General features: G+C 46.5%; 4 protein-coding genes, 1 non-coding gene and 1 pseudogene across 14 annotated transcripts; 2 read left to right on the top strand and 4 right to left on the bottom strand.

The window, feature by feature from the left end:
* Positions 1-4,476: 4,476 nt before the first annotated feature.
* On the bottom strand, positions 4,477-31,312 carry CCDC136 (coiled-coil domain containing 136). Of its 9 annotated transcripts, XM_028104984.2 has the most exons (19): positions 31,255-31,312; positions 30,356-30,463; positions 28,523-28,771; positions 28,373-28,447; positions 24,208-24,531; positions 21,123-21,234; positions 20,148-20,316; positions 19,731-19,871; positions 19,236-19,394; positions 18,787-18,957; positions 18,183-18,368; positions 16,343-16,537; positions 15,616-15,843; positions 14,917-14,919; positions 13,674-14,171; positions 13,117-13,344; positions 11,767-12,048; positions 10,776-11,078; positions 4,477-4,668 (listed from the first exon to the last, which is right to left on the bottom strand). In XM_028104984.2, exons 1-19 carry the CDS (start codon positions 31,310-31,312, stop codon positions 4,558-4,560), a joined length of 3,600 nt encoding a protein of 1,199 aa, XP_027960785.1. In that variant the 3' UTR covers positions 4,477-4,557. The 9 variants fall into 9 exon arrangements, with proteins under 9 accessions (XP_027960785.1, XP_027960784.1, XP_027960786.1 ...); XM_028104983.2 differs by lacking the exon at positions 14,917-14,919; XM_088018431.1 differs by lacking the exon at positions 31,255-31,312 and having other exon boundaries at positions 4,577-8,891; positions 30,356-30,371.
* A 6,534-nt stretch (positions 31,313-37,846) lies between these two features.
* Positions 37,847-37,918, bottom strand: TRNAP-AGG (transfer RNA proline (anticodon AGG)). Its single transcript has one exon. It is a non-coding gene; the product is annotated as a tRNA-Pro (tRNA).
* A 6,304-nt stretch (positions 37,919-44,222) lies between these two features.
* On the top strand, positions 44,223-47,643 carry OPN1SW (opsin 1, short wave sensitive). The gene is given in 5 exon segments (XM_028104964.2): positions 44,223-44,574; positions 44,859-45,027; positions 45,566-45,731; positions 46,153-46,392; positions 47,521-47,643. Coding segments are annotated over 5 exon segments (1,050 nt in total).
* Positions 47,644-48,940: 1,297 nt separating this feature from the next.
* On the bottom strand, positions 48,941-79,709 carry CALU (calumenin). 2 transcript variants are annotated; one of them, XM_028104933.2, is made up of 7 exons: positions 79,631-79,709; positions 70,130-70,361; positions 65,063-65,256; positions 60,864-61,030; positions 59,732-59,792; positions 52,580-52,779; positions 48,941-51,342 (listed from the first exon to the last, which is right to left on the bottom strand). In XM_028104933.2, the coding sequence occupies exons 2-7, from the start codon at positions 70,348-70,350 to the stop codon at positions 51,238-51,240; spliced, it is 948 nt and encodes a 315-aa protein (XP_027960734.1). In that variant the 5' UTR covers positions 70,351-70,361; positions 79,631-79,709; the 3' UTR covers positions 48,941-51,237. The 2 variants fall into 2 exon arrangements, with proteins under 2 accessions (XP_027960734.1, XP_027960735.1); XM_028104934.2 differs by lacking the exon at positions 65,063-65,256 and adding an exon at positions 64,796-64,989.
* Positions 53,947-54,638, top strand: LOC114210644 (homeobox protein Nkx-3.1 pseudogene; annotated as a pseudogene).
* Positions 79,710-87,328: 7,619 nt separating the features above from the next.
* Positions 87,329-98,616, bottom strand: GARIN1B (golgi associated RAB2 interactor 1B). Its single transcript, XM_028104867.1, has 6 exons — positions 98,368-98,616; positions 96,577-96,761; positions 95,198-95,450; positions 92,912-93,033; positions 90,473-90,510; positions 87,329-87,498 (listed from the first exon to the last, which is right to left on the bottom strand). The coding sequence occupies exons 1-6, from the start codon at positions 98,614-98,616 to the stop codon at positions 87,329-87,331; spliced, it is 1,017 nt and encodes a 338-aa protein (XP_027960668.1).
* Positions 98,617-112,667: the final 14,051 nt, after the last annotated feature.

The raw sequence follows: 112,667 nt of genomic DNA, 5'->3' as shown, positions 1-112,667 counted from the left end.
CCGTTGTGCCAGGGAGCCCCCTGGGCAATGTGCCCATTTGGGCCACAAGGCAGATCTTTCCAGCAAAAGGACGGGTTAGCCAGACAGAAACAGGGAGAGCCCAGCCCAGAACAGCCAAGGGGAAACGTGACAGGGCTGGTGGGCAGGGAGAGCCCGAGAGAGCCAGCCAGAAAGCCTAGGCAGGACTGGGCCCAGGGTAAGTCAAGGGTAGCTGGAGGTCTAGGGTACGGTGACAGCAAGGAAACTGAGGCACTCAGAGGAGCTGCTTGGAGTGAGGTGAAAGAGCTACAGAATGTACTTATATAGAGAATATATAGTCCGCAGTTCTGTAGCATACATGTGTTCCATATCTCCTGGTACCCCTTTTAGGCCAAACTTCCTCAGCTGCCCCATCCTTCTTGACCCAATAAGTTTGGGCCAGACAGTCCCCAACTCAAGCTGTGTGGTGATTGGAATTTGGGAAGGTTCTGGGACCTTCTCCGTGAATCATTCTATCTTACTCCTCTTCTACCCCCAGGCATCATGAAAAGAAAGAGGACAGTGGGTATCTTTGAGGGCTGTTTCTTCAAGGACAGAATGAAGGCAATCCCTGTTACAGCTCAGAAAGAAGTTCAGGGGTTTTGTGGGGGGCAGTGCTTATGGTAAAAGTCATCCATGAATGGTTTCTTTCCCTTCTCATTAGGTAGGGAGGGGGAGGAGCAGAGAAGACACCAGAAACAGAAAAGGGACCTGCTGTGTGTGGCTTGGGAGGGGGGAGCTCTGGGGGCCCTGATAGTGACAGGCGAGGTATAAATAGCTTGGGCCCTGCAGCTCATGTTCTGTCGGCTGCCTGTGACGAGGTGCTCAGGAATTCCACTCTCCTACTGGCACCCCCCATCTCCAGAACGCTCATTCCCCCCATGCCACCTTTGTCCCATGTCCAAAACCAACCATCCGGCATCAGTGCTGACCGTCTACTTGAGAGGCTGAACTCTCCTGTGGAGAGATGTCCAGCTGGAGACACATGACACATAGCTGGGTCTCACAGTGAAGTGTGTGTGCATGTGTGTGCGTGTGCGTGCGTGCGTGTGTGTGTGTGTGTGTGTGTGTAAAAAGGTAGACATTTGATACCCAGTCTGAGGTGCCCAGCTCAGGGTTCAGCGAGGTTGTCTTTGAGGCTCTGATGAAGAAACTGAGGTACAGAGCTGAGATAATTTCTCCTGCGGAGGAGAGAGAGGGGTAGGGTGGGTTTGCTTGGAGCTGACAGCCTCTTTACAGACTCCAGTGCCTCACAGTCCTGTTTTGTGGGCATTACCTGAGGTCCCCCGGTAAGTTAAGGGCGTCTCTTAAGGAGGGGGGGATTTCAGAGGGAAGCCAGTGAGTGAAGAAAGAACTCCCAAGTACAGCCTCCCCCCTCTCTCCCTCCCCTCTTCTCTCTTCCCTCTCTCTCCACCCTCTCTCCCCACTCTCTCCTCTCTCCCCCCATTCTCCTTCCTTCTCTGCAAGAGAGGTCTGTGTGCGGCTCCAGGGGAGTAAGTGAATGGTTTGGCAGACAAGGGTGCCCAGTGCCAAGGATGGTTCCCGGCATCCTTCTCACCCCCTCCCACAGAAACCCGAACCTGTTGCTCTCCAGGATAAATCGGGGCCTGACTCAGGCCCCAGCCAGCCAGTCACAGTCAGCCTGACCCAGGCACAGGCTGGTGACTCAGCCCTCAATATAGCCCATGAGCCTGGGCCCAGCCATGAAAGCTGGAACAGACCGTGCACAATGCTGGTCCTGGGGCCTGCCAAGTGGGGCCCCCTCCCTGAGGAGGGCTGGTGTGCTCCTCCCTGAGTCAGGCAGGGGCACAGAGAGGATTTGCAGGGGGTTTCATCAGCTGAGTATTTGGGGCAGCGCTGGCTGGGGCCACAGGCCTTTTATAGCCCCCTGACTCACCACCCACTGACCTGTCTCAGGAGACCAGGTTGCCTGGCAGTTCACCTGGCCCTGCCTTTCCCGTCAAGGGGCACTGCTTACCAGCCACTGACATTGGCCAGATTTAACTTGGGCTGAGCAGAATCGAAGTGACCAGGTCTAATGGGCCATGTTTGAAAATCTTGTTTTTCTGGAGCCAGGGACATTTCCAGTCACCTGGGATGATAGCAGTTTGGCCAGGCTCATAGTTGGCACTTTGATCAATCAGTGATACTGACTGTGGCCCTGATTTAGGTGCCAGGGACTCAACAGTAGGCTGGAAAGAGCCAGAGGCTGAATTCCAGCCTCTTCACTTCTCACTCTTGCAACCTTGGGCAGGTAGTATAATGCTCTTGGGCTTTGGTTTTCTCATCCATAAAATGGAGTTAATAGTACCCTCATATGTGGTTGTGTGTGTGTGTGTGTGTGTGTGTGGGTGTGAAGATGAAAGGAAATAACATGTGAAGAGAGACCTCTTTACTCTGGCAGCAGTGTATCAACAAGACCAGGAGGCACAAAGCCCCCAGTGATGAAGAGGAAGGATGGCTTTCTAAAATGAGCCAACAGGGGCAAGTGTCCTAAAGGGAAGAGTTCTGTATTCTAAGCAAAAAGGCTGGGGAAAGGCAGGACCACTTTCCCGCCGTTGCTCAGGCTCTAGGCTCAGGCCTGGGAAGGAACAGATAAAGTCTCAGCTGGAGGCTGATTGCCTACCAGACCATGACCTCCATCTTGGCTTCTAATTCCAAGTTAAATCAGTGATCCTCACTGGTGGGTAATCTTCCAGTCCTTTCCACCACACATGTTCTCCAGCCAACTGGTGGCTGGAGTAAAGTGGAGAGAAAAAAACCACAAAAAACAAAAACAGGGTCTCACTACACTCAACAGCAAGGGGCCAGTGGTACTGGGTGGGTTGTGAAGGCATTTCTCCAATTTAGCTTACAACTGAGAACACACCACCTAACGTAACTGAGTGCAGTTCTCTAATTTTACTGTGCATACTAATCAACTGGGGATCTTGTTAAAATGCAGATTTTGTGTCAGTAGGTCTGACGTGGGGCCTGAGAGTCTGCCTTTCTAACAAGCTAACAGTGCTGATGCTGCTAGTCTGTGGACAACAGAGTAGCAAGGGGCTAGGCCACCCTAAACCAGTACGATCTTCAAAGCGGAGTCATTTAAAGGGAGGCCAAAGGAACGGGTAGCACTGCCCTCAATCTGCCTAGGTGCAGCCCTGTTTATAGGGACTGGTCACGATTTTAGCACTGGCCCCAGGCCCCCTAGGAAAAGGCCAGGCAAGAAATGAATTCATTTCATGCTTAGCAGGGCCCAACACAGTGCCTCATTCTATAGGTATGTGTGGCTTTGGATTATTTGGGCAAATGGAACAAACTCCCTTGGCATCAGGTAGAAAAGAGGCAGAGAGAAGGGTTCCAGGAAACCAGCAGTCACGACACTGTTTTACCCACTGTGGCTTATGAATACACTCGGGGGCTCTCCTATGGAAACATTCATATGGTGCCACCAATCATGAGGGGTTCCACAGAAGTGAAGGTAAACAAGGACACTCGTAAGTTCTCATCATTCTGCTTGTCGCCACTTGGATCCACTCTCCATCCTTTGCCCTGCTCTCAATTCCAGCCGACTGACTTTATGTCACTTGGGCATCTCTGCTCTCTGGCTCCCAGCTGGGATTAGCCAATGAGAGGGGCCAACAGGAAACTGGCAGGTGGAACGAGAGGGTGTCAGGTTCTGACAAGGGCTGTACCTGTCCCCCCTGCCCCCCCCCACCGTGGGTCTGGGGTCCCTTCCCAGGCCTTTAGCCCTCGCTTCCTCCCCAATCTCCTTCGGGCAGAGGATGGGAGGCACTGTTGCTGGTGCCCTGGGACTTCACTATTCCTTGCTGGTTCTTTTAACTCTGCCCGTGTACAGAGTCCCTTCACTAAACACTGTTCAAGTTAAAGTTCTTGAGTGTGCCACCTATTCACTGCAGGACCCTACACGATTAGTAAGTCCTCTCTGAGAGCAAATCCCATGGGGTGCACAGGGCCTAAGTCACGAAGGCTCATGCGCAGATCTTCTCAGGGCACTCTTCTCACCGCAGATGGGTGTGGGCACAGGCCCCAGGGCAAGTCATTTGACCCCCCTCACAGAGAGTACCCAGCTCATTCCATTGCCCTGTGCTCAGATGAGCTCCTGGAGACAGGGTTTCTGGGTGCAGACCAGCGCGTCTGCGATCCGGCTGGCAGCACAAGGAGCCCCCCTCATCTCTGAGGTCATCTGCAGGGTAAGAAATCATATTTAGGAACCAGATCCTTATGTGAGGTACCTGGTTAAAGGGGAACCACTCTGCTCTGGTTGTGTTGTGAGGTATTTATAAGAAATAAAAAGCCACAAAGTCTCAGGTAATTAGGCTGCTATTTAATCACACGGAACCCAGGTTCTTATACAAGGCAGGAGATGGCAGCCAGCAGCGCCCCATAACCTTTCCAGCCTGGGTGACGAGGCTAAGGAGATGGGGACACATGGGACACACAGGTGGGGTGGGGGCTCTGGCACAGTGTGTCCTGCCCAAAGCTGGGGGTAGTGGCCACTGGGGATCTGCCCCCTCGGCTGGCCCAGGTCTGCCATCACTCCATGAGGCAGAACTCTGACTCCTGCGGTCGCATGTTGGGTAACACATACAGAGCCACAGCCGCAATAGCCAAGAACACCATAGGCTTCCACATCCCAAACATGTTCTGTGGGGACCAAAGACAAATGGTGAGTGCCCGGCCTTCCGAACCCTTCCCTAAGCCAGAGGCTCCCCTGTCTACTGGCACTGGAGAGACATCAGGAACCTCACGGTCTGGTCTCTCGCACCTCCTGGGTAACTGCTGGAGACAGTGTGGTCTTAGTTCTGGCAGTGCTAGGTATCTGGAACAACGCTAGGTGTATCGCCCGAGGTGACTGCGTGTATTCATGCCCCACGGAATGAGGAGAATACCAGTTCCTGGGTGTAGAAGCCAGCTCAGGAGGGAGACCAAAGAGTATCCGGATGGTTGCAATGAGAAAGGATCAGGTGCCACGGCAAGAAAAAGAGGGTAAACTGGGGCCTTTGGGAAAAGCAGCAGTGCCTCACTGGCTTTACACAGGAGCCACAAACTCAGTCAAAAGGATAAGACTGAAGGGGAAGTAAAGAAAGCACACCACAGAGTGCAGGCAAACGTGAGGTTTGTGGGCAGCCCAAACCTTTTTTGGACAATGATGTTGGTTCGAGGAAACCCAAGGAAGCCGGTCACAGGCCCTGGAGACAAATGCCTTAAAACACCCCCGGGGAACCAGTGTGTTGATGGTCTTCCTGGCATGTGCCAGTGTGCTGAGTCTTCCAGACTCTGCCGACCACAGCAAATCCTGCTGATTCGTGGGATAACAAAGAAGCATCCTTTAGGGAACACAAAATCGTGGACAATACATACTTAGGGAAATAGTTCCTATTGTTATTATTTTTTTTACTGTATTACTTGAAAGACAGAATTTGGGTTGAGTCATAAGCTATGGCGTAATAACAGAAGAATGATTTTAGGTAAGAGCAGAGTACAGTATTGATGCTAAGAATGCATTTGCTCAGAGAATAACGGAACTAAAAAGAGGACTTTAAGCCAGCTATAAAGAGCAAAGAAGATCTCCTACATTTGTAGAAATAGTTACTAAAAAGAGCAGCACAAATGAAATGGAAAGCAAAACAATACTGGAGGTGGATATACAGAGTAATTTATATAAGAAAATAACTGGAAAGGAAGCTAGAAAAAGTATCTACATGCTTAGATGCTTATACCCTAATGTACACTGCTTAAAAACGTCAGTCTGGTGTTCTTAAAGGAGGACAGAGCGGGGTGCCTGTGTGGTTCAGTTGGTTAAGCATCTGACTCTGGATTTCGGCTCAGGTCACGACCTCAGGGTGGTGAGATCCAGCCCGGCATTGAGCTCTGCGCTGGGTGTGGAGCCTGCTTGGGATTCTCTCTCTGCCGCCCCCCCTTAAATAAATTAAATTAAATTAAGAAAAAAAAAAAAAGGAGGACAGAGCTAGACCCATAAATGTGAACTGATACCCTTTATACCAGTCAGAGGCAAGTTCCAGACTGGCTGAGTTCCAGACTGGCTGAGGGCTGGTCCCAAAGGGGTAAGTCACGTCAGGCTTTCCTTTCAGACTAGATTACTAAGTTGACAGATCAAAGAGATGTTTTTGGATTTTATCAAGACATCTGACAGATTTTCCATGATCTCCTTGGAAAGAACAAGAGGAAATAAAGAGTATGGTACCAGCACAGGTTGCTGTGTGACCATTTGTTATGTGACCAATGAGCTGGATAAAAGAGAGCCTGGAGAGACAACACTCCAGAGGCTCGGCCCTCATCCTTAATGTGCACGAACAGGGCGCCTAGCTGGCTCAGTTGGAAGAGTATGCGACTCTTGATCTCGGGGTCGTGAGTTCAAGCCCTATGTAGGGGGAAGAGATCACTTAAATAAGACTTTTAAAAAAAAATAATGCACATGAACATACGAAAGTAGGCCGGTCGCCCTTGAGGAGGATGTGGAGCTGGCAGGGTAATGGATAATCTGAAACCACAAGGTCAAGACTAAACAAAAGAAAAAACAAACTCCACAGGTTACATCAATGGACTATACCTAATAGGAATGAATAAAAAATTCTGCCTCAGATCCAAAAAATCAACTGCAGGTAGAAAATGGGGAGAGGATACTTAGCGTACGCAATACGCAAAGGAGCTTTATAAACAACACATGCGGAGAGTTAACGTGACATGAGTTGTCAAGAGAGCTAATGCCACTGGAGGCTGTGTGAAGAGAAGTATGGAGTCTTCCTAATTACATGGAAGCAACCATGGAAAACTGCTCGAAATGAGGAGAGATGGTAAGGGGGAAGCAAGGTTGGAATTTTAGCTGTTGCTAATATTAGTCCTTAGAAATCCATTCACAATTCACTGGCGATATTACTTGACCTCTCCATGCCTTAGTTTTATTACATATAAAATCATAATAAAAGCCACCTCATTGGGTTGTTGCAAAGATTAAATGAGTTTCAAACCGTGTCAACAGTATGCATTCCAACTCACTATGTGTTAGGAAGACGTACTCAGAGGTGCTATGGGCTTTGCAGTAGCCCATGGAGAAGCCAGGGCTAAAACTCAGCCCCTGAGTATCCTGTTGTCAAATGAGGTGATTACAACAGTGCAAGGCACATAGTATGTATACTGTAAGTATACGCTTTTTAAATTATTTATGGGGTGTTTCATTATTTATGAAGCACTTTCATAAACATGAACTCCTGTGATCCTCACATGAGAAAGGCAGAGGTTTTACCATTCTTCACTGTCATCTGAAGAAACTAATGTTCCCGTTATGCATTTTGCCCACTGGGACTAAGCGGTAAGAGGCAGACACAGACCGGGACAGGTTCTCACCTGTCAGCCACGCTTTCTACAGAGCTACGCTGCCTCAGCTCCCGGACTGGGAGCTGCAGAGGGGGGCACAGCCAGACCCTCCAAGAGCACCCTGACCCAGGAGCTCCTTCCTCTCACTCTGCGTGGGCCTGGTGAGGTGCAGAAAGGCTATGGCCAAATGCTTTGGGTCTCCTCCCCTAGGGGCTGAGAAATCTGGATGTGGACAGGACAGGGATAGGGACCCTGTCACTAAAGAAGCTAGACTGTTTGTGGGGAGTAAGTGGAACACCTTAAAGAGGAGAAAGGGTGAAGAGGGAAAAAAGTGAGGGGAAAAGGAAGGAGAAAAGGATGCTGGTGAGTACTACCAACGTACGCTTCAGCTGCCACCGCCCCAACCTGTGCATTAAGCCAGCTGCACTCCATTTGCAGGGGTGAGAAGGGAGGGTGGGAAGTGGTGGGGGGCAGGGGAGCAGGAGAAAGGAGCCAGAACAGGCCAGGAGGGAATAGTTTATGGGTTCCAAAGACAGGTGGAACCCTAGGGCTCTACCCCGGGACCTAAGACCACATTCTGCCTCCTAAATTTGGTATCCTGTTGACAGACCAGATTACATGGGCCGAGGCCAAGTGGAAGGTGCCCAGAAGATGTCAGCCTTGGCACCCTGAGAATACTTGCATCTCGTTCTTTTCACCAGTACCACATTATGTCCAAAAAGCCTGGCTTGGGAAGGCAATTACAACAGACTCTGGACCCCAAAAGGGATAAATATAGAACTATAAAATATTTCCTGCCATTCTGGTTCTGAGTTTTCTGAAGACCAGAAGTCCCAAACCAGAGAATTTCTCCGTTGAAAGAACACAACATGGTAGGGGTTTCTGTTCCATTTTCGCCAAGTCTGGAGGACAAATTGAGCCTGCCCTCATACAAATGCCCCTGGGCAGGGGGTTAGGGTTGGGGTTGCGTGTTGGTCACAACACTCCAGAATTCCTCTCTCACCCAACAGGGGAGGCGCAGTGATGCCTTATTTTGCCATCCTGGGTGGTGACAGTAGTGAGAGCAAAGAGCGCTCAGGTCAGCCTTGCAGACAGGCATCAGCTCATCAGAAGTGGTCAGGCGTTTTTCAAAGTAGCAACAGTGCTGGGATCATCCCAAGTTTTCCCAGCCAGAGGACAGAAACTCAAACCGTGTCAACAGTATGCATTCCAACTCACTATGTGTTAGGAAGACGTACTCAGAGGTGCTATGGGCTTTGCAGTAGCCCATGGAGAAGCCAGGGCTAAAACTCAGCCCCTGAGTATCCTGTTGTCAAATGGCTAAAAGCAAGAAGCAAGCAAGTGAGAGCAAGGGCAAAGAGGAGAGGCCAGGGCCACCTGCACCCTCCCTCTACCCCTCCGAAGGAGAGGACTCGGTACCAGTACCTGTGTTAGGACGACGTCTCGGCCCACCAGCACCAGAGCAAAGCCGATATGACCACCAGGGCTACGAGAGGCAAGGAGAAGATGGGGGGCTCCGGGGCAGGGGATGGCTGCAACATACCAAATGAGCAGGAAGCACAGGGAGAGGCCAGGAGATGGGGGGTGGGCGGTATAAAAAGACAGAAACACATGAATCCAATGGATAATGAAGATGAGAAAACAAAGGGAAAAGAGAAAGAGATCAAGAGGTTAAACAACAGGCAGTGAGGGCAGCCGTATCTCTCCTCTGCGCCCGGGCCTGGATCTTCCCACTGGCAGCCTGTGGAGGATGCAAACCTGAGTGGGTTAAGCAGCTGCTTAGGTCCAAATCAGGTCGGGGGGCCAGTTTGCTGGCTGGCCATTTCCCTCTCACGTCTTGTCAAGCAGGGGTGATCTGCCCTAGACTGTTCGTACAAGTCAGTAACTCTGGAAAAGGGAAGCTCCGAGAGTAAAGCCGGGCTCTCCGGATGAGGATGTATACTTCTCCTGGGTCACTCAGTCTCCTGCCAGGCCACCCGCCCCCTGCCCCCCCGCCCCCACCGTTAGCCCACTTGTTCTGGCTGCTATCCACTGAATCTCAAGTATTCTGGGCCCTGGCCCCTACGATCCCCTAGAGTCTAATGCCGTTGTTGCGAGACAAAATGCACTACAACAGGCTAACAGTGGAGAAGTGCTAGTTCTTTGCAACAATCTTCCAGAGAGAGAAAGTGAATTCGCAGGCAGTAACATACACCGTTAGAGCTGCCTGCAAAATATGCAGGACCTGCGGAGGCAAAGGGACACCTCTGTATGTAGACACAAGGAACGCGCTCAACTTCGAAGTACAAGGATCCGGTCTGGCGTTTAGAGATGTTGGCACCCAAGGCAAGGAAATCGAGGAGGCTCTGAACCAGCATGCAGTGGAGTATGATGAATTCGAAGAAACAGAGCACTGGGGAAAAGGCTGCGGTGGCTCCTACTTTTTTACATCCTAAGTAACGGTCCTCTGCCACAAGGTTAACAGAGAACTGCATGCTAGATCCCTAGCCACTGCTGCAGACCGAGCTGCCGGAAAAGTCCAGAGAGCCTTAGAGCTGACTGGGACATCCCACCACAAGAGACTTATTTTCTTCCCTGGTGTTTAGAAAGACGGAAAGAGCCTGTACCATAAACCGAGGACTTATTCAGGAAGTACTCACTCTTCAGGAAATCAGAGCCCCCAGTTAACCTCAACTAGCGCAGGAATTCAGCTGGTACATACCTGTGCAGATGTACCAGTTAGTTAAAATACAGAAATACTTTTGTATGGTTGGTACGTTACCCAGGATACTCCCATCCCAACCTCTCAAGATCTAGCAACTAAAGGGTTAGGACTCTGGTTGCTCTCCCCAGACTGGCCCACGCCCCTGCTGTGTGCGGACTAAAATATTCTATTACTTCTGACCACCCCCAGCCCCTCCCCTCATGCCCTGTAACACGCAGAACCCGAAAGCCACACCTGCCCCCCGAACACCCCTAACAGCAACAACAAAGGTCAACCTAACAGGGCACCTCGAGGAGGCAGGACTGAGAGACTAACACAGGCTGGCAAATAGCCTGAAGCGGGCCTCACACCATCCACGTCCTCAGTGCAGTGCTAGGTGAAGGGGGAAGACCTCCTGATGTAAGGAGCAAGGGCTGCCACAGAGGTGAAAGCAGGCAGGACTGCAACGGCCCCACCCTGGTTCCCAGAAAAGGTGATCTTTGAGACACAGGTAGGTCCACAGCAAAGTGGTTCCAGCCCGCCATTTCCCGCGGAGAGCCCACTTCCACCACTACCGGCTCCATCTCCACTCTCCCCGAACGCTAGGCCTCAGGGCTGGCTGGCCTATACACTCCTGCAGAAGTCCATCCTCGGGCTGGGTCACCCCGCCACGCCAGGGCACCTGAGCCCCAGAGCCCACTTCCCACTCGGTCCAGCCTTCGACTGCGGTTACCTTTTTGCTCTCAGAAAGCTTGAGGGGGTTGCTTCCGTCTGAAGCTTCAGGGCAAGTGTCCTTGGCGCTCTCATCTTTGTCGTCGTCTTCCTTGCCCTCCTGCTCTTGGGACTCTTCGTAACACCCCTGCTCAGCTTCTGCAGACTTAATCTCTGCAGGCTCTGATGGCACAGAAACCAGTTCATTGCAGGAGTCCTGCTTCCAGTCCTTTTTGATTTCCTCCTCTTCCTCCTCCACTTCCTCTTGTATTAGACCACCTAAATCCATGTGGCTGGCCTTGTAGTACAGCACCACCTCCAGACTCTGTGGGCGGAGGCAGGGCAGGACGGGGGCTCCGGTTACCGCGAAGAGGCCTACCTTCACAACGAAGCCGGACTCCCTCAAGCGCACTCTGCTTCCCAGCCTGGCACGGTGCGCAGGCAGCACCACGCTTGGGCACCGAGGCTCTCCCTGAGCGTCGTGTGGAGGGCAGTCACACGCAGCCTCTCTGGACCCACACGGCCATCCGGCCGTTGGCCATCTCGGACAGCTACCAGAGCTAGAATCTTGGGCTCTGCCCCTCAGCTGCCACCTCCGACCCCTGCAGGGCGGCTACGACTCCTATTTTCCCCTCCTCCTTCTCACGTAGGAGTCCGCCACCGCTTCGAATAAATTCTTTCTTTTCATCCATTTGGTCCCTCTCTTGGGCACATAAGCCAGGAAGAAAAGGGGCCCCAGGAGATTGGGCTGAGCTAATTGGAGCCCTCGTCCATCCTAGGGGCTATGGTCCTTTGGGGCTGTGTCCCCAGATATAAGTGGTCTGTGTTCCACTCCCCTTACCTCCAGAGGAAAAGGGAGTACGGAATTGCTACCAAGAGGGAACTAATACACGAGAGAGACCAGAAGCTTCTCTACAAATACCTCACCTGGCCGGAGTGGTGGTGGTGGTGATTTTTCTTCCCAAGATCTCCTCTGCCTTTCTGCTTATCAGGCTACTAAGGTTATTACTCACCTTTTCGTTCTCATAGCAGCCCTCAGAACCGTCCAGGCTTGGTTTGGTCACCTTTTTGTTTTTAACCCCGTTGGCATTTTTGTTCCTATTCTCATTGTCACTTTTCCCCTTGGTCTCTCTGGGAACAGAGGACTTCTTCTCCTTGAGCTGGCGGAGCTCTTCCTGGCAGCACTGCAGCTGGCCCTCCAGCTGCTCCTGCACGGCCAGAAGCCGCCCCTGCTCATCCATGCTCGCCTGGTACTGCAGCTGCAGCTCCCGCAGCTTGGCCTGCAGCTCTTTGATCTGCAGGGGGGGGCAGGGGGTTTGAACGGCCAGTCACCCACAGCCCGGCCTAGGGGTCACTGCCTCAGAGTTTGCCCTGCTAAGGCCCATGGGGGAGTAGACAAGAGAGGAAACGTTAAACTGCAGGATACGAGCCTCTAAAGCAGTTTCAGAAATAGCTTCTAAATGAGGTACCTGATGATTTACACCTAATGGGATCAAAAAAGGATGATTTAAATTATGTTTTTACTGGGACCCGTCTGGGGAATAACTATAGAGCTGCCCCTTCTGAAGCTCAGGGCTTTATTATGGACGTCTTTTTGATGGAAACTCCTACTTCGCCCAAGCTATTTCTCTAAGAGGCACAACTACCTAAGGAACCATGTGGTCCACTCCTGAAAGTGTGCCTGGGCTCCTGCAAACCTCACCCTGGAAACAGAGACAAATTCCAACCCTGCTCCCTAATTTCTGGTTTTGTCTTCCCTGACTTCTGGCATCACAGTCTCCCTGGTAGGTAACAATACTAAGCAATCAAGGTCCCCGGGCTGACTGTTGTCTGAACTCTCCCACGCATTCACAGTGAGTCCCGCTGGACTGTGGACTACTCTTGGGCAGGAAGAATGCCTTCTGTCCCATCCCTCATGGATGCAGAGCACCCTTCTTGGCATTATAAGGGATCCGAAAGGACGCAAGGCTCTGCCCTCGAGGTACTTACAATCTAGTTGAAGAGACAAGTACACCAAAAATAACGAAAGGTGAAAAAATACAACTCTATAGAAGTGCTCTGGGACACAGCAAAAGAGGGAAGTGGTAAAAGGAAAAAAAGAAAAATTATTCAGAGTCTTGATGATGAGTACATCTCAGCACAGTGAGCACCTGAGGACCGTCCACTAGTGCTGTGGCCGAGTGCCCAGCTTCCTGGGGTTCAGCCCCTGCTCTGTTCCTCTGACCAGGAAGGGGGCAACTATGCAGAGCAAGCAGTGAGCTCCCGGACCTCCTTCCTCAGCCTCTCCGAAATGGCTGGGACCTATGACCTGTTCTGGCTCTAGGGACTCCTAGAAGAAACCTTGCCGCCCAGAGAGCAGTTACCTCGTTCTTGTCCTTGTCGTTTGGGGAGGCAGCAGGCTTCTCAAGGCTTTCCATGCACTCCTTGAATTCCTTTTCACAGGCGACCAGCTCTTCCTTCAGCTCTTTCTGCCTGTCCAACAGCTTTTTCATTCGGTCTTGCAGCCAGTCATGTTCCTCCTGGCTGAGCTGGTACATAGCCTGCACCCCCTGCAGCTTGATCACCACCTTGGCGACCACGTCCTCACAGTGCTGCGGAGGGCGGAGGAGTAATGACCGCACCCTGAGAAGGACCTGCCCTCCACCCCACTCTCTTTGCTAGGCCCCATCCTGGGTATAGAACAACGGCGGCAAGGTTCTGGAGCTGCGCTGGGGCTAATTCTGTGTTTCTTCTCATAAAGCACCATCACTGTGATGGGAGCATCTCCATACTAGACAGGCGGAGCGCCTCATTCATTTCCAGTGACCCAGCTCAGCTCTGACTCTGCCGCCCACCTCACTTCTTGCACCCTTCCCTGACTTATCTCTTAGTAAGACAAGAGGCTTTCCTCCCTGTCCGACCTCTCCTCTGGCTCTTGTACCTCTAGTTCTTCAGGCTCGGCAGGTCCGTCGTTAGTGCTGCTGCCGTAACTCTTGTAACAGGTGTCAGAGCTGGAGCTGCTGCCGTAGCTCTTCTTATAGATGCTGCTGCCGCTGCTGCCGGCACAGTAGCTCCTCTCGCTGCTCTCCTGGGCACTGCTGCTGCTGTCATAGCTCTTGAGAAAGCTCTCGGTGCTGGCCTGGGTGCTACCATAACTCTTGTGATAGCTCTCGCCGTCATCGAGGCTGCTCCTGTAACTCCGGCGGTAGTTCTCGCTGCCAGTGGCCATGCTGCCATAGTTCTTCTCCAAGCTCATTCTGCTGGAAGGGGACCGGACCTGGAGCAGCTGCATTTCTTCCAGGCAGAGCTGCAGGTCAGCCCGCAGCCTCTTCCGCTCCTCGAGGAGCCTGCCCTGCTCCTGCTGCAGTAGCTCCTGCTCGGTCTGCGTGCCCTCGTAGAGCACCTGCAGAGCCTGCATCTGGGCGGTGATCAACTTGGACTGCCGAGAGTGGGTGGGGAGACACTACCATTACTCTAGACACCGCCGTCCTTCTCGCTGCACCCCCCGGGGCAGATGTCTGCGCGCACACTTCAGAGACCTGCACACCTACACTCCAGTCTCACCACAGCCTAGGTCTTTAACCGCCTGCAGCTACTGGCATGTCAGTTACTTGCTCGTTGGGGAAAATCTACCCAGGGCAGATATTCTGCGGTTTCCAGGCTCCCATTTCGGCTGGTTTCTAAACTCTGGCACATCCCTCTCTCCTTGCAGCAGAGCTGAGTGATAATCGAGAACACTCTGGCTCCCTACCCTACCGTCTTCTCGGTCAGGACATACCCATTACCCTGACCTTGGCGCTCAGTCCCCTCCCCCGCCCCCAACTCTAAAATCAGCCCTGGCCCTTAATGTGAGCCTACAAGAATGCCTCCCTCAGAAGATGTGGACCTGGAATTAAGGTCTCACTACAAGTCCCTGTACCTCCTGTCCCAACTCTGAATCTGGCCTCTAGGCATGTTTCCCAGGCCCTCTGGGCCTGGCTTCTTGGCTGCTAATGCCCAGGATGAGATCTGATCGGTTAAGGAAAGAGTTCTACCTGGTTCCTGGCCTCTGTGTAATCCAGGCTGAAATCTGATGCCTCTGGAATCTGACCAAATCTCAGTCTGGATTTCTGCAATTCCCTGGTTCTCCCTATCCAGGCTAATATTTGAATGAATAGGGCTAGCCTTAAATTGAAACTGTCTACCTGCTCTTCCTTGCCCACCCTGAGACCTCAGACCAAATGCATTCCCCAACCCCAAATAGACTTATCAGGAAATCTCCACCAGTGTGACCTCAGAGGCATAACCCCTTCCTGGTGCTTGCGATGCATGGATTCTCTAGTCTAACCCTCTTGACCTGGCTGTTATTGCCACCAAAGTTCCAATGAAGACAGTGTGGCCAGTACCATTAATGCCACATGCTAGGAATTCTTCCCTTGGAAATGAATGGCCCCAGATTTGTCTCAGGTAGAACACCGAAAGGTTATAGATTTTGATCACTGAAAGTGTACTGCTTAATTATCAACCAGCTGATGAGAAAAGGATGACATGCTCAGAGTCAGTCCCAAGGAATCCAGACAAACCCTAAGTTGCTATTACAAATCTGGAAAAATGATATTGAAGGGGCTGCATCAAATTATCAGGTGATTAGATTCCGGGGTCACCCTGATCCGTCCTCGGTGTTCACAGCACTTCAACAGGGCACGTATCTGGTTGAGATCCTCAGCCCATAGCTAAAGCCACATTTTCACGAGCCCGTGGGTGGTCATGGCTGAAGAAGGGGGCCTTAGTCTCATCCTTACTCTTGGCCAGACAGGCCTTCCTAACTCTGACCCTTCCATGGAGCCCTCTTCCCTACCATGCTGTTGTCCCCAGAACTGTCTCCCTGCCTCTTGTTCTGTTACCTTGTTGTGACCACACTTGGAGGACTTAGGTGATTTGGAATCACTGGGATTCTCCAACACGTCCCGGAAACGAGACATTTTGAAAAGATGCAGCTCTTCATGCAGATCTGACTGTTCTTTGAGCACACTTTCTTGATTCTGTACCAGTTTTTTCTGCTCATCCTGCATACCTTGGTAGAGCAGCTGTAGTTCACACAGGTCTTGTAACTTTGTAAGTAGCTCCTGACTCTGCGAGGTGGAGTGGGAAGGAAGCGGGCAGGAACTGTGGTAGCTATGTGGGAAGACCCATGCCTCCTTCCTGCTGGGGACCCTTCCCCTAGGAGTCTCTGGGTTGGCTCTGAACAGCCATCTGGGACAGGGTCGGTGTGGCGGGGGAATGGTCTTTCTATGGAGACCCACTAGGTAAGTAGCCATGATCTCATAAGTTTGCAGGTATTTTGTAGTTTACAAAGTTCTCTCAGAGTATATTTTCTCCAGAGGGACTAAAAATCTAGAGAAGATGCTGGACAGATTCCAGAGTATACTATGTGTTTTAAAATTTAAAAACCCTAATCAGCTATATTGAACTTTTTGGTTTGAAGAGATCGGTGACAAAGTAAGGAGGGGCTGATGCAGAAAAGAAAAGGTTCGATCCCCCCCCTGTTCTTTTTCCCAAGTATAGTCATACCTCGGAAACTTCTCAAAGCAGCTTCTCCCTAGTTAGCAGCCGTTCCCTGGCTGGGGTTACCTTAGGGAGGAGACCAGCTTTGGGTAGCGGGAACGTGAGTCTGTGCAGCTCTTCTTGCAGCTGCCCCTGCTCCTCCTGCATCCTCCTCTGATCCTCCAGGAGCTCGCACTGCTCCATCTGCAGCTGCCCCATCTCCTTCTGGCTGGCCTTGTACTTTTCCTGCAACTCTGTCAGTCTGGACAGCAGTGTGTCACACTGTGGACGGGGGAGGAGGGGGTGCGGAGGGGCGGTTACTCTGTGAGGCGCTGCTCTGCACCGTCCAGCTGGCAGAGCCCTTCTGTGCTCTCCTGCCCTTTGTGGTTCAGCAGGGGCTCCCACCCTCTACAGCCCCCTTGGACTGACCATCCCAAGCCACACTGCACCCATACAGGTTTAGACACCGAATGGGAAACCCTGGCAGGCCGCTAAGGACTGTTTGGCTATGCTGCACATTTCATCTACTGGTCCCTTCTGAGAGCCCTGTGAGGGGAGTGTTAGCAACACCCCTCCCTTCTCATGACCCCACCTTTCTTTCCTTTGGCCATTCCCTGTGGTACACACCGTTCTCAGGCCCTGCTGGGAGTTCTAGTTCCTGTTACTGTCATCATCCCCAGTTGGTTTTATACCTAATTATACTCCTTACCAATAAAAACGTCACCCGATTTGCCCCCATTTTTGTTTTCATAACCATCTTTTTAAATCTCTAGAAAAATATGGGCTATTGCTGAATTTGGGTTGAGAAGACTAAATTATCCCATGATTCCAAGAACCCAAACCTTCTAATATCAAACTCATCTCCATGCTGTTTTTAGGACAAGAGGAAAAGCTGGCTCTGTGTCAGCATGCTTCTCCCTCCCCACAGTCTCTTCTACTAGGAGAGGAGCGGATGAGCAAGTCATGGACACTCTGGCCTCTAAACTGAGCAGGAACAGAAGAAGGAAATGTGAGCCTGGGTATAGAAAGGCAGGTGGACTATTGGGAGTGGTCCAAATAACCTCCCCATTCTGGGTCTTCAGAAGGCCTTTTCCCAGGGACACAGCCTGCTGCTGGCTGTGGTAGGAGTCACTGAGGATTTGGGCAAAAGGTGACTGGCTCCACCATCTTTTGAGAATCCCGTGCCTTTTCTCCACCATGTTTCAACACCTTCCATTTCCTATCAGTGATCAGGAGCTGAAAGTGCTCAACACAGGGTAACTGATAATGACTTTTTACACACTATGGAAAAAAAGAAAATGAATAAGGAAGGCCTTACTTATCACTACTAGGATTTATTACTACAAGCAAGTGAGAAAAGAATAATATTCTGTTCAATTTAAAGAGGGTAAAACTCGAGCTTAGAGAATGTCACTCTTCTGAAGTCACAGAGTAAACCCTGGAAGAACCTAGGTCCTTCTAATAGCCAATCAGCACTCTAGGCACAAGACCACGTCATCTGACAAGAGCATCTGCAATCTGCGTGAGAAAACTGGACCTTCTCTTTTTAGGTCTAATGAGAAAAGCTGTATATGTGGACTTTTGTGTATGTTCTTCTCCACAAATGACAAGGTATCACTACAGTTCTAATAACAAAGTATAAATGTCTACACACATGGATCAAGTGCAAAACTCTCTGATGTTCAGACAGGATCCAGCTGTACTGATCCTACTAGGCTGTGGCTTGGGCTCAAAGTCAAGATCAAGGCAAACTGTTTAAAAGTTAACAGCGTGGGACTCTGCTTCTGTTTCCTGATTCGCACACTCAGCTGTGACCGTAAAGGAAGCTCATCAAGCCCCTCAGTTGGATGACTTCACCTTTTGCCCTTACAACTCCTCTCTCCAGAGGAAGCACCCAGGAGATCTCACCTCTCTTAAGTACAATTACCTTATTAGCACACTTCCCCTTTTCCTCTGGGATGGGCTTGGTTGTCTTGAGCTCCTTCAGCTCCTGCTGGCAAAGCAGGAGGTCCTGCTCGAGCTGATCATACATGTACTTCCGCCGCTCCAGCTCTTCCTTGCTGGTCTGGTACAGCCGCTTCATCTCCTGAAGCTGGGCGTGCATCTCTGCGTTCTGGGGTAGGGGAGGCAGGCCCCGCCATCATCCCAGAAGCCCCTGCAGCTGCACTCTCTCCTCTCAGACAGGGACTAAGGGATCCTACTCAGTCCTTTCCAGTCCCAATTTCATCCCACTGGGGGTGACCTGAGATGGACCCTAAAAAGGCTCTACACAGGGACCTTCTGGGGCTTCCTTTTTGGGTAGGTGGGGAAGAAAGAGAGCTACCTTTTTATAGGCTGATTTTTTTATTAAAAATCAAAGGAAGCTGAGAGCGTCATGACTCTCTGAGATCACCTTTCTACTAGGCACCTCTTTATACCCCACACCAAGGACTGTACCATAGAACTCCTACGATGCTCCCTCCTCCTTGGTACTATTGCTCTCACAGAAGATTCCATCTGGCTACATCTCCCTCACCTGGAGCTTCTTTTACCTTCTCACTGCTCTCCTGGAAGGAGGCCACGATGTCCTTGAGGCGCTGCACCTCCGCCTCATGGTACCGCAGGTCCCCGCACAGCTGTTGCTGCACTTCCAGCAGCTTATCCTTCTCGCACGTGATGTGCTGGTACTGGAGCTGCAGCTTCTGTAGCCGGCACAGTAACTCCTGCGGTGGAGGGGGCTGTGGGCAGTACCTCTGGGGGCATCAACCCGCTCGCTCTTCTGCCTGAGTCACTCTTGGGCACGGACAGTCTAAGGCCTGCCTTCTCCCTGCCCCTCACTGACCGGCTGTCGTCTCGTCCGGCACGGTGCCCGGGGGTGGCCGGAGGCCCCTACCAGAGGTGCTGCATGGCTGGCAGCCGCCCTTAGTTTAACTCCGCTCCAGGCCACCTTCCCCAAAACCTCTTAGCACCTCAGTTGCCCCTCACCTCCTTTTGTTGTTACCTTCTCATTTGGGCTTTCTACGACTGTGGATTTCAAGACTTTGAGCTGCCGGAGCTCAGACTGAAGTTGTAGTTGCACCTTCAAGAGCTCATTCTGCTCATCCTGGCTAGCATCATACTTTTGCTGCAGGGCACAGAGTCTGGTCTTCAGCTCCTCGTTCTGTGGTGGGAGGATGTGGGTAGAACGGTTACTCTCAAGAAACAGCAGACCCCTCTACAGACCAGTTTGGGTCCTTTCCAGACGTAGACATCTTGAGGAGCTCCCACAGGTCTACGGTTGGGTTTCTTCTCTGAGGCAGACACTCAGTAATGACTACCATCTCTAGAATGCAATGCTACGTGACTTCTCCAACTGGTCTCCAGTAGACTGTACCCTTGGTCGCAGGGCAAGAGTCAGCAGAGCACAACCTTGCTCTGCGTTCATCCTTCCCCGATGCAGCAACTCCATGGAGGCCCGTCTGCCCTCCCCAAATGCCCTTCCCCTGGCAGTGTTTACCTGGGTGACATTGTGGGAAGTCTGAAACCGAAGCACCTCATTCTGTGCACACTTGAGCTCCCTCTGCAGCCGCCTCTGCTCCTCCTCACTGGTCTGACGATGATGCTGTAGTTCTTGCAACTCACAACACAACTCCTTACACTGTGCAAGAGATGGAACAGAAAGGCCGATTGAAGATAGGTGCCACACGCACTTCGAGAATAGGCTTGGTGGGGGCGGGGGGTGGGGATAGGCTTGGAAAGAAGATGACATTCCTTTTATTGGAATATTTACACCAGGCAAGCAAGTGAGACCCCAGAGTACTACCTCCTGCCATAGTGCATGCCCTCTTTGTCGGCCCTGTGTCTAAGGAGATGTTTCTACCACAGGCCAGGAGAGGGTAAAAGAGAGACAACGAAGGTGCCTGCCTTCCCCTACCTTGTTCTGCATGTCATGCATCTGCTCTTCAGCCCCTAGAAGCTGTTGTCGCAACAACTGGGTTTCAGGATCAGGTTCTAGAAAATCCATTTCTGAAGTCTGAGACTCTGATGACATCATATCCTTCAGCATTTGGGACTCCAGCCACTTTTCTGTTGCTCTTCGTGTCCTGTGATCCAGAACCCCAGAGCCATGTTTGGGTAGGTGCTCTGCCTGGCATCACCTGCTAAGTGTGCTTGGTCCTGATGTCTTTATTTTAGGCCAAGATGGTAAAGAGCCTTCTATTGTAGTTTATCTCCTAAATAAACATGCTGAGAAGGTGAAGAAAAAGTCCCAGCACCTCAATCAAGGCATGTTTGGCTCTGGGAGACCGGAAGCGTGCTACTCTAGTTGGGCTCAAGGCTGGGCCTTATGTCAAGCCAGCTCTAATCTGGAGGCCCTACACCATTAGACTGAATCCATTCTGTGTAGACAACAAAGGAATCACTTCTGATCAACTCTAGGGCAGAGCGAACCAGACCCCAGTCCCTAGAATGGAAGAAAACTAAATTTTTATTTTTTTATTTTATTTATTTATTTATTTATTTTTAAGATTTTATTTATTTATTTGACAGAGAGAGAGATAGCGACAGCAGGAACACAAGTACAGGGAGTGGGCGAGGGAGAAGCAGGCTCCCCACGGAGCAGGGAGCCCGATGCGGGGCTCGATCCCAGGACCCTGGGATCATGACCTGAGCCGAAGGCAGTCGCTTAACCGACTGAGCCACCCAGGCGCCTCGAAAACTAAATTTTTAGAATCCAGTCCTGAGACACTGGATCTCCATGCCTGCATCTAGGCGGCATCCATACTCTTTGAAGGACCAGCTGTCTAAGAGCAGAGGGACATTCATTAGCCTGCATCTGCCTTCACTGATTCTACTCAAGAGAAAAGCCCAAAGCAGAGCCCCGCAGAGCCCCCTAGCCTGCTAGCTGTACCTCTCACTCTCCAGATCCGCAAGCTGCCCTGTGAGGCTGCTGTTACTCTCCCGCAGGGCCTGGTACTCCTCGTTCAGGAAGCGGCAGCGTTCCCGCAGTTGCTGCAACTCTTCTGCAGAGGGCAAATGGAGACATGTGAGATCCTAGGGGAGAAGCACTGGTAATCAGCCCTAATTTTCCTGCCTAGAAATCAGATAGCAGAAGGCCGAATAGCTTCTTTTTTTCTAAAGACAGAAGAGACACCACATGCCGCGGCTTAGAAGACAAGGTCCCCCAAATTCCACACTGCTACGTGTCTTTGTCCTCTTTCAGGTAGCTGCCCTTCTTGTCATCTGCCCAGAAGCTCTGCCCTGTGTGCCCATCTTCAAAAACCCAACCAAGGCAGAGTCTTGAGATTTTAGGAGCTCATGAAGGTTTTAATTGAGTTTCTGGGTTATTGTATTTCAAGTTTCCATTGAACTGTTTATGATTACCTTCCTATTACTCTTTAAGTACAAGAGCTGAGAGATGTGAACTGCCAGATGTCACACCGCTAGTCCTGGCCTTTCAGAGACAACTCCGGCATCCTAAACGTCCTTTTACTTACTTCATCACCACACCAAATACACTGGCCAGCATGTGGTCAAGAATTCTTTTTTGACCCAGCACATGTTCCTAAGTACAAGGTACCAACTGAAATGCCCCAGCACATGTTCCTAAGTACCAGGTACCAATACGTTTTAAAGCTGCGATCATGGGCGCCTGGGTGGTTCAGTCAGTTAAGCATCTGCCTTTGGCTCAGGTCATGATCCCGGGCTCCTGGGATCAAGTCCCGAATCGGGCTCCCTGCTCAGCATGGAGTCTGCTTGTCCCTCTCCCTCTGCCCCTCCCTTTGCTTGTTCTCTAATAAATAAATAAACTTTTTTCTAAAAAAATAAAGCTGCAATCATATAAACACCCCTATCTAACTTGTTTCTTCCTGATTAAGAATTATTTCTCTTAGGGGTGCCTGTGGCTCAGTCAGTTAAGTGCCTGCCTTTGGCTCAGGTCATGATCCCGGCATCCTGGGATCAAGTCCCGCATCGGGCTCCTTGCTCAGCAGGGAGTCTGCTTCTCCCTCTCCCTCTGCCCCTCCCTCTGCTTGTGCTCTCTCTCTCAAATAAATAAAATCTTTAAAAGAAAAAAAAAAGAATTATTTCTCCTAGAATACCAATTCTGATATTTAAAGAATGTTAATTTACTCCAATTAGAACACAAGGCCTATCTTATCTGCTGTAAGATTCAACACCCTGAAATTCACGTCTAATGTTCCTTCTTTATTCCAATCAAAAGTCCTTGGAATACTGCAGATTATCATGGAAGGAAGGAAAGAAACTAATCTTTAATACAAGCCAACCATGAGGGCGCCTGGGTGGCTCAGTCGGTTAAGCGACTGCCTTCGGCTCAGGTCATGATCCTGGAGTCCCGGGATCGAGTCCCACATCGGGCTCCCTGCTCAGCGGGGAGTCTGCTTCTCCCTCTGACCCTCTTCCCTCTCCTGCTCCCTATCTCTCATTCTCTCTCTCTCAAATAAATAAATAAAATCTTTAAAAAAAAAAAAAACAAGCCAACCATGTGCTAAGCATTAGACTTGATGGTTTCAGCCTCACATTCAGTTAGTCTGTGAGTATTTCAACATACTAGGCATTTCATTTAATCCCAAAAATAGCCTTGTAAGGTTTTCTTTCTCTTTTTTTTTTAAATAAACTTTTAATTTTACAATAGTTTTAGATTCACAGAAAAGTTGCAAAGATGGTACAAAATTCCCGGGAGAGCTTTCACCTAGTTTCCCCTATTGTTAACATCTTACCATGGGTACATCTGTCACAACTCAGGAATCAACATTCATAAATTACTGTTAACTAAACTGAACATTTTATTCAGATTTCTCTCCATTTTCCCTAAGGTCCTTTTCTGTTCCAGGATCCCCTCTGGCTGTAAAGTTTTGTTTTTGTTTTTGTTTTTTAAGATTTTATTTATTTGACAGAGAGAGAGAGACAGTGAGAGAGGGAACACAAGCAGGGGGAGTGGGAGAGGGAGAAGCAGGCTTCCCGCGGAGCAGGGAGCCCGATGCGGGGCTCGATCCCAGGACCCTGGGATCATGACCTGAGCGGAAGGCAGACGCCCAACGACTGAACCAGCCGGGCACCCTTGGCTGTAAAGTTTTATTAACCAATTTTTACAGATACAGAAACTAAGGTTCAGAGAGATAATAACCAGGCCAAGTTCATCCCACTAATTAGCAGAACTGAGATTCTGAACTCAGGTTTAACTTCGACCCAAGCTTTCCCACTGTGCTGGCCTCACTCTCCTGACACCAACCAGTCCAGAGGCTCTTCTGAGAAGCTTGTTACAGCTGGGAAAACTTGCAGTTCTTTGATTCCTTGTTGATTGCCTCTGCTTGGCCTGGCCTAATACAGGGCCTCCCACTATACCCAGATCATAAATCTAGCCTCAAAATAAAGGCATACTCTCTGATGTCATGAATCCTAGCAACTAGCTGGGAGACTCATTGTCTGAAAGCGGAGCTCTAAGCTTTTTAGTACCTCATGTATTCCTGGAAATAACCTCTCTTCCTCTCCAGCTGTCTTGTGCTCTGATTTGTTGCCCCCTAAAGCTTCTATGTTGGAGAGGACTCAAGGAGCCTAAGCATTAGCATCCTGGGACCTGGGAACAGGACTGGAGGCCCCCCCATAATGCAGGCCAGGCAAACTGCCATGCCAGAGCAGCAGGTAGCTTCCCAAGGTGACCAGCCCCTTATCCTCCCATCCCGGCACTGGAGACTTTCTTAGGAAGGGCTTTCCCATAGTCAAATCAACAAATCAATGGCTCTCTGAGGAAGAATTCTCAGGGTACATCTCCACAGTGCTATTTCTTATACCACCACTGACCGGTTATGTGACATCTGTATAAGTTTTTCTCCCTTAGAGTCTTGAACTCAACCTGGAGGTTTTTTCTGGAGGTTCCCAATTCATGATCTAAGACCACCTTCCACCATCTTTTTGGATACTAACTCCCTCTGCTTGGCTTTACTGACAGACCAGGAAAAAGGCTTGCCCTCTCATACCTTGCATCTCAGAGTAATCTGAAGGATTTAAACTATTGGATGGATCAGAGCTCTTCATTTCCATTTCTGCACGGAGGGAAGTGATCTCCATTTCATACTCTCCCCGGATGCGCTCCATGTCATCGAGTTCATTCTGCATCCGGCAGAGATCCTCCTGCAGGGATGCTATGTCACTCTCATGTTCAGTCGCGGAATCCTCTGCTGCTTGCCGCAGATTCTGGATCTCAGTCTGGGCCAAGTGCAACTCCTGTTCTATTTCCTTAAGTTCACTTTCTTTCTCTCGCTCTAACAGGGACATCTCCTCTCGTAGAGACCGCAGCTCACCTGCAAAGCCCAGAGGTTGGGATGGTCAAGAGGATAAGTGAACTCATCTACTATGTTCTAGAGGCAGAAAGTTAAAGGCAGACTTATTTCTTATCTGGAAACTACTGGCAATCTAGTCTCTACCCCATCAGTGAAGTATAGCTTCATCAGCTATGGAATAAAAGGAGTACCTAAGAAGGGAAGGGAGTGACTCCATGTAGTAAGGTGCAGTAGAAAGTAGATTCTGGCACCAAATCAACACCTTCGGCTACTGCAAACAAAAAGTATTAAGTGCTTCTACGTTGAAGACCAAAACTAATTTACAGTATTTTACTGATGCACTGAGTTTTCCCAAAAATTCCCCGGCTAAAAAAATTCACACACACTATTCTCATCTATTCAGTCTGGAAGCTTAGAATTACAGAGCCTCACAGGTAGGTACTGGCCCCTAATGTGTATTTAGAGTTCACTGCTGAAATTCAAATGTAGGCTCATCACATGGTAACCAAACATGGTTATGTCCTTGATGTCAGGGTTCAAATTTCCCTTAGGTTCCCCTCTAAGGTCTGGCCCTAAAAGTATGGCTTTCTCAGATCCGCTGGAGAATGGAGGAAGGTCTTCCTCAGCCAAGCAAGCTTATGATTTGGAGCACAAAGGGGCAGGGCACGCCCAGGATGGAGAAGCGGGGCTTGCAGGCCCCGAGGGGGAGGGGCTTATCCGAAAACTGGGCGGGGCGGACCCTGGCCGGGAGTTGGGAAGACTGCACCCGGATTCCGAAGACCTAACGCGGCTGACAAAGGGTGTGGGTCGGTCGGGGAGAAGCGCAGGGCCCGGCAGTTGAGCCGTGGGACAGAGGGGTAGGTTCTTACTCACTGGTTATGGCCTCCATCTCGTCGGCCCCCCTGCAAGCGGTCTCCCTGGGGGCCACCCCCACCCCCGCCGCCGGCCGGTCCCGGCCCCCCGCGGGGCTGTGGCGGCTGGAACGGCCTCTCAACACCAGCTACCTCTGAGGTCGCGCGCGCCCCCTCTTGGCGGAAACGGGCAACGCGCGTGCGCAAAGACCGTCTCTAGTTCCTCTCGCGGGGTGGGGCTTGGGCGCCTTCACCGGACCGCAGTCCCTAGCTTGCTTGAGAGCTCATGCTCAGTAGAAACAACCCTAGTAGGTTAAGGAGTCACTCCAGAACTTGTTTTCCCACGTAGTTGCCTACCTACCTCTCTACTGACTTCCCTCCTCCTTGTAAGGGAGTATGTCTGTTCTCCAAGCAAAGGTCTTTTTCTGCTCTACTGGATTGTTTCCTTCATCATACAAACGTGATCTAGTATAGTGAGTCCTATCTCAAACCCGCCCCCCCAACTCTCCCTTGACTTCATTCCCTTTCCCCTTATTTCTCTGCTTCTCTTCAAAACATGACTACTGCAATTATCTGTACTCACCTTCTCTATTTCACCTCCCCTTTCCTCTTTAATCCCAGTCTAATCAGGCTTCTGTCTTCACCGAAATATCTTAGAGCCCCATCTTGCCAAATCCAATGGCCATCTTATTTGATTTAGCAACTTTTGAATCTCTTTGAAACACTTTCTGCTCTTGGCGGCCAGGGCATGAAAGGCTTCTGCTGTTCCTCCTACCTCAGTCTCTTTTGTTCATATCTCTTCCACTGGACCTTTAAATACTGGAGTATCCCTGGGACTGAGCCTTTTCCTCTTCTTCCTGTCTCTCCCTGTGATTTCATGGTGATCTCTCAGGGATTCACATGCCATCTATATGCTAACGACTCCCAAATTTATATATCTCCAGCCTTGATTTCTCCCCTTGTTCTAGATTCATACATCCAACTGCCCCCTTATAACATACTAATTTATTTAGATGTCATTAGTCATTTCAAACTCAACATGTAAAAACATGTCTCCAATGGTTCCCTTAGCCCTCAAACTTGTTCTTTGCCAAGTCTTCCCCATCCCAATAAATGACAGCACTGTCCAACCAGTTTCTCAAGGCAAAGTTATCTTCCATGTCTCTCCTATTCGCACCCCTCCCCCACCCTCCACCCTACCCAATTCATCAGAAGTCCTGAGGGCTCCACCTTCACTATAAGACCCTCCCATTTCTTTTTACTAAGAATAAAAACCAAACCTCCCAGCTGGCCTATAAGGCCCTTTGTAATCTGGCCTCAGCCTGCCCCTCAGAACTCTCTCTCGGGGGCCTGAGCAGCTCAGTTGTTAAGCATCTGCCTTCAGCTCAGATCCCAGCTTCCTGGGATCGAGCCCCACATTGGGCTCCCTGCTCCGCGGTAAGCCTGCTTCTCCCTCTCTCACTCCCTCTGCTTGTGTTCCCTCTTTCGCTGTGTCTCTCTCTGTCAAATAAATAAATAAAATCTCAAAAAAAATAAAAAACTCACTCTTACCAGGGGCCTCCACGTGCACTCTGCTCCAGCTGCAATGGCTTTTGTTCTGCAAACACATGAAGCTCATTCCTGCCTCTGAGCTTTTGCAGTTGCTATTCCTTCTGCCTGGTATGCTCTTGCCTCAGATCCTTCTCATTATTCAAGTCTTAGCTCAAATGTCATCTTCTCAAAGAGGACTTTTCTAACTGCCCCATCAAAAAAAGTTCTCATCTCACCCCATCTCTCTATATCATATTGTTACATTGTCTTCATAGCATTTATTGCCAACTGGACTTATGTTGTTTATTTTCTGCCTCTCCCCATTAGAATGTACTCTTCATTAGGGCAGGGATCTGGTCTGTCTTGTTCATAGCTTGTCGTCCGAGTATATAGGGCACTCAATAAATGAATGATAAACAAATAAATTAGCACCATTTTACAGATAAGGAACTGAGTCTCAGAAAGATAAAAGTGACTTGCCGAAGATCCTAAAGCTTGTTATGTGACAGAGTTGGGCCCAAGAACCTAGGTGATCCGAGACCAGGGCTCACACTGTTTTCCCAGATACAACACATCTCCAGCCATTTCTCTCCTTCACCCTCTTCCCATTCATTGTCTACTTCTCCTGCATCTACCTAGGCTTCCCTTCTCTTTTCCTCCCCTTCCTGCATCTTTGCTTCTTCCTCTCCAGGCCTGCTTCCCAGCCTTCCTTTTTTCTCCATTTATATTTTCCATTTGGTTTGATCTCAGTTCTCCCTGGAGAGCCCCTGCTGTTTTCTAGGGCAGCTCCCCTAAACCTTCTGGAAGTCCATGGAAGTAACAAAAGCTGCCTCTTTTTTTGGTGGTGCGGTGGAATGTGGGACACCTGCCTTGCTGCTTTCCAGAGACAAAGGGATGTGGGCGTTAGAAGAAAGGGATTTGGGGCCACAAAGGGATTTGGGGCCACAAAGGGATTTGGGGCCACAAGCTCGGTCCTAGGAAGCAAGAGAAGCGGTCCTAGGAAGCAAGAGAAGCGTTCTCATCTGCTTCCCTTAAAGATGCAGAGTCCCCTCCGGTCACTTCTCGTTGGCTCATTGCTCTTCCCCTGGTGCCCTTGTAGGGACAGGGAAAAGCAGTCTGGTTATAGGTATTCAGCCCTGATTACCTGCCCCCTGACCTGGAGAAGAAAGGGAAAAAGATACAGGTGTGAAGGGAGGAAGCTGGAGGAGAGAAAAGGGAGACTGTCAGCCAGAGAGAGAAGCCGTGAAATGGGAGGGCAAGAAAGGGCAGGGGAGGGCAGAAGAGCCAGGGAGGGATGCAAAGAACAGATATTGGGTAAAGAAGAGAATGGAGAGAGAAGGAGAAAAGGGTGAGAATAGGAAGGGGGAAATGAGGAGGAAGTATTGAATTAGTTTATATTTGTCTGCTATGCTTCAGCCAAACCCTCAGGACGAAAGTACTTGGATGGCCACCTTCCCTCCAGTCCCAGTGTTGGGAATTACCTTGGAGCTGCTGGATCTGCTTGGTGAACACCTCTGCCTGCTGGGCACTGGCCAGCCGTTCATCCTCCAGGAGCCCTGCAGTGAGGGGGGGCAGGCGTGAGCCTGGGATCCAGGGAGCCCAGGCCCTCTGGCCCCCTCCCGGGCACTCACCCTGCAGCTCCAGGGAGTCATCCTCATGCTGCCCTGCCAGCTCCCGGGTCTCCTCCAGCTCTGCCACCAGCTGGAGCACCTGAGCCCTCAGCTCTTCCAGCTCTGTCTCGGTGAGGCTCAGGCCCCGGTGCTTGCTGACAGACAGGGAGCTCACGCTGCCACCTTTCTGCACTTGCTCTTCCTCTTCTTCCACCTCTTCTTCCTCCTCTTCCTCTTCCTCCTCATAGAGAGCTGGGAGTAACACTTCCCCTAGAAGAGAAACCCATTCCCCCCAGGGGCTCAGAGTCAACTTCCTTTCCAGAGTCCTTCAAGGGCCCTCAAGCTCATGGTCCCAGGGCAGGGATGGTATAATAGTGCCACCTGGTGTCCCCCAAGGAGCCCCTGGGCAGGACCTGCACTCATGATGCATCCTCAGGGGTAAGGTCTCCCATCCCCCTCCCAGGCCCTTTCTGGACCAGGATTGTACCAGGTGGCCTCCTATTACTGCCTTTGGGCAAACTGAGCAGCTGGGTGCTGGTCAGCCATGTGAGCTTGCACAAAGATACCTGCTTCTTCCAGTCCTGGTGGTCCCTGCGTTGGGGACAAGTACCCAAGAAAGGACTTAGACACTGGGCGTGTCTTTAGGCTGAATGGGGCAAGAGTTACAGTTTGGGGTTTGTCCAAAGTTAAAAAGTTATCCAGGTGGCTTGGGAGAAATTAGCTGTTCCATAATGAAAAGGGTTGCTCATCAACAGTTAGAGAAAGAAAACATCAGAATGAAATGATTCTAAAATGTTTTACCGGACAAACACTGGGGCCCTTTCAAATGTATTCTATCACATAGCCTTTTTGAAATTTTCTGCAAGGTCCACCTTCCTTTTCTCTGCGGAGTGTCAGGAGGCCTCTCCCCTCCCCCAAGTGTTTTAAGGCCCCTCCTCCCATGCTGACCGCAGGGCAGTTTTCAGGTTTCAAGTCCCAGGTTGTACTTGTGTGTAAAAGAAAGCCTACCATTTTAATGCATTAAGAAACTGGGGTGTACTGGTCCCCAGCCTCTGGTTGGTGAGTACCCCCTCCTTTGCTGCAGTGCAGTTCCTTGAAATAGTGACATTTTGTCAGGATACTGATTATTTGCTTTGTTTTACAATTCTGAATCCCTGGTCTCACAACAGCAGCCTAAGGTTCATCTGGGACCCCTTGTGTCCTCTGTCCCCCTTAGGGGAGCAGGGTTGCCCACACAGTGTGCATTGGGACCTGGGGACACTTCACAGGAAGTCCTGGGAAGCGGACAGGCATCCTCCCAGGGGCCTGGTGTTGGCAGCAACTGCCAGGTCACATGGTGCGCTGGGGATACGTGGGTTTTGGAAGGTTGGCCTCGCCTGCCCCCTCCCAGGCAATTCTTTCAGGCCATAAGAGACCCTGGAGAACCAAAGCCACAAGGCTTACATTCAAAGTTAGTGGTGGTGGCACCAGAAAGAGAATGCTCACTTCCCTGCTTTTCAAAAATATGAGACAGCTTGGGATCTGGGTCGGGTGGCAGTGAGAACAAACCCCCTGCTGAAAGGCTGCTTCAAAGCTCTGTCCAACGAGGCCTCTTTCTCTGCCTGGCAGCTCCCCCTGGGACACACAACCTGGTTAGCTGGTGATCAGGGCCCCAAAGGGATGCACCCAGAACCTCCCTCAAAGCCGGAGCCCTGAGGAGGGGTAGAACTCAGACGTGAAGGGTAGAGGGGGCTCAGGTGAGCTAGAGGAAGGGCTCTGTGCTGGCTGGGAGTTCTGGGGACCAGATGGGGGGTAAGGAGGAGGGGAGGGAAATTGGCTGAGGGGAGAGAAAGCAAGGTTTTTTGGAAAACTCACCCTCCATAGCTTGCATTCCCCGCCGCTCCAGGGACCCCCAGCGTTGGCCTTTCTTCCTTTCACAACCCTCAGATGCCTCATAGGAGCCTAAAGTGGTCACTGTGGGTCCTGTGAGCAGGGAGAGAGGAGGCACGGTGGGCTGCTAGGGGGGCTGGGGGCTGGGGCTGGGGTGCACGGGAGAGAGAAAGGGACGTGCCTTCCAGCCCTCTGGAGCCCTGGAGTTTTTAATCCCGGTGGAAGTGCTTGGCTCACTCTGCCCAGGGTGCGACTCTCCTCCTTCAGCCGCCCCTCGAGCTGGGCCTACGGGGACCCCGCCCTGTGCTGCCCAACCCCCTCGGCATCCCCAGCTCCAGGCTCCTCTCCCGGCACAGACAGAAAGGGTGTGTGTCTCTTTAGCCGGGAGGGGACAGGGAGGAGACGGGCAAGGATGGAAGCGAGAGCAGGAGCCAGGGAAGATGAGGCTGAAAGGGTGAGGTGCGTGGAAGGGGAAAGGGGTGATTCGAGGGGGAGGGGGCGTGTGGCAAGGGTTTCTGGGCCGGAGCCGCTCCCCTCCCCTCCATTCTCTCCCTCGACCTCGTCCACCCCACCCTCGCCCTGCGCTCAAAGCCTTCGAGGCGGAGTGGGCGCAGGGTCTGGGGCCCCCAGGGAGGGACAGACGGGGTGGAGAGGGCTCGGGGCGAGGGACGGCCAGGGGAGGATGCGACCGGTGTGGGGAAGACCCAGCCCGGAAAGATGGAGTCCGGGCCCGGGGTGGGGGGCAGGATGGAGGGAAGAAGACGGGACGGAAAGGTGGGAACGGCGGAGGGAGGGAGGGAGGGAGAACGAGGGGGTCTGGAGGGAGGAGAGATGGAGAAGAGGAAGGAGTGGCGGCGGAGAGGTGAGGGAGGGGCGGCTCTGACCTGGGCCCGGGCAGCTCCAGCCCGCGGCGCCCGCGCCGGCCCCGGCGCCCGCCTCCATGGCCGCTCGCGCCGCCACCGTCGCCGCCGCTTGGAGGAGACGCCGCAGCCGCCAGGCCGGGGACCCGGAGCCGGGTGCGCAGGGGGAAGGAGGGCGGGCCGAGGGGGCGGGGCCTGGCCCGGCCACCTGACGCCGCCCCCGCCCCCGCCCCCGCCCGGAAGCCCTCCCTCCACCCGGCTCCCGGACCTGGGGGCGGCGAGCCAGCGCGGAGAGGCCGAGGGAGCGTGTCCCCCGACACACCCCACGACCCGGGCGTGGGAGAGGGGGAGAGGACGGGAGCCACTCGGGGCTTGAGGTTGCCCCAGGAGTGGCCACAAGATCCGCTGGTTCTGGCGAAGGGTCCTGCCCAGAGTGGGCTGAGCGGGGGGACCCCCGGGGCCATGTGTTAGCGTCCTGTCCCGCGCAGCGATGGGGGAGAAAGGGGACAAAGCTGGACGAATCCTCCGGTCCTGTTTCCTCCAAACGCGCAGACACACGCCCACCGAGCAGGGCCCGAGTCCCCCACCTCCGCAGGCAGCGCGGACCCCCGGCCGCCGGCCCCATTCCTGCGCGGTGGCCTCTTGCGTCCCAGGACTGCGTGAAGGCAGGAAGAGGAAAGCCAAGGCGGAGATATGTGAACTGCAGGGCCCTGATCTCTCTGCTTTCCTCGCGCCCCCACCAAGCCAGAAACTGAGACCCTCTCAGGAGGGCCGCTCCTTGGCCCCACGCAGCCCTCACTGCCTGAAGACCGCTTCTCTCCACCACTCTGCCTTCCCGCCTGGCCCCACACCCTCTGAGCTTCGAGCCACGACCACTGCCCACCGTGCCTCGGTAGCCTGTTCGGAGTGGGCACTACTGATTTTCACTCTCACACGAGGGAGATGTGGAAACCCAGAGGGCTTATTTCACTTATTCATTGAAGGAACATCTACCACCGGGTGCCGGATCTTGAGGAGGCAATTGTTCTCACATCTCTCCAGGTCTCAGCCAGGAAAGAAGTGGGTACACTTGGGAACCAGGCAGTCCCAACACACCCAGAAAAGTGTTAGGAGATTCTTGAGCCAGGGACACACACCAATCCCTTTTCTTGCATATTCACTCACCAGGTTGTGGACATACATTGTCTGTGTTCACCCCCACAGGCTTCCAGGTTCACAAGCCCTTCATATTCTTCAGGAAAGAGGCCCTTCTTTGCCTGGACATCCCTACTTATTCTTCAACCCTCAGTCGGGAGTCACCTCCAGCAGCCTTCCCTGATGCCCACCCCTAGACCAGTAGAAGCCTCCTGTGCTCCACCCTTCCTCCTTCCCTCTAGGGCAGCGCCTGTCACTTTCAGGTGTCAAGGTCAGGTTTTTACTCTTGTGTCTGCCCAACTTCCAGAAGACTGGGAAGTACCTTAGTCATTTTTGTATCTCCAGCATCTGACAAAGTGTCTGACACAGTAAATGAGAAAGGTAAATCTCTCAACTACACAGTTAATGCTGTCTTATCATTCAATATATGATTTCACATAGAGTTAAATGTTGCCTATTAAGTATAATGTTGCCCTATGAGTCTTTCCCTCCCCCCTCCCTCCTTTTTTTTTTTTCTCCCTCTCAAACCCTGAGCCTGGTGCTCTGAGAGATCAGGAGCACAGATCAAGGAGGTTTCATTTGCTCCCCAGAGAACAGGATTACACTTCGGATCCTGTGGTCAAGGTGATCCAGTTGTGGGGAAAGGCCGTTGAACAAGCCCACGAAGACCCCATTCAGAGAGTCTGCTGCAGATATCAGGCCTGTCCAGACATGGCTGGCATGGGGGTGGCAAGGTGTCAAGATGGGGGCGTAGAGCTCTGGAGACTGACATGCTGGAAGGTTGGAAGCCCAATGGCTGTTTGCTCTGCCCAACCACAGCTCCTGCTAGTCCTGGCTCAGCCAGCAAGTTCCGTTGTTAACAGTTGACCTTGACTGCTGACTTTTTGGTTATGGAGGGAGGGGCAGGAGAGGAAGTTGTCAACTGTGACCTCCAGTGATCCAGGCTCTCCTCAGGGAGTTCTGATCCTGAGTATTAGGACTAATCTCTCCTTGGCTCCTAGGGTGCAGGTCACCACTCACCCTTGATTTGGGGAGCATTCAGGAGAGACCTGAACCAGTCTATTTTCAGGACTCAAATTTGGGCAAATCCTGGCCAGATCAGTACTGGGTTGAGGGTGGAGGTGAAGTTAGGAGGCAGGAGGTAAGGGCTTAGCAGGCATAGGGGGACGTGAACTGTGGTCCAGGGATGCATATCTGAAGGGCCAGGAGTGGTGGGGATGCCAGCCAGGTAATCAGCTTAGGGGGATGATCTGAGTTAATCCTTGTAATCCCTGAACTCTGGACTCAGCCTCCCCTTAATCCCATCCCAACAGATCATCCTCTCTGAGGACTGATGCAGCCCATCTATCCCCCTTTACCTTTATTTCTAAAGGCCCATTAAAAAGAAAAGAAAAAGTGAATATTTCAAATATGCAGAAAAGCACAGTACAGAATATAACAACAAATATCCATGTACTCACCACTGAAATCCAACAACAGTTCATTTTTGCCACATTTGATTCAGAGATAGCCCTTCTATTTATGGTTTCGCAGTTTTACTTAATACGTTTGTATCCACAAACAACAAAATATTGACTTGTGTATTTTAAAGAAATCTATCTGGGGGCTCCTGTTTGTCTCAGTTGGTAGAGCATATGACCCTCGATCTCTGGGTCCTGAGTTTGAACCCCACACTGGGCGTAGAGATAACTTAAAAATAAATAAAAATTCTGCAAACTTTCTTCTTCTCTCAATATTTTTTTAACATTTATCCATGTCTCATTTAGCTCCAATTAATGAATTTTAACTGCTGAATATTATTTCAGTATTTGAATACACCACAATTTACTTATCCATTCTTCTGCTAATAGGCATTTAGGCTGTTTCCAGTTTTCCGTGTTAGAAAACAATGTCTTAGAGGTGCCTGGGTGGCTCAGTTGGTTAAGCGTCTGACTCTTGATTTCAGCTCAGGTCTTGATCTCAGAGTTTCTGGAGATTGGCCTGTATGGGCTCCCACTTGGTGCTCAGTGGGGAGTCTGCTTCTCTCCTTCTCCCTCTGCCCCTCCCCTCGCCCCACTTGTCGGTGCGTTCTCTCTCTCAAATAAACAACTAACTAACTAACTAACTAACTAACTAAATAAATAAATAAATAAAAAGAAAACAATGCTTTAGTGGTTAGTGCTGCGCATGTGTCTTGGGTATATATGTAAGCACTTCTCTAAGGTAGATACCGAGAAGTAGAATTTCTGGGTCATAGTATATGTGCATCTTAAACTTTACTGATTATTGCCAAATTGCTCTACAAAGCAGTTGGACCAATTTATGTTGCACTAACAGTGGCTTTCAGTGCTCATTTAGATTCACTAACATATTTCTAAATTTCTCTGCTCACCATTCCTGCCTGCATTTCACTCCTTGCTTCTTATTTGTTCCCTTTTTATGAAGTATATCTTTTAGCAGCATTTCAGTGAAAGTCTTTGGTGAACATTCTCAAATGTCTTTATTTCATATAATTTAAATAGAAATTTAATGGGCATAGAATTTTAGGTTGACAGTTTTCTCTTGGCCTCTGGAAGATATCCTATTTTTTTTTCTGTAATCTTTTGTTGCTAATGCTGTCTTATGCTTTCACTAGTGTCTTTAAACTATTCTTTCATATTTCATATCTCATCACTTTCCCCTCTCCACATTTTGAATGATTTCACCAGCTCTATCTTCCAAGTCACTAATTCTCTTATCAGCTGGGTCTAGTCTACTGCTTAATGGGTCATTGAGTCTAATTTCAATGGTGTGTCTTTCCCTGTTTTATTTTATTCCCTCAGTAAGGGTTTTTTTTTTTTTATAGTGCAATATTTTCATAATGGTTTATTTTCTTGTCTTTAATAGTTTTTTTTAATTTTATTTATTTTCGACAGAGAGAGATTGTACAATCAGGGGAAGCAGCAGGCAGAGGGAGAAGGAGAAGCAGGCTCTTTGCTCAGCATGGGATGTGGGGCTCGATCCCAGGACCCTGGGATCATGACCTGAGCCGAAGGCAGATGCTTAACCATCTGAGTCACCCAGGCGCCCCACTGTCTTTAATAGTTTTAAGTATACTTAATATATAGTGTTTTTTTTTTAAAGATTTCATCCATTTATTTGAGAGAGAGAGAGAATGAGAGAGAGCACGAGAGGGAAGAGGGTCAGAGGGAGAAGCAGACTCCCGGATGAGCAGGGAGCCCGATGCAGGACTCGATCCCGGGACTCCAGGATCATGACCTGAGCCGAAGGCAGTCGCTTAACCAACTGAGCCACCCAGGCGCCCAATATATAGTGTTTTTCATGTTGTTTTCTTATGCACAGTTCTTGGAATGTTGATTCTCCTAGTTGTTGTGTCAGGCTGACTCTTCCTTATGGTGGATTGCTTCCTTGTCTAGTTTGAAATTGTAAACTCTTCTTCAGTAGGTGTTTGTTTAGTGAGAGTCCCATATGCCCTGGGTTATGAAACATTGCAACAGAGCTCTTTCTTTTCTTTTCTTTTCTTTTTAATTTTAAGAAAAGATTTATTCATTTATTTTAGAGAGAGAGAGCATGAGCAGGGGGAGGAGCAGAGGGAGAGAGAGACTCCTCAAGCAGGCTCCCCACTGAGCATGGAGCCCAACGCAGGGCTCAATCCCAGGACCCTGAGATCATGACTTGAGCTGAAATCAAGAGTCGGCCACTTAACCGACCCAGCCACCCAGGTGCCTCACTGACAGAGCTCTTTCTTGCTTCTGTGGGGCTATATGGCATTCCAAGTGTCCTAAACCAAGTTCAGATTTAATTTCTCTGCTTCAGGATTCAGCATCATGTAAATAGCATAAATCCAGATGGAATACAAGCATTTGTTCAGGCTTGCGACTTTAATTTCTGAGTTGACTTGTGTTTCTATTCCTTTTCGTTGGTTCCTTGGATTAGTGTGCATCGTTTTTCATCTTTTTTCCATGGAGAAAGTCGGTCTTTGATGTTCTGAGCTTTGTGCAGAGTGTTTAGGCCCAGCTTCTCATCTCTGGTGGGCTGAAGTGACATATCCTATAACTAGAAGCACTAAAACACAACTCCAGGTCCCTGGGTACTTATCTTTGTGTATCTGTGTCTGAAACCCACCATGGGCCACTGTGACAGCTTCCTCTCCTCTTCTCTTTTCTTTTATTTTTTTAAAAAGATTTTATTTATTTATTTTTAGAGAGAGAGAGAGAGCATAAGTGGAGGGAGGGTCAGAGGAGAGGGAGAGAGAGAATCTCGAGCAGACGCTACCCTCAGCACGGAGTCCCACAGGCTTGATCCCACAACCGTGAGATCATGACCTGAGCTGAAATAAAGAGTCAGTCACTCAACCGAGTGTCCCCTGCTTTTCTTTTCTTTGGCTTTGTATTCCTTCTTTAATTCTGACATCTGGGGATTTCCTTCCTTTTTTTTTTTTTTTTTTTCAAATAGGCTCCACGCCCAGCACGGAGCCCAATGAACGGCTTGAACTCATGACCCTGAGATCAAGACCTGAGCTATCAAGAGTTGGTTGCTTAATCAACGGTGCCACCCAGGAGCCCCAGGGAATTTCTTTTTTTTTAAATAAATTTTTGCATTATCCAAATATTAATTTTGTTTTAATGTTTTTTTTTTTTAATTTTTAAAGTAATCTCTACACCCAATGTGGGGCTTGAACTCACAACCCCAAGATCAAGAGTTACATGCTCTACCGACTGAACCAGGCAGGCACTCTGATACTAATTTTTAAATTCTATTTTATGCAACCTTTCTGTGTGTGTTTTAGAGGGCAGTGGGTGAGGAGATGGCTACATTAATTTAGTCTGTTGTGTTGCCAGACATTCCTCTCTAGACTTACTTTATCTTTAGCATCATTCCAAATAATTCCTCTGTTTTTAAGGTGAATTATAGTTCGCAAAGGGCTTTCACATACAATTTCTGCTTTAATCCTCCCAAGAACTCTAAGAAATAAGCATTACTGTTCCCATTTTACCAATGGGAAAACTGAGACTCAAAATTGTAACTTTAACCCTACCTTTTGGACTTCGAATCCAGTGCATTTCACATCTTGGGTTTTATACAAGGAGCTTGTCTTTTCTTGACTTCCGGCTCAGACCCTCCCCCCCAAATTGTCCTGATCATTTACTCTTCATATGAGGCCCTCCGAGAGGCTCTTTTTGCCTAACACAATGCAACCCTTTGACTTTAACCTTCTGTAGCCCAGCTCCTGATGCCAGTCCCCCTCTGCCCCATTTGGACTGAGTGGAAAAAATGGTTTTTTTTTTTTCCACTGAGTCCAAATGGGGCATATACAGGTCATTGCTATTTTTTCCAATGAGTCCAAATGGGGCATATACAGGCCATTGCTAATGGGGAGAATGACCGGCAGCTTGTCTTTAGGGTCCTTAATTCACTCACCACTAGGCCATCTTTCTGCCTCAACCCTACAAGGGGCAGGCAGTGTATGTTGGGGTACAGGAAAAAAAAATCAGGAAAACAAGGGCTCGTCCGGGATTTGAACCCGGGACCTCTCGCACCCTAAGCGAGAATCATACCCCTAGACCAACGAGCCATTGACGGTTATGTTTGGCCAGATGTGCCTTCCCTGCCACATCAGCAGCAGGCGCAGTTTATGGTTCCTAGAGGTGGAATCTTTTCCCAGGCTGGCAACCAGCCCAGGCTGGCTGCACTCCAGCGGGCTTTGCCTCTCTCTTGGCTCTCTCCGCCCCTCCCTGGCCCACTGTGGAGCCACGCAGATGCTACGGGCAGAGCCCCTTCCCCAGGACCAGCCGGTTCTTCCCTGGGGCTACCACGTGGACTTTGTGCGGGTGCTGGTGAGAAAAGGCAGAGAACAAGCCAGGGTGCAGCAACCTCCACTTTCCAGGGGAGCCCCAGGTCTGAGGGAGCCTGCACCCCATGAAGAACGCTTCTTTCTTTCCTCATGATCAGACCACCAGAAAAAATCCTCCACATCATCAGCCTCCTAGATGAGGAAGCAGAAGACTGGCCCAGATCACCTTGACTAGAAGACATTTGCAGACTTACTCAGTGTCTTCATCTGTTAGTTGGGGAAGTAACACTTGCCCTGTGTGCTTTGCAGGGTAATTTGAGGATCAGGCAAGACGATGTCTGTGAAGGCAGTCTGCAAACTGCAAGATGCTGTACAAAGGAGAGGGGTTATTGTGACGGCAACATGAGGGTGGGGGGAAAATACTCACTAGGAAAGTTGCCCTTTGATGCTTAATATGGGCCGGGTAGTGTGTTCTGTGCTTTGCAGATCTTATTCAGCCTTATAACAACCTTGTGAGATAGGTGTCATCCCCATTGTAAGAAAAGGAAACTGATCTGCATTCAGCGTACAAGAGGCACATTTATCTAAATCTAAAGCCTGTTTTAAACACAGTAGACACTGCTACCCAGACTTTCTAGAAAACTAAAGATGGGAATACATCCTGTAAATACTCACACTCCCTCCCACACCCCAGCCTGCCCTCCTCATCCTGCCCAGAGAGGCTGCAGGAAGAAACCTGCTCACAGGCTAAGTGTGGCCTGGGTGGGTTCCTTCTGGCTGGGAGTTTCCCCAGTGAGAGTGAGGGGGAGGCTCAGAAACTGGGGTCTTGTGGGAGAACCCAGTGGGGCCCTGCCAGGCTCTCTCTTTTGGGCTTCCATTGTACCATATCCGCCATCCCTCCTCCCCACCCACCACCACCGGGCCCTGCTTGCTTGCAGAAGGCAGAGCGCTGTCTTGTTGGTCTTTGGGTCCAGCCTCGTGTCTGACACTTGGCAATCCTGCTGACAAGTGACTCCCAAGCATTTCTCTGCGCTGGGCTCTGTGTAATCACTTTACCAAATTAATCTCATCTTCACAGTACAACTGTTATTGTAGACATCACTTAGCAAATGCCTGGGAATGAATGAGTGAGTGAGTACATGAAAGAAAATCTCAGGGGAGGACACAAAAAATCACTAGTGGCAACAGACATTCAGGTCAATCCTCATCTTTTGGCACCAAGTAGAAACCATAAGCCTGAAGAAAACCTCCTGCCTTCCATCCTTTTAAGCAGGCTTCCTCATGAACCCAGTCTTCTCTTGGATAGGCAGGAAGAATGCCCCCTCACTTCAGAGAGAGGGTTGGCCAGCATTCGTTTGTATCCAGGGGAGTTTCATGGTCTCCATCCAGGAGGGCCGGACCAGACAACTGCTTCCACTAACTAATCATGGCCAGGGAGAAAGGCGACAGCTCATCTATTCTAAAACCAAAGAGACTTTTTTGGGTAGCTGTTACCCAGCTCTAAACTGGCTTATAAATAATAGCGCGCTCAACATGTCATTCCATTACCTCAGCACACATTCCCTAAATTGCTCCTCTTGGTAGATGTGCCAGGAAGTGAGGTTACTCCAAGAGAGTCTTCTAAGGGCTAAGAATGTTTCAGGGATGAGACGGGGGCTGGATTCCAGCCAGTGCTTCTCTCTGGGGGTGCTGTTCAAATTTGACGCAGGATCATTCTTCGTTGTGTGGCCTGTCGGGAACAGTGTCCTGCCCACTAAATACCAGTAATCCCTTCTTCGCCATTGAGACAGCCATTAAACACCCCCGCACACAGCCTAACGCCTCCAGGATGGCAGGGGTCTGGGGAGAGGAGCGCTGCTCTGGTGGGAATCCATTGGCACCTACCACACACTTTTCTTCCCCCCCCAGGCTAAAATTACTGCGGCCTTGCTGGGGGCACTAGGACTTTAGGCCCTCAATGACTTGTTTGTCTCTGCGTTTAACAAGCCATAGATGGAATTCTCTGGGGAGAATCCTGGCTCTACCTCTAGGAGCTTCCTCCCTTTCCTCCCAAGAGAGGGTGGCTTTCAGTCGGGCAAATCCTCTGACGACTCCTCATATCCACGTCAGCATGTAGACCTTTCTCTTATCTCATCATTTGTCTGAAGAACCCATATGGGTCAGTATTTAACAGACAACGTTGTCACAACACATCATCTCAAGTTCACTGTCACCTCCTATGTATCAACAACACAGCAAAAGCCAACACTGGTTGCCTTGGGAGAGGGGAACTAGTTGGGAAATAAGTGGATTTTTCACTGTACATTCCTTTGTACTTTTTGAATATTCAGTCCTGGACATACCTATAATCCACTCAAAAACAGAAATTAAATTATGGGAATCTAAGCAGAGAGAAGCAAGGATTAGAGAAGGCAAAGGGAAATGTACTTCAAGCCTCCAGAGAGCCTAAATGTCCTCTGGATCAGAGCAGCCCCCTGGAGCTGGTATTTGGCACCCAACCTAATGGTTCTGGTTTGTGTCCAGTTCTGAATTATGCTTTGTGTTGAGTCCACATTGAGGGGTAATAGTCAGGAGTATATCCAATCCTATGAAACTGGTTGTTCTGTCTGCTCGGGAATGTTCTTGAGGACATTGTTTATTATATCACACCAAGGTCGCCTTTGTATAGTCCCTGGGGAGGTATTCTTGTCTGTCATAATCCCAAGAACAGTGGGTTTGCATTTGCTTTCTGGACACTGAATTATGTAAACATGTAGCTTCTAGAAAGCATGAATGTGTGGTCATATTTCAGTTTAATTCTTGACTTTTGAACTCCCCGCTGTTGTTCTCTTTCTTCTTCTTTTGCTCCTACATTTGATTCATGACTTCTTGTTGTGTCCCATATATTCTTACAAACTTCCCTTAAACTATTTCTGGAAAAGGTGGGAGTATAGATGAATAAACTCCTAGAGAGAATAGGAAAAAAAAAAAAAAAACCCAAACCAAAATGCTAAGACTATTCAAAAAGTATCCTCTTTTGGGGGCTCCTGAGTGGCTCAGTGGGTTGAGCATCTGACTCTTGGTTTTAGCTTGGGTCATGATCTCAGGGTTGTGGGATCTAGCCCTGCATCAGGCTCTGTGCTCAGAGTGGAGACTGCTTGGGATTCTCTCTCTCCCTCTTCCTCGGCCTACCCTCTCTCCCCCTCTACCCCCCCCAACCCCCGCACACACTCCCTCTCTCTCTCAAATGAAAACATAAATCTTAAAAAAAAATCCTCCTTTTCTAGGACTTTCTTTTTTTCTAGACAGAATGGAAAAACAAATTTCCTCTTGACTGTTTTTTTTTTTTCCATTTTGTTCTGGACATTGATACATCTAAATCTAAGTCAGTGGTTCTTAACTGGACGGGAGGAGGCGGGGGGGGTGGTTTTGCTTCTCAGGGGATATTGGTGTCTGGAAACATTTTTGATTATCATGACTGAGGTGGTGCCAGTGCTGTTGGCATCCAGTGGGTAGTGACCAGGAACGCTGTTAAACATCCTACAATGCACAAGACAGCCGCGCCCCCTCCCCCAGCAAAGAATTGTCTGATCCAATGTATCAATAGTGTGGAGATGGAGAAAGCCTGGTCTAAATATACCTAACTAAAATAATCTTCTGTAAAGCCTTAGTATACCATCATGTTCCAAAATTAATGAAGTGACTTTAAATTTGAAAAGGGCACTGTATATGTTAAATGTACTCAAACTGCCTTCAGTTTTTCTAGCATTACCCTCCACCTTTACCCCATGCCCCATCCTCAAAATCTTCCTGCTCTCTACTCCATGGCTTCGCTGACTCTGAAAACTTGTTGTCCCCTCCATGGGTACCAATAAGACCCTATACTTGGGAAAGGCTCTTTCTGGCCCTAGCTGTCCGCCACCCCGCCCCCTCCGGGCGCTGGGCATCTGCCCCATTTTACCTGGGGCTGGGTTGCTTCCAGCTTGCGCCCACTGCCCCTCCCTCTGATGTTGGGGAGAATAAGGTGGGAAAGACTGTTTGGAAAGGTTTCAGGACGGACCTAGAAGAGGCCAAAATGTGCAGCCACCTAGCCTGGGTAGTACCAGTGGGAGGGCCTCGGGGTGTCTTTTGTCCACACCAGCTGGGTTGGCAGGCCAAGCCCGAAGCTTCCTGTCAGAACCGTTTACAGAGCTGGGCACCTCAGCAGAGCCCTGAAGATAGCAGAGGCTGACTCGTTCCACTCAGCACAGGCCAACGGGTCCCATGCCCTGCCCGGAGGTAGCACTTCACACAGCCTGAGAGATGGCCTCTGGCCCTGGTCCTAAGAGTCTGCCTGGGGCAGAGGACCAGCTGACCCAGCAATCTAATGGAGAACCAGGGGCCTTGCAATTCCTGGACGCTGCTGAGCTGGGCCTCCGCCAGAGTCCCCCCTGCGGGGGAGTGTCTGTGGAGGGCGTGCGTTGTTCCGCGCATGTGCGTGGAGACGTCAGTTTCTCACAAATGGCTGGCGAGTCGGCTTTGAGCCGTTCTAGCTCAGGATTCAAGGGCCGTAGATTTTATCCTGAGGTGTGGCCTCCTGGAGTTTCAGATGGAAAGCCAGGAGGGTTTGCCCCGCTCCTCTACCTTGGTGGAATCAATCTCGAACTCTTTCTCTGCCACCCTGTTTGGCAGCCCGCGCCTCTGCTCAGCTGTCAGACCTCCAGCTCCGGCCTTTTCTGCTGGGCTCCTGCCACACTCCTACTTGCAGAGCTCGGCCCGCAGCCTCCGATTGGAGGGGAGCCTCCCTCTGCTGGGGCATCCTTCCTTCCAGGAGACCCACCTTCCATCTTCAGCCAGTCTGGAGTCCCAGACTCTGTCCTCTGCCTCTTCAGGGCATAAAGGCTGGGACTTCCCAGCTGTCCCCTGCCCTTTAGCCTGGGCAGAGGGCCCTCAGGAAATAATCCATTTACATGTAGATGGTTCCTTTCATTCAAGGATTGGGTCCTTTCCGTTGCTGCCTGCTTTGGGGTACTTTATAGCGCTTTCCAGGAGTCGTTTTTCATATTTTGTTTATATTTTTCCCCCGTGGGGGGATTCATGTGATACAAACACCTGGGCCACCAGGAGCCACCCTTTCACTTCCCCTTACCTGTATTCAGAGTGCGTCGCTTTGATCTCTTGTGCTCACAGTCCGCTGAGGTGGGGCAGGGGACACATTCACAGGGCGGAGCTTAGGGCAGAGCTGGTCTCGCTGGGGTGGCCTCACTGCGGTGGACTCGTTGGGGCGGGCTGCGCGGAACAGGTGTTGAGTCCGGCTGTGAGAGCTGGGCAGGACCTGAGAGCAGACAGGGCAAGACTTGGGCACTTGGTGACTTGGGCACTGCTGAGCTCAAGGCGGGGCCAGCGAGCAAACCAACCTCAGCCTGGCTGAGGTTTGGAGCGGGGCATCTGAGCAGAAAATACACCCTCCTGGGTAGACTCCACATGAAGAAACAGAGGCAGCCAGGGAGGCCTTAGACTTCAAGCATTGTCCAGTTGCCCCTGTACTGATCTGTGAAGGCCGTTCACTAAGGTGCTCCCACCCAGGGTGCTCCCCGTTCCCTGACTCTTCTGTGGCCCAAGGCTGTTTCCCAGGCTGGCTGTGAGCCCAAGATGTCTGGAGAGGGAGACTTAGGGGGCACCTTCCACAAAGGAGCAGATGGGCGCAGAAATGTATAGGGATGTAGTGGCGCCGGAAGCCAAACCGAAAGGCGTACCCTCAATAGTTTCATTCAAAGGACACACACACACACACACACACACACAGTGGTGGACACATCTCTGCTAAATATGGGTCAGCACCCCCAGGCTGCAGTGAGCAGACTCCTAGTCATTCCAGCACCCAGCACTGCATGTTGATTCTTTGAGCCCAATATTTTTATCCTCTCAAGAACACACAATCGGCTTTGGGGCCACAAAGGAGGTTTAGGTGGGGGCTTGGACATCTCTAATCTCAAAACTTTGTCCTTAGGAGGCTTAGGATCAGTACTGATCATTCAGGGAGCCTGAAAGGGGCTTTAGAGGGCAGGGGAGAGGTGGTGGTGGGACGGTAATCTATAAGAGGAATCAGAGAGTGTGGGGACATCCCATGAGTAAGATGTCAGGGGAGGAGCAGTTTTATCTGTTCAAGAACATCTCCTTGGTGGGGCCATGGGATGGGCCTCAGTACCACATTGCCCCTGTCTGGGCCTTCCACCTCCAAGCAGTCTTCATGGGCTTTGTCTTCTTTGCAGGGACACCACTCAATGCCTCGGTGCTGGTGGCCACCCTGCGCTACGAGAAGTTGCGACAGCCACTCAACTATATTCTGGTCAATGTGTCCCTGGGCGGCTTCCTCTACTGCATCTCTGTCTTCAGTGTCTTCATCGCCAGCTGTCAGGGATACTTCATCTTTGGCCGCCACGTTTGTGCTTTGGAGGCCTCCCCGGGCTCTACGGCAGGTGCTGAAGGGGAAGGAGACTGGGGGGAGACAAAGGACTGCTCCAGGATTGGAACCAGGGACCAGACCGTTGGGTTAAGAGTGGGCCCCTAAAGAGGAGCCGGGGGAAAAGGAGTTTGGTGCTCTTTATCATTGGGTATAAAGTAGCTGGGACTAGAAGTTTGACCAAGTCCCAAACTCCACACCAACCATCAGTCCCCATGTTTGCTCCACCATCTGTATTCCATTCTGCCTGCCAGGCTGGGTGGGAGTGTCTACCCCAATTACCCTCATGTTTCACTACAGGTCTGGTGACAGGCTGGTCACTGGCCTTCCTGGCCTTTGAGCGCTACATGGTCATCTGTAAGCCCTTCGGCAATTTCCGCTTCAGCTCCAAGCACGCACTGATGGTGGTCCTGGCTACCTGGACCACTGGTATTGGCGTCTCCATCCCACCCTTCTTTGGCTGGAGCCGGTGAGAGTGTAGGGCAGTGGTGCTGAGCTAGGAGCTCAAGCTGATGTGGGTGGAAAGAGTTGGGTATAACCTTAGTCTTTGACTTCTTATTTATTTATTTGAGAGAGAGAGAGAGAGAGGGAGCACAGGAGTCGGGGAGGGGCAGAGGGAGAAGGAGTCTTGAGCAGACTCCGCCCTGAACGTGGAACCAGATGCGGGGCTCGATCTCACCACCCTGAGATCACTACCACAGCCGAAACCAAGGGTCAGATGCTTAACTGACTGCGCCACCCAGGCACCCCTGACTTCCACTTTTAAAGAGCTGGTAGAGTAGGTGAGGGCAAGGGCTGTGGGAGGCAAGTGCTAATGTTTACCCTGCAGTTGGAATTGCTATAGCCTCAGCTGGTAAGGTCAGAAACCGCCCCTGCATGAAGTCCTTGAGCATCCTCTACGGGGAGAGCACAGTCCAGGAATCTCAGCACCCACCCCACTCATTCTTGTGCTGAGCCCCGCAGTGGGCAAGTGCTTGTCCGGTGGGTGAGTGCTTGGTCCCTTGCAGGTCCATCCCTGAGGGCCTGCAGTGTTCCTGTGGCCCCGACTGGTACACCGTGGGCACCAAATACCGCAGCGAGTACTATACCTGGTTCCTCTTCATCTTCTGCTTCATTGTGCCTCTCTCCCTCATCTGCTTCTGCTACTCGCAGCTGCTGGGAGCCCTCAGAGCTGTGAGTGATTTTTGTGAGGGTCAGGGAGGAGGGGAGTCAGGGGGCTCCAGAAGAGAGGGAAGAGCTGGTGAGTGCTTTAGAACAGAAGACATCTGGAAATGTCCACAGCCAGGTAGAGGGGATATTGAAAGCAGTGAAGGAAGTGGGGGCAGGGCGTATGATGAAATGGTGAGAAGAGTAGGGCGGGGTCCTCTCTGCTCAAACGTGTGGCAAGAGATTCATATGATCCCTTCCAAAAAGTCACAGACCAGAGAGCCATTCTCCATCCCACTTTCCTCAAGGAAGGAGAGCAAGAGGCGCTAGGCCAGAAGCTGGGACAGAAGAGAGGCAACTGGAGTGGATGCCCCCCTGGTAGGAAAGGGCGGAGAGGTGGGGAGTTGAGGGCCAGGGAGACAAGAATGTTTCTCTGTGCTCTGCCCAGGTTGCAGCCCAGCAACAGGAGTCTGCTTCAACCCAGAAGGCCGAGCGGGAGGTGAGCCGGATGGTGGTAGTGATGGTGGGCTCCTTCTGTCTCTGTTACACGCCCTATGCTGCAATGGCCATGTATATGGTCAACAACCGGAACCACGGGCTGGACTTATGGCTTGTCACCATTCCTGCCTTCTTCTCCAAGAGTGCTTGTGTCCACAACCCCATCATCTACTGCTTTATGAATAAGCGGGTAAAGCTCTCTATTTACATTCCTATGAGACTCCAGTTCGTAAGACCTGGTTCTTTTCTCACCAACAACTTTTGATTCAGAGCACCTTGGACTCTACTCAAAAGGTTTCTAAGGGTGAACAAGGAAAGCCCTTGGTAAGCACAGGGAGACAGGTGTGGTCATCGAGACAAGGTAATAGAACCCAGAGAAAACAGAACTTGAGCCCTAAAAATCAGGTTGCTCCAAAGGGCAGGATGAGAAGTGAAAGGGTTTTGTTTTCTTGAAAAACTAATAGTCATTCCCCTAAATTCCTAGTCCTTCCACTTCACAAGTTCTTAATCCTTTCCCTTCCAACTTGCAGTCTGCAGGAGCATATGCAAAAGCACAGAAATCGCACATGCACACATCTCTAACACAGTTTATCATCTGAAGGTACCAAGTGGCCACCTATCCCAAATCCTGTGTCTGAGCTAATAAAAACCCAAACTCAGATAAATCTAGGAGAGTTCCTGTCTTGTGGGGCAAACTCCCTGCTTTGAGAATTATTAATAGCTATTTTGTTTCCTCAGTCCACAGAGATGCATTCAAAACTTCTGGATGGAAACAAAATTGGCAATTCTTTCCAATTGGGAGCACCCTCTCATAATGGTGGGGTGTGTGGGCAGGCCTACTCTGGCATTGCTTTTGAGTGTTTTGACGAGGCAGGTGCTGCTTTGAGGTTTCCCAACAGTCAAGTCTCTGAGCCAAAATATGTAGGGATTATTATTGTAGACCTAGGAGTAGCTCTAAGGATTGGGAAGATGTATTCAAAACCACCTGAGGAGGGGCGCCTGGCTAGGTGGCTCAGTCAGTTAAGCGTCTGCCTTTGGCTCAGGTCATGATTTCCGGGTCCTGGGATCGAGCCCTGAGTAGGGCTTCATGCTCAGCATGGAGTCTGTTTCTCTCTCTCTGCTCCCCCCGCCCCCGCTCATTCTCTAGTAAATAAAATCTTTAAAAGAAAAAACACGTGAGGAGATCCTGGGTATAAGGCATTGCACAAGGCTTTGGGGATACAAAGAATGAGATCTCTTTGCTCCCCCCATTTCTTGATGTCACCTCCTCTGTACTGGGCTGCAAGGGGCTCTCTCCAATTCTGTCCATTCCTTCCAGTTCTGAGCCTGCATCATGGAGATGGTGTGTGGGAAATCCATGACAGATGATTCTGTAATGTCCAGCTCCCAGAAAACAGAAGTCTCTACTACTGTTTCTCCCAGTCAAGTTGGCCCCAACTAAGGAGCCATATTGGCTTATTTGCAACAACTATGATTTTACATTTAGGGAAATTTCTTCTTTCTCTCTCAAAAACCAAACTACTAACAAATGCAGAAAAAGATGGGAAGGGTATAATGGCAAATCAGGGAGTCCACTTTCCATTTTCCTACCATTCTTTTCTCACCCACAAAGCTACTGTTCCAACCAGGTCTACTTTAGACCACTCCAAAGGCCATGTCAACAATCCTCAATTTCTCCTCCTACGTGGCATCATTCATAGCACTTGGAGAACTGATTTATGAGGCAACTATAAAGGAGTATGACGGATTTTTCAGTGTATGGATAATAATTATCTTTTTGTAATTTTTTTTTCCTATTGAGGATCTGTTCTGAAATAATACATTCTGAATTAGAACAAACTTAAAACACCTTAGAAATCGGATAGGGCGCCTGGGTGGCTCAGTTGATTAAGCGGCTGCCTTCGGCTCAGGTCATGATTCCAGGGTCCTGGGATTGAGCCCCGCATCAGGCTGCTCAGCAGAGACCCTACTTCTCCCTCTCCCTCTGCCTGCCGCTCCTCCTGCTTGTGCTATCTCTGTGTGTCAAATAAATAAAATCTTAAAAAAAAAAAAAAAAGAAATCAGAGAGATATAAAGAAAAAACCAAAACCTTGAGTAGGCCCAAAATACGAGTTTGAAAGAACTTCTTTATGCCATCACTGCCAATAATCCTATAGTTCTGGCAGGGACAGCCATGTCCAGAAGCTACTGAGCCAGCATGAATTATTCCAGGTGCTCCCCACCCAATTTGGCTAAACCTGTCTTAAGCTGCATTATTTAGTAAAGTTAATGGTTAATTCCCTTCATGTTCTCAAAATGACTGTGCACATCTTAATACCATTTATGAACTATACCAAAATGTTCAAAAAACTGTTTTACTTTATACTTTATGCTTCCCCTCTGCACCCCCTGAAAAAGAGCCTTTTTGAAATAAAAGTCAGAATAAATGCTGTGTGCATTCAGGAATGGCTTGTGTTTGGTATCAGGTAATTATGTAATGAGCAGCTGGACTCCTCTCCAGTTACATGGCCCGAGGAAAGCAAAGAGGGGTTACAGCTGTAGTGAGGAAGATGCCAGAAGATTTCAGAAATAAAAAAGGAATAGCTAATCCGGGAGAAGGCAGAACTTCTCCGGGATGGGGAGGGTGTATGGTAAACCTTCTAGGAGACCTCTGTTTCTTGATATTTTACAGCACCCATCATTGTAATAAGCAAGAGTTCCATTTCTTAAGAGAATAAAGGAATACGCATACCCCACAATGAATGTAAACAGTTTTATTTAGAAACAGATAGGTACCTGTTTGCATTATAAATATAAAACTTGGTTTACACTCTATAAAAAATAACCAGTATCCAAATTCAAGAGAGCTAGCATTCACAGAACACACAATGTGGGTGTGTAGCTACTGTTCACCAGCCTCAGGCTTGACTTAAACCAAAAAGATAATCCAGGGGGATCATTAGAGATTATTAGAGTATGCTTGCTGCTGAGCACCCAGCATCCAGAAGTTGCCATTTTAGCATATGAAGGTTTGCTTTCTAAGTGCGTAACTTTAACATAAGGCCTGGGTTCTCTGTACCTAGTGAGCTGCAAGGCTCTCCTGCCACACAGTTCATGATGTGCCCTCTCTAATCCTGGGTTGACGTTATTATCTTTGATCTTCTTAATGATAAAAATGGGGAATCTGGAGAGCAGAGAATTTACATTCCCCTATACTGGGGTTAAAAAGAGTGTATCCACTCTCAAGAGCTCAATGCAAAGGCCAGGATCAAGTTCCGTGATAATCTGGCTTTTTGCCAGGCCAAGTAGTCCACCTCAACATGATCATGGAAGACCAAAGGATACACCTAGGTTCAGATTATAATAATCACCCAGCACCACCTGAATGTATTATCCAGAAAGATACATGAAATAATAAAGGTTAGATATACATATATTTATCATCTTAGTAACCTGAGGGCTAAAAAAGTTTGGAATACAATAATTCTTCTCAAAAGAGGTCCATCTGTAAGAAAAGGACCAAAAAAGACAGAGTTTGTGTTACATAAAACATGGGTAAAGTGAGTTGGGAACAGAAGGTAGCTTCTTCAGCTCTTTCTACAACGTCCCTCTCTTTGACAAGGATTGGCAATCTGCTGATCCATGATAAACTTTTTTTTGGGGCCACGGGGAGAGGGGGCGACGGGTCAAAGGCAAGAAGGTTGAACAATGGTCCTCAAACCAAAGAGTCCTCTCAGTAGGCCCTCTCATCTTTGAGTCTGAGTTCAAGCTCTTCAGCTGACACAGAAATAGGCCTGGTAGTAAGTGGTTAGCATTCTGAGGTATGAGGATCCCTGGTAAATTCAGCAGCATGTGGTTTTTGGAAACCAGCCCACAAGATAAGAACACTGCAACCAAGCTCCTAACTAATACTGCTATTTAACCACTGTCTGAAAGAGAAAGGGAAGAAAAAAAAAAATCCCCAATACATTGGGAGGTTGTAAGCTTCATATGAGGTGGTCCAAATAATCTCTTCATTTCATCTCAGGGTTTCTTAAGAGAACCCTCATTCAGTGATCATTTCTCTCGTTAAAGGCACTTTCAATGAAATGACATAATTGGAAAGTACATTTTAACTATGTAGTGAAAGCAAGATTAATTCCTAGGAACACCTGGGGAAATAGGAGCTGAACGGGGGGGCACTTACAGTGATTCAATAGGCAAGAAAGTCTTGAGCACTTCAACAGATGCACACCCAGAAAAAAGTGTGTGCCCTGAAAACACTTGTATTTTTCCCTCAGTTTTCCAGCTGTTTCTATGTATAGCTCTGTAAAGAGATCACTCACTACTTGATTGATTTTCAAGACACTGGCCCTAACTCTTCCCACCACAGCTGTGCTTGGCAAAATTAGCAAACAGCTAGTCTTACTGGGAAGAAAAAAAACTGAATGAAATCAAGACGAGCCAAGCTTTCTGACAGCACAGGAATCTGTCCTTGCCCAGATAATGCCATGATCAATTGCTGGACTTAGAGCAACTGAATGGAATATGTGGCCCCTACTACTTACGAAACATACTTTTCAACAGGCAAGATTAAGTGTTGTCTCTCTAAAAATAATTGTGGGGTGTATTTTTTTCCCTTTTCTCTCTCCTAAACATTTCTTATTGATCTCAGGCTTAAAAAATTAGTTAAGTCAGAATTAAAAAAATCGTATGGCAAGGGTTGAGAAAGAGTGAAGGGCTAACGTTTGCCTACAAGCGTGAGTTGAGGATGTTGATCCTTCATATCATACTCCCAACCAGAGAACAAATACAAAAATAAACACACCATGTTATACATAATACAAAGTGTAAATCTACAAACACAAGTGTACTAATTAGAGTTGTTCCTCAGAAGCACAGTTCCCTCCAGTGCCTCAAAGAGGAGGAGGAATGGGGACGGGATGGTTTTCATTACGCCTTTTCAGGTCTTAAAAGTTTGTATTAACAGTCTCAGTAGCGCAAACAATTTCATGTGAAACCAGAAGCTGTAAAAATAAATTACTTTTGAAGAAATGTGGGTTCTTCTGTCTGCAGCTCAGAACTCATCATGTCGTACTAAGGCCTCACCAAAATCTGTGGCCTGGCTGCCCACAAATAAATCGTACTTGTCAACAATCTCCTCCTTGGTAAGCTTGCCATCCTGAAATTAGAGAGAAGAGTGAATCGAGGCAAAAACGATTTCCCATTCCAAATTTAGAAACACCGCTACAGAACAAAAGGGGTTAGTCAGGATTTAAAATTCTAATTCCCACTAAACTAAATGTGAACTCAACCTTCACCCCCAACCCTCCACAACATACACACAAAGAGAGAAGAAAATAGCAATTAATACATTTTTCTTATCAAGAAAGTTAAAAGTGGAAGGACGGGAATAACACAGCTCAGTAACTTAATGCATCAAGCAAAATGTGGGCCATCTCCTATGTATAGGTAAGAGACAGGAAGAACCGGGGAAAATGCTTTAAAGTGAATCCAGTCTTTGCCTAAAGGGAACAATGAAATCTGCTAACATCCCCATAGTCTTCACCCCTGCTATGCCCTAGCCACCAACAGATTCCAGACACAACCCCAAATGAAGGCTCAGACCTCAGCTCAAAAATTATCTAGGCCGGATTCACAAGGGATGACCTAGGGAGTTTCCTTTTCCCACGTATCTCGGGACACAGCACCTGGCTCCTGAAGTGACTGAAGCAAGAACTCAAAACAGACTGTGCCTTAAAAAGGCTCAGATGATAAGACACTGCATCTCAAACAGAAGACTGGCCTAGATAGGAGAATGTTCAGAATACACCCCCCCCCATGTTTAGATTGAGTTTCAGCTTACTCTAAGCAGAGCATTAAAACTGCTGAAAAGGTGCTGGCTTAGTGAGACTACCACTCTTTTTATGAAACAAATGCCTCAGCTAATTGACCAAGGAAAATTTTAACAAGCTCTATATAAATGCTGATTTATAACCCACTAAAAAGAACTTAATTTTAAAGAGTGTATTTAAGAAGGAAATGACCAACTTTGAGCAGGCAAAATGAGCCTGTAATAGGTAAAAACACAAAGGAGGTAAGAAAAAAAAAAGCAGAGAAAACTTCCTGGGGATCCAAAGATAACAGATGACGCACGCTGGACACAGGCGATATACAGAGGCTCTTTTCTGAAGCCAAATGCCTCCAATGGTGTGAACACTGGGCAAACGGATTTCTAAAATGAGATCAGATAGCTAGCACTGCCCTGTTAAGTTTTCAACTGTCAACTTCAGATCTGTAGCGGACTTAGACCAGTGAAGACCCGACGTGCTCTAGGTACCTCAACAGGAAGGTTTTAGCCAATCCCCCACAAACAGACTTTGATCACTACTAGGCTGTTTGGGCCTGGCCAGACCTACCTTGTTCTGGTCTGACTCATAGACTAGGTGCCTGGCTTCCGCCTCCGCGTGATCGTAGTCTGAGGGGAGGATCCAGTCCTTGGTCTCCTCCTTGTCCATCTTCCCATCACGATTCTTATCCCGAAACTCCACGAACTGCTCCCTCTCCGTCTTTACCCACTCCGGCTCGTCGGCATTCCCGTCATGGCTGTACATGTCACCTGCGCGCACAAACGGACACACTGCAAAAGGCCGGTCTGTGTCTTTCCCCAGACTGCCACATGGTAATCTGGCTTAACCCTTCTTCCTCATCCACCTTCCAGCTCATCTGTCTGGGACCCAGTAGCAGTTACAAGGGTATTTTAGGTCTGAGGCCTTGGGAAAGCAAGGCATTTTCCTGAGGCTTACTTAATGACCCCGTAACAAGAATATTTCCAGAAAAAAAAAAAAAATTTCCAACTGCTTAATGTCCGCAACAGCCAAACTGTGGAAAGAGCCCAGATGTCCACCAACAGAGGAATGCAACAGAGGAATGGACAGAGAAGAGGGGGTGTGTATATACACACAACGGAGTATTACTCAGCCAACAAAAAGAATGAAATTCTTGCCATTTGCAATGACATGGATGGAACTAGAGTATATTATGCTAGGCAAAGTCAGTCAGAGAAAGACAAATACCATATGATCTCACTCATACGTGGGATTTAAGAAACAATACAGATGAACATAGGGGAGGGGAAGGAAAAATAAAGTAAGATAAAAACAAAGTGGGAGGCAAACATAAGAGACTCTTAACTATAGGGAACTGAGGGTTGCCGGAGGGGAGGTGGGTGGGGGGATGGGATAATTGGGAGACGGGCATTTAAGAGGGCACTTGATATAATGAGCACTGGGTGTTACATGCAACTGATAAAATCACTAAATTCTACCCCTGAAACTAATAATACACTACATGTTAACTACTGAATTTAAATAAAAAAATTTTTTAAAAAGAATGTTTCCAATTCCTGATTATGAGTGCAAAGAGAATCCTTAGCCCTTAAGAAATGGAGAAATAAAGGTCAATGACTAGCATCCAAAAAGATAAATAACTTTTAAAAGACAGCTGTTCCCTACATTCCATTTCGATCCAAAGTAGCTAAAACTATTGCTATTAGAAAGGTGCTATTTTAGGGACGCCTGGGTGGCTCAGTCGTTAAGCATCTGCCTTCGGCTCAGGTCATGATCCCAGGGTCCTGGGATAGAGTCCCACATCGGGGTCCTTGCTCAGTGAGAAGCCTGCTTCTCTCTCTTCCTCTGCTGCTCCCCCTGCTTGTGCTCTGACAAATAAATAAATAAAAATCTTTATAGAAGAGCTGACACCGCCGGGCTGCAGCCGAGCCACCGGGATGCTTAGGGCTCCCAAGCCACGGCCCAGGGAGGTGGGGGCGGCCACCCAGTCCAAGCCGCTCACCTCCTTCCTCATCCAGGACATTCTGCGGGACGGTGTGGAGAGGCGCGGCGGCCACACAAGCAGCCTGCAGCCCCCGCGCCAGCCAGACCCGCGGCGAGACCAGGAGCTGGAGCCCGAGCGAGGAAGAGGTGGCGCTGGGGCGCCCGAGGACGAGTGGAGCGCCCGGCCTGGCACCGGGCAGGAGGCTGACGCGCCGGCGGAGAGCGAGCCAGATAGACACTTTGAGACTTATCTGATGGACAGTGAAAACAGTGCAGGCTCCTTATCAAGCCTTCCGCAAACCTCGAAACAGCCGCAGAAGCGCTCCCGTGCTGCCTTCTCCCACACTCAGGTCATTGAGTTAGAGAGGAAGTTCAGCCACCAGAAGTATCTGTCAGCCCCTGAAAGGGTTCACCTGGCCAAGAGCCTCAAGCTCACTGAGACCTAAGTGAAAATATGGTTCCAGAACAGACTCTATAAGACCAAGCGAAAGCAGCTCACCTCAGACCTGGGAGACCTGGAGAAGCACTCCTCCCTGCCGGCTCTGAAAGAGGAGGGCTTGTCCCAGGCCTCTCTCCATGCAATAACAGCTACCCTTACTACCCCTACCTGCACTGCTTGGGAGGCTGGAACCCACCTTTCTGGTAGTGCCAGCTCAGATGACAATCATGAGTGGTCAAATATTGTCTTCCCTGGGTTTGCGTCTCTGGAGGGCAAAAGGGGCCAGGCTCAGGGAGGACTGGGGAGCAAGAGACGTGCATACTGACCCTGTTGCAGGTTTGCATCGACATCCCAGATTCTTCACTGGTGAGCCAATGAAAGATCTGGGACAGTGAATATCCAAATAGATCCCCCAACACATGATGTGGGAGGTTTTTTGCTCTTTGAGACCTCCGCCAAGTGGGGAGGGATAAAGTCAAGTGCTATTTCTAGCACTTCCTGTGATTTCATATGAGCTATCCCCATCACTCCTGAGGATGCCATTTCCACTCCATCCTCTTGTGTAACTGAACATCAACCCTGAAACTGCGAACGTGAAGGGAAAAGGATGACCAAGTCGAGGGTGTCACCTCCTGAATTACACTTAAGTTCCAAAACCTCTCATTGACCTTGGAATAGGACCAAGGTTTCTCTCTGTCCCCATGAGAGGAAGACAGAGGCTCGATGAGAAGCCTGTCATGCTCAGCACGGACCTACATGGGATTTGAAGATGGGTACAAGGAGGTGAAAATATAAGCTGTTGCTTCTTCCTTTTTAAATAACACACCGACCTAAGTATTTCCAGGGTGGCCCAAGCAGAACTCGAAGCACTCACTGTGGTTTTAGTACAAGCTGTATAAACAGAAATGTACTGCAAGGGGTGGGCCCGGGACAGAAGACTCTCCACATGTCGGACAACGGCCTGAGGAGGAGCCTCTGCACTGCAGCTGGGCAGTTGCGGGGGGGGGGGGGGGGGATTACATTTTTTTGTTAATAAAGATTAAAAAAAAAATCTTTATAAAAAAGAAAGGTGCTATTTTAAATTCTCAAGAAAACCTGAGAAGTGTGTGCTAGAAGCCCAAACTGTGCACAACCAATTACTAAGTATTTTTTAGAATGTACCTCTAAAAATGATGGGTATGATGGGTATTTTCTTACATAGTCATAATGTCATTATCACATTTCACAAAATCAGCTTTTGGTACTATCAAATATTCAGTCCAAATGTGAATTTCCTAATTATCTTTTAAAGTTGGTTTGTTCAGGAGCACCTGGGTGGCTCAGTCAGTTAAGCACCTGACTCTTGATTTCGGCTCGGGTCATGATCTCAGGGTTGTGGGATCGAGCCCAGAGCCAGGTTCTGTGCTAGGCATGAAGTCTGCTTAGGATTCTCCCTCTCCCTTTGCTCCTCCCACCAGCCCCCCCCCCAATAAATAAATAAATAATAAAGTTGGTTTGTTCAAATTACTTATATGAATGCTAGTAGGTAAGAAGTTGCTATGGTAAAACAAACAAATAAAAAAAGTTGCTATGGTATTTAAATTTTACTAGATTTATTTATGAGTTAAAGTACTTTAAAATTCAGTATTTACAACCAAGAGAGATTATTCTTTACAACTGTTTAAACTTCTACTTAGGGGCATCTGAGTGGCTGGGTTAAGTGTCTGCCTTTGGCTCAGGTCATGATCTCAGGTCCTGGGATGGAGTCCTGCCTTGGGCTCCCTGCTTTAGGGGAGTCTGCTTCTCCCTCTGCCCCTCCCCCTCCCTCCAGCTCTTGCTCTCTCTTGATACATAAAATCTTTAAAAAAATATAAATTTCTACTTAAATACTGTAGATGCCAACTTTAAAATGTAAGAGAATATTGTTTGTCAAAATTCTTTTAGAATTATGTGAGTGAAGAAGTCTGAAGACTCCCCAGTTTACTACATCAAAGTATATGTGCATTTCATGCAAGCTATGGGAACATACCTTATATACGTCTAAATAGTTTCTAGCAGTTCTACGCAAAGGTAGTTATTTAGTTGTGATAAAGGTAATTCGTATGTTGAAACCCACAAAATGGAGGTGGCTCCAAGCAGCACGGCCCACGCCACAAATCTGAACCCAAGTTAGCCTGCACTTAGGGGATACACCACACTGCCAAGGAAATTTTACACCAGTCACAATTCTCCAACTCAGCTTTAGCAGCTTACCTGACCCCAGAAAACAAGACCTGCTAGCCCTATCAGGAAATCCCTGACCTTCTAGTCAATCACGCCCTGTTTCTGTGTTGCTTCTTCTCATGCCCAAAATCCCTTGGGAAAAGTGCTCCTCTGCTGCTTGTTCGGCACTGCACTCCCCAATCCGTGGGCTGTTTTCCCTTGAATAAAGGATGAACTCGTTACTAAACTGTATTACTGTCATTTGACAGTTGGTACTGTCATTTTCCTGAGTTTGAGCGCTAAGAGTAGAACTACCTTTTTTTTTTTATTTTTAAACAAAGGAGGAATACCTGACAGCAGGACTTGCCAGTTCTTTTTCTATGCTACAGCACATTCAGAAAATGTAGTATTTGTATGATCCACTGGCCAGTGCCCTGCCTTAGCTCTCCTGTGGGTCAAGAAGAACTTTCACAGTACACACGAGGAAATTCTTTTTTTTTTTTTTTAAAGATTTTATTTATTCATGAGAGACAGAGAGAGAGAGAGAGAGGCAGAGGGAGAAGCAGGCTCCCCAGGAGCAGGGAGCCCGATGCGGGACCCGATCCCAGGACTCTAGGATCCTGACCTGAACTGAAGGCAGACGCTTAACCATCTGAGCCACCCAGGCGCCCAGGAAATTCTGAATTAGAGAGAGAATACATGTATACTTAAAAGACATACTTTTATATATATATATGTATGTATTTTTTTTTTAAGATTTTATTTACTTATTTGAGAGAGAGAAAAAGGCAAGCGAGGGAGCAAGGGGAGGAGCAGAGGGACCGGGACAAGCAGACTCCATGCTGAGCCCAGGGCCCAACAAGGGGCTCAATCTCATGACCCTGAGATCATGACCAGAGCCAAAATCAAGAGTTGGACAATTGAGCCACACAGGCACCCCTTAAAAGACCTACTTTTAACAGAAATATGACATAATGAGTACATTTTAAAGCTAGGTAAGTAAAGATAACACTACTATTGAATTTTCTATTTAAAAAGGATTCAGTCCTTTTAACATAATCTTAGATGTTAAAAGTTTTTAGAGATACATAACCCAATGCTTACAGATGAAATGAGATGATGATTGGGATTTTCTTCGAAATAATAATAATAAAAAAAGGAAGTAGATAAAGATTGAAAAGGACTGGCCAGGGGCTGATGGCTGTTAGGGCTGGGCACAGGCGCATGGGGGTTCATTATGCTATTCTATCTAATTCTGTGTACGTTTGCAAAGTTCTATAACTATTTTATTTTTTTTTTAAGATTGTATTTATTTATTTGACAGAGAGAGACAGAAAGTGCACAAGCAGGGGGAGCTGCAGACAGAGGGAGAGGGAGAAGCAGGCTCCCCACTGAGCAGAAAGCCCGACACAGGGGACTCTGGGATCAACACCCAAGCTGAAGGTAGACACCTAACCAACTGAGCCACCCAGGAGCCCCTATAACAAATTTAAAGAATAAAAATATTTAACAGTATAACTCCGGGGACTTCTTATTAATGCTAAATGTAAGAAACAATGACCATTTGTTTATGATCTCTTTCCTCAACAGGGTACATCCCCAGAAACTGGAAGGTACTGTTTGGGAGACTTTCAGGTTTACAAAGCCCAGCATCCCCAGTGTAAAAGCATTTACATTAGTTGATGATTTGCAAAAGAAAGCAACAAACATACGTACACAGACTTGATAGTTTTAACAGTTTCAAAATACAATTCCTCTGCCCTTGGATCTATATGATAGGGATGTAGAAAGAAATATCTCCTTATTTGACCTCAGTGCTTCATAAATGATGGTACTTAACAGTTATAAAATTTAATTGCTCTCCTCTGGAGGTTCAAATAAGTTCATCAGTTTTAGCAATGGAGATAAAATGGCAAAAGAATGAAAGGATAAAATACTAAATATTTAAAGGTAAAAATAGTAAACTTTGAAACAGGCTCAGTAAATGCACCCAGACATTTATTTCCACCGTGCTGAACTCCATTAAAAATAATCATTTTGGTTAAAAAAAAAAATCTATCTTCTACTGCTCATCCCTCTTTCTCTAAAAAACTGAAAATACATCAATGAGTCTTTGAAGAACAGAATGGTAAATATTCAGAGAGTAATTCAACTGGAATAACCCTAGATATAAATAGCAAGTATAATGAGATAAAATCTGAGAAAAGAAATAACTTGTTTAATTCAAGGGACAGGTGGAAAAAAAAGGAGATAGAGGACCCAGACAGAAAACACAAACAGAAAACCATGGAAAGGAGCAAAGAAAGGCTCTAAGAGAAATCAGCAACTCGTGGTCGCTTATTCACCCACTGATCTCTTTTATTCTATTCCCTATCTTCTCCTCTTGGGTTTCCTAATGCCAGCCCAGGCTCCCTGCAACTCTTTACTGTCAATTCCATAGGCATCTGGGATGTACTGTATCACTGCTATCCAATATGGTAGCCACTGGCCACATGGAGCTATCAAGAACTTGAAATGTGGCTGGTCTGAACTGAGATGTACTGTAAGTGTAAAATATGCTTTTGAAGACAGTATGAAAAAAAATCCTTAATTTATATGGATAACATGTTGAAAGTATAGTATTTTAGAATATTAGGCTAAGTAAAATACATTATTGAAAATAATCATGTTTTGGGGTGCCTGGGTGGCTCAGTCGGTTGAGCGTCTGCCTTCAGCTCAGGTCATGATCCCAGGTTCCTGGGATTGAGCCCCATATCGGGCTCCCTGCTCAGCGGGAAGCCTGCTTCTCCCTCTGCCTCTGCCTGTTGTTTCCCCTGCTTGTATTCTCACTCTCTAATAAATAAAATCTTTAAAAAAGAAAAAAAAAAAGAATCATGTTTTAAAGAAACTTTTTTTTTTGATGTGGCTTTTAGAAAAGTAAAAATACATATGTGGCTCACATTTACATTTTGATTGGACAGTGCTGCTATAGATACTTTATCAGGACCCACTATTCCTCATGCTGGTCTGGCCTTAATGATGTGCTACGAGTTGACCCATGAGGTAAATTATTTCTATGGGCAAACACACTTCCATAGCTTCTCAGCTTCTCCTAGGAACAACAGTAGAAACAGACTTACCAATATACTCTTCAAGGTCTATGAAACCATCAGCATTCTTATCTATATCCTCCATTGTTTCCTAGACAGAAGAGGAGACAAAGTTAGTATCTGGTTGAAATTGAGGTAATAATTTATCATTCATTAAAACACACACACAGGGATGCCTGTGTGGCTCATCAGTTGGGTGTCTGCCTTGGGCTCAGGTTGTGACCCCAGGGTCCTGGGATTGAGCGCCACATCGGGCTTCTTGCTCAGCAAGGAGCCTGCTTCTCCTTCTCCCTGCCGCTCCCCCCACTTGTGTGCTCTCTCTCTGACAAATAGATAAATAAAATCTTACCCCCCCACCACACATATATGTATATGTGTGAGTATGGTTAAACCATAGGAAATTGCTGTTTTTCTAGGTAAAAAATGGTAAAACATTACTTGTTTTTTATGCTTCAACCCAAAAGAACTATGAATCTTCTTGGAGGAACACTGGTACACTGTTTAAAAAACGACCTATCCCACCAAGCCCACAATGATGTGGAACAGCCCTAGTTATGCTGAAGTCATTCTAACAGGAAATGTGACTAATACGTCTGTAGCTATAATCTATATTTTATGTTTACAAAACTATAAAGTCCATAGTTTATGTTTTATTGGTAACTGCCTTCTGTGAGAATTCTCCAGTATTACTGTTATTAGTGTCTGATCACTGGTTACAGGACATTTTTATTTATTTTTTTTAAAGATTTTATTAATTCGACAGAGAGAGACACAGCGAGAGAGGGAACACAAGCAGGGGGAGTGGGAGAGGGAGAAGCAGGCTTTCCGCAGAGCAGGGAGCCCGATACGGGGCTCGATCCCAGGACCCTGGGATCATGACATGAGCCGAAGGCAGACGCTTAACGACTGAGCCACCGAGGCGCCCAATGGGACATTTTTAAAAACAGGATTTTCCTGGGGTACCTAGCTGGGCTCAGTCGGTATAGCATCCAACTCTTGATCTTGGGGTCATGAGTTCAAGCCTGATGCTGGGGCTTAGAGCTTACTTCATAATAAAAGCAAGCCATTCTTCCAGATACAGAGTAAAGAATAAAGAGGAAAAATAGTATAAGCACAAAAAGAGAAACTGAGTTTCCACTGAGAACCCCTGCTCTCCACCAACCTGTACTACTATATCTTTCATGTAGTCATACTCCTCAGGGTGCAGGAAAGCTGTGAATTCCTCCTTTGTGGCAATGAGGTCTCCATCCTTGTCTGCCATTTTAAACCTCCGCTCATCTCTAACCATCATTTGTTTATAGTTAAATCCATCATCAGGGTCTGGATCATCTAGAAAACAAAATGTTTAACTCCAATCTTAAGACTGCCACAAAACATGAAAATGGGTGGGTTGAGGAATCAATTTCCAAGAAAGATAAACCAAGCAATGAAGAAATAACAGGTAAAATTGTAACAGTGTGAAAACATTTTGGTAATCAAAGTCAGGTGCAATGTAAATGTTTGCCACTCCAATGGAACCCTGGCTCCTTAGCTATGTAACCTATTACGTGATGCTTCGCTGTTTTTGGTGTTAAGGCTACTAGAAGGTTCAAGCTTTCTGGTTATATCTGAGAGACAGCAGTAGTCTAAAGTCATACAATTTGGGTTTGAATCCTAAACTCTACCACCTCCTAACTGTGTGATTGTGTGCAAGTAACTTAATTGTGCTTCAATCTACGCATCCGAATAATGAAGATAATAGTGGTGCCAGCTGCGCAGGGCTGTCAGGAGGTGTGAATGAGCGAATAAATCCAAGTGCTTAGAACAGTGCCTGGCATAGAGTTGGCTCTCAATAAATGTTAGCTATTGCTATTTTTATTATTAGGCTCCCACTGAGAAGCTAGATATCAAAGGCCTCCTATCTCATATTAAGGCCACTCTGATTCGAGCAACAGAATATTACCCTCTGAAAGAACACACTTTAGTTTTTTCAGCCAACTCAGAGATCTACCATGAGTCACAAGTACTGTTTGCCACCCCCTCCCCCCATTTATGTAAGATTCTAGAACGCAAAACTAATCCAGAGTTAGAGAAAATAGGTCAGGGGTTGCCCAGAGATAGAGGATGGGGAAGGTGAGCAGGATTATAAAGGGACATGAGGAAACTTTTTGGGGTGATGGATATATTCATTTGTCTTGATTGTAGTGATGGGTTCACTGGTATATACCTATGGCAAAACTCATCAATTGTGCATTTTAAATATGTGCAGTGTACTATTTGTCAATTATACCTCAATAAAGCTGTTACAAAAATTAAACAGTAGATTACAACCAAATTGAAGTTGGACCTATCCATCTGTTAGGATGCTGAACTACATAAGCAGTATTTAGTCTCTACATAACAATCTAGAAGAATAAAATTCAGTTTAAGTTGAAAAAAATGTGAAGGAGATATCTGTAGGAAAAACGAAACAATAAACAACCCCTTTCAATCTGCTGTGTGGACCAGAAGGTAACATGTGAAGATATTATGAATGTAAAAGACACATTAAAGCTAAGAAACAATCTTTCCTACAACACATCGATCAGATAAAAAAAGATACGGCACTAGTTTTATAAAAAGACCCACAGGGCCCCTTTAACAGTAACATCACACTGCTGATTTCTGATCTAGAGTTCAATCCTTCCATACTTTAAGCCTTACAGTTTGGAAAACAAACTACTACTCCATTTTGAGAGTTGGGCAGTTTGAAGCTTCATTCTTTGTTAAGTGTCAAAATTCAGTAAGACGGCTTATTGAATCGTGAGTATTATGTGATACTCAAAACCGTAACAGGTCAAAGATGGAGAATTTAAGGAAAATACACCTCGTTTTTAAGATACTAAGTCATCTCTTCTAAACAAAGTTTAAGTCCTAACTACACAACAAAAATAAAGATAACAGAAGGGGCGCCTGGGTGGCTCAGTTGTTAAGCATCTGCCTTCGGCTCAGGTCATGATCCCAGGGTCCTGGGTTCGAGCCCAACATTGGGCTCCCTGCTCAGCTCCCACTCGCCCTGCTTGCGCTCCCTCTCTCGATGGCTGTCTCTGTCAAATAAATAAAATCTTAAAAAAAAAAAAGACAATAGAAGACAACTTATATATTAAGACTAGATTCTTAACAAAGACCTCTCCTCACTGCTTTAGGGTAAAACATGGTGATTGCAATCACGTAGCCTGATAACATGCACATACATAAGGATGAAAAAGGAAGACAAAAAACTTTATTTTTAATAACTAAACTCATGTGTTTGCTATCACTGCTTGGAGTGCCAGATCGACCTTAAGTACCAGTTTACTGTGCTATCCAGCCTGCATCATTTTGGGTACACTCTTGATCTAGTTTTGATATAGCCGGAATAGATCTTAGTATTTCTTATTTTACTTGTGGCAGAGACAGCGTTAACCCTCCTTTTGTGGAAAACAGATTCATTAAGACAGATTTTAATTAAAAGCTAAGATTATTTATGCCTGAACTAAAAAACTGAATCAAGAACATACTCTCACAAAAATCCCCTCAGCACTTCTGTAAGCCACCTCATTACCCCAGCACTATCCACCCACATGCCTTGAGGGAAAGATGCCTTATAAAGATATTGCTTCCCTAGCAAGTGCTTCAGCTTATGCAGTCTCAGTAGAAATACCCATTACATTGAATCATTTGACCTGTGAGAGCAAAAGAGCTCTCAACAGATTTTTATGCACATAATCACACAAGGAGTTTAAGATTCATTCTGGATAGCAAGTGAGTGCCTAAGTCTGAACGGGAGATTTATTAACACACCATTTTGTTTAGATCACCAATAGCCTACCCTTCACTCTATTTTTATAAGTCCAAATAAATCAGGAGGGTGTTGGCTTTCAGCCAGAAAGCAAGAAGCACAGGGTGCCTCTCCATCTGCACTGACTTTTTAATACACATGTTCTTAATTGGGTGAAGGATATGTTTGGTTCTTGGCTAAGTGTCAAGCATGAAGAGAGACTGCCACTTTAGTCTTAGGAATGAGAACAAGCCCAACACAGAAATAAAAGTCTCTTCACTAGAAATGCATGCAGTCCTGTAATTAACACAGACAGCTGGCTATCCAGTGGGGGAAACAGACCATTATACACTCACTGCTTGTTAATCAGTGGTGGAGAATGCCTGCTTTAACCGAGAAATTTGCCTAATTTCCAGGATAAAAATGCAAGAAGTAACATTTATACATTCTTATCTCAAATTGTAACCAAGTAGAGGAATCTCACTAACAAAAACACCCTAAGTCATCAACTCTGTAAGATTGCCACCTAGCATTCAGCAACAGGCAAGTGTAATAAGGAAAAGAAAATTACTAACAGGTGGCCCAAGCCACACAAGCTACCAAATCAACAGAAAGCAATCAAAGTCACATTTATTTGCCTTGAAGCATTTGCATAGCAGGCTGATAAACTCATGTGCCAGAGAAAACAAATGGGAAATTTTCATTTCTAAACTTCGGTAGGCAGACATACTAAAATAAAACAGTTAAATTTTATCAAGGAAAGCTACTATATTTGATATTTATTTTATTAAGGAAAGACAGTAATCTTCCTATTCTCACCAGATAAAGGAATCTTAATTTGGTTTGAATTTCAGGTCCAAGACTGTAAAAAAAATGTTTTTATTTAAATTCAATTTATAGTGTATTATTACTTTCAGGGGTAGGATTTAGTGATTCATCAGTTGCACAAAACACCCATCAGGTCCAATACTTTAATGTGACCATGTCAAGAGACATCTCGAAGTCTCTTGCTTCGCATTATTGAAACAATGCAGCCTTTTAGATGAGATCTACCCCAAATAATGGTCTCTGAGGGATCACAGAAAGAAAAATTGGTAAAATATCTGAAATGCTGAAGATGTAGAAGATGCCAGACCTTAGAAAGCCAAAATTAAATACTTAATATACACATTTAAAGTTAATAAAATAAAGGGAAATCAGTTCAGCACTGGACTATTTAAAATGAGCACAATTTCTTCCTTTCCTTCACTGTGTGACCCATTTGTTTCTTTGACTCAAGACCATAGTCTCTATCAGGCTGACATCTTGCCCCTTACCCAGGTAAGTGCCATAAGTCACGTTTCTGTACTCATCCCAGGAGATTAAGCCGTCTTGATTCATATCAAACTCGTGCCATTGGTTTTCAACATTGTCATATATGTATTTCTTCTGGGCGTGCTTAATCCAGGATTTCAGCTCCCCCTCCGTCACAAACCCATCTTTATCCACGTCTATTTTATCTACAATCATTCTACAAGACAAAACAGTTACGTTTCAAGGTGCCAGCTCCATAAGGCGTTTTCCCCCAGACAGTAGGGACCTACCTAAGACGTAGCCGTAGGTGGCATTTTTATACTCCTCCCAGGAAACGAGGCCGTCCTCATTGAGGTCATGCCCCTTCCACTGTCGCTCTACATCCTCGTAAATCCAGCGCTTTTGTGCAAATTTAATCCAGTCTTTGAGCTCATCCACAGTGACAAACCCGTCCTTGTCGCCATCTATTTTACTTACAATCTTTCTGTAGAAAATGCAGAGAAATCCAGCAAGAGGTTAAAGGGACACAAGGCTCTACACTTAGCCAGGCGTGTGCTGTAACTAGAGGTGTTGCCCAGGGCTAAAGCATGGACATAAAAAAGTCTCCAAAAAACCTTCCAGACAAGCAACTGAAAATATTTCTCATAAATGGCCTGTTACTGGTCTGAAATGAGCCATCTAGATAAGGTAAGCACAGTCCGTGGCTGGTGCAATTACATGCAAAAGCAAACCCAGTCTCATCCCTTTAGGGGTAGGTTACAGCCAGTGCCAGAATTCAAGAGTGAATACCCATCCCTATCTGGATTCTCCAATCTTTGTATCAAAAAACACGCAATCTTTATGTTTTTCTTTATTGCTTTTAGGAGAATCTCAATTTCTCGGTAAATAATCACAATCACTGATATGGTTTTCTAAAAAATTCAAAAATTTAAACCAGACTTTTAAAAATTCAGTTGCTTTAAAAAAAAAACACTTTTGTTAAAAATATAAAGATACAAAGATAGTTCTGGGATCACTTATACCTCAAGATTTAAAAAACAGAAACCAAAAAACCAACACACACACACACACACACACACACACACACACCCCCAAACAGAGGGGAAAAAAAAAATCCACAAAGTTACACAAAGACAGAAGGACAGATGCATGCTTACTCTAAAAAATAGCTAGCAGCTAATTATACATTATGTTGGACTTTCACATATAACCACAAAAACAGAGAACTCTGAGGAAATGACGTGGTAAGAATGTCTGCCCCGACATATGTGAGCTTAGGAGAATGTTAATAAGCTGAGAGGATGAGGATACAGATGATAAAACTACAAAAGAATCAATATACTTCACTCTTCATGAGCTTTTCTTCCAGGTTTGCCATTCCAAGTTTAACTTAAGAATTTCGAAATATGTGCATGACATGAAAACCTGTGAAGATGCAACCACTCATTTATAGAGGCGCAGACAACCTATATAAAGTCACCCAAGTCAGTGGCCCAGTTTGGAAGGGGAACTTCAAATCAAAACATCCAAGAGATTTGAAATCTTGGCATACTCCTATGCCCTATTATTTGCAGGACTGAAAAAGGCTGTCACCTGGTAGCAAATGTCTTTTCCCACTATGCATCATTTTATGAATACAACATTGGAAAATGATTAAAATCAGAATACTAGTGACACTATGAAAAGAGATTCATCTTGATATTCGGTATGCTGTTAGCCTTAACTGTCTAGTACTCAAACTCTGTAATTTAACAAGCATTTTCCTTCAGGGAATGTATAATCTAGCTTTTGCTCTAAAATGTTAATAGAGGGGTGCCTGGGGGGCTCAGTCGTTAAGCGTCTGCCTTTGGCTCAGGTCATGCATGATCCCAGGGTTCTGGGATAGAGCCCCGCATAGGGCTCCCTGCTCGGCGGGAAGTCTCCTTCTCCCTCTCCCGCTCCCCCTGCTCGTGTTCCCTCTCTCACTGCTGTCTCTCTCTGTCAAATAAAATCTTAAAAAAAAAAAAAATGTTAATAGAAAAGGTAAAGCAATAAGAAGCTGTATCTTAAATACCCTCCTCTATCTACCTGGGCATAAGAAATTTTTTATTTTGCAACTTTAACCCTGGAGAGTTTAAAAAAATATTAAAACATTAAGTTCTACCAGTATTAAAAACTTCTGCATTATCTATAATGGAACCCAGTTTATATCCAAATGGTATTGACTACCAATACTGCCATTGTACCGTTAAGAAAAAAAGGGTTAAGGTATCAGAATGCCTCCCAGTCTCAAATGAAAATTTTAAAATATTATAAATAGCCTGAAGAGAAGGATCATTCAGATAAAGAGGCATATGACTGCTCAAGATGGGCTTTTGTTAATGAAGTTGGCTGAATGCCACTCTTATTCCAACAGAAATATCTCAAATGCTTTAACACAGAGGTTGGCAAACTTTTTCTGAAAAGGGATAGATAGCAAATATTTCTTATTTTGTCGGCCACATATGGTTTGTTACATATCTCTATATTTTAATAACCATTTAAAAATATAAAAGCCATTCTTATCTTGCTGGCCATCCAGCCTGCAGGCAGCTGTGAAAGTACACTGGAAGTGGGTATGTCCTATTTTAGGCACTAAGCTCTAAACTCTCATCTTTTAAAGCCTGTGCAAATTTATGAAGCTAATGGTGTTGTTTTCCTGTGACCCTGAAGAACCCTACAGATGTAGTTATGATGCCACCAAATAAGCATTTATTTCAGGATAGACACAATGTACTTCTTGGACCTTATGTTATTTCTCCTAAGAGGTAACACATGCCTCTACATTTCAAGAGTCAAAATGCAAATCCTTTGTGTTTGTTGTTGTTGTTTTTCTAAATGAACCTAAGTAGGCTCCAGGAGGATTCATAATATTCCTGAAATTTTTAGCATGCAAAATTTTATACATATTCATATGTGTACTTTTCTGAGGTAGAGTCCTTTGCTTTCCTTAGACTCTCAAAGGGGTTAGCCTGTGATCTAAAGAAAAGATGATGAACTGCTCTAGTTCATTTCTAAGGCAAATATACCAAGGGTGAAAACTTTTAATATTAAGGACCACCACCTCAAAACAAATAAACCTCATCTGAAGGACACATAAATGAAAATTAAGTACACTTAAGACTTCTTTGGGTGGCAGGGGGAGAATACACACATAAGAAAAAATGTTCTATTTGTCAACATTCTTAAGAAAAAGGGAAAACTATATTAAATGTTCTTAGATATTACTGAAGATTTTAAAATAATAGTGAATTTTTGCAACTGTAAGTGTAAACAATGATCTCTCCTAATCACTTGTCTTCTATATAGGCAGAAGGGGTGGGGTGGGGAATCTGTTGTCCCCAACCTCTGGTGTGCAGTCACCTATCAAAACAATGTTTAGAAATGCCACAATGAATCACTTTAAAAACAAAAAAGAAGAAAGTTCATCTGGAATCCTTGCTTCCATAGTACATCACCTTATTTCTCATTATCTCCAAAATTTAGAAGCAAATAGTATTCATTCATACATTCTATGAAAAGCATTATTTTAACCATCTTATTCCAATCAAATATAGTCTGCTCATGTGTTGACCTTTTGCTATTTACTAATGACAAAAAGGAACATTCTCTCTACTGAAAACTGCTAGCAGAGCTATTCCACTACCTGCATAGAGCCAGAACATACTGATTGACACCAAGGCTGAAGGCCCTTCATTATTTAAGAATAATTCTGTGAAGAGCCATGTGCAGACCCAAATGTGGGTCGGACATTATTAATAGGTAAGACATGAAGACCAAAACACCCTCATGCATCCCTATTTTTAGCCCAAATGTTAGCACAGTTAGATTAAAATTAAAAGTGAGCGTGGTCTCTTAAAGTTAGAAAAGCAACCTAATAGAAGATTGACTCTTTAATGTATTTGTTTTTTCTATTTTCAAGTGTTTGAAGACAGTTTCTCATTCTACATAGCAAAATCTTTTGAGTGTTTCTGTCGGTGTTTAAGAATAAAATATTTTACCCTTTAGTTAGCAGATAATCCAATGAAAGGATAAAATAAATTTACTCTGAAGTATCACCCAAAACAAACTGTTTTTTTTTTTTTTTAACATTTTATATATTTATTTGTCAGAGAGAGAAAGAGAGAGCGAGCACCAGCAGGGGGAATGGCAGGCAGAGGGAGAAACAGGCTCCCCGCTGAGCAGGGAGCCCAATGTGGGACTCGATCCTAGGACCCTGGGATCACAATCTGAGGCGAAGGCAGATGCTTAACCGACTAAGCCACCCAGGCGTCCCTCTGTAATGTCTTCTACTCATAGTACTATCCATGATGACAAAATACTTTTGGAAATTCTTATGTGGTACAACTTTCCAAACAAATCTCTTAAATATATTTCAGAAAGTTACACCAATGGTTCTCATTAAGGAGAAAATGTTCACTAAATTAATCCACATCTCCTCAAAAAGCAAGGCTTTGGATGAGGCCCCCCCCAAAAAAAATCTTAGCTCCTCAGAAATAATCAACTGGGATTCCACCAAATCAACTCACTAGGTAAAAGATGCCTGCTGAGAGCCACAGAACCCAACTATGGCCCAGCTGTTATTAAAACAGCAACTCACAGGGGCACCTGGGTGGCTCAGTCATTAAGCGTCTGCCTTCAGCTCAGGTCATGATCCCAGGGTCCTAGGATCGAGCCCCGCACTGGGTTCCCTACTTGGCAGGAAGCCTGCTTCTCCCTCTCCCACTCCCCCTGCTTGTATTCCTGTTCTTGCTATCTGTCAAAAAAATAAATAAAATCTTAAAAACAAAACAAAAAAACCCAACAACTCACACTCTGACATTAAGAACATTACTTATTACGATTGGTTTGCTTTTGTTTTTTATTAAGCAAATATGTGAGAATGAAAACAAAGAGGGTGAAGGACATTCTCAGAAATCACAAACTGTATAGAAATTAGCTCAGGGGTCTCATTTGCAGTTTATCATCCACTCAAAGGCTTGGCTTGGGAAACAATGAATACGTCACAGATCGTTTTTAAAAATTAAAAGCATCAGGGATGAGACGCCCCCTATGTAATGTTCCTCTGGAAATAAGATACAGTTCAATCCGGGTCCTGTAGCATTTGGTACTTTTACGCAAAAATGACTTTGCTTTGTAGAATGAGGTAAAACTGTCACTCAGTGGAGAAATGTATGAAAGCAAGCAATTAAATTTTAGCGGTAGGAATTCTGTGGTTAGCTTTCAGAAGAATGTAGTTCAAAACAGTTTTACTGGGTGGCCAAGCCAGAAGAGAAAAAAAGAATGAGTTGATTTACAAAGAAATGTCATTACTTTAGCCCCGAGAGCTGGTACCTTACCCAAGCCTTTCCTTGCTCTCTTCTGGTGTCAGCTGATCAAAGGTCTTTGCTTCTTCAGCACCCAAGAAGGCATCATGGTCATAATCAAAACTCTGAGCATCATTGTGAACTTTGTCGCTGAGCTGAGGTTCATGGTGTACACGGTCTTTCTTTTCTGTGGGCTTGCTCAAGGCAAAGGCCGTGCACAGGGACAGGCACATAAGAAACTGTCGCAGGTCCATGATAATTAGATCTTAAAGAAAAACAAAGGTTAGTTAATTCAGGAAGCAGTGCACTCTAATTAAGAAATTAAAAGCTCATATCCAGTTATTAATCTGATACTATCCCAAATATTATTACTTAATCCATAAACTAAGAATGGTAGAATATCAGACTTTCCAATTTTATGGTGAGAAATTTTCACTGGTTTCCTTCATCTGATTGGAAGCTGACATGGAATCAGTTAAAATATCCACCCTGTTTAAGTAGACTCCCTTTTAAAAACACAAAAGTAGAACATTAACCCTCTTGCCCAAGTTCTTAAGACTTAAAAGCAAAAAGACCAACATTTAAATTTAGACTGACTCCAAATAACTTTACTTTTGTACTGTATCAGGGGTCTGGTTTTTAAAACTGGCTGGTTATTAGGATCACCAAAGCAGCTTTAAAAGAATTTCCCCTACTGAATTAGAATCTCTGAAGTCTGAAACGTTTCTCAGGTGATTCTGGTGATCATTAGATGAGGAACCATGAAATACTGGAGATTAGTTGTCCTATACACAGCAACAAGTTGTCTCCCATATTCATGCTCAACCTCAAACCACCTTCAAAGATCAAACCATTCAGATGGTACGGTAATGGAGAACAACTGCTTTAGAATCGCTTATCCTGGGTTTCCCAAACTTGCCCAGGCATAATGATGCTTAGAGTACTGTTCAAAGTACAGATCCCTGGGTCCTACTCCATACTTTCAGAACCCCGGCAGTCACAGCTGACTCTAGTGAACAAGCACAAGGCTGGAACACTTTATCAAAAAATGTTGACCAAAAAATTGCAGAGAAGCTGCAGGATGGTAACTTGTTTAGCATACTCTACAGATTCCCCACAGTATTGTCTAGAGAGGTTACGGTCTTAGAGAAAAAACTATAAAATTAAAAATCAAGAGGAAAGATTTTCCCAATTTTCGTATTTTAACTAATCTTTCACCAGTAGAATATGGATTCTAATGCCTTTCCCCACTGCAGGGAGAGTCAGTTTTTGTAAATTCACAAAATCTCTTAACTCATTTCCACTTGTAACCAATGGCTCCCTTACCGGACAGGCAGGTGGTTATTAGGCATGAGGCTTGATTGTGGGTTAAACTGTGTCCCCCGAAAAGATATATATGCTGAAGTCCTAACCCCAGTACCCATGAATGTGACCTTATTTGGAAACAGGATCTTTGCAGATGTAATTAAGTTAAAATGAGGTCATTCTGGATTAGAGGGTGGGCTATAATCCAATGACTGATATAAAAGGAGGGAAATTTAGACAGTCACACAGAGAAGAGAATGCCAAGTTATGAAGAGGCAGAGATTGGAATGATGCATCTGCAAGTCAAGGAATGCGAAGGATTCCAGGCAACCCCAGAGGCTAGGAAGAGGGAAGAAAGGATCCTCCCCTAGAGCCTTCAGAGCATAGCTCTGGCAACACCTTGATTTCTAACTTCTAGCCTCTAGAACTATGAGAGAATACATATCTGACCTTTTAAGCCACCCAGTTTGCGGTTAATTTGTTACAGCAGCCCTAGGAAACTAATAAAAGGCTCAGTACAGAGGACCACTGTATCACATGAAAGGTAAATGCATTACCTTACCCTAATTTGCAGATTAAGCTAGCCAGACTTCACCTTCCCCAGGATGTCACTAGTGGAACCATCTAGTCCAAGGGCTCACAATTTATATGTAAATATTTTTAAAAACATAAAAATTCTTTCAGCATAACTTTTAACTTAGTGGTTCTCAATCTAGACTGTACCCTAGAATCACCCAAAGACTTTTAAGAAAATATGATCACTAAATCCCACCCCTAACTTAATATTTTTAAAAGGCAGCCAGGCTGTGAACCACTATTTTAACTAACCTCTTAAACAGCCATAGTAATATCTTAAGAAATTTGACCTGAGAGATGCTTGGGTGGCTCAGTCCGTTAAGCAACAGCCTTCAGCCCAGGTCACGATCCCAGGGTTCCAGGATCAAGTCCCACATCAGGCTCCCTGCTCAACATGGAGTCTTGTTTGTCCCCCTCTCTCTGCCCCCTCCCTGCTTGTGCGCACATGCACACTCTCTCCCTCAAATCTTAAAAAAAAAATAAAGCTGCAATCATACAAACACCCCTATCTATCTTGTTTCTTCCTGATTAAGAATTATTTATCTTAGGGGTGCCTGGCTGGCTCAGTCTGCCTTCGGCTCAGATCGTGATCCCAGGGTGCTGGGATCGAGCCCCGCATCAGGCTCCTTGCTCAGCGGAAAGCCTGCTTCTCCCTCTGCCTGCGGCTCCTCCTGCTTGCGTTCTCTCTGACAGATAGATAGATAGATAAATAAATAAATAAATAAAATCTTAAAAAAAAAAAACAAAACTGACCTGAAAATATACTTAATATGAAGAAACTGCATATATCCGATCCTGCCTGAAAGTTTTGGGAGCTAGAATGAATTGTTCCAGGGGAAAAAGAAATTAAATATGCCAACAGATTAGACATATTTCAATGTATCTGTTTTTCTTGTAACCCCCAAATAGTAAAGGAAGTTACATTGCATTACCTTGGATTTAGAGAGTCCTTTGGATTCAGTAAACTAAAAATGCTTACAACAGCTAATGGTGAGCATGTTACATAAAGATTCCTTAAAAGTAGGGCGCCTGGGTGGCTCAGTCGTTAAGCGTCTGCCTTCGGCCCAGGTCATGATCCCAGGGTCCTGGGATCGAGTCCCACATCGGGCTCCCTGCTCAGCGGGAAGCCTGCTTCTCCCTCTCCCACTCCCCCTGCTTGTGTTCCTGCTCTCGCTGTCTCTGTCCAATAAATAAATAAAATCTTTAAAAAAAAAAAAGATTCCTTAAAAGTAGAAGGAAAGCAAACAGAGAAATATGTTTAATCCCAACAGAACCTAGAGAGATGATTATACAAAAGCACAACCTGAGGCCTCCATGAATAACTTTCAGTTTTATTAACAGCACACAAGGACACTGTATTCAATGCCTGGGAAAGCAGCACAGTAGGGAAGGGTGAGAAGATCCTGAAATGGCAGAGGAGTCATCAACAGAGAGTAGAAAGTATTCTACAGTAAAGAGGACAGCACCAATAAGTCACACAGAAACGCCTCTAAGGAGATGATTGGAGGCAGTCACTCCTGGAATGCTCATTCTCCAAAAAAATTGTACTCTTACTGGATGGTTGGTGAGACTGATGAAAACCCATAAGAAGCAATGTGAAAGCAAGACCAAGAAACCACTAGAGAACCAGGAAGAAGGTAGGACTTTTCTTTGGTAGCGGTTCCTACCCAACATCAGAACTCAGCTATGCTTCTGAAAGTTTATCAGTATTGTTTCATGCTATCCCATTGAAATGCCCAAATTTGTATACAAAGACACTTGCACAAAGATATTCCATAATGACAGTTTATAGTGATAAAAAAGGAATGGAAAACAAACAAAACCAGAGAACTAGTAAATACACATGAAATCTCTATTATGGGAGACTACACAAAGGTTAAAAAGAATGAGGTGGATCGATCTGCACTGAAGTGGGGAATTCGCCATGACATGTTAAGTGAACAACAAAAAAGCAACTTGCAAAACAATGTTAAGATTTCATTTATGTAAAAAGCGAAACCAAATAACCTCCCAGGTTGTTTGTATTTGTATACTATAGAACACATATGAACAAAAATGGCGTGGAAGGATAACATCTATCCGTAAACAGTGGTAACCCCCAGACTCAAGGGAGAAGAGATAGGGTGGGGTGGTGAGGCTGGTATGAACTTTAATATTGTACTCTGCTGTCTATATTTTGTAAATGCATACACACTCATGTGTATTACCTGTGTATATTACTTTTTAAATATTATAAAAACTCTTTTCAATACTCGTTGCAAAGAAAACATTTTCAAGCCATTTCTCCAGACTGAAAAAGGAGACTGAAGAAAAAACATATCTATTAAGACAAACTCTTTTTAAAGTAAAACATCCTGCTCTAGAGTAACACTTCAACTTGTCCTTCAATAATTCAACTGATCAACCAAATCAGTGGAACAAGAGAAAATTAAGAGATTTAATGGCTCTCTTAAATGCCAAAATGAGTATGCCTTTATTTTAGGGCAAAATAAAACTTCCCTCTCAAACTACAAACACTTCTTTAGACCAATAAAACTCTGCAGAGAAAAGGAACAAATTTCTGTTGTGGAGATTTTGTGATATATCCAAACAGTATCTATAATGTTAAAGGTTTACAAAATCAAGTAAAATCAAGTCACTGCAACAGATGATTTTCCTTATGCCTATTAATAAGGGAACTTCACATTTAGGAAAATTTTATAATGATTAATTACATCCTCAGAATAAAATACCCCAACAATTCTTTTTTTTTTTAAGATTTTATTTATTTGAGAGAGAGAGAGAGAGAGCACATGAGAGGGGGGAGGGTCAGAGGGTGAAGCAGACACCCTACTGAGCAGGGAGCCCGATGCGGGACTTGATCCAGGGACTCCACAGGATCACGACCTGAGCCGAGGGCAGTTGCTTAACCAACTGAGCCACCCAGGCGCCCTACCCCAACAATGCTTGCATAATTCCTTAACAACACTTGCAAACCTCAGATGTTACAATATGAATAAATGCCTAAGCCCATTACCAGGCCTGGAAAAGATACTGTACAAGGTTTTGATACACGTAACATATAGAAATGTTAACAGTGATTCACTGTGATTTAGAGGCAAAGCTACATTTAAGTTTGAGGCTTAACATCTTGATAACAAGGATAAGAGGATTCCAGAGTAAGTCAAGAGCTTCTGCTTTATCATCTATCCATCCCTTTTCCTTCTCTTTCAATTAACTTCCAATCCCACGCCTCTAAACAATCAATACTTCTCAGGTCTCCACAATCCAAAATCAGTCTTTCCCAGACCTCGCTATTCATTCAAGGTTGCCCTTCCCCTTCCTTCACCCATAGGAGTGTCTATACTGCTATCTCTGCTCCTCACCACCTACTGCCACCCTGAAATCTAACTTTCTATCTACCACTGATGAAACTACTTCTTAAAAAGGTCACAAGGACCACGTGTTGGACAAAGCCAATGGTCCTACCTTCACCTCTCTGCAGTGGACAAAAAACCCTGCACTTTAAATAACTTTAAAAAAAATACACTTTGTACCCACATATAATATACCAAATCCTGGCTATTAGAAACTTTCACAAAGGCCTCTTGTGCTATGAATATAGACACTAAAAAAAGATTATACTAGATTTACCTAAATCCATACAGGACATAAAAATGTTCAAGTAGAAACAAAGGATCCCCAAGACAAAGGATATTTTATATGGAAAGATGTGAGAACAGTACAAAACAACCTTTCACACAATGTATTTGAAGAACTACATTAGTACAGTTATTTCTGAAGCATCTTTATCTTTTCAACCAAACTGAAACCAAATAATGGCCTTTCTCTTTCTCCTTCCCTCTTCATCACAGCTACACATCAATGGATAACAGGATATCAGGAAAACATAAATGGAGGACTTAGTTGTATGAACTTTTATCATGTGATCTAGAAGGTAAATCAACGGTTGTGGAAAAAGCATCTCCCCATCTCCTATTTCTCAAATGACCTGTAAGTTCTTCTTCCTATAATTCTGTCCCACCTTCACCAAGGGTAACATCTAATATTTTTTCTTAAAAAAAAAAAAAAAAAGAAAGAAAGAAAAGAAAAAAAATCTGGGGCACCCTGGGTGGTTCAGTCGGTTAAGTGTCTGCCTTCGGCTCAGGTCATGATCCCAGGGTCCTGGGATTAAGCCCCATGTCGGGCTCCCTGCTCACAGGGAAATCTGCTTTTCCCTCTCCCTCTGCCCCTCCCCTGGCTCCTGCATGTGCTCTGTCTCTCAAATAAAATAAAATCTTAAAAAAAAAAAAAAAAAAAACTAGACCTGTACTGTTCAGGACTATAGCTATGAATCACATGCAGCTGCTAATAAGCACTTGAACTGTGGCTGGTGTAAATTAAGATGTCATATAAGTGTTACACTTTACATAGAAAAAAATGGCATTTTGTATGCACTGGATTAAATTATTAAAATTAATTTAATCTGTTTTAAAATTTCAGATGAAAATGTAATCATGTGACACGTACTATATTTCTCCTGGAAAATGCCATGTTAGAGACACAAACTAAACAGAACAGGAAAGATATCAAGTAACTATCATCCTTCAAAGTATATCACCAATAATGGTCTTCTGCAAAAGTTATTTTCATGAACTGCTCCAGTTAATTTATAAGGAGAAAATTAATAGCATAAGCTTAAATTTCTTTCAATAACAAAGATTAGCCTTAAGAATCAGTTTATTTTATCCATTCAAAAATTTCCTTGAAAGCTCTAAATTCTTGCCATTTCCCTCCCTTCCTTCCCAGTCATTGGTCACAGAACACTTAAATTGTTCCAGGGAAATTCAGATGTCTGTATTAAATACAACTTCTCAAGAACATTAGCACTGAGTGATCCCACAGGTATTTTGGTTGACCCAAGATCCATTGCTCAAAGTTAACAAGTGGGAGAAATGGGTGTGGTGGTAAAATTCCAGTTCTCTGAGCTGGATAATCAGCAAAAAAAGACAATCCTCTATAATGCAGCGAAAACAGGATCTCACTGCCTAAGTATACTAAGGCCCAGGTTATAAAATCTAGAAATTAAAGCTATCTGGTTATCTGACATTCTTCACTTACAACTTTAGTGCAAGTACCACAACGGATTGTAACATTCAAAGAATAATGTCATCCTGACATGATCTGATAAAAGTTATGATAATAACAAACCATTTATTCAATGTTTCTCTAGTGACAAAGCAAATTTACATTAGATCATTAACACATTCTAATTCAATTATGTGTGGTACTGAGAGCACACACATTTATATGACAGCTGAGAACAGAAAAACTGAAAAATTTGTCCAAAGAAGAGCTTTGAGAATGACAAACTATTACTCAAGCTTCCTTAGTTCTATAACCAAAGCAGCTCAGTACAAACTTTAAATTTTTCTGGCTACAGAGTGAAAAAATAAGAAAAAAGTTCTAAAAATTCTGGAAGAAAAAAGTTTCCTTTGGGGCTGATGAAACTTTAACACATAATTAATTGCCATAGGAATGCTTTGCAAAATGTAGGGACAGGAACTCTGTTTTCTAGTTGCAATTTTGCAGTGCATGTTTAACACACATAAAGTCCTTGAGAATTTGGTAGTTATTTTAGCTCAATTTCCCTTCGGTGCCAAATGTCTATAAATAATTTTAAAGTCCTAGATGAAAAGACCTATCTACTATGATTACTCCATCTGGAAGTAATCCGTACCCATTCCTCTTAACTTTATAAAACTTGTTTGTACCACTTCACAATAAGGATCATAGGCTACTTTAAGTTGTCTCCTTAGCTCCCCTATAGATACATTTTTAAATAAGGCAGGACTCTCAGCTAATATAAATTAGTATCTTTCTACAGTCCCCAATACAATGTCTTACACTTTTTATATACCAATACATTTTACTGGATTAGTTGGACAGTACTTGGCAGCAATGCAGTTCCTGCCTGCTCCCCAACCCCCAATTCCCCTCACCAGATCTGGCCATCAGGCAGCAACAGGCAAGTGTTATTTCAGCTGTTTTAACTCTAATATATAAATTACAACATCAACAACACCCATATTCAAGAGTTCACAAAGGATCTAGGATGTTATGGCCTAACATCTCCAGTGGCTATCCCTGGCTACACCTCTGTCCTTCCAACACCCCTGGCACACCCATGTTATAGAAAATTTGTGTTAGTATCAATTACCAATCTCCTGTACTGGTGCAATGTATAGAAAATGCCACCAATATGTATCTTGTGACACATCACTGGATGAACGGAAGCCAACAATTACATTGAGAGTTAGCGGTAGGAGTTGATTTCAAAGCTGTAACCAAGTACCATCCACTCAGGCATACCCAATTCATCTTTATCAGTTCGTGGTCCTCCTAATTGCAATTCTCAAAAAAAAAAATCCTACTGGAGACCCCTGAATCATTGTAAAACTCAGATTAGACCTAGGCAACTCATCCTCTACCCCACAAATACAATTTACAGGTTTGTACTGTAAATTTGTACTATAATATTTAAATTCTTCAGTGATGGCCATCGTTACTTGGCTAACTAAATTCACAGAATGAGGTCAGACATGCATTTGTCTTGTGTCTCCCACTCTAGGGCAAAAAATAATCGGGAGACTACACGTTCTCTACTTCAACTACAAAACCACATTAGAAGCAACCTTATTCCCAATTCGTTAACGTTGACCTTATGGTACATGCCGCCAGGAAGTTGAATGCAATTCAATTCTCAGAGACATTACTCTGAGAATTTAAACAATCAGGAATTGAGATCAAGGGCCCTACAATTTTAGCAGGAGACCCAGGAAACTTTTGCCGTAGTGCACAAGCTGCTTTCAAAACTACCTACCACCTAACTATGCTCTTAATCAGGGCAGCTGTTGGAAATTAACTTTACTTCTCAACACAGCATGCCAAAAATCAGAACTAAGATCTATAACTAAAAGCAACAAAAAAGGTAAAATACAATTCCCTAAGAAAACTTTAAAAACTATTTCCCGTCGCTGACAGAAGTATGCAGCCAAACATGGAAGCTCGAAGCAGTCGGCTTTTCTTTAAAATTACACAAAGGTTTTTGTTTTTTTTTTAAATCACATAGTGTCTTCCCGCATTCTCCCCGACCCCCTCCCCCCGCCCCGTTTCTACACCCTCAAAGTCAGCGAACACGACTTTCTTGGCAGACGCACCCTACTCTCGGGATGTGGCCTTGGGGCTGGGCTGGAGGACACAGGTAGGCCGGTTAGTGGGAGGTGGCAGAGAACTGTTACAATAACACTACCCCACTGCCCTTCGACCTTCAGTAGGCAAACAGGAGGGACTCGGTGAGAGACGGGGCCCAGGGACCGAGGACGTGGCAAGCCAGGCACAAAACAGTACCCCCCAGAACGCAAAACCGGGAGCCGGAGTTCTCCGAGACTCAGGCCCCTTCCCAGCGCGCGCGGGAGGGCGAGCGGCGGCCTTCAACTCAGACCGCGCGCCGAGGGCCTCGGGGTCGCGAGCAGGCTTAGGGCCCGTTCCCCCCACGCTAGCAGAAACAGGGGCCCCGAACGAAGGGGACCCATGCCGCGTCGGGAGCGAGGGCCGACGACAAAAAGCGGAAAAGGACGAGGCTGCAGAAGAACTGGGGACCGTAGTACCTACCTTTCCTCGTAGCGCCCACAGCTCCGGTTCCCGCGGCCGCCGCTCACCCACCGGCTCAGCTCACGCGCGTAAGCACCGCCCAACCGGAAGCAGCTCCGCGCCCCGCCCCCATCCGCCTCGCCGGCGGCCTCCTGACCAATCATCAACGAACCCGCCGCTGACGTGCAGCATTCCCCGACATCCATTGGCCCTACAGTCGCGTAACCGGGATTGGCTGGAAAGCGCCACGTCCCCGCGAGCGCGCCGAGTGCGTGGACCGGATTCCCGCCCAACCCTCGTCCCTGGAGCTGCGGGGATGGCGGGCCCCAGCCCCCTACCCCGGGTGGCGTGTGGGCGCGACTGTCTGGCCGCCTGGTCCCAGTTCACAGCGCGTGACTCGGCTTCCACACGGCTTTTTGGATTACCCTTCCAGTTATCTTCATGCCCACAAGCACACAGGACCGAATTAATTCGACTGTATCAGTCGACAACTATATTGAACAATCCTAACTTCTTTCCCTTCAGCGCTACCGCCCTGATGTAGCCTACGGGAGGCTCTTCACTCGTTGGCTCCAGTGTAACTTTCAGCTTTATCTCCCACCAGTCCCTCCCACATAACTTGTGCTCTGGGCCACCACCATCTCTGTGTATCCTAACAGTTTGCCCTTTCACATCTCTTTGATCTGTCTTCATCATGTGATCTCCTCTGCCTGGACTAAGTGCGTTATGAATGCCAATAGAAGTCCCGGTTCAGTGTCGGTTAGCTTTTGAAGTCTTTCCTGACCCCAGTAGGTATAATTCCTCTTTTATTTGCCTTCCTAACACTTTGTATCTTCAATACACTTTGCCAAATTTTGCTATAAAAAGCTTTTTATCCACATGTCCAACTCTAGGCTAAGCTCCAGCGTAAAGATCTGCCATATTCATTTTTTTTAAAAGATTTTATTTATTTGAGAGAGCGAGCACAAGCAGGCAGAGGGGCAGAGGGAGAGGAAGAAACAGACTCACTGCTGAGCAGTGCACTGATGCTGGGCTCGATTCCAGGACTCTGGGATCATGACCTGAGCTGGAGGCAGATGCTTGACTGAGCCACCCAAGCGCCCCTGCCTTATTCATCTTTTTATCTACAGCTCTGACCTTTCTATCCAGTTCAGAGTAAATGCTCAATAATAAGTGAACTGAATGGGTGAGCCCATTGCATGTCCCTGAGTTAAGAGGAATACAGGAAATTTTTCACTTACTCATTCAATTTCATGTCATGAAATTCAAACAAACGTTGAATGAGGACTACTATGTTAGCAACACCAGTGGAACATAAACCTACTATGTTCTTAGCACATAAAGCCTCATACTTTAACATCCAATTGAAACAAGTAGTATGCTGATGAAAACTTTAAATACAAAGCAAGTTAACATACTTTTAATTGCCAAGGTGAAAGATTGGCAACCAATGCTTTAGGAATGACAGTGACCCTTGGTGCTAACCAGAGTGGTCTTCCCCCTAAGAAGGTGTGACTCAGACTGGACTAAGGAATTCCTGAATGCAACTATTCAGCAACAGCAGTAAGAGAAACAAGAGCAAGTGGGGGACAGAGAGGGGGAGATAAATTCTTAGGCCAGGTAGGGGATGAGGGAGGTAAAAAGGGAGGGGGCATGAAGAGAAAGCACATATGTAAGTTTCTCTAAGTAATACAAAGTCTTAATCTGAGGAGCCTGAGCTGAAGGCAGTGGGAATTGTGGGTCTTCTTCTGAAGGTTTCTAAACTCGTGCCTATGTGGGAGGTAGAATGAGATTGAAAGTGGAAAGTGGTTCTTTCTAGGAGGAACATCTCCTAATAGGGATTAACTATAGAATAGGCTGCATCAGGAGAAATGCCTCCTTGAAGTCAAGCACTGTGCCAGGTGCTGGTAAACCCACAATGAATAGGACAGGTCCCCGCCCTCAAGGAACTGCAGTCCAGTGGGAGAGCCACCCATCTCGAAAGTGTCCTAGAGGAAGCCGGATAAGGTAGCGGGACTCTGCCAGAGATGGGGCCCTCCAACCCTGAGATTCCCTGTGCATAAGGGCTTGGCCTAGGTAGAGCAAGGAAAATGGAAAAAAAAACCTCTCATACACAAGAGAAATTTTTAAAGTGGAAATAACAAGTCCTGGACTTAGTGACTGCTTAGATGAAAGAAATGAAGGAGCACTCAAAAATTTAAAATTTTAATCATAGGAAGCTGGGAGAATGAACTAAATGGGTGTAAGAAAAGGGAAATGAGTTCAAGACATGGAAAGTCTAAGATGATGGCAGAATATCTAAGAAGATTCAATAGAGGCGCCTGGGTGGCTCAGTCGGTTAAGTGTCTGCCTTCGGCTCAGGTCATGATCTCAGGGTCCTGGGATCAAGCCCAGCATGGGGCTTCTTGCTCAGCGGGGAGTCTACTTCTCCCTCTCCCTCTGCCACTCCAAAGAACACTCGTGCATTCTTTCTCTCTCTCTCTCTTTCAAATAAATCTTTAAAAAAATAAAAATAAAAAGGATCAATAGGCTGGAGGAGATAATTAGAAGGATCATTGGCCAGGAGGCAGTTGAGGGAGCCATGAGAACAAATGAGCTGAGGAAGGAAAAGCACATGAAGCCTCAAGGGAGCCCTGAGTTAGAAAGGAGGTGGAGGAGGAAGAGGACTTGAAGGGTGACTCACATAAGAAATGTCACCTTAGCTGCCCCTAAAAGCCCGTGAGTCCTGGATTCTGTCTCTCAGAAAAGTACTGAAGTACTGTTTATGGCAAGCATGATGTCAACATCTGAAGGCTGATGTTCTTCAAGCATTCCCTAGTCTGCCCATTTGGTGCTACTTAACACTTACTCCACAAATAAATGTACTGTTTCCCATGTGCCAGATGCCATTCTAGGCACTGGGGATACAGCAATAAACAAAATGGACCAAACTCTCTCATGGTGCTTATATTCTGGTATGAAGCCAATAATCCAGATAAAAAAACAAAACATAGAGAATGGGAAGTAATGATAGATACCAAGGAATAAAACAAGGCAGAGAAGAGAGTGCTGGGACTATCCAGAGTGGTGTTGCAATCTTAGAAAGAGTGGCCAAGGAAGGCTCATAAAGAGGATGACATGTAAGTGAACATCTGAAGGAGGTGAAGAACATTCTAGGAAAAGGGAACAGTAAGAAGGCAGGCCCTGACCTGAAGCATGCTTGGAGTGTTCGAGAAGCAGCAGGGAACCAGTGTGGCTAGACTGTGGTAATTGAGGAGAGTAGAGAAAATGAGGTCAGAGAGGAGGGACCAGAGAGGCGGGCGAGGAGCAGAGGGACACCATGTAGGGCCTTTAGGCTATTGTAAGGACTTTCCCTTTTATTATGCCTGAGAAGGCATGGAAGAGACTGGCTATTTACCAGACTGTTTCCTCTTTCCTCTATGGACACAGCTACACTACAGTATGGACGGGTAACTGAGCTCTGGCCAAAGGAAAAGTAGCAGAAATGATGTCTACCGCTTCCCTTGCCTTACCAACCTGTCATGGGCCATTCTCCAAGCTCTCTCTCTATCTCTGGCAACCCTAGAAGCCATGTAGTGCAGATGGCATTATCACAAGATGGAAGGAGCCCAGGTGCTTGTTAAAAAAAACTCTCACTGAACAGGAACACCTTTTTTGGACTTTTTCTGAGTGGGAAATGAATTTCTACTGGTTATTTTATGCCACTGATATATTGGGATTTATCTCTTTCAGAGCTAGCATTACCTTAACTAATACAGATGGGAAGACATTGGAGGGTTTTGAGTGGAAAAGTGACATGATCTAAGGTTTTTAAAGGGTTACATGTGACTGAAGAGGGTGAGATTAGAAAAAAGCCACCCCTTTAGGAGGTTTTGCAACAATCCAAGTGATGACAATGATGATGATGGCTTGGTCCAGGGCGGTAGCAGTGGAAATAGTGAGATGTGTTGGATCCTGCATATATTTTGAAAGTAGTTTAAAAGGATTTCCTGATGGGTTGGAGATGGGGTGGAGAGAAAGAAAGGAGTCAAGGATGACTCTAAAGTTTTGAGAAAGTAGAAAAATGGGGCTGCCATTGACTAGGATACAGAAGACATTGGGAGGGGCAAGTCTTGAGGGATAATATTGAAAGGTTGGTTTTGGACATGTTGAGATGCCTATTAGATATTCAAATAGAAATGTCAAGTAGGCAGTTGGATAGGTGTCTGTAGAGTTCACAGTGTTCTGGACTAGAGATATAAATTTGGGAGTAATTGGTTTATGTGTGATATGCAGCCATGAGTTTTGATTTGGAGATGGTAGAGGGTATTGATGAGAATGAATCAGCAAAGGAAACTGAGAAGAAAAGTCAGTGAAGGAGGAAAGCCAGGATAGCATAGTGTTCTAGAAACCAAGTGAAGAAAGCATTTCAAGGACAAAGGAGTAGTTACTTATGTCCCACGCTGGTAACAGAGAGAGGAGGACTGATTAGCCATTGGCTTTAGCAACATGGGGATCAGGTTTGGTGGGGTAGTGGGCGCCAAAACCCGCCAGAGGGGTTCAGGAGAGAATAGGAAGCAAGACATTGGAAACCCTTTCAAGGAGTTTTCTTCAAAGGGGTGGAGAAAACTGGAGCAGTGGGGTAGCAGGGCCAAGGGAGGTTTTGTTTTGTTTTCTTCTATTTTTAAATGGAAGTAATAACAATATGTTTAGGAAAAATATCAGTTTGTTGCTGATGGGAAGGATCTAGGACTGAGGATAAAATTGATATAGGAAAAAGGGAGAATCGCTGGAGCAATGTCCTTGAGTAGAAGAGATGGGATGGGACCTAGTACAAAAGGGGAAGAGTTGGACATTGCTTAGAACTGAGACAGTCCTTCCATAGTAACAAGGAGAGAAACTAGATCTATGGGTCTGGTTCCAGGTAAGTGGTGGACATGGTGGAGAGATCTTGGAGTTCTCTTTCAATTGCTATGATGTTCTCAGAGGAAAAGGAAGCTGGGTCATCAGGAGGCAATGGGGGTTTGAGGCGAGAGAAGGTGTGAAGTAGCCATTCAGCAGAGAGAACAGATGAGGGAAGCATAGTGTGATCTCCAGGCAACACTGAGGACCCTCCTGAGACTTGAGATTATGACTTTGAGGTAACACTGATTAGTATATCACATGGTTTTCTCCAGACAAGTTTAGCAGCATGATGCAGGCATGGAGTTGGTGGAGAGCTGGACTTAGCCAAGTAAATAGAATCAAGTGGAAGAGACACAAAGGTGTTGAGGGTGCATGCAAGGGAATGGTAATAGTAATGATTGATCATGGAATCTAGGCTGAGGGGAAGGAAATGAGGATGTGAGGAGAGTGAGGGACAGTGAAAACCCAGAAGGAGCAACAGATTGTGGGATTAGCGGGTGGAAGGATTACCGGACTCAGGGAAAGACAGGCGGTGGTAGAGCTGGAGAGTGGAAGTAATGGGGTGGGGTACAGTTATTAACGACAAACTCTAGGATAAAATCGCAGGAGTTAGTGGCTGATGAGGGTAGTGGGCAGGATTACTGGGCTGCAGCAGCTCAAGGAACAGCGACCAGGGTATGGGAGGGGTCACCTAGGTGGATATTGAAATCACCAACAAAACTCATCCTTGGAAAGAGTGATGGTGATCCAGGAGCTTACTTTTTAGCCCTCCAACCCTTTCAATTACTCCAGTGAAAGAAAAGACCCTCATAGGATATCTTAAATTAGAGCAAGACCTCTAAAAAAGCTTTCCAATTGGAAAGTTTGTTGAAATGCTCATAGTCTATTTTTTACTGAATGTGAAATATTGTGCATTTTAAACAAAGTGGCCGGTCCACAGGCCATGTGACAGACATTCCTTGGTGACTCCCTTGATCTATAATTTGCAAACCTCTGATTTTACTTTTACTTTGAGCCTGGAGCCTCTGACTTACCTATGTTTTGAGGTTATACCTCCTTTCTGTGGAATCGCTGGTTTCACAAGCACTAACAAGGTATGGCAACATTTAAAGGGCGTGTCATACGCAAAGGAAATTGAGCCAGTGTCCATAGGACTGAGACAGCAGCCAACTGAAGAAGTTGGACCACTGAGAAAGTCCCCCTCCCTCACACACCTTGTCCTAACACTGCCTCCTGCAGGAACCTTTCTGCAGCCTCAAACCCAAACCTTCATTTGAAATACCAGGGCCAGGCTAGCAAGTCCAAGTTAGGGAACGTGCTAAGGAAGAAGGCACAAAGCTTGAATCAAAAGAGGAACTAACAACAACAACAACAAACTGGGGGGAGAAATGAAACTTCAGGAGAGGCCCTTGGCTGGAATTAGTTTTTAGCCCCTCATAGTTATCCAGAATAATTGGCACAGAGAAGAAAACACATTTGTTTGGGTATATGGCCTTACTTTCAAGTTTTAAATTAGATAAATAGAAGCTTCGTGAGGCATCTCTCAGTGGTGTATTTCTTCTCTTGTCCTTTTCAGCTTCTCATTCAGGTCCCTTCTGTTTTCTTACCACCTCTCTGTAAGATCCCCCTTCTTCTCTGACTTTCTCCCTCCACCTGCTCTTCACCGCCATTTTGTTCTCGTCCCCCTCTCCTCCGGTCCTGCTTCCCTTTCCTTCCTTCTCTCCATCTCTTGTCCGTGGCCCTTCTGAGAGCACATCTCTTGTGCCTGCCCTGGTGGTGGTTAACGGAGGCAAGGTGTGATGGGTAGTGGCACAGATCCGGAGTTACGTACTGGCATGATGCTGGAATAATGCTCTTACCCGGAGCCATGCTCCCAGGTGGTTCTCCAAGGAAAGGCTATGCTATCAGCATGAGATGAGTCTAGTTTTTCCTTAGTTGTAGCTTTCTTCTCCCCTACATCCAGACAGAGTCCCTCAGAAAGCTGCATGCTGCAGAGTGGCGTTGGCGAGGGCTGCATAGATTCTCCCCAGTGCGAAAAGGTAGTTTAAATAGAATTTCCTGTTAACATAGGAGAGAAGAATGTCCAATAAGATACAGCTTGCCTGAAAAGCTCTTCTGTGGACACATAGATACTTAAGGTAATTTTTTAATTGTCAACTATTAATAATAGGTATCTTATCAGAGTTAGTGGTTTATTAATATTATTTGACTTGAGAAAACACAAACCACTCCTACCTTCTTTAGGGATCTCTTTCTGGTCAGGCAGAGGCACATAGGAAGTACTTAATGCGTATTTGCTAAATGAATATATGGATGGGTGGATGAGCCTGTGGCACATGGAAAGATAAGGGCTGGGCTCCAGAGAAGTATCATCCCCACCAGACCCTTTCTGGCCTAGTTCCTTCTCACTCTCTGCAGCATAAGATTGGGGCTCCCCAAGAGCTCTAGAAAGGAAAAGGGAGAGCCAGCTTCCCACTCCCTCAAAGGAAGAGTCCAGAGGGCTGAGGAGGCAGTCCCTCCCACACAGCAGGGAGGAAGCAGGTCTAGGCACAACAGTGTTGTCCGGGTCTCTATCCCTTCAGGGCCCCTGGCAAGAGGTCCTAGGAGCCTCTAGGGGCTCTGGAGCTGCCACATTTAGGGTTTCACCCAACCCAGTTGGAGGTAGAGAAGAACAGAGCAGGAACAAAGAGAATCGAGGTGGCTTTGGCTGGCACCCCCCATTCCCACTCACAGCCTCCTGGAATTACCCCCAGGCCCCTAGGACCTGAACCCAGGCCTGAGATGGAACTCCAGGGCTGTCCCATGAAGGTGATCAGATTATTCCCATCACAGTACCTATATGAATGGGGCCAGCTGTGGCCCCGTGGAGGCTGCCAGGGTGCTGAGGAGTGAAAGGGGCTGTGGCCCAGAGGGGTTCTCTCTTTCCCACTCTCCATAAGTGAGCGAATCTCTCCAACTGAGGTCGCGGGTGCAAGGGATGCCGTCTTCACTGTGAGTATCTTTCTCTACGTCAGAAAGGGAATGCATTCGTTTGTAACTTTAATTCACAGAGCAGTCTCACAGGTTATGGCCAACACTTGTGGGGTGCTTTCTATGAGCCAGGCACGGTTCCAAACAATCACACGCCTTAATGCTCTTTTAATTCTCACAAGGAGCCCGAGAGGTCAGCGCTGCTGTGGTCCCCATTTTACTAGGATTCTGAGGCCCAGCGAGGTTAAGTCACTTACCTGTGGTCACATAATGAGGAGTCAGAGCCAGAATTCAAAGCCAGGCAGTTAGGCAATAGAGCCCATGTTTTAACTATTATATCCTTTGAACAAGGCAGTGCCAGTAAAAGGAGGGAACTAACATGGCTTGGAGAGGATCACTGAATGAATTTCCCGAAGAGATTCAGCTAGCTGAACTGGCAATGGCCATGAACCCAGATGGTCTTAAGCCAGAGCCTGTTCTTAGTCCACTTGGCTTCAGCTACTCAAAGGGTGGCTTGCAGCCCAACAGCTTTGGCATCACCTGGGAGCATGTTAGAAATGCACAATCTTGGGTCCATCCAGACCTACTGACTCAAAATCTGCATTTTAACAAGATCCCCGGGGGACTGCTTGCACATTATAGTTTGGGAAGCACTGCAGTAGGGCCACACTACCCACTGATGGGGGAGTTGAAAGGTTCAGCCACACAGGTAAGCCTTGGGACCCTGGTTTTTTCCAATGTAGCTCTTTCTTTTCAACCAGAAGTTCCCAGAGGCTGGGGTATAACTGTCCTTCCAAACTCAACGGGTACACTATCTGGACCAAAGAGGAAAAAGGGGTTCCTTCAGGTACAAGGAGAGTGAAGGGTCCTGAGAACATCCTAGGACAATTCACTGAAATCAGCCTCAAGACAGCTTGGGCGTGGTAGTTGTCAGGACACCACATACCTTGTGACTCTGAAATTCCGGCTGTTCTCTCAAGTCCTAGAAGTAAATGTGACTTATTCTCTCTGTCTGTCTTCTTCAACCATAATCTCATGGGGTATGTTTTGAGTGTGTATGTGATTGAATGTATGTGTGAAAACACTAACGCATCATCATTGTATTATCAGTCACATGACATGAGAACACATTCTCAGGCTTGGGAAAACGTGGGCCAGCGTCAGCTCTACTCACCATTTAGAACAGGGGCTGAATGACCTGGCAGCCTCCAGGCTGAATTTGGCCTGCAGATATGTTTTGTTTGCCCGCTAAGTGTCAGCCTAGACTGTGTTTTAGTGTTTATGGGGCAGGGGGTAGGTCACATAAAAATCCAGATTTGCAGCTTTTGTTGAGAAATCAGAGTATCTGGCAATACAGGCCTGCGTTCCAGCATAGTCACAATTGAAGGCTTCAGGGCGCCTGGGTGGCTCAGTTGGTTAAGCGACTGCCTTCGGCTCAGGTCATGATCCTGGAGTCCTGGGATCGAGTCCCACATCGGGCTCCCTGCTCAGCAGGGTGTCTGCTTCTCCCTTGGACCCTCCCCCCTCTCATGCTCTCTCTCTCTATCTCATTCTCTCTCTCAAATAAATAAATAAATAAAATCTTTAAAAACAAAACAAAACAATTGAAGGCTTCATGGAAACCTTCACTTTCTCATTGCCACCATCTCCACCACCTCCCACTGCCTCCTCAGTGCTGAAACCAAGTGTCAGCCTAGCTGGTGTTTAACTTACAATGGAGTTGAGAGAAAAGTCAACCCTTTGTTCCATGACACCTAGACTCTCTCTCTACCCATTCATACCACCTGCAGACGTTTGGGTTGGAATCCCTGGTTTGGATGAAAGTCGAGAGCTTCTCTGGGATCTACACATTCCTCTAAATTCCTAAATATAACACGATATTCTGGTTGCCTCCTGAACCAATTTGGAGGAATAATTTATTAGTGGTGTGGCGCACAGATATTTCCTGAACTCCCATTGGGTTCCTAGCCCTGTGCTTGCCACTGCAGATAATTCAGAGGCATGAAAAGAATGAGTATTGGTTGAAGAAATAAGACTTAAGCCTAGGAAACAAGTAGGGAATAAGGTCAGAGAAGTTAGACCAAGGATAGGTAGGATTGAGGGTGGGGCATCCGGGGGAAGGGAGCAGATGGAATGAATAAGGCACAGGGAAGGATAGCGAATACTAGACTAGAGCAGATTTGGGCTGGAGAAGGTAAGGCACGGGGCGTCTGTCTGAGGGGGAGAAAGTGTTCGGGTGAGATGGGGAAGAGAGGGAAGTTTCTGCAGGGTCATGCGTGCCAAAATGAGTGGATCTGGGGTAAAGTAGAACCTGGCAATAAGTAAGGAACCGGTTGCTCTTTCCAGAATGTGTCTTGCTCTTTTCACCCAGACTCTGCCTCTTTTTAGAATGCCTTGCCTTCTCTGCTTCAGTCAGCCCCGCCTGCACTCATCGTCTATGCCTCAGCTCAGACCCCGGGCCTTCCCAAACAGCCTTCTGGGGGGAGTGAGGGACCCCTGTCTCTACGCTCCTGAGGTACCCCAGGCATGAGTTCTGAATGTTGCCTAGAAAGAGAGCTTTTGGGATTTCAGAATCTACCCATCTGACTCCACCAAATTAGAAACCCTTTCACAGGGGTACTGTGTCCTTCTTCATTGTGACTCCAAAGCCTTCAACAGTGTTGGGCACTTACCAAGTGCCCACCGCATGTTTTGGAAAGAGTAAATGAATGAATAAACTAGAGAAGATTACTGTACAGGCCAGGCATGCGATGATAAGGTGGTTAGCGTAGAATCTGCAGGAGTAGAACTGAAGGAAAGAATATAAGAAACATTTCAAAGAAAGAAATCAGTAAGACTTGCTGCCAAATTGAGTTTGGTGGCCAAAGAGCCTAGAGGAACTCAAACTAAGATAAGGAAGGACAACAGAGATCCAGGAAAGCTGGGATGGGGAGCTGGTGGGGGGACTTATTCCTACATCTGTGGAGCAGAAAGTTCTCCGAGACATGGGTGCCCTGTGCCCTCCATTACCTGAGCTGTCCCTTTTGGTCTGTGTCTTTTTGCTGCTCCTGGAACTCCAGCCATTTCAGGATCAAGGAAATGAAGGTCAAAAGGAAGAGAACAGAGCATGAAATTCTCATTTCAAATCTTATTTCCAGTTATATTTTTCTTCATGCAAAAGCTTTAGAGGCAGATATAAATATGAAAAAGGCCAGCTGTGGCGACACTGGGTGGGTGTGCTGCATAATAAAGTACCAGAAAAAAACCAGGGAAGGGGAAGGGGGGAGGGGGCGGGGGGCGGGGAGCGGGGTGGGGAGCTGAGCCCATGCTGCTGCTTTTGCTGAGGAAGAGTGGGTGCGACTCCATCTGTTTGGTCCTTTGTCTCAGCCTTTTATTTTATTTGCTGTAAGTTGCTTGTTGTTGCCAATGTGCAAAAACTGATATAATTGCAACGAGACTAGAACCTGCCTGAATGAGGAGAGAAACCATCACTCAGGGCTTCGTTCGGGGAAATTAAAGAGAAGAAACCCAATGTCTGTCCAAAGCAATTACTGAGAGAACAGTGAAGCAAAAATTCATTTTCCCCTATTTCTCACAGCCCTCCGATCCATCTGGGACGTGACAGCCCAGATTAGGTTGCCCCAGCTTACCGGCTGGCCTCTTCACACCTAGGCTCCCTCCCTTCAAATCAACTAAGGCTCCCACTTCACTAAGGTCTTAATAATTCATGCCCAAGGCTTCCCAGGCCCTGGCTCGGCCCTGCCCACTTCTACTTCCATCCTCCCACCACCACCATTTCCCCACTGGCCTTCCCTCCCTTTTTCTAAACTCACCAAGTCTCTTCCTCAGGATGAAGCCTCATTTGATCCCTCAACCTCTACAGCTTTCTTCACCCTTCACCTGGTTAGAGCCTATTCTTCTGGTCTTAGTCTCCTCTGACCTTCCAGAAATATTAAAAGCTTGCCTGTGCCAGAGATTGCCAACAGGCCCCCAGTCTCCTTCTTCTCTCCTTCCTTGGGGGCAGAGCATCTAATTTTGTGTGAGGCACATGGCTGTGCACAATGATGAGTGCATTTCCCAGCTCCCTTGGAGCTGGGGGTGGCCAGGTGACTGAATGGTGGCCATGAATATAAACAGAAGCTAGCCTTCAAACAGTAATAAAAAAAGAAAAATCCGTGATTTCAGATTTTGAGACGGTCAACAAGTTGCTTCAGTATATCTTGCTCTATTAGAGTCCAGGGGTCTCCAGCCCAGTAATATTGACATCTTACCCAGAAATTACTTAACTATACTCTGTAGTTAAGTCTCTGATATGTATACAAAGTGACAACCTCCCGTGTAAATTCTTAGGCCATGGGCAACTAACAAGTCTTTTTCTTGCAGTGAATACTTTTCTATTTCCAGCCCACCCTGGAGTTAATAATACGAGTTGATATTTATTGAGGATTTCCTTACGTCTGCCTTCCTAAATCTGCTGAGGAGCATGCCAAGTACTGGTGTGTATGAGCTCATCTAATCTTACAAGATCTGGATGAGGTTGGCACTACCATCATTTCCATTTTGCAGATCTGAACACTTAGGGCCAGAAAAGTAAAGCAATGTGCCTGAAGGCTCACAGTCAGGCAGTGACTTGGGCCCAGGGCTGTGCGGGCTTGCCCCCTCCAACTCTGCTGGCTTACTACCAACACTGGGGAAAAGCCTTTCTTTCTTTTTTTCTTCTTCTTCTTCCGTTTTTTTTTTTGGTTCTGTCTCTGCATTGCTGGTCCCTATTGTGACAAAAACCTTCTTCTTTCTAACACCTGGTTTTTCTCTTCTGGTGACATTTACTAACTTATTTCTGTCCTCCCTTTCCTTTTAAACCACAAATCAAGATTGCCAGGACCCCGATTCCCACATTACCTTTGTGCTCTGGTCATGGTGCCCTGCGGTCTAGGTGCTCTCAATGCCTTGTCAACCCTAAGGCACCTGCACATACAAGGACATTTCCTCAGGCATGGAGAAGAGAGGCCTGTACAATGGAGCTTTCCAGAATGGATTATACATTTAGAAAGCAACCGCAGAAGCTCCCTGAAGTCCAAGCAGAGGCCAGGTGAATGGGTAAATGAACTCAATGAGTAGACAATGTTTTAGTTATTTCTCCGTAAGAACTAGGAACAGGATTAGAAATTAGGTTTTCCTTTCCCACCTGTGCTACTATCTTATCCTTATTATTGAAGAGTTACTTCTTATTTTGTACATCATTCCTCTGGAGTCAAGCCCACCATGCTTGCTTTGTGGGGGAGACTAAGGCAAAGAGAACTGGTGAAAGATTACTCTGAGTCGAGGATAAAACCTGGATCCTGAGTGGTAGCAAGCATTTCCTGCTCCTCCTTCTGCTCCTTTTCCAAGTGACTTGGTTTCTAGATCTTACAGCCCAGGCCATCTGGGCTGCAGCAGGGGCGTCAGGCTGGCCTGATTTAAGGCATGTACCTGAACTCATTGTGCTGGTGCAGGTCGGCAAAAATCTGAGAGAGCGCCTCACTCTCCCCCTTGGCCATCAGCTGCATGAGGCTCTCGCTGGGCTGGGAGGCTTGGGGTTTCTTCTCTACCGACTAGATGGAGGGAAAAAGCAAAGCCAGGTGGTTAAGGCCTTAGGGTCTCTGCATTTTCCTAATCACGGTCCAGACCTGAAAGTGTTGGAACTCGAGCTGTTCCTCTGGGCTGATGGGTCAGCTGCTCGGAGAGGCCATTCTGAGGCCATCTCTGATTATACCACCTGTATTGTTATAAATATCCTTTAGCGCCTTAAAGATAATACTGTCATTGAAAACTTTAGACATAATTTAGTAGATAATCTACTCATATTAATGTACCTTCATACGTTCCTGAATAGCCTATTCCTATAAACTTTAATAAAGCTTCTGCTACTTGGTTTTATATTTCAGGGTAGGGGGATCAAATATCTGTTGTAGGAATTTAATAGATGCTTAAAAAAATAATTTCTCTGGGCACCTGGGTGGCTCAGTCGGTTAAGCGCCTACCTTCAGCTCAGGTCATGATCCCGGGATCCTGGGATCAAGCCCCATTTCGGGCTCCCTCCTCCGTGGGGAGTCGGCTCCCTCTCCCTCTGCCCCTTATGCTGGAGCTCTCTCTCTCTCTCAAATAAGTAAATAATATCTTAGAAAAAATTAATCTCTCTAAGAAAAATCCTATGTTGAGCTGCTTTTCACACTTGGGTAGAATTGCTTTCTTTCCTGTTGCCTGTGATACCCCCATAGGTACTCCAGCCGTGCATGCTGCTCATAGTCATTCATTCATTCATTCATTCATTCATTCTGTATTGAATGTCAGCTATGTACCAGGCACTAGGGATATAACAGCTCAGAAGATGGGGAACCTGTTGCCTCCATGCAGTTTACGTTGCAGCTCAGATTGGTCTGATGTCACACCTTAAGACCTGGGGCAAAAATGCCCAGGTGAATTCTATCAAATATTTAATGGTCATACCAATTCTTCAAAAACTCAGAAAACAGAGGAGGAAAGAACACTTCCCAAATCAGTCAATGAGGCTAGTACTACTCCAAGACCAAAGCCAGGGTGTCACAAAGATTTCTGAAGAAAACTACAGACCAATATTGCTAATGAACATAGATGCAAAAATCTTTAACAAAATACCAACAAACTGAATCCAGGAACATATAGAAAGGATTATATATACCATGATCAGGTGGAATTTTTATTGCAGAAACACAAGGTTGGTGAGGATATGGAGAAACTGAAACCCTCATGCATTGCTGATGGGAAGGTAAAATGGTACAGCCACTTTGGAAGATAGTTTGTCAGTTTCTTTAAAAGTTAAATCTAGGGGCGCCTGGGTGGTTCAGTTGGTTAAGCACCTGCCTTCAGCTCAGGTCATGATCCCGGGGTCCTGGGATCGAGCCCCGTGTTGGGCTCCCTGCTCGGCAGAGAGCCTGCTTCTCCCACTCCCTCTGCCTGCCACTCCCCCTGCTTGTGTGCTCTCTCTCTGTCAAATAAATAAATAAAACCTTTAAAAAAATTTTTTTAAAAAATCAAAGTTAAATCGAAACTTATTCTATGACCCAGCTATTACATTCCTTGGAATCTACCCAAGACAAATGAAACATACAGCTATGCAAAAACTTGTACACAAATGTTCATATCAGCATTATTCAGGATAGTCAAAAACTGGAGACAATCCAAATGTCCAACTGGTGGATGGACCAACAAAATGTGGTATATCTATATGATGGAATGCTATTCAGCAATGAAAAGGAATACGGATAGTCTGTGACTCTGCCACAGAGTTGGCCTCATGCTACAATATAGATGAGACTGAAAAACATCATGCTAAGGGAAAGAAGCCAGGCATAAAGACTTTATGTTGTAGGATTTCATTTATATGAAATGTCTAAGAAATATGAATTTATAGAGACTGAACACAGGTCAAAGGATGCCTAAGGCAGGAAATAGGGACATTTGAATGACTGCAACTGGGCACAAGGGAATTTTTAGGGCGATGGAAGTTTTCTAAAACTGGATGGCAATAATGGTTGCCCAACTCTACAGAGTTACGGAGAATCTTGAGCTGTACACTTGACAGGGCTGGGTTTTATGGTTGTAAATTATACCTCAATAAAGCTGATGAGCAAAGGCCTAAGGCAGGGATCACCTTCACAGGGTGCTCACATACCAGCTCACCTAAACTCCACAGTTCAGCTCTGGCCTTTGCTGGAGGTGGCAATGGTGCCCACTTACGTTAGAGTCTCCCGAGGGGCTGCAGCTGTTCTTGGGTACCAGACAGTGAGTGACAAGAATCCTAGGGTCCTTGGTGGTGATGGACAGGCCCTTATGCAGAATTTGAACCAGTCGGATCCAGAAGTGGAAGACAGTCCTAGGATGGTCAGGGTGGAGCCTTAGGTAGTAGATCTTCTCAGTGACTGTCCTCAAACGCAGGATGCGTTGAAGCCGGTCACAGACCTGGAACTCCACAAACTTCAATGGGAGGATCCTGAAGCCACAAGGGAAGAGACACCATGGCAACCCTATGGCTTCTGATCCAACCCTGACTTCATTAAAATGAGAAGTGTCTCCTACAGGACTGAGGTTTTTGGGAGTAGGAGAGAGAATGTTTAGCACCGTGGTGCTCCAACTTTGGGGAGACCAGATTTCCCTGGGGCGCTTGTTTAAAATGCAGACACCTGAAGCTATCCCCTACAACTCAGACTCGGTAGGTCTGGGGTGTTGCCCTGAAATCTGCCATGATTCTCATGCTGGGGTTCCCTGGGATCCTGCTTGAGAGAGAGAGCCCTGGAATAAGGAGGCTGCGGTCATAGGGGTTTTCAGTTTCCTTCTTGATCGTATAAAGGGAACTGCCCTTCTCTGCCACAGAGTGGCATTGTCCAGTTTGTCTGTTCATTGACCCCAATGCTTTCACTACTTTTCCCAAAGGGGCTAGAGTTCAAGGAACTGGGCTGTACTTTCTATAGGTACACCCAGAACATAAAGGTGAGGTGGACATAAAGCAGCTGACATGGAGAAATGAAGGGTTTGCCTGGACTTCTGGGAATCTCTAGAGATTCTTGAGATATCCTACAGATTACTTGAAGCTATTCAAACGTCAGAAAGGGCTGTTTCATCCCAGAGGAGTCTGAGGTCCCTGTATGTTACAGTTCTAAGTGAGAATTGGTTCCGCTCATTTTACCAGCAGGAAAACTGAGATGAGGCAAATAGCTTGAGACTCAAAACTTATTTGAGTCATTTGGATACCAAAGACTAGAGTCTATGTCTCCCAATCAGTGCTCCACTGGCTGGACCTCACTGCTTCCTTGCCCCTCAGCCCGAGGCAGGGAGATTTGCTATGGATTCAGTGGGGGTGAGAGCAACAGGAAGGAAAGAAGTCATGTTGACTGGCTTCTCATTGCTGACCGCGTAACACTTCCCTTTGCCCCCCTCCCCCAAGCTTGGCCTAATGCTTCCAGTGCACCCTCTGTCTTGGGCTACTGTTGTCTACAATAATAATGTCACTGCCAGTGACTTCTCTGTTTCTCCCTACTTTGAGTTGAGTCACAAAGCAGCCTCTACTTTGGGTCCACCCCTCACCCTACTCGTCCTCTGTTCCCATCTGTATTGCTTACCTCTTCAGCTTGATGTTTGGGGCCATAGATGGTCTGTTCCATGTCTGGCTCTGTCCCTGGTGCCATTTGACATTAGCCATGAGGAGGATATTGGGAAGGGGCAGGCAGGGCACGGAGGAGGTTACCCCAAGGGCCATGGTGTTGGAGGCCTTGTAGATGTCTATCCAGTCCCTGCCCTTTCTGACCTGCAAAGCAGCCCCATGGGAACAGCCTGAGCATTTGGCAGAAGCAGCAGTGTATTCTAGCTGAGGGGTCTCTCAACCTTAGCCCTATTCATATTGGGGGCTGGCTAATTCTTTGTTTGGGGGAAGGGGGGTCTGCAGGATGGTTAGTAGCAGCCTCCGTCTCTAGGCCACTAGACGCTAGTAGCAATCCCTCCCCCCCGCCCAAGTTGGGACCATCAAAAATATCTCCAGAGGTTGCCAAATGCCCCCTGGCAGTAGCGAGCGAAATCAATGCTTGTTGAGAACCACTGTTTAAACCTATATTGGTGGGGCGCCTGGGTGGCTCAGTCGTTAAGCGTCTGCCTTCAGCTTAGGTCATGATCCCAGGGTCCTGGGATCGAGCCCTGCATCGAGCCCCTCATTGAGCCCCTCAGTGAGCCCCGCATCGGGCTCTTTGCTCCGCGGGAAGCCTGCTTCCCTCTTCCATTCCCTCTGCTTGTGTTCCTGCTCTCACTGTCTCTCTCTGTCAAATAAATAAATAAATAAATAAATAAATAAAATCTTTAAACCTATGTTGGTTAAGCAACTGTAAGAGAGTATTTACACTACCTCCTATCAACAGTCACCCACAAGAACCATAGCCCAGGAGTTCCCAGACCTGTGTCATATTTCTGTGACTCTTCCCCACGCTGTTTCCTGGCTTTTCTTTGAAAAATTTGTCCTTAGGCCATTCTTTGAGGGGCCCTATTATCTCCTGCACTTTCCCTGAACTGTGAGGTCCTTTGCAGCTCCCAACCTGTTTATTCTGGGTTCCACCTGGCCTGAGGAAAGGAAGGGCAGGCAAGGAAACAAAAATGCACAGAGGGGCCCCAGCGTGGCGCAGTCGGTTAAGTGGCTGACTCTTCATTTCGGCTGAGGTCTAGATCTTGGGGTCCTGGGATGGGCCCCCAAATCCCCCGTCGTGGGATCTGTGCTCAGCGGGGAGTCTGCTTGAGATTCCTGCTCTCTCCCTCTCCCTCTGCCCTCCCTCTGCGCAGTGCACTCACATGCACTCTCTCTCTCAAATAAATGTCTTTTTTAAAAAAATGCCCCGAGTGCCCGTTGTACTTGGGCCTTTGCTTCCTGTGTTTGCATGGAACAACCAGGTTGGTCCAACCCCTTTTATAACAGAGGAAACTGGGATTCGGGGCACGCAGGGCACTTGCACAGTGACACCTCAAGAAAGCAGAGACTCTGAGCCCTGGTCCCTCTCGGGGGCCCAGCTCCTGTTCTTTCACCAATCGGCATTTCTGTTACAAACCCTCTAAGGGCAGCTCATTTCACTGCCTCTTTGTTCACCTCTTTGGACTGACAGCCTGGAGAAGGAAGCACGTGGAGGGATTCGGACACCAAGTCCTCTACTCAGAGCAGAGAACTCCTGTCCTCTGTCCCCACGAGGACAAGTGTCTGCAGAAGAAGCCCTGTCTGGGGCTCTGCAAGGTCAGGGTCAGATGCATTCCAGGCCCACTGACTTCTCCTTGCCCCAGTTCTCACTCCACTCCAGTCCCTGGGACAGACTCTCCCGGTCACATCTTGGGAACAGGTTGAGAAGAATCAAGGAGTGCCATTCTGAGCGACCCAAGAGTACCTGGACAAAGTTGCTTTCAAACACCACTGAGTCAGGAAATAGGTTGAATTCTGGAGAATGAAGAATCTGGCAGAGCAGTCCCTCCTCCACACCCAGGCCCACTCCAGGGTTTGGCTCCCCATCCACAGGCAAGAGGCCCCTGACTTCTTCCCAGGCATTCAGGGAAGGGAAGGTTGGAAAAGATCTTGTGACTTTTACTGTCTTCTTTGATTTCCACCGAGTCTTTCTCTGTGGAACTGATGACAACATTTCCGCACATGCTCAGGGGCCTGCTGCAAGTTTGCCCTGGTATCTCTCTCTTCCCTCCTGGCCCTGGGCAGCTAGCCAAGGCCTGGGACCGCCAATCAGCTCACAATGATGAATGGATGACATCATGAAAAAAACCAGGGCAGGCCCGCAGGAAAGGGAAATGCAGAGGAGCCTCCCTTTGCCTCCAGGGGGCTTGTTTCGGCCCTGATATTCCCCAGCCCCTGTCCGGAACCCAGGGACATAGGGCCCCCAGAGCTTGCTGGGAAAGGGGTTGAGCCAGGCAGGAAGCAAGGAAGGTCGGCTGCTGGGAGGCTATTTTCTTCCCGGCCTTTCAACCCTCCCTTACTCTTAATGCAACCTACCCCAAGCAGTTTTAAGTGCTGTTGTCTATTTAAAACCCAGCCTTTCCGAGCTGTGCACGAGGCGGGAACACACATATCCTTGTTTATCCGCAGGAGCCTTTTCCGTTTTGGAAGGAATTGCTGGGCCCTGCTCCATGCTCTGCTACGCCTGGGTGGTTACTTCTGCGGGCCTATTTCCCTTAGGAGGTCAAACTGAAGAAGGAGTCCAAGTAATTAGTTTTTTACCCAGAGGCTGGCTCTGTGAGGGTGCCCAGCTGAGAAGACTAGAACTGCGACAGGGCAGTTCTGCTATAGATCAACAAGACGTTCCCCCTCTCGGAGAGTGACAGCATGCTCATCCTGGAGTCAGAAGAAGCAAGAGCCCAAATCCTGCAGTGGCTAGGTCAAGGGCAAAGAAGGAAGCAGGCTGACCGCTGTTCAAGGCCACTTTGGGGAGAAATTGTATTCTGATTTGGACAAAATCCCGGAATTTACTAAACGATGTATTATCTATCAAAATCAAAGGTGATCAATTCAGAAAAGCAATTGGACAACCAGTGTATGAGATGTACAAGCATGAAGATTTATTTTTCTATTTCATTAGCAAGTCAGAGGGGCAGCTGAAAGATCACGAGGCCCTACTGATCTGATTCCATCCGCCCCTCACCTGGCCGCTTCTAGTTTGCCCGGTTCAAGCGCCGGAAACCGCTCCGTGGTTGGTAAAGCAACTGGGGCATTCTTGTTCCTTGTTCTCTTTTGTTTATCACATGGGACAAATGTCCTCCATGGAATAGTCTCTAAGGAGGGGGTCAAGAGACCGCGTCCTGAGATTTCCAATTCTCTGGAAGCAACACACAGTCCAAATGTGATGGCAGCTAACATGCTGGCATAGGTTAAAGCTTGCCCGCCACAGTCAAGCTCTTTGGTCTTAGATATGTGGTTTGAATGTATTTGGCCACTGAGACGTCCAAAAGTCCCCTTCGGTGGGGAAGTTGACGTTTCCTGTTTTCTGTACAAGCCTGTTTAGCCCACTTCTGTGGGATTGAAAGAGGCTTTAGCTCCCAGTCTAGAAAGTTAATTGTGAGGAAATGAGCTTTTTGGCTCTAAACAAAATCCTAAGCAATAATCAAATGTCTTTTCCTACTTGCCCCCATCAAACCTCAAAAACTAGCACACTGAATCTTTTTTAAAAAAACTATTTGACAGATGCTTAGCTGCCTTTCTCAATATCCATTCTCTCCATTTCTTTATTAATGATGGAATGTCTGATCTTTAGTTGGGCACAAGTTTCTGAAATAAAAATTACATTTCCTGGCCTCCCTTACAGCTAGGTAAGGCCATGTGACTATGTTGTGGCCACAGAGATGTAAGCCCACCGTGCATCTGTGGTGAGGAAACATTGTAGGAAGGGGCATAGTTTTTTCACTCCTTATTTTTTCCCTTCTGGCTGGAATAGAGACTTGACAGTTGGAGCTTGAGCCGCCCCTTTGGGCCATGAAGTGGCATGCTACTGACAGTGGCATGGCAAGATAAAAGGGCTGCAGTTCCTTGATGATCATAAAACTGCCATACTAGTCCTGCCTGGACTGTGTGTGCCTCCAGACTTCCTTTATGTATCAGAGAAATAAATTTGGGTTTTCTGTTATATTGAGTCAGGCTTAAAACTTGCTGATACAAGGCTCCTGGGTGGCTCAGTAAGTTAAGCATCTACCTTTGGCTCAGGTCATGATCCCAGGATCCTGGGTTGAAGCCCCACATGGGGCTCCCTGCCCAGTGGGGAGTCTGCTTCTCTTGCCCCTCTGCCCCCCTCTCTCTCCCCACCATAGTGATCTTGTCTCTTTGACAATGTTGGTAGCACTTTGGTTTGAGGCTAAAATCACCTACTAGTGTCAAATATCCTTTTTTTTTTTAACATTTTTGAAAGGTAATTTTATTTTTTAATAATTTTTTATTGTTATGTTAATCACCATACATTACATCATTAGTTTTTGATGTAGTGTTCCATGATTCATTGTTTGTCAAATATCCTTTCAAAACTTGCTCAGGAGTGACCAGGATATCTGATTGTCAGTTGGGGCTGGACCAGGGTGCTGTGGCACTTAAAGCTTACACAATTTTGGAGACACTTAAAAATAAAAATACTGGATGGATGGGGCAATAGGGAGTTTTAGTTCAGGAAGATGACAAAGTTCTGGAGGTGGGGGGTGGTGATGGGTGCACAACAGTACGAATGTACATCATTCCACTGAACTGTCTGCCTGAAATGGTATATTTATTGTCTATTTTACTACAGTAAAACATTTCTAAAACATAACAAATAAAAAATGCCCACAAAAATATGATACAAAACTGCCAGAAGCCCTCCTAGGGCCTTGGAAGTTTCCATGTGAACAAAGGGCCCTAAAGCATAAGCTTTATTATCTTCATGGCAAATCTGTCCCATTTAAATCTGTGTCACTATTAAAAAAAAAACTATTACATAAGCAGTACATGTGCTTGTAGAACATCAGAAAATAGAGACAAGATTAAAAAACAAACAGCATATTCTTACCTCCCAGAGAACATCACTGCAACAACCGTGTGTGTGTGTATGTGTGTGTGAGAGAGAGTGAGTGAGAGAGAGACAGAGATTATGGTCTAAAAATTGTTTTTAACTTTTTTATAACCTGTATTATTTAGCCAACACTTTCTACCTTTGTACTTTGGTATACTTTTCTCTTGTCTCATCTTACCTAATTTCTAAGCCATATTAAAATTTCTCCAGTTAACTCCAATTATTCTTACAACTGATTTATCCAAGTTGGTATTCAATCCAGGACTACACATCCCCTTTAAGTTTATTTTAATCTAGTACAGTCCTTTTTTAGGACACTTACTAGTGGAAGCAATTGAGGTAGTTGTCCTACAGAATATCTCAGCTTCCGGATCTGTCTGGTTACTTCCTTGTGGTGTTTAGTTTGCTTGTCTAGCTACTGTTTTTCCTGTGAAATAGAATTTATATCTAAAGAGCTGATGGAGGGACACCTGGGTGGATCATTTTGTTAAGCGTCTGCCTTCGACTCAGGTCATGATCCCAGGGTCCTGGAATCAAGTCCCACATCAGGCTCCTTGCTTGGTGGGGAGCCTGCTTCTCCCTCTGCTTGCCACTCCCCCTGCTTGTGCTCTCTCTCTCACTCTCTCTGACGAATAAATAAAATCTTAAAAAAAAAATAAAGGGCTGATGGATTCAGGTATTTTTTTTTATTAAAATAGTCACTATTTCTTAGTAAAGAGCTACCATGGGATCTATGTAAGATATTACCCTTCTCTCCCAAAGAATGTCCATAGGAAAATACATGGAAAGAATATATATCTGAAGAAAAATGATTCCAGGAAATAGAATAAAGTCCTTGACAAGAATCCTCTCTGTACTCTCAGGGGACCTTGTAGTTCTCATGAAACAAGCAAGCAAACAAACAAAATCAGAGATACCAAAATAAGATGAAAAGGGGACCTGATGAGGTAAGGGGAAAAAAAAGAAGAAAAACCCACTCAGTATCTGACAGTCACATTAGAAGCCACAAGGTGACATGACAGCAAACCGAGTCAGTGACATGGTTAGCAGGCCAGAGACTATCACACAAAGTACAATAAAGAAGGGCAAGAGACAAAGAGAATGGATAGAAAATGAGAGCTATGGGAGACATTTATGTTGACCCAACATACAGCTAGAGTTCCTGATGAAGAGGGAACAAATGGCATTGAAAAGGTAGTTAAACACATAAAAGAAAAAGCCATTTCTGAAGACCCAATCTGGCACACAAACAGATTTACTCTATTCCAGGTAAACTGAGTAAAGAAACCATTGAGACCAGGATAGCTCTTGTGAAGTTCCTCAATCTTAGGCACAACAAAAGCATCCTACTACAAATATCCAGGTAGGAGAAGCAGACAATCTACCAAAGGAATAAAATGAGACTTTTTTCAGACTTCAGCAACTTTAGATGGGCATGAGACAATGGAATGATGTGAAAGAATGTTGAGGAGAAAGGATATGACCCAATAATTCCACAAATGGGATTTACATTGAACGACATCCATTCAAGTGTAAAGGAAGCCAAAATAATCTTAAAATACTAAGCACACTGGGATAAATAAATCCATAAGCTGGTTCTTGGGAAAAAAATTAAGACTACTAGCTAACAGTTTAATTTTTTATAAAAGGAAGACACAGAACATACGATTTGAAATAAGAAAACACAAATAAGTGCAAATAACTTCAGGCTCCTGGGTAAAGGTAATGGCATGAGGCTTATATGAATTACTTATAGTGTAGGTAGTCAAAAGACCTCAAAATATAGTGACTTAAAATAGAATTTTGATTTGCTCTTACACAGTTGTCCAAAGATAGGCAGTCCTGAGCTGGTGGGGTATCTCTGCCATTGTCAATATGGCACTATCTGTCTCTGGGTTAAAGGTGGCTGCCGCAGCTCCTGCCATCACATTTGCATACTGGCCAGTGAGAAGGGGAAGGGGGGAGAGGAGGGCACACTCATTCCTTTTAAGGGCATGACCTAGAAATGGCATAATCACTTTTGCTCACATCCCATTGGCTGGAATTCAGTCACATGGCCACACCCAGGTGCAAGGGAAGCTGGGAAATGTAGCTTTTAGCTGGACGGCCACGACCCCACCTAGAATCGGGGGGTTCTGTTATTTATTAATTAAGGATGAAGGCTATCAGTATACAATCAGCAGTCGCTGCAAAGAAGCCAGGTCACAGAATTACTCCCTCTGACATCCAGTAAATACATTAATAGTTTTTTTAATGCTCCAAATCTAACTAGTAGCCACCTAACAAGAGGTTAAGTCGTGGCCAAAAAATAGAACAGAAAATCTGGGTATGGTCTGATAACGGAGAAGGAAAGCTAGTTAATAAAATTGTGTGTGTTCTCACAAATTACACACACCTACCCCTTTCTGTCCCCCCGAATTGGAGGGAGGCAGCCTGAGGGAGTGAGTAATCAGCTCAGGGAAAGCAAGAGAAAAATCTGCAAGAGGAGAAGCCCCTGTTGATCACAGCACTACCTAAGCAGAAGCAGAAAAGCTCAGCTGGGCTCTCTGTTTTTCAGATCTTCAGGCTCAACTGACACAGATTACCCCATGAGAACACGATATACCCCCAACTAGAGAACAAGACTTTTTAAACACTGCCAGGAGAGAGCATAGCCCAGGTCCTCCTCACTGGACAGACAGTCCAGAAGAAACTGGAGATGAGAAGTGAGTTGGGGTGGAGGTCGAATAGGCAGGATGTGGCTGTGGGGCTGGGGAGGGGGCGGGAGAGAGCCTCAGGAGGGGGTGATGGCACGGCTGGGACGGTACTGGGGTGCAAGTGATGCTGTCAGGGACTTGCTCCCCTGAGAGATAAGAAGGTGTGGGACCAGCAGAGCAAAGCAGCTTCGAGGAGCAGCCTCAGGGTGAGGTGGAAGTAAAAAAAAAAAAGTGGAGAGAGTGAAGTAGGCTAAATGTTGCGGTCAAAGTATCATCAAAGTCAGGAGGGCAATGTTGAGGAAAAGGTCAATGCTCCAATATAGTGCTTCTCAACCTTGTCACACCCAAATCCCCTTTTCATGACCAATACATTGTAACTCCCCCTTTACCATTCTGAAATAAAATTTAGCAATTAAAACTTACCTATATATATTCTTTTAAAGACGATATGCTAGCCTAGTTAGATATAATATAAAAGAAAAAAACTATAGTAAAATAATATATGTTCCAATATATAAATGCTGGTGCATGACTCTATTAGAGGTTGAAATGAAATATAATCAGAAACTTGTACCCAGAATGCAGTAGTTACAAAAAAATTACAAAAAAAAAAAAGACCTGTAAAGGTGTATTGAATTGGCTACTCGAAAACAGTAAAACTCCACTATAAATTGGTAAGTGGGGTCCCAAATAGTCAATCGGGATGGAAGAGTGTTACAGTGAAGTTAATGAAATGCTTGAGATTAGCCTGCCCAGCCACGGGGCTGGGCGCTGCGGATCCAATCCCCAGCGCAGGAGTCCCAGCCGCAGTGGGGCGCCACCTGGTGGCAGTTATCCGCTCTGCTACACAGACGTACGAAAGCAAGCGAGGTCTTGGGACTGGCGGGCACCTTGGCTTAGCAACTAGGCTGCGCTGAGCCTGCAACCAAAGGTCTCCATGAGGACGCTGACCGGCACGGGCACGATGGGGACGGACGCCTGTGAGGAGAGGCCCAGAGGCTATTGTCCTCCTGCCCTCTGGACTTTGAGAATCACGAGCTGCCTGAAGCTCCTGCCAAGCTGTTCTGGATTTTACTTTTCTCCTCTGTGAAGTATAGTTCATAATAGCAGCCATCTCATATAATTATGAGAATCACACTAGATTGCTGATGAGGAGACACTTTTAAAAATGCAAAGCATTTACAGATGGAACGTTCTGAGGGCGTGTGTGTGATAATTTCATACCACTAGCTGTCACATTCTTCTTGCATCTAGGTATGTCCCTTGAATGGCAGTGAAGGGAGGGAATGGTTGTGACAGAAATTCCTTTCCTTCTTTTGCAAGGCAAAGTGCCTGAGACTTCAGGGGGCTGTAAAACCATTTTAGAATAAACCATCTGTGGCTATTTCTTTGCATGTCGTGGACCCGTGGTATGTTCCCTATTGCAACTATTAACAGTCAAAACCAGTGTTTTGTTTGGGCATAATTAGAATTTTTAGTGTTAATTAAAAAGGAAACATTATCCACATCCCCGGTGGGGAAATTAATTTATCCTAAGTCAGGCAGGAGTCAGAGACAGAGCAAAACCCAGAACAGCCCCCTCTCAAAACATCTCTAGATTGATTATTTTGGGCTGTTTCAAGTTATAGCTTCTGTAAGTGGCCTTAGTTAGCCTTAAGAATTCTAAACGTTAATTTTTAAATGCTTGTTTTATGAAGCTTTACCACTCCCAGTTGTTGTTTCCCTGTTTTGAAACCATAGTCTTGTGGATTTCTCAATATTGAACCATTGTAGGCTTCCCGGTTTTTTGTTTTCTGTTTTGGTTTGATTTTTATACAGGGTAAGGAAGACTTTATTGTCTCGGGTGGCGCAGGCGGAGGCTATCACAAGCGGCAGAGGGACCATTGTGATGGAATTTTGCAGCGGGGAGAGGCCTGGGGCTCAACTCCCAATGCAGCTGGGGGCAAGTGGGAATGTATAGCCCAGGGGCAGGGCGGGGTGGGTCCTCCGAATGGAAAATTACTGAGGAAATCTCAGGAGTCAGGGGGATTTTTTTTTTTTTTTTAAGATTTTATTTATTTGACAGAGAGAGCGAGCGAGCGAGAGCAGGAACACAAGCAGGGGGTGTGGGAGAGAGAGAAGCAGGCTCCCCGCTGAGCAGGGAGCCCGATGCGGGGCTCGATCCCAGGACCCCGGGATCATGACCTGAGCGGAAGGCAGACGCTTAACGACTGAGCCACCCAGGCGCCCCATGGAGTCAGGGGGATTCTTGCTGAAGATAAGACCTCTGTGTTTTGTTGTGTTTTCTAAATCAAAGGCCCTTGGTTCTGAGAGTTCTTCAGGGAATCCCTTGGTACCCTCAGGATGCAGGTCAGGACCACTCATTTCTGCATTTCCCGTGTTCCCAGGATCTCTGCTTCCTTTACCTGCTGTCTCATCAATAACACTAGAGTCTTTTTTTTTCCTTTGAGAATTTATGTATTTGAGAGGCAGGGACAGCGCGCGCACGTGAGGGGTGAAGGGCAGAGGGAGAAGCAGATGCCCCGCCGAGCAGGGAGCCCATGTGGGGTTCAGTCCGGGATCATGACCTGAGCCGAAGGCAGACAGACGCTCAACGGACCGAGCCACCCAGGCGCCCAATAACACTAGAGTCTTAACTGACCAGCCGTTTGTTAGTTTTCTTAAGATTTATAAGGGCATTTGTGAGGCTTTCATCTCAGTCCATCGCACATTTCAAGTGGGTCTGTCTTGGTATTATTCCTTGAGGACGTTTTCTCTGAGTTCCATTTCTGAAACTTTAAGATGCATTCTTATTGCTTTGGCAATTGCTTTCTTCGCAGATATTCTATCCTGGTGGGCTCTAATTGACTCTGGATCACAATGTTTTGTTTCTTTTCTCTTTTAAATTGTGTGTTTATTGGCTATTAAAAGCTTTACTAATCCCTTATGTGGTGTGATTTTCACCTAAGAAATAGTTTCTGAAAAAAAAAAAAAAAGAAAGAAAGAAAAGAGTTTCTGAGACATCAGTTTTAATGGTGAGTCCATTCAGCAAAGGCCATAGTTTCTTCCGTGCTGGGAGGTGTGGGGGGTTGGGAAGGACACTGTGGGGCTCCAGAGCTGGCTGTGGCAGAAATGGGTTTATTTAACACCCTTTACTTAGGTGTCTAGCAGGCAGCAGGCACTGGAGGATACACAAATGGCTAAGGTACGGATGGCTGGTGTATTTGCCTACCCAGCATCCACTTTTCTGGGAACAGCACCACATCAGTTAGACTTCATGGTTGTAGGCACAGAAACTGACAGGTCAACCTAAGCCACAGGGAATTCATCGGAGAACCATTGGCAGGTCTTTACCAAACACGGAAATCAAGGGAACCAGGCTTGGGGGACAGGCAGGAGCCAGAAGAGAAGCAACAGACTGGAAGAAAGCCCAGTGCGGGGCATGTAGCCAGGGCGCCTGGTCATGGCTCCGAACAGGGTGAGGGTCCGTGGACGGAAACGTACCAAGAGGGAACTTCAGGAGTAAGGGGGATGATATTCCTGCCCAGTGTAGAGAATTCAGCTAAGTCCTTACAAGGGACCTGAAGAGTCAGCAGAGGGAGCGGTTCTGGAACTAGGGAAGCGTTGAGTAGAAGAGGCCCCAGGAACCAAGCAGTTTCTTTCTGTTCAGGGACACAGCCCACCTTGATGTGGGAAACAAAGGCAAAAGAAAAATTAAATTTCCTTACTACCTATATAGCCCACTGACAAGTCCTTGAAACAGGCAGAGTGACATTCCTCTAGGGACTCAGCTGCTTCCATGTAAGTACTTTGCTAAGGGCAAAAGTCAATCTTAGCCCGACCATCAAGATCCTGTGACTCTATTTTAACATGTAAAAGTTCCTTTGGAAACTTCCTTTATCTCTACCTCCCAAGATACATGTTGGCCATCATCCCCCAAGCATATGGCCCACTGATATACATCTGAAGGGTCTCATGACTAAGGTTTTATTAGATGGTAACGAATGACCTTTTCCCAACAAGAGCTAGCCTCCTCAAGGTCCTGGAAATCTTGCTTCCAAATTCCTCAGAGACTCAGGCTACCCTGAACCCCTCCCAACCCGAGAGTATATAATGGGCCACTCCTCGGGACCCCAGTGCAGCTCTTTCTGCCCACGGGTCCTGTCCCTAGGCTTTAATAACACCACCCTTTTGTACCAAAATTGTCTCAAGAATTCTTTCTTGACCGTCAGCTCCAAACCCTAACATCTTTCCTACATCACACCATCTGTGACCACAGGGGAAGGAGTCACTGTCTTCACCCCATTCTCCTCTCTCCTTCTGATCTCCTACCTGGACTTCCCACTGGCCAAACCCACCTGGACTCCAGAGGCAATGGGCCCTCCGACGTAGCCTAGACGGATCAGCTGGCGGCTTGGAGAAGAGGCAGGAACCAGATGAGTTCTGGGTCCTGGGGAACAGGGAGAAAGGAGGAGTGGATTTGGAGGGAGAAGGGAAGATGACCGGCACACGGAGGCCCAAGGCCCAAGCTAGGATTCCAGGGACATTGAGTGTAAAATGGATAAACACAAGGACAGAGAATATGGCAGGCATTTATTCATGCCAGCGAGCGTCCCAAACAGAGTGTAGATTAAATCCAAGCCCTGGGCGCCACTCTGGGTCTGCCCCTTCCAGCCTTCCCCATTTCTTCAATGGCCTCTCTGATTCTGCAAGCCGTTCTCAAGCGGACAGAAGGACACACAACCCAAGCTCTTTATGCCTCAGTGTCATCCCTGTTGCTTGCACCTGAAGAACTCCAACATACAGATTGGTACCAGAGAGGGGATTGCAGGTTATAGGTTTCCAAGGAGTTTATTACCGCAACAAGATGGCATCAAATGCAGCAAGATTCCATCCATATACTGGGGTGAGAACTTGACTGTCAGTGGTCCACGGCTCATTAAATGACCAGCCGGTGGTAATTAGGACCATTTGATGACAGAGGGTATCTGCTGCAACTAGGTGCTTGCTGCCTTTGACAATATAAAGGGAATGAATTCCAGGACACTGGAGCACAATGGGGGCTTCGGGGCACCTGGGTGGCTCAGTCGGTTCTGCTCAGGTCATGATCCCGGGGTCCTGGAATTGAGTCCTGCATCCCGGACTCCCTGCTCAGCGGAGAGTTGGCTTCTCTCTCTGCCCCCCCCCCAACAATCATGCTCTCTCTCTCTCTTAAAAATAAATAAAATCTTAATTAAAAAAATGGGTGCTTCTGATGACACTGAATAACTTAAAAAGAACAAAAGTCAGGGGCACCTGGGTGGCTCAGTCATTAAGCGTCTGCCTCCGGCTCAGGTCACGATCGCAGGGTCCTGGGATCGAGCCCGCATCGGGGCTCCCTGCTCAGCGGGGAGCCTGCCTCTCCCTCTCCCTCTGCCTGCAGCTCCCCCTGCTTGTGCTCTCTCTCTGTCAAATAAATAAATAAAATCTTAAAAAAAAAACCCAAAACAAAAATTAAAACATTGAGATTTGGGTCTCGGTTATTGAATTACGAAGGCTGTCGAGGTCACAGCTTCCATCCAGTCTCTTGTGTAAAAGAGGCACAATGTAACAGGAGAGATTCCATCAACTTCAACAGGGATAGCAGAGAAGACCCTAAAGACCCAACCCCTCGGGTCCTTCTGAACACTCCCCGCTGCCCATCCCATGGGAGAGGAAGCCTTTCCCTCCTTGCAGGAGGGTGCTGAACATTCCCCTCCGTGTTACTAGGCCAGTAACCGGAATTCACTGCCACGATGCCCCAGCAGGTGTGAGTAGGTTAAGTATGGGAATCTGCATAGGGAAAGTATTAGCCCAGGAAAACATATTGAAGGAATTGGGCAATTTCTGTCTGTAAAGTCTGCGAATACTGGTAAGAATAACTTTTAAGGCACTCCACCAAGAAGGGAGAGCATACTTTTAGAGAGGGCTGGTTTTACTGATGTGGATGCTCTCACCAGAGATTACATCATAATTGTGCTATTTCTCATAGTGCTGTATATTTCTTACAGTTTGCTGTGTTGGCTGCAGCAAAGCTGGATTCAACCTGGTTCACATTAGAGAACAATGAGTGGCCAGAAATTCCTTGAAGCGATGTAGAAAAAGGAATTCAAAGCCTTTGGGAGACAAGAAAGTTGACTTGGATCCATCAAGTACCTACTGTTGCCCTTGCCTGACACTGCCCCTTTAGAAGGTCCTGAATACTTGCACATCTCGCCAAGGTTTTGAGAAAGCACTAGAATGTTTAAGAGGCTCTCTTTAAGCCAGTGAATGTGCTCTGTAATCTCTGGAAAAAAAGAGAATTCTCGGGGCACTCAAGGACCAGAAGCATAGTTACGCATGATAATCAGAGCTGAGAATGGTTTGAGCTTTCAAGATTCTGTGTCCGTAGTTAATTAATCAAGGGTATTTGGGGACATTTTTCATGCCTTCTGGCTGCCTGTACTTCTTTTTGGGGATTTACACATCGTGAGTTTCACCTCCTCAAGAAGCCAGACCTTACTTTCAGCTCACGTGCATCCTGTAAGCTGAATTCTGCCAAGCGGACTCACCTGCATGAGACCTTGACTTGGGTGTGAGCAACGTAAGGAAGCTAGTGCTGCGTAGAGATGTTTCTCCAGGCAGGGCAGGTAGCAGTAGAAGCATCTGGTTTTAGAAGGCCGGGACGACAGACTCCAGGTCAGGGCCACTGGTGGGAGCTTAAGTGTGCGTGCAACAGTGGGGCACGGGGTCTTTGCTGGAGCGGTCCTGCTGCCTGGCTGGGCTGTTGCTTCTTGTCCGGGCTGTGTAAGACTTCAAGCCATTTCTCTCTCGCCTTTCTTGCTACTGGATATCCTTTGAGCTGTTCCTTTTATGCTTGAACTAGTGAGAGTTGGCTGTTGACAACTAAAAGATCAGAACTGAGTTAGGGTCTCTAGGAATAAAACGGAGAGACAATGACTCAGGTCATTTGTATCATCAAATGAAAGCCGACTCTAATGGATACAGTTAGAGAAGCAGGGCCGCCCACACTCCTCAATCCTCACCCGGTGCTCACACCCCAGCTCCTTGAATGAAGGGAAGGCTGGGATCCCTAACCAGGGACCCTATTACAAGCACCTTAAACCGCCTACCATAAGCGTTCCTCCTAGGCATCCCCGGAGAGACCTTAGGCCATTTACAGGGATACTATGCCCTCCTAAAAGGGAAATACAGAAACTTTCAGGGACCATGGGCTACCGACTCTGAGTTAACACCGACAGGGGACCCCAAATGCTACTGTATAGTCTGCCCATCAGAATGGAATCCTTCAGACACTGTTGAGTAAAAAACTGTTTCAAAGGAACACACAAAGTATAAGGCAATCTGTCTAAACTCTTCATCCCTCTCCCGAAACATGCAAGTGAGCAAAACTACCCACTTGGGCCTTGAAATCTGGCTTACTTAGCAAGATGTATGGAGATGCCTGAGGCCCGTGACAGAGCGCCTCTCTGAACAGAGAGCAAAGAGTCACATTGTGGTGGACATTTGTTATTATCAGCCACCAGACATCCGTTCTCCTAGCCGTTCTTTTGTGGCACCCCTCCATTTCCCTTGAGGAACCTCCCAGCCTGCTACAGCATAGGATGAGATGTTTGATTAGCCACCCTTACCTGAATCCACGAAGCTCTTCTGACGTCCACACATTCAGCTCTGGCTCGGCCTCCACTCTTCAGCTGTCCGTTGAGTCTGTGAGCTAACTCCTACCCTTCCAATAAATTCCCTTTGGTTTAAATTATAGAGTCAGCTCCTTTTTTGGGTAAAGAACTCTAATACAAAGTAGTATCTGTTCTTCGAGAGCTCCTACTCCCACCAAGGTAATGGCCACGTAAACAACTGTAACGGTGTGAGAAAGGTTCGAAACAAGCACACGCAAGGTAAACAGCAGCACAGAGCTCCCGCGGGAAGGACAAGTATCGCGAGAGCAACAGGTAGACGCGCAAGGAAGGAGACGTCAGTCGAGTGAAGGACGTGCCACACCCTTGCAGGACGGAAGCAGAAGCGCATGGGGCGTTTGGTGTGGTGGGTACATGAGGTGCGAGGGCAGCAGCCTCTGGAAAGTGGAGTGGCTGGAGAAATAGGCCTGGTCATTTCCTATCAAAGAGTTTGGTTTTTATCAAGGGTGAAGCTGTATAGTCAGATTTGTATTTCAGAAAGATTGCTCTTTAGCAGTGCAGAAGGGAGATGGATTGGAAGGAAATCAGAGAGCCATCGGACTTTGGAGTTAGACTGGGTTCAGGTCCCGGCCCTGCTGCTAGGGAAGATCATTCTGGGCTAGGTGAACCTCTGTGTGGCTCACGTTCACATAAATGTGCTAGCAAGAGGACCTCCTCCCAGTGAGTTGCATGGATTAAGTGATCTTTGTAAGGACTCAGCATAGGGTTTGGCACATGGTAAGTTGCTAATGAAGTTAGCTGCTATTGTTATAACGATGAGACCTTGGGA

Source organism: Eumetopias jubatus, unplaced genomic scaffold, assembly GCF_037043125.1.
Source record: "Eumetopias jubatus isolate StellerSeaLion01/CBP00866 unplaced genomic scaffold, mEumJub1_p1.0 scaffold_14, whole genome shotgun sequence".
NCBI classification, from domain to species: Eukaryota; Metazoa; Chordata; class Mammalia; order Carnivora; family Otariidae; genus Eumetopias; species Eumetopias jubatus.
The sequence above is the reverse complement of the archived record's forward strand: the minus strand, read 5'-3'. Positions and strand labels throughout refer to the sequence as shown.

Coding starts and splice junctions, on each gene's coding strand:
- CCDC136 (XM_028104984.2), bottom strand. CDS start 31,312: ATGGAGGCGGGCGCCGGGGCCGGCGCGGGCGCCGCGGGCTGGAGCTGC. Junction 16,538..18,182: donor AGGGGAAGTGTGCTAATAAG/GTAATTGTACTT, acceptor CCCCGTCCACAG/TGTGACACACTGCTGTCCAG. Junction 12,049..13,116: donor ACGACAAGGACAAGAACGAG/GTAACTGCTCTC, acceptor CCCCCCCTGCAG/ATCAAAGAGCTGCAGGCCAA.
- CALU (XM_028104933.2), bottom strand. CDS start 70,350: ATGGACCTGCGACAGTTTCTTATGTGCCTGTCCCTGTGCACGGCCTTT. Junction 61,031..65,062: donor CACCTACGGCTACGTCTTAG/GTAGGTCCCTAC, acceptor TTTGTTTTCTAG/ATGATCCAGACCCTGATGAT. Junction 51,343..52,579: donor ATGAGTCAGACCAGAACAAG/GTAGGTCTGGCC, acceptor CTCTAATTTCAG/GATGGCAAGCTTACCAAGGA.
- GARIN1B (XM_028104867.1), bottom strand. CDS start 98,616: ATGTTGTCATCAGTTCCACAGAGAAAGACTCGGTGGAAATCAAAGAAG. Junction 96,762..98,367: donor TTGAAAGCAACTTTGTCCAG/GTACTCTTGGGT, acceptor GCTGCTTTGCAG/GTCAGAAAGGGCAGGGACTG. Junction 95,451..96,576: donor CCAAACATCAAGCTGAAGAG/GTAAGCAATACA, acceptor TTGTGGCTTCAG/GATCCTCCCATTGAAGTTTG.